General features: G+C 43.7%; 1 protein-coding gene across 2 annotated transcripts; it reads right to left on the bottom strand.

The window, feature by feature from the left end:
* Nucleotides 1-23,975: 23,975 nt before the first annotated feature.
* On the bottom strand, nt 23,976-112,695 carry CNKSR3 (CNKSR family member 3). 2 transcript variants are annotated; one of them, XM_044243533.1, is made up of 13 exons: nt 112,040-112,695; nt 57,912-58,075; nt 50,461-50,663; nt 49,917-50,004; nt 45,095-45,136; nt 42,298-42,417; nt 40,039-40,098; nt 35,653-35,721; nt 35,254-35,400; nt 30,951-31,075; nt 28,172-28,380; nt 27,584-27,673; nt 23,976-25,345 (listed from the first exon to the last, which is right to left on the bottom strand). In XM_044243533.1, the coding sequence occupies exons 1-13, from the start codon at nt 112,089-112,091 to the stop codon at nt 25,047-25,049; spliced, it is 1,668 nt and encodes a 555-aa protein (XP_044099468.1). In that variant the 5' UTR covers nt 112,092-112,695; the 3' UTR covers nt 23,976-25,046. The 2 variants fall into 2 exon arrangements, with proteins under 2 accessions (XP_044099468.1, XP_044099475.1); XM_044243540.1 differs by lacking the exon at nt 57,912-58,075 and having other exon boundaries at nt 112,040-112,062.
* Nucleotides 112,696-144,179: the final 31,484 nt, after the last annotated feature.

The raw sequence follows: 144,179 nt of genomic DNA, 5'->3' as shown, positions 1-144,179 counted from the left end.
CTCAGCTGAGCTGGCTGGCCAGGCAAGGCTTCCCGTCCTCCCTCATCAGGCCATGTGTGTCCCTCCCAAAGCTTGGCCCTCTGTCGAAGAGGACAACCTTTCCTGACACAGGAAGATCTTCTTTGGTCAAGGGCATACGAGTAGTTGCGCTCTCCTGCTAGAACCTTGAAGCAGGTTTACTCTCAAAGTCCATCTGTAGGAGAAGGCAGGGGTGTCTAGCTTCTGATACCCAGACACATCCAAATAAAGTGCTGCGTGTGGCAGTCCGCCTTTCTTTTCTTTAAAGATTTCTTTATTTATTTGAGAGAGAGCAAGTGAGCATGTGAGCTAGAGGAGGAGCAGAGGAAGAAAAGAAAGGGAGAAAATCTCCAACAGACTGCCCGCAGAGCACAGAGCCTGATGCAGGGCTCAGTTCCAGGACCCTGAGATCACGACCTGAGCCAAAATCTGGAGTCTGGCCCTTAACTGACTGAGCCACCCAGATGCCCCGAATTCTGCCTTTCTTAAAAACAACACAAAACTAATGTACCAATTGTTTCTTAAGATATACCGAAGACAGGGCCCTGTTAAGAAAAGTTTAAATAATTTGGACTCCGTATTTTAACTCCTAGCTTACACTGAATACTTATTCCGACATTTAAAATTGTAAGATGTGAGGGGGGGCAGGAGGGAACCATCAAGAAAGAATTCTTGAGACGTTTTCAGGGCAAAAATCTGTTTTTATTAAAGCCCAGGACGAGACCCTTGGGCAGAAAAGAGCTGCACTGGGTTTGCAAGGAAATTGATTATATACTTTGAAGCTGGAGAGAGGGGAGAGATAAAGGAAGCTTCTAAAGGGATTTTCATATGTTTCAAAAGATTTACCGGATCCCGGAGGTCTGGCTGTTGTCAAGGTAAGTCTGCCTTTAGCCTCTAGCAGAACAGTGACTTCAAGTTATGAGTTCCTGGAGGAAGGTCATCCTCAGCCTGAATTGTAAGGCCTGTAATTGTATCTCCATGTCTTTGGCCTTTGTTCTCTTCATCAAGATGGAAAATGTGCTTCTTGAAAAAAAGTAGTCATGGAAGAGCTTCTCAGAGCTTCTCGCCAGTATCTGCTGTAAAGGATGCACTGTTGGCCTTGCGTCCTACTCACTGCCGTGGGGATCCCGTCAGGAGAGCAGCCTGGTTCATTCTCCCTTTTTCGCACAAGCGCTAGTCCATTATCCTTCGTCTTTCTCTTGCTGGAGTCTATTTAGAGATTTTTAAAATATTTATCATAATACTGTGGTCTATTTGGATTATAATTCTTGCTAAAATGCCAGCTCTCAGTTTTGTTCACACACACAGCTAGTAACTCAGGAAATTTCTGGAAACTTCAGGAAATTTCTGAAGCCCCACATATTCACCTATGACCTTGCACAGAGCATGCTGTTACTGCCTCAAATATGTCCCACAGGGGTTGCCAAGAAGCCAGGAAATGCAATGGCAGCCAAAATTGAAATGAGTTCAAATGTAGTTGAGGGGGGTGTTTTTTGTTTGTTTGTTTGGCTATGACATTTCTGACTTAAATTTTTGCATACCCAAGTGAAAGGAGAAGATTTTTACATGTTGATAATAATCAGGAAAAAATTTTGAGAATCAGAGCCAAACTGCCCAGTTTTAGGCCCCAGGATGCACCAGTCAGAAGGCAGAGAAGCAGGAGAAACATGTGCCCTCAAGACTGGACGTTGGAAGGACTGCTCTGCTCTGCAAGGGGGGCAAAAACACCCAGGACGAAATCATGCAGCTTGCAAGTTAATGGCAGCAAGTTCCAGAATGAAATTCCCCTTAAAAAAAAAAATCTTTTTTTTCCTTTTATCATCAACATTCTTGCAACAAGACAATCTAACACTGGGTGTTTTGTTTTGCTTCTTCCCATTCTTTTCTTCTTTTCTTTTAAAATGTGACTGCTGCTCGAAGTTCTGCATGTCAAGGGAAAAACAACACCAGAGCATCTGCCTGAAGGCTCTCTGCTCTCAGCCTTGCATGACCCCTGGGCTGCAGCACATTACCATCCTTCCACACAGCAAGGAAGGAGCCAGACACATGCTGAATTCACAACACACACCCTAAGCATCACCAAGAGTGGGAGGCAGAACTTCTGTTCCCACCAAAGGGAGTGGAGCAGCCCGGGCCGGGGGCCGGCATCAGACCGCCCTCCTGCAGGGTGGTCCCAGCATCTGTCTCTGGAGTCTGCACATTCTGCTCCTGACGGGGGTTTACAAAGAGACTCTCCCAGGCCCTGGGAGAAGGAACACAAAGACTGAGAACCCTAGCTCTGTTTGAAAGACTGAGTCCAAACTAAGATTTTAACTATAAGGCCATGACTGGCAGCACATACATTGGGGGATAAATTAACATAAAGCTGAATGCAGAATTCAAGATCCCATCTGTAAGTTTCACCTGTGTTTTGAAATTAAGAATACAGGAAGGCAAGCACTATTGGGATCCTTTTGGACCCAAAGAAGGATAAAGTCTGGAGAGAAATTGTGTGCGGGATTAACTCAATCGGTAAGAAGAGCTTTGTTGAAAATAAACTTAAAAGTTTATATTAGGATGCTAATATGTTGGTGGCTTTATTGTATGGTTGTTTCATTATTAGAAATTAAGAAATAAAGGCCATCCAGACATTGTCCCTGTATACAGGTAGCCCCACACTTCGCAAGGTTCCATTAGGCATGACTTTGTTACAACGGTTTAGTCAAATGACATGAGTCGTGCCACAACCTGGTGCAAACGGCAGTTACTGAAGTATGCTAACTGCGAGAAGCTGATTGAGTACCAAGCGGCGCTGGCCTCTCAGCCCCTTAATCACTCCGTAATAGCAGATGCTTCCCGTGGTCAGGGGACAGTCACGCCGCTTCTTCCCCATCTGTCAGTGATCGGTTAGTCCGTTCACACGCAGCCAGCAAAGTGGGCACAAAAGGGGATAATCAAAAGCATCAGAGTGAAAGGGCAGCAAAGAAACGAAAATTAACAAGGCTGGAAGTAAATTTCTTTTTTTTTTTTTTAAGATTTTATTTATTTATTTGACAGAGATCACAAGTAGGCAGAGAGGCAGGCAGAGGGAGAGGAGAAAGTAGGCTCTCCAACGAGCAGAGAGCCCAATGTGGGGCTCGATCCCAGGACCCTGGGATCATGACCTGAGCTGAAGGCAGAGGCTTAACCCACTGAGCCACCCAGGCGCCCCTAGAAGTAAATTTCTAATCAAATAAATGTAAGTGAGGGGCGCCTGGGTGGCTCAGTGGGTTAAGCGTCCGACTTTCGATTTCAGTTTCAGGTCATGATCTCAGGGTCCTGGAATCAAGCCCTATGTTGGGATCCGGGCTCAGTAGGGAGTCTGCTTAAGGAGTCTCTCTCCTCCCTCTCTCCCTCAGCTCTAACCTCTCTTTCTCTGTCTTTCAAATAAATACATAAATCTTAAACAAACAAAAAAAACAGGGGCACCTTGGTGGCTCAGTTGGTTAAGCATCTACCTTTGGCTCAGGTCATGATCACAGGGTCCTGGGATCCAATCCCAAACTGGACTAACGGCTCAGTGGAGAGTCTGCTTCTCCCTCTCACTCTGCCTCTCCCCTCATTCATGCTCTCTCTCACTCACTGTCTCTCTCTCTGAAAAAGAAATAAAATCTTTAAGAAATAATTAATTGATTGATTGAATAATTAAAATTAAGGTGAGTGGCATCAGAAAGAAACAGCCAACCTCGGGACTGTGGACATTGCCTGGTCCTACAGACTGTGAAGAGGCAGCCAGAGGGTCCGTAAAGGTAAAGTCAGCCACTAAACGCAGACAGTGGCTGTGACACAAAACATGAAGATGTCCTAGAAGAAGGGATGTGGGTTAAATTAATAATAAGTAAATTGATAAATAAAATCACATTAAAGGGGGCGCCTGGGTGGCTCAGTGGGTTAAAGCCTCTGCCTTCGGCTCAGGTCATGATCTCAGGGTCCTGGGATCGAGCCCCGCATCGGGCTCTCTGCTCAGCAGGGAGCCTGCTTCTCTTCCTCTTTCTGCCTGCCTCTCTGCCTACTTGTGATCTCTGTCTGTCAAATAAATAAATAAAATCTTTAAAAAATTAAAAATTAAAAATATTTTTAAATATATCATATTAAAGGACTCTGAGGGATATTTCCCATTGAAGTACAAAGAATAAAATGTCAGAGACTGTTTCAAACTTAGGAAAGGAGGTTGACCAGTGTCAAAGTCTAGGAAAGCATCGCAGAAGGCAAGCCCTGGACAAAGTGTTCTTGATAGGTTTTTTACAAAGAAATAAAAACATTTTAATTATCAACATTTTAAATTTTCTAAAGTGGATGATACTAAATATATATCAGTCTTACTATTATTTTTCATTTCCTTATACATTTATAATAGACAGAGTGTTTGATGTTTTGACAAAAATTTTTGAAGTTCACCAAAGAATCGTAATTTCGCCCATTGGTTATAGGAAGTGTCTGCTTGCACAGTTGTACTAATGGTCTTGCACTACCACATAAACCGAAGACTGCCTACTCTATTTTATTTTTTAAAGATTTTATTTATTTATTTGAGACAGAGAGCAAAAGAGAGAGAGAGAGAGAGCGTGGAGTAAGGGAAGAGGCAGAGGGAGAAGCAGACTCCCTGCTAAGCAGGGAGCCAGCCCTAGAGGGAGACTTGAACCCCTGTCTACTGTATTTTAAATGGGAACATGAATTTGAGGGTTTTGACCTCTTTCCCCTCAAATCACTGATACATATGCTCTTGATGTGAATTTCCAAGGCTATCTCACCCTCTGTCTGCCTTCCATTGCCTCGTGTCCCCCAGAAAGAAAAAGATGAATGGTCTTGGTATCATCATGCCTTTAGCCAAATTAACACACATTCTATTAAAGTCAACATGCCCTCTCTTCCAGGGATCATCATTATTTCACATAAAAAGAAGACTATTTCAGAAACTGCCCCTGGTGATTATCCGCGACTCAAAGACAGAGTTCTGAAGCTCTGGGAGTTCCCCATAGCAGGAAATTTTCCATGGCAAGCTAAGTATACCTGGAGTGTAGCTGCCATTTTCATGCCAGTTTTGGCCTCAAAACGGGGAGATGCAGTCATTTGTTCCCGCAGGTGGGGCTCACATAGGACATGTTGCACATAGTATCCTTCTAGGCTGGTAACTAGCTACTCACTCGAAGGCCTTACTCTCTTGCCTCCCAGGGCATGCGCAGTCATTTCCTCTCTTAGAATACCTTCCCCACCCCCACTATCCGACACCTAAGAAACCTGACTATCGTGATACCCTTGATCTCTACCACAGCGCCTATCAAATAGCATGTGCTGGGTAAACTCTGTTTTGAATGAACGAATGAATGAATGAATGAATCCTCAAGTCTCACTTCCAGCAACACCTCATCTGAGAAACCTCCCTCCCCCTCCTCTACCAAATGGACCACAGACCAGACAACTCTCTCCTCTGCACTTACACCTTCGTATCTTCGTCCTGATCAGTGCTTCATTATATTTCAAAAGTAAGTTGAAATCAATTTCCTTTAAAAAAAAAAAATCCTTTCCTGGGTCCTCACTTACCCCACTTCAGGTTCAAACTCCTTGGTTGACGTTCTCCATGTAATCATTCCCTCACTCAACTAGGATTTATCAGTCGCTGGGGGTGGTATGAACAAGTTGAGAGCCCTATTCTCGAAGGGTTACCTGCATGAACCGGCCGACAGACACACAGACAATGGAGGGACAATTCAGGGCATGCACTGACAAGGATGCAGTGTATTTTTATAGCGGGGGGAGGGGCCCCTAATCCATCTTCAGAATGAACAGAAAGGATAGCTTTTCCCTGAGAAGGCAGTTGCTTAGGCTGTTTTAAGGATGCGTGATCCACCTACCACAGTAAGGTGAAGGGGAAAGGGGGTGGGCGTACTTTGTTTGCATAAACGTGATGTATCCGGAGACCTAGGGTATCCGGAGGTGATGCCCTAGCAGTACAGAGAGAACCCCCCATCACTCCTTATCGCTTGGTGACACCCCACGATGTGGATGCACCTGTCTCCTGTTGATGGACATTAATAGTCCTCGGTCCATTATCTCCCATCACAAGTCACATTGCAGTGAATGACATTGTGCATCTTTGTTGCATCTGGTGTTCTTACCAGTTGTCCCTTTGGGATAAACTCCTAGAAGTAATATGTTAACTGTAACAGAATGAAAATTTTTAAACCATGGAGAAAAAAAATCCTAGAAGTGTGATTGTTGGGTCAAAGGATAAATGAAGATGTAATTGTGCTAAATATCGCTAATTTGTAGGGGTTGTGCCATTTGCGTTTTCATTAGCAACGCAAGAGACCGAAAGGCAATTTATAGAAAGATGACAAAAAAGATGATGTAAAAATCTTGGTCTCAGAAGTGTGCTCCAGCGGCATCCATGAGAAAGGACAAGTTCAAAAGTGTCAAGCACTGGGAACTCAGAGATGAAGAAGCCAAATCATACAATTAGAACATTTACTTAAATGGATAATGAGGTGCGGAAGAATAAACAAGCTTCTTACTACCTTTTGTATGGAACAGAATAAACCAAATGCGCCACCTCTCCTGAAAACTGGGGTGGGGTTGGGAGGTGTGTCCTATCCAGCAGGTGGAGGCAGGGGAAGGAATTACAGCACATTACCCCTTATCACTAATTCAGGGTTCTTCTGTCCCCAGGCTTGATTTTTTTTTTTCCAATTAAGTGGATCTCACAACTACAAACTTATTCTGCCTCCAAAGTTGTCAAGATCTTTTCCCTCAACCGGGAACACCTGTCAGAGCCGTCCTGCTCCTCCCCAGACCCTCGGGTCCTATTTGTCTCTGAAGCGAAGGTAGTCAGGACAGCTGGAAAGCTAAACAATTCGAACCAGGTAACTCAACTCCCCCACCTGATCTCATCTGTCTGAACCCCTGAATCTGTTTTTAGTTTGTAGGGGACTGGTAAAGGAGGCAGATGGTGTTGCTTTATTTATCGGCATATCTATATTTGGTTTAAATAAAAGTGCTACATATGCATGTAAATATAAGCACCACCCACCCCTGCAACTAAGAACCAGAATATGACAATGGCCTTGAAGCTCCCCGGGTGTTGCTCCTTGATCTTGTCTCCTCGTCTCCTTCCTTTCCCCCAAGCCTCTTCCAAAGAAGATGTGTGCTTGCATCTGCAGAGAGTTAGGTGATTCCTGGGGCCGCTTTTGCCTCCTTTCATCCTAACGGGTGAGCTCGTGTTGTACCCACAAGGCTTAGGCTCCACATCGCAGGGCAGGGTAAGAATCTGCCCTTGGGACCACGTTCCTGTCCTTTCACTCTCCCCTCACTGGTGGAGGTCCCACCCATTCTCACAAACCCAGCAGCGTTTTATACAAAATCACCTTCACTGGGATTAGCAAGATTTCGTTATGGTGCGGCAGGAGGGCTCTCCTTGGTACCTAGCTGCCCAGAATGCTGTGAGTGGAAGTCTGCGGGGCGTAGACCTTGCCTCTGGTCTTGAGATAGTTATCTCCCTTCTTTCCTATATTCTAAGGAAGGATTACAGCAAATCCTATTTTAGGTGCCAAGACCCCTTAAGACTTCAATTACCTATGACAGTTACAAATAGCAGTGGTTACCTGAAATTCTGTCGTGAAGAAGTTGTGATTCTTTTCCAAGCACTTCAGGAATGCAAGGTTGATCTCTACCTCGAGGACACATGTGATGAGTGACAGTCTCACAAGAATTCAACCTTCACAGTCCAAGGTCCAACGTCTGCATTTTTCAGATGAATGTATATTTTTACTCTTCAAGGATCAGTCCTTGACTACCCCAATCTGATCTACCTTCGGAGCCCTTGTCATTAGTAAGGTTGTAGGAATTTTAAAAACAAACATTTCCCTCCCTCCCGCATGGCTTATCTCAACCTTCATTCATTCATGCGCCATCCTAGCCCATGCCTGACTTACAAACCAGCCTCCCCAACACTCAAGCTCCTTACCTCCCCTTAATTTCCTAAATCCTAGCAAAAGCTGTGCACTGCAGGAACACTTCACAGTCTGAACACCTGCCTCATCTCGGGCCCTACCTGACCATTCTTAATGATTAATTCTAATTTCCTGGTTAATATTCATCACTTGGCATATTAGTTATCTACAGCTTTGTAACAAAGCCTCTAAGACTTAACAGTTTGGAAAAGCAATAACATTGATTTTCCCCACACAGTTTCTATTGGTCAGAAATTTGGGCATCGGGCTGCCTGGCTGCCCTCGTCGGTGGAGCACACGACTCTTGATCTCAGGATTGATAGTTCAAGCCCCACACTGAGTGTAGAGATTATTTTATCTTATTTATTTATTTTCTAAAGATTGTATTTGTTTATTTGACAGAGAGAGATCACAAGTAGGCAGAGAGACAGGCAGAGAGAGAGAGAGAGAGGCAAGCAGACCCCCAGCCAAGCAGAGAGCCCAATGCGGGGCTCGATCCCAGGACCTTGAGATCATGACCTGAGCCGAAGGCAGAGGCTTAACCCACTGAGCCACCCAGGCGCCCCGAGATTATTTTAAAAAAATAAAATCTTGGGGTGCCTGGGTAGCTCAGTCGGTGAAGCCTCCAACTCTTGATTTCCGCTCAGGCTAGCACCTCAGGGTCGCAATACTGAGGCACAGTGTCAGTCAGATTCTGTGCTGCGTGTGGAGTCAGCTTGGCCCTCTCCCTCTGCCCCTCCCACTGTTTTCACTCTCTCTAACTGTAAAATAAACAAATAAAATTCTTTTAAAAAATAATAATAAAATAATATCTTAAAAAAAAAAAGACATTTGGGGATTGTCCATTGGGTGGCTAGGGATCTCAGGTGAGGTTACTGTTGGGATGGCAGCTGGGACTATGGTCATCTGAAGATGACAGGGGACAGAGCTGGCTCACTACATGGCTGACCAGTCAGTGCTGAGTGTCCTTACAACACACCAACCGATTCCCCCACACCGAGTTGTTCAAGAGAGAGTAAGATGGGGCATCAAGGCCGTCTATGTCCTCCGTCAGCAGTGCCCCACTGTCGTTTCCACAGAATTGCCATTGGTGGCCCAGGTCCTCTCTGTCCAACGTGCAAGGCGATCACCCAGTGGGATGACGGAGAAACCACACACTCGGTGATGGAGATCCCTGGAGGGCTTCCTGCAGGCCCAGTACTCGACCCCGCAAACATTTTTCCTTTGAAAGAGGTATCAAGCCAAAAGGTCCCCAAAGCCTGACACTTGCTGTTTTGTGAACCACTCCAGTGTGCTGAGTAAAGGGCAGAGACTAAGCTTTTATGTTTCCTGTGCGGAACAAGATGGTTTCACATTTTTGCAAGAAATCTCATAGCTTTGGGGCTTATCAGCTTACATCTTTTTTGAGATTCCAAAAGTGAAATTACATTTCACGATTAAAGAGTGCGGAGAAGCACGGCGGAGAGAAACCATGGGATCCTGGCAGAAAGCTGCTTTTCAAACGTTCCCAATATTCCTCCTCAGAGCCTTTTGGTTTAGTCATTTCCCACGGAATAATAAGCTTCATTCAGTGAAAAATATTCTTGCCCTTCTCCTTCTGACAGTAACTGTCATCATAGAATAATGGTAGACTACACTTTGTTTTGTTCCGTTTTGCTCTCTGGAATGCTTGATAGGATAGCACCCACAGAGCTTCTGGAATTTCCTCAAAATCTTCTAAGGCAGTAGAAAGCCCTAAGCCTAATTATAAAACAAGGTTAGCCTTGTCACTGCTTGGTTAGCAAGCCAGAAAGCTGAGACGTTCAACAAAGCAGTGGCTTGAAGAGATTTATATAAAACTTTGTTTGGCTGCCCACCCCTGGAGAAGGAAGTTCTTCAAGGTGCATCAGCATCACCAAGGAATGTTACCTAAGCTCTCTCCTCCTCCTAAGCAATCAAATTCAAGAGACGCTTAGGAAAGAATCTACCACCAGAATATGCCAGTTGTTTTTCTGGACGTCCAGGAGCTATCGAGAAAGCGAAGACCCTGCCCTCCCAGAGCTCACAAATCTCTGGGCGGTGTGGAACCTCTTAGGCCCGTTGTGAAACCTCCTACACCCAGTGTGGATTTTCATGACCATTCTCCTCTTCATCAACTTGTAATAAGACACAAAATCCAGTGATACAGGGATTCGGTTTGGAGACGTCTTCCTTACACTTTCCCTTGTACCTCACCTGCAGCCCCCACTTTCCGGGGAACAGCACACCTGGGGAGGGGGCAAACCCCTGGCTCTAGGAGTATTTCTCCCTCCAAATCTGATACGTTGGACATCTCATTCAGTCTCTCTCAGCTCCCGGTGATTTCCATGGAAGGAGCGTGTCCAGGGCTCCTCTGAAGCCTTGAAATCCAAAAATGCCTGTCCTGGTGACAGAGGATGACAGCCTTCCCAGGAAAGATGCATGGCAGTGGGAGAAGCAACGGCTTTTTCCAACGGACTCTCTGAGATTATATCCAGCCTAGCAACTTTCTCCTTTTTCCCAGAGGAAGAAAAAAGTAATTCTGCTCCATCCAAACTAAAGACTCACTCAATTTTTTTTTTCTATTTATGTGCATCAACTTCCTTTCTCCCTCTCTTATCTATCCCTCCAATTACTGAGAATTCTTTGGAAAGGCACGATACAAAAGCAGCTAGGTTTATGAAGTGGAGCCCTTAATCTGTTCTGCCTTGAAATATCTAAATTTCTTAAAGATAGCTTTCTTTTTTTTAATTGGGGATAATTAATGTATAACATTATATTCATTTCAGGTTTATAACATAATGATTCATGTGTATATATTATGAAATCGTCACCATAGTAAGTCTAGTTAACATTCATTACCATCCCCAGTTACACATTTTTTCCTGTAATGAAAACTTTTAAGATCTACTCACTTAGCAATTTGCAAATATGCAAATACAGTATTATTAACTATGGGTGCCCTGTTGTAGACTCCATCCCCAGGACTGATTTATTTTATAACTGGAAGCTTGCATTGTCTGACCCTCTTCATCCATCCCGCTCACCCCCATCTCCTGCCTCTGGCAAGCACTCCTCTGTTCTCTGTATCTGTGAGCCCGTATTTTGCTTTGATTTTTTTTCTTTTTCTAAGATGCCACGCATAAGTGAGGTCATGTGGTACTAGCTAAAGATAGCTTTCTACATTACAGATTAACAACCTTAAAGCCTTTCTTTAAAAAGCAATTTCAAAGCACTATGGATTCCATAATACCCAGATTCATACACGATTATCAGCATTCTGCCCTCCTAACAAGGAGGGCACAATTCCTACCCCACCCTTCCACCTGTCAGTCTCTAGAATCAAAAATGACAGTGGTCCCCTGAAATCCAAAGACAAGCGTCCCCTGTGTACCTTCTTATTTGCGAAATGGGACTGAGTTATCAAAACCTACAATGTTAAAGGGAAAAAGAAAAAAAAAACTTAGAATATGGCAATTATCAAAACATGAAGGGGAAAGTACTTTGTTCCATTTGAAAAGAATTAATAAAAATACATCCACCACTGTGGCAACTGTCTCGTAAGTGTGCCCGATGTTTTCTGATTTTCATTTCAGATCTACTCTTCACTCCCCCAAAACTTCCTGGCACCATAACCCCTGCTTTGGGCCACAGGAAGTTGCCCTCTGTGGACCCCTTCATCCACCAGGCTTTCCTGCCCTCTGTCTTCTGGTTGTGTCCTGACAATGGTGGTAGGTAGTGACAGAAGGAGAGAAAGGTCAGGACACACTCTCTTCTCTCTCTCTCTCTTCTGCATTGGCAGTGAACTTCTACCGAAGATCAAGGCTTCCAGTGGGCATCCCTTCCCCTCTCCTCCTGCCTCATTCTCCCTGGGTTCCAGGGACCTCTTCCTCCCCTAATTAGTGGTCCTTCCTGCTGAATCTGAGGTGCTTCGCTGTCCCTCAGGAGATCTCTGCATCTGACAACATTTCTGTAAATAACCCATTCAGGAGACTCTCATCACTGACCCCCTTGGAGGGTGCCATCTGTTTCCTGCAGTGACCATGACCAGCACTGTGCATGACTGATCTTCTAGCCTTCATATCAATACATCAAGCATTTCACTCTTTTCCAAATGAAAAGTAAATTACAAAAGAAAAGAATAAGCCAACCACAGGGTGCCCAACTTTGCATAACTAATAAAATAATTTAGGCATTGCTGAAAAGAAAATTAAAGAAAGATGTTTTATGGTGTACATTATTTAATTGAGGCAATAGGAAAGGAATGTTAAGGAAAGCAGGAATGTTTGTCAAGCTCAGGGTCCGTGAGAACTGCTGATCTCTCCATGTTGCAGCCACATGAGTCATTCACGATGGGTATGAACATGCATATGTAACGGTTCTCCTACTTTAGTGAAACGTAAGAAACTGGCCAGCCTTGGAAATTAGAAACATACATGTTCAATTATTTTATTAGGCCTTATTTAAAAAGAAAAATTTTCTATAATCAAATGTATTGTGCATTGTTTGCTGACATCTGAAACAATAGCTTATTAATAAAACTAATCGGACTTAAGAGTTGTATTTTTACAGGAGATTTGATTCTTTTTCTTCCCAAAGTAGGTTTACATTAGCTTTGCAAAAAGAGTCAGCTGATTTCCTGGATGTAAGGAAGAGTAAGGTTCTCAGAATTGAAAAGCAACCTGCTTTTCTCTTTTGTGTAGAAAAACAAACACGGGAACACAGAATTGAATTGTTCATAATTTGATCTGGGATTCTTTACGCTACATCATCATCAACATCGCCCCCTCTTTGTACTTCTCTTACTTTTTAAATTTCATTCTTAAAATGATAAAATGAATTGCTACGTACCCACTACGCTAACCAGAAACGGGAATATTGCTGACCAGCCAGAAACCCATGCGCCCCGCCCCCATCCTCTCCGGACCACCCGAGCTCAGGCCCCGCCCACATCTGACCAGCTCGAGGGGCACAGGGTTCCCTGCCTAGGGGTGATCAGGACGGGGCATCCCCTTGACCCTCACCAGGACCCTCCCCACAAAGCACACCCAGGTTTCTAGTTCTTCCTTTATGATGAAAGGCCACACAGCGCGGCATGGGCTCTGGCTTCCTGAGCAGCCACTAAACAGGCTGGAGGACACCAGGCGAAAGTAGAGGGACTTTAACTTCCTCGGGCAGACCCTGACCGATGGGAGACGGGAGCGGGCAGGGAGGCACCAGAAGATAAATCCCTTCTTCATCCTGCCTCTTCACAGCGTTCCAGAGAAGCCCCACTGAGCAGGACACAATCCCGAGCGACCCACGGTGCCTCTTCGTGACTCATCCCGACAGGGAAGGCGATACCTCTGTGCATCACTTTGGTCTAGTCTACTCAGGTGTCCGCGACAAAGGACCACAGACGGGGTGTGAACAGCAGAAATGTATTGTCTCACATCCCTGGACGCCAAAAGGCTGCTATCAAGGTGTTAGCAGGGTTGGTTTTTCCCAAGGCCTCTCTCTTTGGCTTGTGGAGGTCAAATTCTCCCTGTGCCTTCCCATGGCCCTTCCTCTGGGCACACATGCGTGTCCAAATTGTGTCCAAATTTCCTCTTAGAAAGACACGGGGCATACTGAATTAGAGTCCATCTTAAAGACCTCATTAATTCTTTCACTTAATTCTTATCTCCAAATATGGTTGCATTCTGAGGGCCAGGGATTTAGGACTTCAACATATGAATGGGAGCAGGGGTGGGGGAAGAGAGGGCATTGGGGGCTGTGAGGTGTCGTGGGGGGCACTGTTCAACCCATTACACTTTGCACTGTTTCGCCTCCCTTTTTTCTTTTTTCTCACTCTAGTTGCCCTGGGTCTTTACTTCGCATGTCAAGCATCAATCCGTGAATCCCCGACCCCAGCGAGGACTGGGCTTCTACAGCAATCACGCACACCCCCACCTGTGGGTGCTTTCTCTTCCTGAGCTCTTACCACCCCAGCACAGCTAACATCCTGAGCTCGGTGTTTCTCATTCGCTTTCTTTTCAACTTTCCACTTAGAGGCTACACCTCCATAGTATCCTCTCCAGTTTTACCTCTTCCGGAAGGTAATGGAGTGTTACCCTGTGGGTTGAATGCTGGCGCTTCCTCGTTCCACTCAGCATCGTGTTCCTAGATTTCGTCTTGGATATGAAGAGCTGGGATTCATTCGTGTTCCCTCGCTGCAGAGCTTTCCATTGGAAGAATAAAGCACCGCGCAAACGTTGTTGTGCTGAGGGACGTCAGGTTGTGCTGCGCAAACAAAAGCAAAGGCCTAAGAGCGCCAATAGGGCGCTCGAGACCATGTGCCGGGGACACTCAGAAAAGCACGGAAGGAGTGTGTGTCCCCTATTGCCGATGTCATCTAGGGCAATAAACATGAGTCTAACAGAGCCCACCCTCAGAGCCCAGGACAGAGTGCCTAAACCTTATGGGGAATTTTAACCCACATGACAGAAGATGCCCTAGGCCCTCCCTGGCATGACTGGGGGCTGTGATGGCCGCTGACATACTACCAGCTAGCCCCAGGATCCGCTTTATGAACGCTCATGGTGAGAACAACCAGCTCTTCCTTGCCCTTGGAGCACCAGGAAAATAGGATCTAAGCCTTGCATCGGATCAGATTTTATTGCCCTCAATAACAGGTTGCAGGCAATTTCCATGGAACTCTGTAGAAGTCTAACTCCTTTTTTTCATAGGGAGGGGATCAGTCTTTGACATGTTAGCATTTACTGCACAGGTAATTACCATGTCGTTCTCCAGAATACATGTCCAGGCTTGAAATTGCTGGGGCACAGGACATATGAATATTAAATGGTAATTTAACTTCTCACCAGCAACGCACTGGTGCTCCTACTATTTTCTCCTGGTATTTTCTAGTTAGTTCATTTTTGCCAACCAATGAGGTTAAGAGGGTAGCTCCCTGTAGTTTTGACTTAGATTTCCCTGATGACTCCTGAGTATCTTTTCATGTGCATATGGGCCATTTGCATTCCCTTTTGTGAAACACTTTTTGCTCATTTTTATACTGATTTGTCTTTTTCTAACCAACTTGTGAAAAGTATTTACATATTCTTAATTGTTAATTCGTAGAATGTATCTTCTCCCAATTTGTGGCTTCTATCTTTCTTTTCTTTTTCTTTTAAGATTTTATTTATTTATTTGACAGAGAGAGACACAGCGAGAGAGGGAACACACGCAGAGGGAGTGGGAGAGGGAGAAGCAGGCTTCCCACCCCACAGAGCAGGAAGCCCAATGTGGGGCTCAATTCCAGGACCCCGGGATCATGACCTTGAGCCAAAGGCAGACCCTTAACTGACTGAGCCACCCAGGTGCCCCTTGTGGCTTCTTTGTATTTCATTATAGTGTCTTTTGATAAACAAAAGTTCTGGGTGTGCCTGGGTGGTTCAATCAGTTAAGTCTCTGACTCTTGACTTTGGCTCAGGTCATGATCTTAGGATGGTGAGACTGAGCCCTGCATCAGGCTCCCTGCTGGGCATGGAGCCTGCTTAAGAGTCTCTCTCCTTATCCCTGAGCCCCTCTTCACCCTCATTCTTCACCCTCACTGCTTAGGCATACTTGTGTGCTCTCTCTCTCTAAAAAACAAACAATAACAACAACAAAAACAAACAAACAAACAAAAACACACAGAAGTTCTTAACTTCAGTGTAGTTGGATCTATCAACATTTTCTTTTATAGTTTCCCCTTTTGTTGTCTTGTATAAAAGATTCCTCGCCATCCCAAAGCCATGAAAATATATAAACTTCAAAGTGATGCATGGACCAAAAATTAAATCATAATGGAAATTAAAAACTGGTTGGAACTGAATGATAATGAAAATATCGCATACCAAACCTTGTAAAATACAACAAAAGTCATGCTTGAAAGGAAACCTACGGTCTTAAGCGTTCGTATTTTAGAAGTTGTATATGAACGAGCTAAGTATCCAACTCAAGAAACATGGCAGAAACCACGAGTCCTCCCCAAGATCCCTTTCCCATCTGCCCTTGCAGTGAGGGGGGCGTGGTCATCATTTCTAGGCTAAGTTGGTTTATGCACCTTTGCTTCTGTATGTCTCACACCCCCATCTACTGGACAGACAATGCCAGGGTGAGCCCCAAGTTGCAGAAACCCTCAAACAGGAGTCACCTGAGTCCCTGAGCCGCTGGCTGGAGGAGAGCTGGTATGGAGAGTTGCCCACCAGCACTCCCACAGAGGATTGCGCGTGAACAACATGTAAACTCTTGTGTGTTGAGTCACTGAGATATGTCAGTTGTTTCAGCGTGAACCTAAAATAAGAAGTTAAAACACAACACAAAACAGAATAAACCCAAAGGATATAGAATGAAGGAGAAGGTAAAAGAGAAGAAATCGCCGAAATGGAAAACAAAGACACAGCAGAAAGTCTCAACAGCGGGACAGCTGTTCTTCCCAGAAGTCTGGAAAAGCCATCAGGTAACTGCTTTACTCCGCATTGACTCTTCTCGTGGAAAGTGTTTTCCTCTCCCCACACTGCACAGAAGAAGCACGCACTGGCCCCCTGACACACACACATATTCCAAGCCACATGGGTAGGACTGTTTGTCACCTGCTTCTCCAAGTGCCAAATCAATGGTCTGTATTTCCCCCATTGCAGCTGCATCAGGAGAACCATGAGAGAGCAGAGCAAGAGACCGAGACTGAGAGTAAAGGTAAAAAGGGCACGAGGGAGAAAGAAGGGCCTGCAGAGCACAGGGTTGGGTTTCCTGGGCCGCTCAGGGCAAGTCCCCCCACTCCAAGGGAAAAAAGACAAAAGCAGAGTATTGCCATCTGAGCGCCCCAAGTATTTTCCATTGCCCACAATAGAAGTCAATCCTTTTCCCATGCCTAACTGTAGTCTACAAGTTCAGTGAATTCTATACGAATTCTTTGGATAAAAGTGCCCAGGTGGATCCATCCAGGAAAAGCAGCCAAAGGGAGGTCCAGTAATCCTCATCATTAACTGTGATTTGCAAAGAAGGGTTTTTTTTTTAAATTTAATCATCTGATATTTCTTCCTTTTAATCTTTTTTTTTTTTTTTTTCTTTGTTGAACGGCGTCATCGCTGAACGTCTCTTGCTACATGTCATCTTTCCAGTGCGGGTTCCTGGGGAGCAGGATCCCTGCTTGTTTCCATCCATCAGAAAGGAGAACCCCGCGGATTCGGGTGAGCCCAGTGTCGCCACAGGCAAAGGACGATGTTATTGTAAAACCAGGCGTCCATGACCTCCGATGGTAGCAACAGAAATAGTCTCTGTAGTGCGGGTCACTCACCCCCTCGGGATAAGGGCTCTTAGGAATGTAGACTCGACAGCCTTCATATTGACACCCTTGGCTTTCTCAGGCCTGAATTACTCGCCTTCAGTGAAACGTCAGAAAACTGGAAAGGTCCTCCGTCTTGCCTAAATTTATGGGAATGTTCCTTTGCCCCTACACTCCAACTGTTAATTTTTCTCCGCTTCATTTGAAACTGCCTGTGTGAAAGAGTCTTAAAGGAGTCCCCTGTAGACTCCTGAAAGAGCTTAGGTTCGCAGCAGTTCCTGTAATTCTGTAACCAAAGAAGCTGTTGTTGACGGACTGGGTGTATTCTTCCTATAAATACGAGTGAGTTCTGACACCTGATATCATGTTTTTCTTTAGAACCAGAGCCAATGTAATGAAATTCTCTATGCAGTAGTCTGCAAAAAAACCTTAATAGAAGATTTTTTTTTTACTGAAAACTTGAATAATTTTCTCTAGTTTTTTTCTGACTGTACAGTTGTTAATTTTTCCATTTAGTTGCTTCAATAATATTTGCTCTACTGCCTACCATGGGAGTTACCCAAACTCTGCTTTAGAAAGGCTCCTAATCCAAGCTGGAGAGCCAAACATCGACCAGGATGAGTCAATGTTATAGAAAAACAGGAGAGACCAGTTAATGATGTCCAGAATAGGATCGAAGAGAGCCCCATAGGATGACCATGGGACTCACCCCAGCGACTGCATCTGGAAGGATGACTCCTTCCTCAGGATTTAAGAATTCAGAACCAAGTGCTAAGTAAGGGTTGTGAGAAGAGCATTAGCTAAAATTAAATAGTTAATTAGTTAAAACTAACATGCGAACCAAATCTTACACCCCGGCATTTGTATTTTATTTTCTCCAAAGGGCATCATCGAATACCCTCACAGGGGGCACTATAGTGGCACCCCTTCACTGAAGGAAAATCTGAAAAAGGTACTTCCAAGTAAAACACACTGCCCTAAACAAGGTTAGCCTAAATGTTCTTCCATTTATGTAAATGCCCTAAGAGTAAAAGGAGAAGCAAATCCTGAAAGCTCTTAGTTTGCTTCTTTTCTTCTCCAAAGATCAGGTTCTAGTTGGTTTTCTTTTTTCTTTCTTTTTTTTGGTTTGGTTTTCTTGTTTTGTTTTGTTTTGCTGTTGTTTGCTTTGTTTTTGTTGTTGTTTTTGTTTGTTTGTTTGCCATTGTTTGTTTCGTTGTTGCTAACTGTTCATCTGATCTGAATGCTCACGGCCAGCCCTCGTCTATCCTTAACACTGCCCTGAGCACAAGTAATACAAAATGCCAATTTTGTCAATCCACCACAGTTGTCTTCCATTTTTTCTAGGAATTAGACAGATTATTTACTGGGAAATAAACAGATGAGTAAAATCGCATTTGGGCATCATTGTTAGGCGTTTGGGGGAAGCGAGAGATACATGGAGGCAGACTATTCGTACAAAATGCATCTGTGACACAGGGTACAGAACAGAATTGAGTTTTGCTAGAAAGAGAAGGAAGGAAATATGATTACTTTGAATTGTGTGGACTGCTGATTATGTAGGTTTTTAGTGCATAGGGCCAAATTCACACATCCACATGGTTCCCCTCACAGAGGAGGGACACAAACACAAGAGCCCAAGCCCTTTCCCAAGCGGCCGGGAAAGTCACTGAAAAAGTGTAGCTACTGCCCCACCCCAGTCCCACATCACACACAGATAAACTGAGACTCATGGGCTGGGCTATCAGATTTCCATTCATGAAAGTTCTTCCAGAAACAACATTCAGGACCAGTATTCACTCTGTATTTGCTAAGCATCTGTCAGTCTGTGTGCTCGGTCTGGCGGGTACGTTGCACATCCCCAGATGGATGAAAGTCAGGCACAGCCCCGCAAAGCAAACGAAAGCCAAGCCCCAAGATCACCATCCAGCCCCCTTTTCCTTCTCAGAGTTCTTTCTCTAATTACCCCCAGTCGACCACAGCATTAGTTGGAAAAGGCATCCAAGGATGGGTCTTTTCAGCTTCTGCAAAGGCAATACACAATCTATTTTCATGAACATTTTCAAAATGGGTACCATTCTACAAGATTCCTACCCTACCAATCCCATGAAACACAGAAATAAGTTTGGGGGGAGGGCATTCCCAAGCGGATATGGGAGGCAAAAGTCATTCAGCCAAACAGGAGATGGGCAAACGCTCAGATTTTGTTTTCCTCTATCATTTTGCTAAAGCAAGCTGGTGGGGAGGGCGGGGGCAGTAAAGACAGAAGACACGTTGGCAGGAAGTCGGAGCTGTGATACTGTGACTCTGGCTGGATGTGTCCGCTCAGGCTTTTATCGCTGGAGCTCTGACTCAGCTAACACTTCAGAGCAACTGAGATTGTCCCAGCAAAAACCACACTTCCGGGTCACACACACTCAGCAGCCCTCTGCCAGTGCGACAGAGGCATTATTTTGCTGCTTATGGAAAAAGAATGAGCAATTGTCTGTAGACCAGCTCTGAATGTCTTATTTACTAGAGGTTAAGATTGTGTAAACACCACTACTAGAGCATTCCAACAAAAGTCAGTATCTATTAAGTGCTGTGTGGTAGACGGTCCTAAGGGCCTTACAAACATTATCTCCTTTAATCCCCATAAGCCTATGAAGTCAATTCTATTATTACCCTCATTTTGTAGATAACTGGGGGGCAGAGAGATAAGTGACTTGCTTCAAGTCACAGAGCCTGTAAGTGGTCAAGTGGGACACCCGATTACCTGGCTTCAAAAGCTGAGCCCCCCCACCCCCAGCTGCTTCTAACCACTGCCAATTTCCAAAAGTCAAAGACTTCTAAATTAGTACTAATTCCTGAAATCTCTCCACTCTTATCCTGGCACAGCCTCAGCTGGAATGACAGAGAGGTGTTCATACGTGGGAAAACAGAACTCGACACCCACAAAATTAAAAGACAATTTCTTAACTTCAGAAACAGTATCGCTTTGTATCAAACTTCATTTTTAAAGTTCCTTCATGTTTCTCTAAAATAATCGAAAGGTTCAGACTGAGATACATCAAAATGTTGAAGGAAGGTATTAAAATCTGGTCTCTGTCACCCTAACATTAAAATTACGGTGTAAATTCCTTAAAATGGGTCTAGTCTGTGGAAGAACAGGAAAAAAAATAGTAATTTGTTTCCTGATTTTGTCTCCTTTTAATCATTCCTTCAAGAACAGCTGAGGGGGAGAGAAAATGATGAGACCATCCCTGGATCCCGGATTTCAGGAGTGATGTAGCGCCTCTTTTTTTAAATGCCTTTGAGGTTTATTTTTTTAATTTTCTCCTGCAGCTTCAGTTTCACAACTTCTCAGGGAGACAAGAAACTCTGTAAGGAAGAGCGAGTGTAAGAGCCGGTTGCAAGCATGGCAGGAGCGCTCAGACTGGGGCCCACCGTCCCAGGAGCAGGGACTGCAGCGAGGTAGGTAGGAGCTGGGAGAGAACGCAGGAGGAAACCTCGTGATCGTGGCTTTAGCCTCATCACGTGTTTTAATTCCTGAGGTCTGTCGTAGGTTGGCAGCACGTGAACACTTGACCAATCAGAAGATGAACGTCACAAATGCTGCCATAGAATTTTTGAGTATCTCCAAGGATGGTCGGCATACGCCCAGACTCTTGTCCTTAATAACCCCACACCATGTGTGTGTTTTCTATGTTGAGGGGAGTGGCGGAGGTGCCCAGGGGGTCTCAAAGACTGTGCGACAGGCTCCTGGCTGAGTGATGTTATTTTGTTCATTGTGGACAAAATCTCACCTCTCCTCTTTCCCATCAGTAAGCCACAGGCCGTTACTATAGAAGGACTTTTTTAAGAGGACAAAATTCTCTTCCACATACATACACAGGGTTTGGGACAGACCTCACATGCCTAAAACTGGAGAAAAACACGGCCATCTAGAAAACCTGAATCTGATATAATCTCTTTGTCCTTTACTTACATTAAACCTTGTATTTGTCAAAACTTTTGTCAGACCAGCACATGGCTAACAGTAAGTTTAGTGGCCAAAAATAAAACCTCTAGGGGCAAAACTTAGCAGTTAAGAAATCTCCAGAAAATTATAAGGTAAATTTTATTAAAAGATTACTGTTTTTTTTTTCTAATCCCATAGGTCATAAAATCTTTTTTTTTCAATCCCTCGAGGTACCCCCAACCACATTCTATGATCCCACTAGGTTTGATTCATCATGAAGATCTTCGACCCATTTGAAGAAACATCAGAAAAGGTCAGGTTTTGTATACTATTTAAGTCAGCTTTTAATCGACAGATTTTTAAATACTTTCAGCTGATTAGCATGAACATGTAAAAAAAAAAAAAAACCCACCTTCCACATAATCTCCAAGGTAGGGAGTTTGTGGTAGTCTCCTCCCAAAGGAAACAATGCAGGGATTCTATCATGAGGGCGGGAGGGAAATGTGAACCCCTTGTCCATAAAAACTAGTCCCAGACACATGGAGACCTTCAAATGAGGCTGTCCCATTTATGCCTTCAGTGGCAAAAAACAAAACAAAACAAAAAAAACCTGTCTGCCTTTTATTCTTTGCTAGTAATATTCAGATGTCAAACAAGTTTACGTAAGCTCTTTAAGAGGTAAAATTACGTGTAAATACCTTAGTGTTTTCTGAAGGCCAACACTCTGAAACTCAGTTAACATTCATGGTCTTTGGGCCAAAAGCAGCAACAACTGCTTGGCTTTGGGGAGAGGAAAAGAAAAACAAAACAAAACAAAAACACAGTAAAACTGATTCTAGAACCTCCGGTTTGGTGGGTAGAGACGCAAGGAGAAAGAACCAGAGATAGACGATGGACAAGAACATAGCATGAAGACTGACTCACACTCGATGATGATGGTGGTGATGGGGTTTCTTTTAAATCACTTGTTCTCCAAGGATGGCATCTCCTCCTAGAGCCAGTTTTGGAAATGTGAGGTGCCAGTGATGGGGAGGGCCACTCCTGGTGAACAGATGGGGTCCGGGCGCTACGTGAGTTCCACTGGTTAGATCCCTTACAACCAAAAACCGCCCGCCATCGGTACAGTATCCGACTGCGCCACCAAGTACTCATGTGGATGGAAACCCAGCTCAGCACTGATTCTGTAATCTCTTTCTATCCCTAAACACACAGGGCATTTTTAGCCCAGTTTTAAGACGTGTTGGAATTTTCAGGAATGCAATCACTCCCCAAACTGTGAGAAGCCTATACCGTAAAGCAATAATGAACAAGGAGGGCAGAGCCAAATCACTTCGATCTTAACCCGGGCTCTGTTATCAGCTGTCTACCCTAAATTTGTTTCTATTTCATTTAGGACATTAAGTTAATGCATGTGGTTATATGTACTATTAATTTCATTTTGGAATCGTAGAAGTATATGCGGGTGATGCTTTTACGTGTGAGGATAGGTTTAATCATCCATGGCTTTTAGTTGATGATTGTAGCTGTACTGTAAAATATTTATGATAAAAAGGGATAGGGGTTGAGTTGGTCTGGTAGGGTTAAAGAAAAAATCACTTTTAAAGTTTCAAGTGTCATTCCACACGTCCACCATTAAACCTCGACTGCTACGGAGGCAAGTCACTTCCTTTAATGCCTAAGAAATTAGTATTAAACTATTGTTTACGTATCTCAATGGTAGGAGATATACACAAACTTTTTTTTTTTTTTTCTTAAAGCAGGGATCTATTTCCCAAATGCAATTCAGGAGAAAACCCCAGGTAAAAATACAGTTGAAGCTGTGGCATCTGACAGAATAAAGGCAGAGGACCCAGAAGCTTCTCTGGTCTTCTATTAGGGCTTGAGGGAACAAAGTCACAGAAACACCCATGTGGTGCAGGAATTTAAGCTGGGCACTGTCTGTAGTTGAGACAGACTCCTGAAAATGCATTTTTGAGGATGGTCATCTGACCGCAAGTGGCATTTTCTCCACAGAAAAGGGGCCAACTTCCAGCTAAGACCTCCAAAGCTACTTAACTCATTACTCAGCTGAACAGCACTAAGAATCCTCCTGAATCCAGGGAGTGAGAGGAAGTGTTGCCGTCCCTTTTCTGGGCATAAAGCCAGCTCAAGCTAACAGTAAAATGGGCCAAGGCTGGCGCCCTTCCTTTTCCATAGCTTCCACACTAGTCTCCAGAGCCTTATTACCAGACCTCCCCACCCCAAGCTCTGCCCTTACATTGTGTTTCAAGCACCCAATGAATCATGCATTCCAAGCCTCTTCTGTCCTTCAGCGGCAGCTCCCTCAGAGGCTGACAGGAGGAGCCTAACTACCTTCAATCCCCTCAGCCTCACCAGAGGCACTTAAAAAGGAAGATGTTGACTAACTGCAGGGAAGCTCTAATTCGTTGAATTTCAGGCACTTGAGCAAAAAGTAAACAATTCCAGAGGTGCTGGCATTTGGTGGTGGTGGGGGGGGTTGTTTTTGAGCAGGGAATACCAGCTCGGCCTAGGAATATACCTCAGAAAATTCCCTGGATGTAACTGTCACTATACCATGCTTCCTCAACACCCCCACTTCTAAACCATAAAAATCCCAAAATGCTTGGGAGGGTTTATTTTGTTTTCTAACAATAGCGCCCGCAGAGGCAGCAGCCTGGGGGATCACTTGTAAATCGGAAAGCACCCTGAACCCTCGTTTTCATTAGCTTCACGCAGGATGCAAAGCAGAAATACTTCAATTACACGTGACTAAGAGTAAGAAAAATATACAACTATATTTAAAACACTTAAATTAACAAGATAGGACTTTTCTGTTCTAACAAAATATCATACATTCAGTTTAAACAAGAGTTAATATCTTGACACACTTTTCCAAAATACCTGATGCTAGTTGAAAATTAGTGACCATGAGACTTTCCAAGAGATTTCTATTTTGCAAAATATGTACAATTTTGAAGAACTGCCTGTTTGTTTGTTTTTCCTGGAAGACAGAATTTACACAGTCAAAATGCAAACTGCCGTATCTCTCATAAACCTAAATATTGTTGCTTCATTTTTCTGAAATGATCCTTTGGCTGTCAGCACATCTTGTAGCTTCTTTTCCCTTAAAGACAATAATATATAACAATAACGACACCCCTCACGAATAATCATAAACTTCTTTGTGTGTAGTAATCCCTACCTAAATGTGTTCATGTGTTTCTTTGTTAACTGACCTACATACTGAGATTGTTACGAAAAGGGAATAACCAAGTGCAACAGGCCTACACTTACTGAAACCACTTCTTTGAAACAGCAGGAAATGCATGCCACATGTTATTTCAAAGTCAAAGCCGCTACACTTACAAACAGGGTATGTAGCTTGAAAAATCAAAACAAAAATGTTTTCTCCACTGGCTTTTTCAGGTGAAGAAGATGGACCACAAACCAAGGCCTCCGTGTGACAGGGCCACCAACTTCAGACCCGCCCCCAACACCACCATGGCCCAGTTCCTCATCAGGACCAAAACATTCCGGGCACAGGCCCCAGTGTACAGTGTGTGTCTTCGTGTTCCCGCCCTAAGGAAGCAAGAAGAGCAGACTCGACTCATTTCTCTCCTTCGGCCTCCACACGGCAACACCTAAGATCCTCCGTGATCTGTCCCCATCCAATCACTTCCAAAGTCCGAGAAGGGCAGTATACAACTTCCAAAAGAAACAAACAATGAAATCGCGTAAGGTCACGACGTAATACTGTGGATGGAAACCGGAACAGGTTGTCAACGGAAAAAGCAAGGCACTTGGGAGCGGGGGCCAGGGACGAGTCCGAGGAGGGCAGAGCTCAGTGAGTCAAGAGTTTCAGGCGAGTAAACCAGCTGACCAATAGGGACGGCTCCGTGGAGGAGGCCTTGGCCGCCGAGGAGACCGGCTTCTTTCGGGTCCCTTCCTCCTGGAACGGGATCGTGGCGCTGCTGTGGAGATCCGAACCGAGGTAGCCCCTGCTCCCACGGACGTAGTCCGCGCCGCGGACCAGCTGCCTCTCCGCTGGGGGCCTGGAGAAGCGGTACGGGGGCGAGGGGCGCTCTTCGAGGATGGGGGGGATCCGCTCGTTACTGAAATACCGGCACAGGGCGTCCTCACCTGTTTGCACACAAAGCCCACGAGTCCGTTAAAATCCACAGCACCGTCCAGCTCAGCCAGGCGGGCAGCGTGCTGAGACCCGGTGCCCTCGGGGTGCGTCCCAGACCCTGCCCTCCCCCCACCCAACCAGGCGCACCCCGCGGGATGTTTAGAAAGTAGAAGTGGAAGGAGTCCATCAAAGTTGGCTTTTACAACCCGAGAGGCAGCACAAGGGCAGGGCAGAAACGGAGGAGGGCCCACACTTCTGTACCAGTGTAAGAATTTTCGTAACATTTCACTCGAAATTGAAGGGGGAAAAAAAAGAGAAAAGGTTGTCTCAGCCTGCACTCCTTAAGGCCCGATCTATTCTTGTTCAATGCCTGTGGGCACCCGGGACAGTGGTTCTTATCCCCAAGTCTCCCCTAACGAGCAATCTGGAAGGTGGGGGTGCCTTGGGCTGACACCCTCAGTAAAGGGCAGGCGCTGTCATTCACCTTTAACAGTCAGGGTTCAGCCATGCTTAAGACAGTTCCAAACAAGGAAGAATGGTCCCAGCCTAAATGCCAGTACACCGCTCTTGGGGGTGGGGGTGGGAATTGGGGGGGGGGGATGCGGGTGGGGGTAGGAGTGGGGTGGGGGATGCGGGATAGTTAGGAAACTGAAGAGAAACCTAAAATGCAGGGCAGTCTGGCCACGTGTAACATTCTTTTGACCCAGAAATTATGACGATTTACAGACAAGATGCTTAGTGCAGCATGGGTGCTCACAATGGGGGGAGGGAAGGGGGTGCACACACCCGGCAGAGGTGTCCAGCAGCAGCAGCCTGGGTGAGTACATGCTAGAGCCCTAACATGGATGTTAGGATGTCATGCAGTTGCTACAGAAAACATACATGTGTTCAGTAAGTCACCTTTCACGGTACTGTCAAAAATCTATTTCTTCCATTTTGCACATTTTTTCTAAGTGTATAACATCAGAAAACATTCAGAGTGATTATTTCTAGTTTGGGGAAGCAGAAGACAGTTGAGTTTTATTTTCTCCTGTCTTCTAGATGTTTCTCAGTGTGCCTGTTTCGCTTTTGTTAACCAAAGGGGTAGTTGCTTTGAAGAAGTGCCCATTGTCAAAGAGCCACATAATGCAGGAGTCCACGTCAAGAGTCCAAAAATCCAGAGAGACAGAAAGTAGATTAGTGGCTGCCAGGAGCTGAGGGAGGAGGGAATGAGGAGTGACTGCCTCAAGGGTTTCTTTCTGAAGTGATAAAATATGCTGGAACTAGACAGTGCTGATGGACACACGGCTCCATGAATGCATTAAAAACCTCTGAATTGTACACTTTAACAGGGTGAGCAGACTTATGGTATGTGAGTCCTCTCTCAAGAAAGCTGCTTTTTTTTTAAGTGCCCATCACGCGGACAGACACCTTTTCATTCTAAAACGATCCTACGACAGAACTATGGAAGGTGAGACAGGAGGTCAAGCATGTCTCGACTTTCAGACTTAACACTCCCCGTGCCCCACCCCCCGCCCCATCTCTCAATTCTAAAAGGAAGTAAAAGGCTAAATCAGGGATTAAAAGCCCAAGAGAACAGCAGTGAAGATGTTGACATTTCTAAATCTAAACAAAGGACAGCCCTGCCACCTGCTGACTGCTCCACAGACTTTCATATGCCAGTTAAGGGTATCCTGGACCTTACACCACAGACATCTTCTCCCTTTCCTGCTTTATTATGCTCCAGGTGATTCAGGTTCGTGAGGAAGAAACTTTACCAAGGCCCGGGGAGCTGTGAGGAGGTTGCTCACTGTGGAAGTTGAGCCTCCAGAACTTTTTTCTTCTTCCTTTTATTTATTTATTTTTTAAAGATTTTATTTATTTGTTGGAGGGAGAAAGAGCACAGGAGAGTCAGAGAGAGAAGCAGACTCCCCACTAAGCAGGAAGCCTGAGGTGGGGCTCGATCCCTGAAATCATGGCCTGAGCTGAAATCAGGAGTCAGAGGCTTAACCAACTGAGCCACCCAGGCGTCCCCACAACCTTTTTAGAGCACACGATGCTAATGAGAAGATTCACAGTCACTAACTAGGATAATATAATTTTGCCATTCCAGGAACAGGTAGGGCCTCAGAGACGTTTTATATGAAGGGACAGGACTCAGGCTGAGATCCTCTATCTGGTTATTATAGCACAACTAGGAACAGGGCGGAAGTGAGGGCCATGGCCCTTTTGATTCTGGTTTGGTGTATTTTGGGTTTGTTTCAACTTACCCTTCCTCCCATGACCTCGAGGTCTGGCGAAAGGGTCCACGATCCCCATCCAGCTCCCATCCGCGGGCATGGACAAAGGTCGGGGCTTGCCTTCAAAGGGAAGGGAAGGACACGACAAGATGACAGAGTTTGTGGACCGTAGAGCATCTTTCCTTTTATTTATAACTTAAGACTCCCCCATATCACACTCACTTAAACCTAAGTGATAACATTATTGTAAACTAAGAAAAGTACCGCAAAGCCTCCCATTTCTGTGGCAAGCAATGAGAACACGGGCCGGCTGAACCCAAGCCTGTGTTGTCTACAGAGCAAAGCCGTTCCACGCTAAAAACCAGGCCCTGCGAGTTAAAACCGTAACATGATCTCACTCCACTGGGCTTTGATGCCAGGCAGCGAGTAATGATTCAACAAGACTTCGCTTTGGAGAGATGAATAAAGGTCTCATACTTAGAATTTCATTGAGGTTTATGTTTTCCTCAGATTACCCTGCAAGTCTGCCAAATCCATCCAACAGTTCCAAATAAGGAAGGGGGGTAGGGGAGGGAGGAAAAACAAACGGCAGAACAAAACAAACAGGCAGAAATGTACCATGAGATGGAGTTTTCTCTCTCATTTTTGTGGGCAGAATATTGGTTTCCACCGAATACCCAGGCAACTGATCAGAATCTGCAATGGTAAATCTCCGTCTTCGGCTCTCCTGGTCCAGGAAGGAATTCGGCGACTCGGAACCCTTAGGACCAGGCAATGGCTGTTTACACTTACTGAAGCCTCCATAAAGAAAACTCCCGTCTTCATCCCTGGAAGATAGTGGGCAATAATTAAGTCGCTTACAAAGATCCTCTCCTACAGAAGAATTGCAGGACACACTTCCTCCAGCACACACACAGTAAGAAAATGTTAATCTTCCTTTCCACGGCAGGAAGCTGCATTCCTTTTTCGTTCTGTTACCCTCCAATACACAGAAATCCCATTACGTAAGAGTAAATAGCATAATCCTACTAAATAAAGGAAAATCACTTTTTTTTCCCCAGATATGTGTAAAGAGTATAAATACAGCTTTGAAAAGATAGCTCTGGTTTCCTATACTTCTAATCTGAATCTCCTATTTATTATAGAAATCACAAGTGAAGGTATGATTGAGCCATTTTTCTGATGCCCGAAGTAGTATCTTTGCCAAGATCTAGCAGAGAAGACATTGGATGTGTAATGGAGTTGTTGGGTTTGAAAACTGCGTCAAAAAATACAAAGGCGCCTTTATCATACCCAGTGGAGAGTGTCTGTTTTCTGAACTCCCTACAGAAACTGGAAAGTGTGGCTTACGGACTCCAACTTAATTCTTCGTGCGTGTCAGCTTTCCTAAAACTTAATTCTAGATGAATCCAAGATACCAGCTAGTTACATTTTTTTGAACCTAGAAAATTCTCTTAGGTGATCATTGCAAAAACTACGAGACAAATTACAACATCAACTAAGTCCAAAAATAATCTAAAGATCAGCTTTGCCTGCTTGGTATTCCCAGTGAACCTCCTGCCTGTGCACCCCCCTTTTCCTTCTACAAATCCATCTCCTTCTATACTTTTGACCCTGGCATATAACTGCCCCAGTCACAAAGCTCTCAAGACTCACGTCTCGTTCTCCGTAACCATGTGCATGTTTCATTCCTCTGAAGGTATCCTTCATTAATGGTGTGTAAGTGTACGTGTGTATGCACGTGTGCCTATGTATCATGTGTGCATGTGTGTCTCCCCTGAAGCTTAAAAGCTCCAGTTTGCTTTCCCCTTTACTATGCACGTACCCTTTTTCCTGCCACTGCTCTGTGACCCTTCACTGACACCCAGACAAGAACATTCAGAGTTCAGGGTTAGGGAGTGGCCTCCTGGTTTCTTATAAACCACCCACACACAGGTCATCAGTGAAACTGCTCTCCGTGTGCAAAGGCAACTACCTGTCACTTGAAACGCATTGAAGATCCTATGACCACAGGACTCTGGTCTGTGAAGACAGGGAAGGGTCCCATCTACCAACTCGGATGCCTCTCATCAGCTAAGGTTCTCTATGCGCTGTACTAAGTTCTGGGTGGCCCAAAGCCAGGGAAAGGAAAACGATGTTCATTTTTCCTTGTACCCAGGGAAGAAACAGGACAGATTCACACACTCAGCTTAAAACAAAAACAAAACAACAAAAAACTTCCAATATCAAGTAACATATCACTGTAAGATTCAGCCTAAACTTTTTCTTATGAAATATGATACCATAATTATGTATTTCTCCATTTATTCTTGAACAGCTGACTAAGACATTGGCAGTTCTCCGGGGGTGAGAACCGCATCTGTTTTGTGTAAGATGCTGATGCAGGCCTCGCACTCACTACACTTCTGTTGAATAAATGAGTTAAATTCTCCGTAAATAGGTAAACTGATACAAATAAACCTGTATTTCACACCTAAATAATCCCCCACGGAACAGCTAATATGGCTACTAGCCTCGTTATACCACGAGCCAATTAAGAATGTCTTCTAGTAGAACTTCTAAGAGACACACAAACACACGCAACCACAAGTACCACACCTCCATCCACATTTCTTAAGTCCTAAGAAGAACACAAGTTTACCCCAACCTACAGCTTAACTTTAACTTGCCGTACAAAAACATGTATTATCTTCCTCCCCAGAGATGATCTGACCTTATACATAATGAAACTTCAGCTTCAGGGACCCCCCCCCCAACAGCCCTTCCCGGTGTTCCAGGAGGAGCTAAAACAATGCATTCCCAAGAATGCTGCTTTCTCTACGTAGAGAGCCTCCTTCTCCCTCAAACTATATAGTTTCAAGACCCATGAAACCTGGATCCATCCCTACATTTCTCCCTAAACGATCACACATCCCCCTCCCCGTTTTACTGAGAAATAACCAGCACAGAATGTTGGGTTCATGTTAGGTGTACGACATAATGACTTGATTCATGCACCTATTGTGAAATGATCACTACAAAAAGTTAACACCCATCACCTCACACAGTCACAACTGCTTTGATTCTTGTGATGCGAACTTTTAAAATCTCTCTCAGCAACTTGGGAGATATAAAGTACAATACTGTTAACTATAATCACCGTGCTGTCCGTGACATGCCCCAACTTCCTTATCTTGTAACTGGAAGTCTGGACCTTGTGACCCGCCCCCTTCACCCATTCCTCCCACCCTGACTCCCAGGACCACACACTATAGAACAACTGCCATTTCAAGACTTAGCCTGGTCACCCTGGAGCGCATCAGCTTCTGCCCTTGAAATCCTCACGGCCTTCACACGGCCACTCCAATCTCCACGCACAGGAGACGGGCATGCACACCGCCAACGGACGCTGACGTACCGGGGAGAGTAGGGCACGGCCGGCGGAGGAGGGATATAAAGATCCAGGATGGCTGGCTTCTCCTTCTTCAGCGAGGTATCCATAGTGCTCTCAGGGGACTGGGTTGTCGTGGGTGGAGGTGAGGCCTGAAATGGAGGCCAGTGCAAAGGGTGGAGGTGAGATTATTCTTGGGTAACTCTCCTTCCCCAAAGCCAACACGGAGGGCCAACATCATTCGTGGGTTTACAACTATTAGCAACACTCAATGCGTAGTCTTTGAGACGCTCAGAATCAACTGGGCATTTTGAAAGACTAGATGTGTAGGAAGTAGAGGCTTGGGGGTAGAGGGAAGAGGGTGCCTGGGTGGCTCAGTTAGTTGGGCAACTGACTCTTGGTTTTGGCTCAGGTCACAAAGGCACGGGTCGTGGGATCGAGCCCCTCATCCGGCTCTGTGCTCAGCATGGAGTCTGCTTGAAGGATTCTCTCCCTCTGCCCCTCCTCCCCACTCACCCATCTGCATGCCTGTGCTCTCTCTCTCTCGCAAATAAGTAAATAAATCTTAAAAAAAAAAAAAAAGTAGAGGCTTGGAAGCCAGATTAGAGCTCTATCTCTGAGCAAATCGCTTAAATACCCTTGTCTGTTTCCTCCTCAAAAAACAGCCATCCTGACAGCAGCTCCTGCACTGGGCTGTGGCCCACCCTGGTCGAGTGAGTTCATACAAATCAGTAGCGATGCTACCATGCACAGGAGCCTCGGTCCGGGAGCTATCTTGGCTACAGCTCTCACGAGCTGTGTATCTCTGGGCAAACCGCTCAGCTTCTCTGTGCCTCATCTATAAGACGGGAATAAACGAGACAAGAATAGCACCCACAGAAGGTGAATTAAGTGACACGATACACGTCATAGGCTTAGCACACTGCGTGTCACACGGTAAGTGCACAACCTTATGCGCTTTTTGTCACACATCCATACGAGTTAATTTTAGAATTTTAAAATCCTTACAGCTTAATTTTAATTATGCTATTAGGCTCAAAAGGACCTATTTTTTAAAATCTTATGTGAGACCTTCAAGCCTTATTTCTTCTCTAGACTAACAATGATGACCCACTTTTTGGCGGGTAAAGGAAGGCTCACAGAATCCCAGAGTCGAGGCATAAAGACCTCTGGTGATGGCCAGTGGGTGGCGACGGCCACAAGAGAAGCGTGCCTGGCCCCTGGTACCTCAAAACCTATCCAGCCGGGATGGTGACCCAAGACCCCACAGTACCCCCCCCAAGTGAGACCATGAGCTATATTTAAGGACTGAAAGGACTGGAATGTACTCACAGTGACAGGCCTGTTTTAGGGGGAGGACCCCCAGACTCAAGAGAAATGGGGGCTTAGTCTTTAGTCTCCTGTGACATGATCCCTACAATCTGGATGATGGCCACCAACACAGTCGACTCTACTCAATATAGAACTGATTAACAGCACCTGAAAAAATGCTGAAAACAGCATCGAGGGCCCCCACGAGTGTTAGCAGAAGTACAGTACAGCACTGGCACAGAGTGGGCGCTCTCCAAGGACTCCAGCATTGATGGTGCCGGCTATAAGAAGAACTCTCATTTACCAGGATGATGGCCTAAAACCAACGACGACACCTTCTCAGGGACAGGCAACATTAATGATGGTGACAAGAATGAAAGAAACGCGCTCCCATGAGAGGTGGGTGCCCAGGCGTGAAGCCTGGAGAATGACACACAGCAATGTCAGGGAGTGTCAGCGTTCCAGAATTTATATTCTGCGACTATCCTGGACCCGTCATGAGGACACTTGGTAGCTAAGCTGTGAAAACGGCCTCTCAGTTGTGATGCTGGTTCTACCCCCTGGGTCAGAAGCAAAACTAGGTATCTCTTCCCTCACCAACAACTGGTCCCCAAAACTGCACAGTCAGTGGGACTTGGCAGGAAGGTGGACAAAGCCTGAAAGGAGGGAATCATGCCCTTCTGAAGTCAATTTCCAGACATCAAGGGACTAACTCTAGCCTGTACCTAAAAACAGCTTCCACTTACACTTGAACACAGGCACTTGAACTGGCCCCCTCCACTTCCGACTCAGTGATTCTCAGAAGACCCACCATCTCTGCCTTCCCGACTCTAATTTCTGTCACTAGTATCACGAGCCAGGTACAATGTCACACTGCACGCCTGCCTTGCTTGCCTTCCTCATCCCTTAGTCCAAAGCCTTTTAAGATTTTTATTTATTTATTTATTTTTTGAGAGAGAGGGAGAGAAAGAGAATGCACAGACATGTGAGAGAGAGAACACAAGCAGGGGGAGAAGCAGAAGGAGAGAGAGAGACGCCAGCTCCCAACCGAGCAGGGAGCCCAATGTGGGGGCTCGATCCCGAGACCCTCGGATCATGACCTGGGCCGAAGGCAGATGCTTAACCAACTGAGCCACTCAGTTGGCCCAGCTTTCTCTCACAGTAAATACCAATAATTAGGGGTAAGGTTTAGAAAGATTAAATACCTTATCAGAGATCCCGTAGTTAGTAAGTGGCAGAGCTGAGATTAGAACTGGAGAAGGTGAACTCTAAGCCCCCTGTCTAACCACTAGGCTGTGCTGCTTTGTGAGTCTTTTTCATGCTTCTTCCAAATGACCTCTTGGCATGAGTCTTTCACTGGCATTGCCCCATCACAGTTGGGGTGTGATTGATATTGTTCTTATTTAAGAGATGATTACTTATAAGAATTGACTTATAAATCATTTATTTATCAGTTATTATTTAAGAAGTGATTTTAATTATGTGTCCCTCCTTACTCCATATCCTACTTATTTTATTTTTTTTTAAGATTTTATTTATTTATTTGACAGAGAGAGATCACAAGTAGGCAGAGAGGCAGGCAGAGAGAGACAGAGAGAGAGAGAGAGAGAGGAGGAAGCAGGCTCCCCACCAAGCAGAGAGCCCAATGCGGGACTTGATACCAGGACCCTGACACCATGACCCGAGCCAAAGGCAGAGGCCCAACCCACTGGGCCACTCAGGTGCCCCTGTTATTTATTCTAAACCCTGCATCGAGGTACACATGTAGGTGTATTTCCAATGTTGTATGTATCACAGAGGGTGCCAACTGAGAGCCTGAGACAACTACCGTTCCTCCCATTGAAGATGAACCGTAAAATGGCAGATGGTTCCACATAAATTACCATCTCAGTCTTTAAAGAGGGCATTAAGGGCGCCTGGGTAGCTCAGTGGGTTAAGCCGCTGCCTTTGGCTCAGGTCATGATCTCAGGGTTCTGGGATCAAGTGCCACATCAGGCTCTCTGCTCAGCAGGGAGCCTGCTTCCCTCTCTCTCTCTCTCTCTCGCTGCCTCTCTGCCTACTTGTGATCTCTGTCAAATAAATAAATAAAATATTTTTTAAAAATAAAATAAAATAAAAAGGGCATTAAGATGTCATTGCTTTTTATTTATGATTTAAGAAATAAACACTAAGGACCAATGATATCCGAAGGGGGTCTGGTCCTTGAGCATACTCCACCCAGCTGTGGGGAAAGGGAGTGCACTGTTCGTACGGAATTACACAACAGTATCCCAACGATGCTGTAAGTCGGTCTGCTGCTGCTGCTCACTCGAGTCTGCCAGCTCTGAACTCAACAATGCAGTGGCCCCACTCCCCGCTGGATGGCTGAGTCCCATCGTGCCTAGCCCTGCCTTGGCAGGACTCCAGCCCAGGTGGTCTCTCCAGGGTCCGTGCTCAAACCGTGTACCGTCAAATATGTTTGAAAGGAGAGGGGGAAAAGGACCAGAACAAACTTTCTGCAGTGATGATGACAGCCACCAGCCACCCGAGGCTACCAGACCTCTGAAGTGTGGCTAATGAGGCCAAGGAAATGGACTTTTCATTTTATTTAATCATTTAAACAGTCACATGTGGCGAGTGCAAAATCTAGAACCTGTGTTCTCACTGAAGTAGGACTAGGGAATGATTCCGCATACACAAACTCCTGAAACCAATCACCATCAAATGGTAACTGTTCTTTCTGGAGACAAATCTGATCCTCAACACGGTTCATGCGCAGAGAGCAGAAAACGGTTTACAGGGGCGCCTGCGTGGCTCAGTGGGTTAAGCCTCTGCCTTCGGCTCAGGTCATGATCCCAGGATCGGGGGATCGAGCCCCGCATCAGGCTCTCTGCTCAGCGGGGAGCCTGCTTCCCTTCCTCTCTCTCTGCCTGCCTCTCTGCCTACTTGTGATCTCTGTCTGTCCAATAAATAAATAAAATCTTTAAAAAAAAAAAAAAGAAAGAAAGAAAGAAAAAGGTTTACAACCAATAACGGATACCTGCACGAGGGGCGGTCTCCACCGGAGGTTTTTCAGGGGAGCGGGGGTAAAGTTGAAAGAACCCGTGGGGCGCTTCTTAAGCAGTAATACGACTCCTGTAGGATTCTCTCTCAATTTTCTCACCAGATTTTTTAGCTGCCATCCCACCTTCAAAGAAAGAAAATGAGGAGAAGGGACTCACTTGTGAGTTATGAAAAATGGAATCTATGAATTTATTTCAAGGAAATCGGTTGTGAGCAAGTAAGCAGACACGAGTGTGTCCATCTGAGCACTACTCAGAACTATGGAAAATTGGACAAAAGTCACACATTTCAAAAGTTCAAGCAAAATGGTTTTGGATTTAGTTAAAAGCGCTAGAGGGGAATATGATAAGTCTTAAGTCTCCATGAACAAACTCACCACGGTCTGCTGATTAACCTGAATGACTTCATCACCAGCGTGAATCTTCTGAGATCTGTCTGCAGGAGACTATTAGGAACAAACACAGAGACCTGTCTTATTTTTTTAAATCTTCTATTTGTTTCTGCTTCTATTTCTTCCTCCTCCTTTCTTCTGCAGACAATGAGGAGTGGAAATACAATTTTCTCCAGAACTATGACATGGAGCATTTATGAGACAATCCCAAGACAGTATGGTCTGTAGAGCCTGCCATGGGGGTGGGCACTCATGTTCCCCACCTGATGAATGGCTGGCTGGTCCAGACCATCTGTCCGTTCCAACAGCCGGGTCCACCCACCCCACCAGGAAGAGTGGGACATTCTCCCAAGTCCACCTGACCCACCAGGAAGAGTGGGACATGCTGCCAGGTCCACCTAACCTATCAGGAAAAGTGGGACATCCTGCGACACAGTGAACTAATAAAAAAGGCTTTCTTTGGTTCATCTACCGTATATCCCTATCAAAGTTAGTCCTGTAAAAGCTGACCAACTGCTTAACGCGTAAAAATCATTGTTATGGTGATGTTCACATCTCCTTTTAAGCAATTATCAAAATGAACTCTTGTCTACTCAACCTTGTTTTATGCATCATCACAATGCTATCATAGCACAGAAAGACGGTGACATTGGAAAATGTACTTCTTTAAAGAAGATGAATTTAATTTAATGTACTTCTTTAGCGAAAACAAACTTAAATTTTTGTCATTTTCTGGCTGAATCCAAAAATGAATGTGTTTTCAGTATCAGAAGTCCAGATTTTGATTCTGCCCAATACTTTGCTATAAATCTGCACATATATATATAAATATATACATAGGTTTCTCTCCACTTATGTGTACATATAAGTATCTACATATAATCTATTTCTCAAATATTTGTCCACAATATTCTGTTCAATTAATGAAACTAGCACTCTCTGTGTTTAAGGGGTCTCCTATGAGCAAAAGTGAAGAAAATGATAAAACCTTGATTTCAAATTACAATCTAATGTTCTCAAGGCCAGAGTATTTTATTTGGTAACTTATGTAATCGACTGAATCTTCAGACATATTTATAATTATTTTTCTAAAAAATAAGCAGCACCTCTGAACACAGTCAAGAGGATGGGAACCAAACACAAGACATCCTTGGCTGAATCTTCTTGCTCAACTATTGGGACGGACTCAACGAGAAATGAGCAAATAGCATTAAACTGTACAAACTATCCCTTCAATGTATCTAGAGCCAACGCAAGGCACAGGGAACTGAGAGTTATTTTTCCTGCCACCATAACAACCAGCAGTGTCTTCCCTGAGAGACCTGTACCGTGGGTACCTCAGGGAGATAGTCTACCTCAATCTCTTTCTCTTGAGGCACTGAAAGAAAAAAACAGAATGTGTCTAGGCTCCCTTTTGCCCCTGCATGGCAGATGCTTAACCCATAGTTAGAGACCAATTTCCATAAGTCCATTCAGAATCAGTCCAGCCTAGATAATCTTCCCGGCTTGGGGTTCACTTAAGGTAAAGCTTCACTTTAAAAGATGGTCCTGAGGCTAGGATGTTCTTGTTTATGGATGTGCAATCTTAAAAACCAATCCTAAATGTCCTGAATTGACTTTCCTTCCTAGTGATCCTCATGCATTCATTTCTCAAATGTCCTACCAGGTGATGAAGAGAGGTGTTTGGCAGAACACTACTAAAGAGAGAGCTTGATACCAAAATTCTCCCTGGGGCAGTGACTCTTGCCTGTTCTCACCATGAGCCAGACTACTGAAAAATGATGCTTGTTCTGGTTTTCTGCAAAAGGGTGATGACCTGGAGAAGAATGCATCCATTCTTCAGAGGCTAATCGAATTCCCACATCATCTCAGAGGGAACAGAAGTATGGATGAGATCCTGTCAAGGTGTTGGACAACTTCAAAAAAGAAGTCATTGAGAATCACTAGCTACTGTTAGGCTGACCTTGGAGTGATCCTGACTTCTCGGGTAACCTCCCCCCAAAATGGACTGGAGGCCCAAGATAACCTACTGGCATTGCTGCAGCCTGGAGTCCAAGATAAACACGGGGAATGCAATGGGTGATTTCCATCCACTACCAACCACCACACTAAGCTTCCTTTAAAACACTGTAATACCGGGAGCGCCTGGGTGGCTTGGTAAGTTGAGCATCGGACTCTTGATTTGGGCTTAGGTCATGATCTGGGGCCCTGCATGCGCTTCTGAGCTCAGTGGGGAGTCTGCTTGAGATGCGATGTCTCTCTTTCCCTCTCCCACTGCCCCTCCCCCTGCTTGCACTCTCTCATTCATACATACGTATATACATACATACATAACTTAACCAGCATTCTGATTTGAAAGTCACAACAACCGTTAAGTGCTAGCTGGAAGGCTGTCCCAGAGCTGGCAGCTGGCATTTTCTACTGCCATTTAAGTGTAAAACATGCAGCATTTAGGGTCAAATACCCAGATTAAGCCCTGGAGAAGTAGGCTCTTACCTACGGTCCCCACCCCCATCTGTAAGATTTAGCAAGTGTCTCACACATTCCAGGTACTCCGTGAACACAAGCTCAATGACTGAAAAGAATGAGTGACATTCTCAAATGGATTGCCAGAAGGAATAAGACAAGTTTTCCCTTTTTGATCTTTCACAAGATGGAAACCACCTGTGTCTCTAGGATGACTTCTGTATAATCCTGCATGGGATCAACTACATCCACGTCAACCCTGAACCTCTCATCCAGTCTTACTGAGTCTTGTAGGAATTCCAGGAGACGTACCCTTGCATTTGACATTTCACTGCATTCAAAAGCAGCTTGTTTCGTCTCTCATTCAACTCTCATCCTTAAAGCCAAAGGATGGGGGGCTGGTTTGAAGAGGAGAAATCTGTATGCCTTCTGGCAGTAACAGGATAGTGAACTACACATCTATCCAAGATGAAAACTGCTTTAAGGAGACCAGCGAGAGTCTGCAGCCACACAGGTCTGGTGGTTAATTAAATAAGGGAATCACTAAATCGCTGAATGCAAACTTCCACTCTTTAAAAACCGAAATGACCTTCACCGTCCCCCTGAATCCTTCCAACTCCCAAACAATGTACCGAGTGGCACACAAGTATGTTCTCATTTTGGTTGACCTGAAATATACCAAGTCTCTGACAAGAATGAGGGATGAACCAAGTAATGAATTACGCATCTCGTCTTCTGCACCATCCCTGACCTAAAAGCAGAACTTCCCGGGCTGTTACTGCCTATCAGGTGATATGCCAAAAAAAATTCCTATCGCTTCTCAGTGTGTTCTCACAGCAGCGCGACAAAGAAGGCTTAGACGCCACCATCTTCCCCTCACTCCTCTGCCAGAACCACACACCATATTTAAAATTCACCGACTGCCTTCAGCAACGTCACTTCTTTCTTGCTACGAATTATCAAGCTTGGGTCACAAACCCTCCTCAAAGATCATGCCGTTTTATTTTATCAAAAGACGCTGCAGCTCGAGTTCAAAATTCAACACGTTATTTCTAACAGATCAGAGGAGTTACCAAATTTCTTCTATTTTTAGAAATTATTTCCTCTTGTCTTAGTTGATTAAATAGCAGATTAGTTCCACAGACACATGCTTCTTTCATACAGATCCAGGAAGCTATTCTAACGTTTCTACCCTCATATCAATGTCATCAAAAACTAGCCATATTGTAGGTTACAAAAAGAAAGCATTCAATTAGCTCTACTTTTTACAAATTCAAAATGTTAGAGGGGCTCAAGAAAACCTTTCATGGCGCAGCATTTCCAAAAGGAAGTGAACAGTGTACAAAGACTCTCACAGGAAAAGCAGCCCAGCTTTTTCTATTCAAAAGATTGGGGGTGGGGGGGTGGGGGGTACTAAATTTCAGTATCATGCCAAATATTACAAAACACAACTCTGTAAAAAGTATCTATACTGTGTAAAAGTCCCAAAATAGCTTCTCTGGTGATCCATCTAAATTCCATTAAACAACAACAAAAAACTGTATTTTACACATACGGCTACTAATTTCAGTTCTTGTAAGAGTGGTTTTCAACCACAAAGAGATCATTGTTTTTAGACTTATGGGTTAACACTTCCAGGGTGCAAAGGAATAATTAACAAGGGTGGGGGGTAAAAACTGGGCAAGGTATGGGAACAAGAGCAATAAAAGACAATTTAAATAATAAATTCCCCAACAGCTGGGGATAAGCAGTATGCTAGCAACAGAAATAAACAAAAGAGCACCCACGCTCTCACCGCAGATAATAAAATAGGATGAACACGTTGGAACGAAAAGTATAGGGACCACGCGTCCCATTTGTTTAAACACACGATAGCTTTTACATTTAACGGATGTGCGCACTTACGTTCTCGGTGGTTCCAGTAATCACGTGCAATCCATCATAGGTTGATTTGATGTACATGCCCTAGAGGGAGTCACAAACATATTAACTCATTACTCCAACATTCAGAAACATAGCCGCCAGGGAGACTTCATCTTATAAAACATTAAAGGCAATCGCCTCGGGACAACACTCATTTCTAAGCTGCCTGAAACACTGGGAAACCAGAGCCAAGGAGCAGTGAAGGGAGCTCACAAAGGGAAACACTCATGAAAGAAATCAGGAGCCGGATCTCTCTGGTATTATAATTTGTGTACTGGGCACAGAGAATTTTCCCATAACTCTGGGGACTCGGAAGGCACCTTCTCAGACCCGCGGAATGAATGAGGCATTTCAAACAAGGACTGTTCTCTCCTGACCATCTCTTGGGTGACACGATATATTCAGATAAATGGGGGATCAGCAGTCATCATGGGTGACTTGCTTAAGCCACCAGCAACCCAGACTAGGATACATGAGCCAAGATTATTAACCAACACGACATAGGGAGTAAATCAGAAACAGGCACCGCTCCGTTTTAAGGGAAGGGCAAAGCCGAATGCACTCCCACTGACGGGCCTGGTGAGCAAACTCACAGGCAAATGCCGTACCATGGAGGAAACATTTCCACTGTTTGATGTACCACACATTAAAAAATTTTTATTAAATGTTTATAAGATTGGGGGAAAGAACAAAAAAGTCGACTGGGCAAAGAGTAGTATCGAATTTGCAATAACATATCAAATCTGCAATAACGTAGATCTTCCTCAGGAATCATTTTGACCCTGAATGTGTCCTGCTCAGCAACCTACACCACTCTGTAGTAAGAATCTCATCAAATGCTAAAACCTTCAAGGTCTCCCCATTCCTCTCCTTTCCTGCTTCTTTCACTCACAGAGGAATCCCCTTCTCCTGACCTATGCAACTCCTCCTTCCAAAGCATTTGCTTATAGAACTTTCCATCTGAAAACAGCAAGTCTACTTCTGCCCATTTGGGGTATTTCTCTGCTTCAAGCCAGAACTATAAACTCACCTCGTCTTCCCTGATTAATCTACTATCATCCATCAGGTGAACCCAAAAAGTCTCAACATGCATACTGCTTCGTACTAAGACTGAACTTGTCGATACTCAGTTGATTTTTGTTTTCCTGAGAGCGGAGTCTGCCTTGGCGTCTCCCCACAGCTACCTACACACTAGGCCTTCCTCCCCGCCGCCTTCCTCCTCCCCGCTGCCTTCCCCCTCATCAGTGCCAGCATCACAACCTGCACAGCCAACAATGACTACACGGGAACCATGTGTCCGGCAGCTGGCACCCAGCACTCCTCACCTAATTTAATACTTTCAACAACTCTGTGAGGCAGTAATTATTAGTGTTCACTTCTGTCAGATGAGGAAACCGAGCTCTCTCAAACTCACAGCCCTGAAAAGCTTATCAGGGAGCCCTGTAGCCTCCCCACTGGAAGATGTAGGTACCGAGGCACAGATCCAGGGACGGAATCTGCCCGTGTGTACGCTCAGGGCCTGTTCATATAGGGCTTGTACAGGGCTTATGAAACATTTCTGAACTTGTTTTTAAGAAATCATTTTGTTCCACCGGCTCTTCTCACATTCATCCTAAGTGCTAATACAGATTTTCAGAGCAGATGTTGTTTTGTACCCAGAAACCATCTTTCCTTTGTGTAAATGTTTTATATCTCCCTGCATGGCCAAATCCTAAAAATAAAATTGTTAAGACAATTCCTTCAAGATATGAGAATATAGTTTAAAAACTGTATTTATTTTTATACACCGAAGACATAAAACATACCAACAGTTCGAGGTGGCAAATTCCTAACTGCGTAATGGAAGACAATCGAATTTAATTCTATTCAGAATCATAGTAAAAGCAATAAGGAGTCAGGGGGAAAAAAAAAAAAAACTTTAATAAATGATAGCATGTTATTATGTGAAAAGGAAGCAAGTATTTCCGGCACCTGGGTGGCTTGGTGGGTTAAGTCCCTGCCTTCAGTTCACGTCATGATTCCGGGGTCTTGGGATCGAGTCCCCAGTCAGGCTCCTGCTCTGCAGGGGGTCCGCTTCTCCCTCTGCCCCTCCCCTCACTCGTTCTCTCAATCTCTCTCTCTCTCTCCCAAATAAATCAATCTTCAAAATAATTAAAAGAAGAAAAGAAAAGAAAAAGAGGAAAGAGAAAAGAAGAGACAAGAAGAAAGGAAAAAGAAAGCAAGTATTGCTAGAATTCTTACCAGGCCTTCCCCAGGTTTAACGTTGGGCAAGTGAACCTCCTCCAGACATGCACACTGGCTCATAACCGGATCCGTAGTAGATCGTATTGTTTTGTCACAGATGCCATTTAAAACCTTGACCTCAAGTTGGGAGAGGCAAATAGGAAAGGTTCAATCATTAACCAAGTTTATCTCAATCTGAATTTTAAAGAAATGCACTTCCCCTACAATCCTGAGCTCCTATCAGCAATTATTTTAATAATGCTACTCCATGAAGCCAAGGCATGTAAACTTTGCATTTGCAATCTGTAGAAATGGGGCCACTACTTGGGGTTTGTTTAAAGCGTACAGCCCTCCCAAGAATTACGGCCACTAAAAAGCAGAGACTGCACAGAAACCCCCATTTGGCGGTGGAGGAGAATCACCTCTTCCAGCCATCTGCATGATGTCTTAGTGATCACTCACGTTCTGTGCCTATCAAATACCCACAAGGCGAGAAGAATTTTTTTTTTTTTGTCTGCAGCTGTTTTTTTTTAAATAGATTTTCTTTTTAAAGCAATTTTATTAGGTTTACAGAAAAACTGAGCACAAAGTACAGCATTTCCCTGTACTGCCTTCCCCACCCCAACACAATTTCCAGTAATAGCTATAACACGGCTAATACGAACAAGACATCAAAACATTCTGCGTTAGTATGGTACATCTGTTACAAACGATGACCCAAAACTGGTAGCTTTTTATCAAAAGAGAGTCCACAGTTTCCATTAGGGTGCACTCTTTGGGGTGTATAGTTCCACGGGTTTTAACAAACACATAATGTCATGTATCTACCACTATATACCATACAGACTAATTTCACTACTAAAAACCACCCTGCTCACCTCCCTCACCCTCCCGACAATGAACCCTTGGCAATCACTGACCGGCGTACTGTCTCTGGGGTTTGGCCTCTTCCAGAACGTCAAATAATAAGAATCCTATGATACGCAGCCTTTTGAGCTTGGCTACTTTCCCTTGGTGATGTGCATTTAAGGTTCTGCCATATCTCTTCACGGCTTTATAGATCATTTCTTTTTATGAGTAACTGGAATATCCTGAGTATTCTAAATGACATTCTACTGTCTACATGTGCCAGTTTATATAGTCACCTACTGGAGGACATCTCGGCTGCTTCCAAGTTTTGGCAATTGTGAATAAACCTGCTATAATATTCTGTGTAGGTTTTCTGTAATTAGATAAATACCCAGGGGTCTAACTGCTAGATAAGGGGGTAAGAGTAGGCTTGGTTTTGCAAGAAAACTCCTGTACCATTCTGCATTCCCACCAGCAATCAACTACTTCTATAATCCTTGCCAACATTTGGTGTTGTCATGTTTGGGGTTTTAGTCATTCTAACAGGCATGTACTGGTGTCTCACTACTGTTTTAATTTGCAATTCCCTAATGAAACTGGATGCTGAACACTGTTCCCTATATTCATTTGTCAAATGCCTATCTTCTTTGGAGGCATCTGTTCAGATCCTCTGCCCACTTTTTAACTGGGTTTATTTTCTTATTATTGCGCTTCAACAGTTCTTTGCATATTTTGGATACAAGTTCTTTATCTGGTATGTGTTTTAAGAATACCTGTTCCCTGTCTTTGCATCCTCTTAACACTGCATTTCATGGAGCAAAGTGTTCCATCTCAAGGAGATCCACCTTGCCAGTTTTTCTTTCATGGATTCTATCTTTGGTGTTTTAGCTAAACATTCATCAGCAAACATAAGATTAACCTAGATTTTCTCCTGTTATAATCTAGGCAATAAATAGATTCGTGCTTGGCTCAGTAGGTTAAAGCCTCTGCCTTCAGCTCAGGTCATGATCCCAGGTCCTAGGATCAAGCCCTGCATCGGGCTCTCTGCTAAGCAGGGAGCCTGTTTCCCCCTCTCTGTTTGCCTCTCTGCCTACTTATGATCTCTGTCTGTCAAATAAATAAATTTTTTAAAAATCTAAAAAAAAAAATAGATTTGTGCTTTATATTTAGGATGTATGATCTTTTTAGTGATGGCTCACATTCTCCGACTCCAAACATTGACAAGGTAAAATTTTTGAGCCATTAAGATCCTTGGTAAGTGGTCTCCAGGTAAAAATAACCATGGTTACATGTGGTGGTTTCCTCCAGTCAGATTCATCTAACCTTTCAAAATTAAGCCACCAAAGAAATCAGGAAATTCCAAAGAGGATTTTTTTTTTTTTTTCCAAGGGGGAGAATCCAAGAAGTGACACTTCTTACATTCCCCCAATTTGTTTAGCCTCCCTATTTATGGAAAATATATTTATAGCTGTTTCATTGCTAAATTCCTCAACATCAGTGGGAGGAAGGCCTTATCAAAAGAGCACAGGCCAGCTTATGTCAAAGGGAGGAAGCAATGATGACTAAGTCACAAAATTTCTTTAAACAATCACAGCACATCCCCCCCCCCCATCATAAGGTTTTTGCCAAGGATTTTTTTTTTTAATCAAAATTGTTCCTAAAGTGCAATCTGCGGATCAGTGTACCTTGATTGCCAGCCTAGCTAGTAATTTAAGTGTAACTGTACCTACTGAAATGTTAAGAGGAGACAGAGACCTCCATCTACCCAAGCACAGGAATTTTCACAGTAGTCATTTTCTTGTTATTAAATAACTTTCATTCTTCCCTTTTGACCTTAAGTCCCCAAAACCCAGTATTTCAAAGTATATCCTGAAGGAATTAGCCACAGAATTCTTGTTCAAACTGATGTGAGTTCCACTGGTTTGGGGAAAGGAATTTTACAGTAATTTTTAAAAGGTATACTTACTACAGTTAAAACTTTATCCTCCATTTCTGCTACAAGGCAATCCTAATGAAGGAAAGAAGAATAAAACTGTAAGAGCTACAAACTTCCAAAAACTGTTGGCTTAGCTCTATAGGTACTTCCTGGAGCCCAAGATGTGGCTGGCACGCCTCTGACCCTGCAACCCAAGTAGTCCTGCACTGAATTCAGAGGGCACAGAGCGGGGCATCCAACCCCTCCCAACGCTCTGCCCTCTCCTGACCAAAGGAGCTTATCATCCAAGGAATGTGTTTGACCAATTATTTAATCAGAAAACCTATGAAAAATAACTGAACTGAAACCCACCGACCATCTAGACTGGGCAGAGAGCAGTAAGCCAGAAGTCAAGTCCAAGAAACCTGAACAATGGCTCCTGAACGTGACCCCACGCTCAGCCAGCCCTTGGCCAACAAGCCAGGAATCTTTTAGCTCTGGGCCTGCCTATAAGAATAGCTTTCAAATAAGGGCTTGAGTAAACGTAGCCACAGAAGTTTATTTTAAGCACCACCGAGATTAAATCAGATATCTCAGTCCTTAATAAATGAAAAAGGTTCAACAAAACATTCATTAACACACTGCCAAAAAAGTGGTCTTGAGGTATGCTATTGATGACATTAAATAAAGGGCTGGAATGCAAAGCATTATTTACACAGCTTGAGAACAAAAGACTCAAAACTGTACGAACCCGGTTGGCTGATTATAGGAGTCACCATTGTCCTGTCTAAAAGTGGTCAGAGTGAAGCCACTGACGTCAAACTCTCACAGTTAACCTTCTAGAACTGGTCTACAGCAGAGGTTTCCCACCCATGGGGCACAGTACACAGGAAGAAAGGGGACTAGATTCTTTATAGTTCTTTTGCACCATTAAGTCTAGTCTAATCCCAAACTAGGACATCCTAATTCTTTCATGGACATGAAAGATATTAATCAACTCTGTTGAAATTGTCAAAGATTTTTACTTCAATCGGAAGTCATTTGAGGTCATTTCTCTACTATCATGGGGGGGAGCTGGGTTAGAAATGTATGATACTCTACCCTACACAATTCTGTAATCAGATTTTTGGGGTCTTCCTAAAAAAATTCTCTACTAGGGCGCCTGGGTGGCTCAGTGGGTTGGGCCTCTGTCTTCGGCTCAGGTCATGATCTCAGGGTCCTGGGATCGAGTCCCACACTGTGCTCTCTGCTCAGCAGGGAGCCTGCTTCCCCCTCTCTCTCTCTGCCTGCCTCTCTGCCTACTTGTGATCTCTCTCTGTCAAATAAACAAAATCCTAAAAAAAAAAATTCTCTACTAGACTAAAAAATGTGGTAAACAATACTACTCCATTTCTCCCAAAATTTACAGATTCTCAGGAAAAGAGCAGCCAAGTAAGGACACACTTTAAAAAAGAAGTTTAGAAATGTATTTTTACATGCATAAATCTGATATAAACTCCAACTACAGAAGCAATTTCTGTAAGACAGAATAATCATAGCTCAAAAATGTGCTGTTCCTCCTCCCTCTTGTGCACAGAACTAAGCCATCAACTACCACCACAGTTCAACCCCTATTAAAACCACTGGAAAGAAAGAATTATTAAATAAATACCAATTTTAGCAAAAATACTTATGTTGTCTTGTGCTAGAAATAAAACTAATCATTTGTGTTTATGATTTTTTACTACAAACCCCAAAATGACATGGGCCCTGCCACCCTCCTGAGATAATCACCCACAGACAGACGGCTCCTCTTGATACACCAGAGCCCACAACTCAAGGCAGCTATGGGCTCTAGTGGTTCCTGATACTTAATTCCCTGACAGATCCAAGAAGCCACCAAGAAAATGGGCTCCCTGCAGCACTGGAACCAAGGTGTGAGAGGGACTCTCCTGCCTCCCAAAACTGTTCCAGTCAGCATGCAAAAGAGCTCCCTTTTTACCTTCCGCCACCATGAACATAGGTTCCCGCACCCGTTTCTACTGGGAGGAAGCAGCTGCAGGCATGACTTCATGTTATTTGGCATAAAGGCAATGGAATGGGAAAAAGAGGTTCTGGAACCAAGTCACCCCTCAGGAGCCAGGCAGTGGAGCTGATCTCTGTCATATCCCTTAGGTCACCCAGATCAGCAGACTTAGGCCAGCCTGCCGGGCAGACCCCCCACCAGGGCCACCATCGGGTGCCCCTTCCTTCATGGCTCTTCCTCATTCTACCTTCTTATCAATGGAGGAGACTTCAGCAACCTGTCACCCTCTCCGTGCTGTGTCTCTTCCTCTGTAAAGCAGGCATGATAAACCCTAACTCAGAGATCTGCTGAGAGTAAATGTGGTAACAGGTGTCAAAGATGTCACATGCACCTGAGACACTACCAGCACCCAATAAATGCTCTCATGGCTTCTTTCTCCTCTGCTTCCATGGCCATCTCACTTCCTGTTCAGTCCTTCTGGGCTTTCTAATGCTCATTCCCCCCATTTTTTTTCCACAGTGGAACTCTGGTGCCTGCCATTGTCATTTCATCTCTCACCCCTGTGATTGCGGCTTTCATGTTATTGCCACTTCATGGGGACAGACTGAAGATACAGCCCCTCCCACCCGAGTTTCCCTTGCAGGACGGTAGAGCCTGAAAACTGGACAGGAACTCTATCCGTGGACTTGGTGTGGGATGGCAGCTGAGGCACACTTACAAGAAGGGTGCAGTCTCCTCACAGGGGAAAAAGCAGCAACTCTTTACCCTTCAGATCAGGAGACGGACACATTATCCTTAAACGGAAAGATGCAGATAACGTGACAAGAAAGAGAAGGGCAGTTGACAACACAGGGAAGAAAAGGAGCAGAAGCAGAAGCAAACCGTTCTCCTCACAGATGGAGACAAAAGGAGTAAGACCCAAAGAGAACATGTTCCTTGTCACTGGAAGAAGGACACAACTTTCATTCCTTAAATTTCCCAGAGAAAAGAAATAAACGGAAAAGACAGGTTTCTTCCGGAAAAGTCAAGAGACCTTCTGCCAAGAAGTTCTGGAGAAAACTATTCTTCTCCTCACTGGAAGACAGTGTGAAGTCTTCTGGCTCATTCAGTCTTGTTGCTGCTGTCACACGGCATATAGAAAAAGGCATTCAGCTCATTCATCAAGTTTGTTATTTCTAATTTGTGTGCACACAAACATTCCACTTGCCAAGGCACCTGTGTTCTCTAATTGCTAAAGAAAACATATGTTCACAAGAGCTAAACATCTTTCTCAATCTAAGTTCATAAAATGATACTCCCATGTATATTCACATTTTGCCAGTTTCAGACCATCCTTAAAAATTGTTCAAATTTAAATAAATAAACAAAAAAAAAACAACAGGAAAAAAAAAAGAGCAACATACTTGTCGACTTTCTCTCCTTAAATCATCAACTTTGTTTCCAGAAAACCAGTATAAGGCATGATTTTTTTATATTTCCTGCTCTATGCTATTATTTCTCATGGATACTGTGCTTTACATATATTATCTCATTTAATCTTTATACCAATCTTTTGAGGTAGATATTATTATTTTAAAATAAAACATTTTACATTATTTCTCTATATCTAATTTTACACAAATACATACATGTGGTCAAGTAATATTCTCTGTAAATGAAGTGCTTCTTTTCCATCCCGGGGCAGAGGGGGTTTGGCTCTTTTGCTCCATCCCCAATTCTCTCCCTGCCAAAGAAAACCCAACTTTTCTTTTCTTCCAAATAGCTTACCGCACTTATTCCTTTGTATACAGGTTTTTGGATGTGTGTGTATTACAAATACATATATACCTACATTTTTATATTTTGGGGAAGGTCACCATTTGCCATTATATTACACTTTTTTTTCCTTTTTTTTCTTATTCAACAGTAACTGTTAGAAATCCTGCCAAATCATCTGGTAAGGTAAATATTAGTATTCCCATTTTACAGACAAAAAAATTGAGGTTCCTAAGTTTTAAGTGACTCATCCAAGGTCCCAGGGTTAATTAGTGGTAGAGGTAGGATTTGAACCCATGGTTATCTCTGAAGCATCCGCTCAATGTGCACCGAAGGGAAAACCAAAACCGTATCTCTTGTGTCCCCTAAGTTTGGGCTGAATTTCTCTGATAAGTGACAAAGTCTCATCAGCTGATTTGTCAAAAGTACTATCTCATTTGTTTAAACACACATTTAAAAATCACGAATTCTCATGTGCCAGGCAGTGTGAGGCCCGCAGAAGGGGCAAACGTGACGAGTCGGCAGGGAGCCTTCTCCTGAGGTGAACAGCTCAGGATCTGTAGTTCGCATGGTGACATTTTTTTTTCTACCATCAGTTCATAACCATCAATACTTCCATGACCATCAGGAAAGCACCCCAAGACGACATAGGAAGCCCTTTTCCTCCAGACAGGCACAAAGTCACGCCAGTCCATTTACTCGAGCATCACCTTCTCAAGGAAGGTCACCCCTGCCCCATACCTAAACCTGAATTCCTCCTCAATCTTTCCCGTGCTCCTTCCCTCCTTAGCATTCCTTAACTTAAGGCCATGCAGTTCCTCCAGAGCTTCTATTAAAAAAACTAAGTGCTCATATGGTTTAGAGAAAGTACAGGCCTATTAGCTCCATTATTTTAAAACAAAAGAAGGCAATCTTTGATTTAAAGGCCACTGGTTATTTTCCAGAAACCATCTGTACAATGCATCTCATTAAAAGCCTTTCATCTCTCCCCAGTTGCAAGAAATGGGGAAAAAATGGCAAGGGACAGAAAAGCAAAAAGCACGTGATCCCTGTGAGGAAGAGGACAGGGCAGAGGGAGGAAACAATGTTAGAAAGCAACAGTGATATACTGACCTTCTGGACGGTAGTGGTCAGGTCCAGGCAAAGCTGAATGATTTTGTTCTTGGTTACTGAGAAATCTGTGATCCCTGTAAATGGAGCCCTAGAAAGCAACAAATGTTCTTTTAAAAAGGGGGGGGAGCAGTCCCAGGATCCTGCACCGTACAATGAGAAGCACGGCCACAGCACAGGCTGGCTTCAAAGACTGGTCATGCAACTGCTTCCTCTCAAAAACGGGAATCCGAACAGAAAAGAGACAGAGAAGTGCTAGATAAAAACACATCAGAAATGAGCCAAGAGAATTCCTGCCCCTTCAGAGGTCAAGCACAGCTTCACATGGTTCCAGGCCTTCCCCAAGGGGAGTTTAATTTGTTCCTACTATTCACCCTTTCAGGAGCTTCCACAGGGACCCAAAAACGCCCCACTGAGCCAGATCTCCTGCACTGGTACAGTGGAAGGGACAGGCAAGGGACCCCAGCTCACTTCCCCGACAATGGACAGGCCTGTGTGCAGCTCGGGCCCTCCCCTGACTGGATGGTCAAGGTCATGCATCACTTACCGGTCCAGCCAAGCCAACAAGGCCTTAGCAGCACCTATTAGCTCCACCACAGAAGTCAGGAACTCATTGGGGGGCTTGTGGGAAGTATTTCCATCATAAGCTGGACTTTTCCGCCGGCTACTTATGTAATTTTGTAAGTTGTGAGAAGATGCTCGCAGTTTCAGAACTAAGTTCTTCATATTGTCAGTTTCTAGGCCATAATTCTGTAGAAAAGAAAATCAAAGAAAAAAATTCAAAACAATCAACAACATCCAAACTCTCATAATTACCTCAAAAGCCTGCTGAGCAACTTGAATAACTCCTACGACAGCCACAAAACCCTGTATGATTTACCCACAGGGCTGATCTTTCCCACTCCAGCCTTTTCTGTCCTTCCTCCAGTGTACTCTGGTCCCAGTGACTTTGTTCTTGCTAGTTCCTCTTTTCAAATGCTCCTGCCACAAATATTTGCATGAACAGCTCTTTTTTATACTTACCTAGTAGCCCAAAGGTTCCCTCCTCTTTGAGGGTTCCTGGACTATCAAGAACAGTTTCTTCACCTGAGGCTTACTGTCTGTGTTTTGGTTGGGTGAGGAGGAAAGGGAGGATTCCTATACACCGCAAGACGTTTAGCAGCACCCCCGGCCAATTGTACCCTCTCCCTAGTTGTAACAACCAAAGATGTCTCCAGATGTTGCCAAATGCCCCTTCAGGTAACTCTTTAGCTCATCACCAACTGTCACCTCTCTGAACTGTCCTGTTTGGCACCATCTTTCTTCACAGAGATGCAAAGTCTGAGAGAGCCAAGTTCCGTGTCTGGCAAACGACCATACTGGCAGCACAGAAGACAACAGAGTAGCCCCTGAGTGGATACATTTCCACCAGGTGAGACTCACCTGCCCAGAAACAGCATCACTGACCAAATGTCAACTCCCCTGAAATACAATTTCCACCTCTTGAGTTTCTCACCTGTGTTCTTTCTGGATAACATTCAACTGACTCAGGTGCTTTGAAACAATGAGTTTTGTGTGATAGATAGAGAACAAATCCCGGAGGACAACACCTACATTTCAGATAACTTTGGCGGGAGGTGGGATGGATTTCTGTGTTCAACCGCATGTACATATCCCAAGTTGGTGTTTCTTTGTTTTAACCAAAAAATGAAGAAATTTCTGGATTCTATTATACTGTTGAAACAGCATCCCAAAGTCAGAATGCTGTGCCATTTAAATTCTGGGGTAACAGAATGACCAATAAAATGGAACATTTACTCTCTGCCATCTCGAGGCTGGGCTAAGTCCTCAACAAGTACTATCTCAGGGAAAGAGCACATGAAAATGGGAATGATAGGATATCTATTTTCTAGGTAAGGAAACTAAAGCACAGAGCCATTAAATAAATTCTCCAAAGTCACACAGCTCATCTGTGGAGAGGTGGGCTTACAAGGAAGGCCATCGGCACCAAGGGCACAACGCTTCAATCACCATGCTGCACAACCCCCATCCGTGCTCCCTGCCCAAGAGAGGACAGAAGGAGAAGACAGAAAACAGGACAGATAGTAAATGAGTAAAGAAGAGTGGCCAGTGGCCTTGGATCTACACAAACTAACAAGCTGCTTACCTCCCCGCCCAAGTTCTGTCTTGACTTGCTCCATGCCCTGACGTTCAAGAAGTCAATGTTTGCATAGTAATAAAAGTTCCAAGTAATTTCTGGGGACGTCGGCTACAGACACTATAGCTGTTTTCACTGCAGTGAAATGTTCGTGAAGCTTAAATGTATGTTGCTGCCTATAATAAAATTAAAAGTGCTTTTTTAAAGAAGATTTTATTTATTTATTTGATAGACAGAGATCACAAGTAGGCAGAGAGGCAGACAGAGGGCAGGGGGAAGCAGGCTCCATGCCGAGCAGAGAGCCGGATGCGGGGCTCAATCCCAGGACCCTGAGATCATGACCTGAGTGGAAGGCAGAGGCTTTAATCCACTGAGCCACCTAGGCACCCCTAAAAAGTGCTTTTTAAAAATTTTAGGGACACACACAAAACAGACAATCATATAAAAAAATGGGCAGAAGATTATGAACAGATACTTCTCCAATGAAGACATACAAATGGCTATCAGACACATGAAAAAATGTTCATCATCACTAGCCATCAGGGAGATTCAAATTAAAACCACACTGAGATATCACCTTACACCATTTAGAATGGCCAAAGTTAGCAAGACAGGAAACATGTGTTGGAGGGGATGTGGAGAAAGGGGAACCCTCTTACACTGTTGGTGGGAATGCAAGTTGGTGCAGCCATGCTCCAAATGCTCCTGCCACAAATATTTGGAGAACAGTGTGGAGATTCCTCAAGAAATTAAAAATAGAGCTTCCCTATGACCCTGCAATTGCACTCCTGGGTATTTACCCCAAAGATACAGATGGAGTGAAAAGAAGGGCCATCTGTACCCCAATGTTTATAGCAGCAATGGCCACGGTCGCCAAACTGTGGAAAGAACCAAGATGCCCTTCAACGGACGAATGGATGAGGAAGATGTGGTCCATACACACTATGGAGTATTATGCCTCCGTCAGAAAGGATGAATACCCAACTTTTGTAGCAACATGGACGGGACTGGAAGAGAGTATGCTAAGTGAAATAAGTCAAGCAGAGAGAGTCAATTATCATATGGTTTCACTTATTTGTGGAGCATAACAAATAGCATGGAGGACATGGGGAGATGGAGAGGAGAAGGGAGTTGAGGGAAATTGGAGGGGGAGATGAACCATGAGAGACTATGGACTCTGAAAAACAATCTGAGGGGTGTGAAGGGGCAGGGGGTGGGAGGTTGCAGGTACCAGGTGGTGGGTATTAGAGAGGCCACGGATTGCATGGAGCACTGGATGTGGTGCAAAAACAATGAATACTGTTACGCTGAAAATAAATTTAAAAAATTAAAAAGATATTTAGGTAGACATTTTGAAAAGAATAGAGTACAACTAAAAAAAAAATGAAAAAAATAAAAATAACTCCTCAGAACCATTAACCGGAAGCTGTCTTTTGCAAGCTTTAAAATTTTCACATAGATTCATAATTTCATAATTTTACAAAGTAAAATTTCATAATACATATGAGTGTTTTGTATTGAAAGTAATGTTCTATCCAAATCTTATATTCCTTCATTTTTTCCTGTCATTTTCTGCAGACAAAAATATGACTTTGTCCTTCAACAAAGAAGACAAAAATATGAAGATGGAGTTTCAGTGTGCTTTTTAAATCCAGAGAATCAAAGACTCACAAGTGAATGGATAAAGAGCCACATGACAAGCTTGTTTTGAAGGACTTGTGACTGATTCAAGAACTGTCCCCTCATTCAGTCAATTACTCCGCCTGCCAACTTCTACCAAGAGTTCTGAACTAAAAGCAGAAAAGTCAGCTTTCTAGACTAAATGTCACCAGAAATGACTTGGAACTCTAATGACTACACACAACATTTACTTCTTGAACTCAAAGAGGATTAAATGCATTTTAGTACAGCAAGAAGTGATAAACCTCCATCTCCTACAAACCTGCCACTTTTAATATAAAATAAAGGGGGAGCATAGCTTCTCGTTAACCGGTTCTTTTCATTTCCACTCAATGTGCTCTGTTTCTGGTTTCCCACCCAAAACAAATCACAGGAGTGGAAGGAGGGATAGATGCAGCTTTAATGGAGTTCAATTTTAACAGGATAGAAAAGAGGAGCAAAGGAAGGATAATTCCTTCCCTTTCCACCCCATTCCACACAAGAAGAGAACAAGACACTGATTATATTCATGCAAGAGAACCTCTAACGCAGAAACATAGCCAGGAAAGGATGACTGACTTAAGTGCCCCACAATGAAAGACAGAAAATGAATAATTTCCCAGACCAGATCTGATTATCTTCATTAATCTTCTCCCTCAAAGTTGTCCCCTTCAGAAATTATGCTAAGATAAAAGGATAAAGAAGATACAAACCAAGTAAGAAATGAAACGAGTCTCTGAAAATCTATACACACACAGACCCCCTTGGGCTGGGGATCTCGCTTCATTAGAGCTCAGCCATCCGGGGGGTTATCTTCTGGTCTGGCTGGGGAAATCACACAGGAGGCAGAAGAGAAGGAAAAAAGGCAGATTCTCACTTTTCTGGTGCCTTAAGTCACAGCACAACTGAGTCACAGCCTAAGAGAAATATTCCACATTCTTTTCTTAAAGGCATTTAATACAATCATCAGCAAGATCCAGTTAAATTCAGACTTTTAGCAAAGATTACTTTCCCGGCATGATTTCTCCCCATAAAGAAGGTAACATTTTTTCATGATTTGCCATAGATGGGTAAAAGATGAAATGAGTAATCTCAGGGATATACGAGTACACAGAAGTGCCCTGGGCAGGTGAATACATTACAGGGATTTCATTTAATCATACATTTAGGGGCATCACTTGACATGTGCTACCGATCCCCACTTTATTCCCCTTCTCAACCTACTTCAACCTTAAACAATACGGGGCGTCTGGGTGGCTCAGTCGGTTAAGCGTCTGACTCAGGCCCTGATCTCATCAGGATCGCGAGATGGAGCCCTTGCAACCGGTTCTGAGCTGGGCATGGAGTCCTGCTTGAGATTCTTTCTCCCTCCCTCTCTGCCCCTCCCCCCTTGCACATGTTCTCTCTCTCTCCAAACTAAAATCTTGAAGACATATATAATGTTTTATAGTGAACTAATTATACAATATTTAATGTGTGTGTGTGTGTGTGTGCCTTCCTTAGTAACTAGGGTCTGGTTGATTTGGCAACAAAAATGGGTTACAATTTTACTTTCTTACCCTCAATCACACCCTCCAGACCAGTGCTAGTAAACAGAACTTGTTGCAATTAGGGAAATGTTCCCTATCTGCACTGTCCAAATATGGTAGACACCGGCCCCCAGTAGCTATGACCTAAAATACAGCTTAGTGCGACCGAGGAAGTGAATTTTAGTTCATTTTAACTTATTTTAATTTAGATAGTTGCATGTGGCACATAGCTGTCCTGCTGAAAGAGCAGCTCGAGCGTCCGCCCCGGACACGGGGAGAAAACCTGGGCTCCGACTCATTCAGTCCTGGGAAGTGGTCTTAGTTCTGCCTCACAATCAAGTCCCCAGTCAGTATTTGCAAAAGGCAGTGGTGTTGTCTCCTGGCTCTCTTCTCTACCCATGATTGGCTGTCTCTGGGGCCATCTGCTCACCGGTTTTGGAATCTTTACCCATAGCTATTCCCTAGTTTAGGCTTTTATCCATTCTATCCACCCTGTTCTCTCCAGAACTTTCCAGTGGTTTTGTTGTCTCCTTTTTCTTCTACATTCTATTCATTTCCTGTCCATCACAAAACCAACATCCACCAAACTAAGTTTACATTACAACCTCTTTTATAACCCTAGGGCCAACTGCAAATATACACTAACTGCCCAAGGGATGGGTTGTTCAAGGTGGAAAATTATCACCAATTTATATATACAAAGGTCTACATAGTGGAAATGCATTAAATAGATAGCATAATAACAAACATATGCATTTCAACAGGAACATTCTATAAGGATATTATATCAAGATGAAAAAACATTTCACTCCAATGCTCTAAAACCCTCCCCAACCCAGAAAAGGCACAGACACGTGGAGGAGAACCCCTCTGTGCCCCTCCTGTCCAATGCATTCGCTGGCATTCTACTGCACAAAGCATGTCCAGAATGAGTCTGAGGTCAAACTTTGTCTACAAAGGAAATTAGAAGGAAATTGTAGGAGATAAAATGCAGCTTTGGGTTCTGGCATTTGTCCAGTTTTGTTCTTTTCGGTCCAATATTTTAAGAGGCGAAGAAGGGGTGAGAGCAGAGAGGCAGTTCTATGTTGACCACCTGGCTTGCTACACACTACGTGCCTCCAACGGACCCTTCCTCCTCTCCTCTCACACTGTGGACTGCAAAGTCATTTAGCGCAAAGCCCTTCCTTGATGCTGAAAGAGACAAATCAAATGAGCAGAAAACATGGAAAAGTGATCTTCCCAGAAGATCACATAATAGAAGTAAACTCACACATGTTTCACTGTATTTAAAAAAAAAAAAAAAAACCACCATACAGCTTTCATAATAAACAGGACTCTAAGACATCTTCTGGGCAACGCAACACACACATTCGAGCACTGCCACGTCCAGAGAGTGTTACTGTACAGATGGGGAAAACAGACACCCCCATTTCCCTGGAGGTCACAGACTGAGGAGTGTGGAGCCGAGCCAGGACGAGAACGCAGAGAGCCTGCCTCCCAGGCCAACACTCACACCGCTTGGCCGCAGCGTCTCCCCTGTGGCAGCTCATTTATCAACCACAAATAATTTCCCCATTAGTTCTGTAAACAAGAGCAGCGCATCTCAGAGCCGGAGACAAAGCTCTGTCCATTTTAAGAAGAAGAACTTGCACAATGCGGACAGTGTTATACAATCGACGGAACGCAGAGCGGCCGCGGCCCCTACTGGGGAGCACATTCTTTCCCACCGTTCTCGGTGATGTAATTGCATATACCCCTGGCTCAGGTTCGCGGCATTACTTAACCCAGCCTGAATGCCACGGAGTGGGTCCAAATCCTGACAGTTGGGGAAAGTGCATCCTGGCCGTGGCACGGAGACAGACAGATGCAGATCCCACCGTGTGGCAGTCAGTGAGCAGACACGAGGCCCTCACGGGTGTTTTTAGCCCACGCAGCCACGGATGTCGGGCCAGAGTCAGAACCTGGCAGGACTGAGCTCACTGATGTTCCACCCGAAGCTCAATCATCTGCAGAGCGGAACTACGCTCACACTGTTTCCCATCTAGCTTCCATTGCATAGGCTGACTGCAGCCCGCCCAAGCGTCGGCTATTTAAATATCACAAAGACCTGTGAAATATAAAAAAGCTTTTCATGGTAACAAAAACAGGCAGGAAAATCAGAACCTATTTCTCATTTCAGTTTAGAAGACAGCACTGTCGTTCAGGACGGTCTCCTTCTTTGCACTCTCTACAGAAGATAAGAAAATGAGACTAACACAGACTTTTTTCTGTAAAAGGCAAGCTGCTTCTTCAAGGGCAAGAGAGTCAAAACACTGGACTCTGGGAGACGCCCGGGTCCCTGGTACAACTACACCACTCGGCCACTGTGGCAATGAGAGCAGCCACAGACAACACAGAAATGAACGGGCGGCGCTGCATGCCAATAAAACTTTATTGACAACGATAAAAGGGCCAGGCTTAACCCGCAGGCCACAGTTTGCCACCTCTTCGTCTGGATAATCATTTCTTTTTCTGTTGTTGTTCCTTTTTTATGCTGTGTTCAGCTCATGCCTCAGTTCAATGGATCATTACTAGAAAACAACGCTAGGCTCAACCACGAATGTTGAGGGTTTTGAGAGAGGTAAGGTTCTAAAGAACATCATCATGGCACAAATCATCTTTTCCTGAACTAACCAGTGCACAGAGAAGGTCGACAGCCTCCAACACAAGTTCTTGGTGTCCAATGCGCGTGACCCCCAGCTCCTCAAGATCCTGATGGGAAATCTGCAGCAGCTGCTCTCCATTTATCTTCTCCCGCTCAAACTTGTGGACATACTGCTGCAGGCAGTCATCTAACCCTACCAAAAAAAGCAGAAGTCCATTATTGTCATTTTGTTACCTTGACTCAAAACACTGCCCCCATTTAAATCAACCTGGGGTATCTCCACTCATGGTCCAACTCTTTCACTGTTGATATACAATGTATATCCCACCTGATGGGCCCTTTTCAGATGTGTCTTCAGATGTGCACAGCTTGAGATTTTCAAATGGATTTAGCACAGTTTCATGACAGTTAACCTTTCCATCCCCTTTCAACTAAAAGAATAAACACTAAACCCTTGCCAACTTGGAAATGCTGGTTATATATACTAGACATGTCTGTCTGCCAGGCAGGGATGGGACACCAGCCCTGTCCCAGCACCTGTGATCCCAGTGGACTTGCCAATCAAGAGCCCTGCCACAGTCGCTGGCCACAATATTCTACCCGCCGGCCAGTTAGAGGGTCAAGGATGACCAAGCAGAACCAATCAAAATCTTCCCTGATATTTGATACATGGACACAGGAAGACAGAGGTTCTTGCTTTCCAGCTGGAAGTCATAAGGATACAACTTTCAGAATACTGACAGTCACTTTCCTGATCAGTTTTCTGAAAACAAATCCACGTGAGAGAAAGAAAATGCTCCAATAATTTCCTACATGCTCCTGGACCTACTCCTCTTAAGGATCATTCTAGATCTATAATTTTTCACTTAAATTAAAATAAATTCCCTTTACAGCTTTAGCTTGTTTGTGTTGGGTTTCTATCCCTTGTGACTGAAAAAGTTCTGATGAATACAGACCCCAAAGGAGAAGATACCAGCAGTGGTACCAGAGAATGGCAACGGTCAGTGGGTTCACTCATGGGACTTCTTCCAGGTCAATAATACTGCTGGCAGTGTTATATTTTAATGCTCTCCTATAATGACTTAAATAGTTATACAGGTAAGCTTCTCAGAACTTGGGGTTCTTTATGCCTATACAGAGAACTCTCTGGTCCACTTGTTTCAATGGTTTTACTGGAATAAAATTTTACACTGAATCAACTGGTCAGTTCAAGCCTAATAATAAATGCCACCTTAGTGTTTCCAACACTGAGGCTTATAAAAATTTAATCCCAACACAGAGGATGAAAATTCAACTTAACCAGCCTAAAGTAGGTGGAAAGCATGCGGCTGTCCCCTCTCTCTCTCTCTCTCTCTCTCTCTCTCTCACACACACACACACACACACACACATACTCACTCACTGAGCCCTCACCAAAGCTCTGCCAGGTGGGTACTCTGGACTAGGAAAAGTAGACACAAGGTCTGGTACTGGGTTTTGGCTATACTAATGTCTGTGGATCTTAAAAGCCGATGTGCTAGGCTAAATGACACCTCTGCCCTGCACACTGTCATCATTTGCCTCCTGAGAAGATTAAAAAAAAAACAATGTCCTTATCACTATTTGGGGACTCCATCAAATACAGGAAGAGGAGGTTAAAAATATATATATATAAGATGATCCGTCAGAAACTACCCATCTTCCCTCATGTGATACCTTTCTCGCTAAGAGGTTCCATCACACTGCAGGCCAGATTAGAGACACTGACATATGCCCAGCTCCACCCTGACAGCCGAGAGCCACAAGTGGCCATCAGGGCACGCGAGTCAGACAGGCCCCAGAGACTACCCGAGGCGGCAGGTATGAAGACGGAACCCCAGCCCCAGTGCTGCAGGGGCTGCGCTCCAGGACCCACCACCCAGGGTCGTCTACAGAGCAACGGCATCGAAGTACACGAGCAGTAGTAACAAGTGCCCAGAGCCAAGGAAAGCCTCCTGACAGCTCTCTTCCCAATCTCTAGATCCCTAAATTAGGGCGCATGGGGAACACATAACCTGTCCACAGCCACACAGCCGGTAAGATGCCAAGAGAAGGATTTTTCTAGCCATCTTCTTCAGCTTGCTCCCAGAAGAAAAGGACTCGAATTCAGATCAAAGCCTAATGGACACAAGCTCTGTTCCTTCACATTCTACCCATGAAACATGGGATTATAAAAATTCCCTCCAAGCATCTTCCCAGATAAGCAGTAAGGTCTAATTACAAACACTTATTAAGAGAGAATCATGAAACCTTAGAGGTACTTAGAAAGTACTGTCACTGAATCTGAACAAAAAGTCTTCATTACTATGAATTTCAGCCTAAATCACTTAGCCAGTTCTAAGGCAGATCACGAGCAATTCCCTGCAGTCCTCTCGCAATCTGTCCTCCTCCCTTGCCCATTTTTCAGCTTTAAAAGGAATTTTTCTTTTAATTATCATAAAAGTTTAGGACAACCGTGTTATACATTTAAACTTTGTTATGGCCAACTTGTGTCTCCCCAAAATTATATGTTGAACCTAACCCCTAGCGCTTAGAAAGTAACTGTATTTGGAGATAAAGCTTTAAAGATGTGATTAGGTTAAAACGAGATCATCAGGATGGGTCCTAATCCAAGATAACTGGTGTGTCCTTGTGACAGGAGGAGACATACACGGAGGCAAGACTGTGTGAAGATCCAGGCAGAAGAAAGCGATTTACAAGCCAAGGAGAGAGGCCACAGAAGCAGCCAGGGCCGCCAACACCAGGATCTCAAACTTCCAGGCTCTGGAGTTGGGAGGAAACTAATGTCTGTTGTCTCGTGACCCGGTCCGTGGTGCATTTTCACAGCAGCCCCGTTAAGCCAACATAAATGTAACGGGGTTTCAGTTCCTCTTCATCCACATGTCATAAACTCTTTCTTAGACAAAATACACAGGGACCAGGGACCGGCAGCATTGAAATCCATGTTTACTGGGCCAAGCAAGTTCACTGTGCAAAGTAAAGCATAAAACAGAGATTCCTATCGGTTTTCATGGGCACAATAAAGAAGTCCATTAAAATTAAAGGGAAGAAACCATGCACCACGAAAGTTCATTAAACTTCTTCCCTGAGTAATAAGTAGAAATGAAGATGAGGCCGGATTCCTCTTTTAATTAACTGAAGAATTTCACTGAGGGAAAAGGATTTCAGGAGTAGCTTGAGAGCATGAGGAGGTATTCTGGACACAGAGAAAGCCGTGGGGGAGGTGCAATGCGGGTTCTTGATAAGATGAAAGTTGTCCACGTGATCAGAGATTGAGAACTTGAAGAATACAGAAGAACATTTCCCTGAAAGGAAGGACAGAATGTCCTCGAAGATTCTGAGGAAATACCAATGATCTAACCTCAAATAATCAAAAATCTCTAACATGTAGGAGAATTATCAAGTAAGAATGCCATAAAGAGCTACAGTGGCATAAAGACCTCTTCCCAAGAAATACACATGCTGAAGACACTAGGTTTTCAATAATATTGCTCCAGTCTTGGCACCTGGGTGGCTCAGTGGGTTAAGCCTCTGCCTTCAGCTCGGGTCATGATCTCAGGGTCCTGGGATCGAGCTCCACATTGGGCTCTCTGCTCAGCGGGGAGCCTGCTTCCCCTCACCCCCTGTCTGTCTGTCTGTCTGTCTCTCTGCCTACTTGTGATCTCTTTCTCTCTCTGTCAAATAAATAAATAAAATCTTTAAAAAAAAATATTGCCCCAGTCTCATTATTCTAACATGTTATGGCCTATTATTCACATCCCACTGATCAGAATAAAGTTAAACATTTGTCAACAGCTAAATTAAACTATTATGCGGTCCCACAAAGGACAGGAAAATCCCCAATTTCAAGTAAACTGGTCTAATCATTTTAGAATTTGCAATACACGCTTTGACCCATTTGTCACATGTACCTATTTGCCAGATCCTTGCTTCAAGGAATTTACAGAACATCTAGCGGAACGGAGACAAACACACATCATTAAATAAAATTAAACACATACCATTCCGACAAATTAAACACATAATTCAATGTGAAAGAATCAGGAAGGAAGGAAAAGGAAAGGGAGCTCCCAAAGAATGCAAACCACAGGGAGAGAGGCCCAGACTCCCTCCACTGCCCCCAAATCTGGCACTGAATACTCTCAAACTTTCAAAGAAATCCCAAATGGGAGAAGGAAAACAAGCAATCTCTCATCCAGAGGTAGAAGCAGACAGGTCCATGGTGAAGAGCCTGAGTACCAATTCGAGTCCTGCTTCTTGCTTAGGGGAACAAGTGACTTAGTTCCCTGGTTTGTAAGACAGGGTACCAGCACTGCCTACTGCACAGACCCGTAACAAAACTGAAATGTCAGTTACTGGTAATGGGCTGAGAACACCATGAAGCACATGGTAATTACTCTAATGTGATTTGTTCAACTCCTCAATTTGCTCAGTGTTCAGAATAAAAGTTGCTACGGAGACACAGAAACCCCCACATGCTTAGATGGCCCCTCCTGGGGAACACAGTTAACTACAGATTCTTGTGTCCTCCCCAGGAGGTGTTCCCAAATACGGAACCTGCCACCATCGGCGATTCCACCCAAATATGTTTTCTGACTGAGACAAGAATAGAAGCACCAGGAAAGCAGAGACTTCCCTTTGTTCCCTGTTTATCCCCTAGCATCTCCAACAATGTCGGTGCGTAACAGTATCTGTGAAGTAAATAAATGAATGCATGAAGACAGACAAGGAACTTTACAAAAATATGAAAGTCACTCCAGTGTACAAGCCACCTGATTTCATTTTCCCATGCCAGCGAGTAACTAGAGAGAAGGAAACTACAGTCGCTGATACTATCTACAGGTCTAGGCTGCCAGTCTCAATGTCGCAAGATTAAAGAAGGTCCTTTCTATATTAAGGAAAGAACCATACACAGAACAAAACTCCAAAGTAAAACTCCAGTCTTTGACAAGATACTTGTCCCACACAAAAAATTCTTTATTAATTAATTAGTCTCTAATGTAACACAATAAAAATTTTTTAAAAATAAAAACAATAAAAACCAAACAAATGAAAACAAAACAAAACAAACAAAAATTAACTAATCGCTCTAAAATGTGGGAAGGCTGTGTCCATGAAGATGAAAAAGTTAGAGTAAATGTTCCACTAGAGAAAGTATAGGAATAGTCTCTTCTTCTTTTCTGTAGGAGACTAAAATCAGGTCACTGCCTAGATCACCCTCCGTTCTGCAGGTGAGGCCCCCTGGAAAAACCCCTTAGTGGCTATGCCTTTGGCCTATATACTCAAGGCAACAAAAACTCTAATTCTGCAAATACAGTGAGTGAGCCCAGAGTGGTCTTATAGCATTTTACACCTGGTACTTTTGATCACTGAAGCATGTTTTAACCATAGGGTTTTGTTCTGTTTGATTCAGAAATTGGTTCAGTTAAGACTTATGAACTCGTGTCTTACTCAGGACTCTTAAGAGCAAACGGGATCAAGGATACGGTGTTCTTCAACCACGGGGATCAATTATAGATCACACATACTCAACTTAATTCAACATAATTTATGGAGCAATTAACTACCAAGTGTAAGGCCTTCCACCACGAAGCAGATAAGGACTCGGGAACGCGTCAGTTCTGGAAGATCTGAACTGGAGGAAAGGAAACAACACTTGGGTCATATGTTTATACCTAACCAAAATATTCTTGGAATTCCCAATACTTTTATTTTTTTTAATTTTTTTTTAATTTTATGTGTGTGTGTGTATGTGTGTTCCAAAATTCATTGTTTATGCACCACACCCAGTGCTCCATGCAATACATGCCCTCCTTAATACCCACCACCAGGCTCACTCAATCCCTTACTCCCTCCCCTCCAAAACCCTCAGTTTGTTTCTCAGAGTCCACAGACTTTCATGGTTTGTCTCCCCCTCTGATTTCCCCCAACTCCCTTCTCCTCTCCATCTCTCCATGTCCTCCATGTTATTCCTTATGCTCCACAAGTAAGAGAAACCATATGATAACTGACTTTTCTCTGCTTGACTGATTTCACTCAGCATAATCTTCTCTAGTCCCATCCATGTTAATACAAAAACTGGGTATTCATCCTTTCTGATGGAGGCATAATACTCCATTGTATATATGGACCACATCTTCATTATCCATTTGTCTACTGAAGAACATCTTGGTTCTTTCCACAGTTTGGTGATTGTGGCCATTGAAGCTATGAACACTGGAGTACAGATGACCCTTCTTTTCACTACATCTGTATCTTCTGGGTAAATACCCAGTAGTGCAATTGCAGGGTCATAGGGTAGCTCGATTTTTAATTTCTTAAGGTATCTCCACCTGTTTTCCAAAGTGGCTGCACGAACTTGCGTTCCCACCAACAGTGTAAGACTGTTCCCCTTTCACCACATCCCTCCAACACTTGTTGTTTGCTGTCTTGTTGACTTTGGCCATTCTAACTGGTGTAAGGGGGTATCTCAATGTGGTTTTGAATTGAATCTCCCTGATGGCTAATGATGAACATTTTCTCATGTGTCTGTTAATGATTTGTATGTCTTCTTTGGAGAAGTATCTGTTCATGTCTTCTGCCCATTTTTTGGTGTGATTATCTGTTTTGTGTGTGTTGAGTTTGAGGAGTTCTTTATAGATTTTGAATATCAGCCCTTTCTCTGAGGTGTCATTTGTGAATATCTTCTCCCATTCCATGGATTGCCTCTTTGTTTTGTTGACTGTTTCCAATACTTTTAAAACCTCACATCAAAGTTCTTTGGCCTTCCCAACTGGCTGACACTCCTGATCCACAATGTTACAATATCTCCCAAACATGGTTTCAAACCAAAGCTCGGTGTGGTTTAATTAACCAAGCAAAACCAATTTCAGCATCATGGTATACTGGTAGGACCTCCAAGTGCCCTTTTTATGAAGTGAGCCATCCAACTATATCCGTTTGGAATGACTTTGTTTTGTCGCCCTTGTTTCGTTGAAGTCTCTAGGACTTAATTTTAAAACCAGCTGATAAAACTGGTTTAAATATAGCAATCTGAGTTTCAGCAATAGCATTATGTTTGAGGCACAGGGTGTGTAATTTTGAAGGACTGAGGAATTCTTTTTACCTGGTTGGACAGGCCCTTGACTAACCTTTCCTGAAGAAGTCAAAACTGCACCCAGTGTCTCTAGGTAACAGGTGAAAGAGAGAGGGTCCAAGGGCCACCTCTCGGGGGCAGCCTGAGACAGCAGGCACACACCCTGAGGCCTCTGACAGAAGCAGTTCTACCGTTTAGTTTAGAGGGACCCAATCTGGGGTGCCTGGGTGGCTCAGTCAGTTAAACATCTGCCTTCGGCTCAGGTCATGATCCCAGAGTCCCAAGACTGAGTTGGGCTTGGGAGTCTGCTTCTCTTTCTACCCTCCCCCTGCTCATGCACACTCTCTCAAATAAACAAGTAAAATATTTTTAAAAAGAAGAATAAGGAGAATCCAGTTTCCTCACAACCCCACCCTCTTTGTTCCTTGTTAGCCTACCCTATATCCACTTGGAGGGAAGAAACTGCAGCCACACATCCCCTCCTTTGGCTCAGGATGCGCGGTCCTCCCTCACAGATCTCAAGAGGACAAGGGGAGGCATGGAAAGCAATGAAGATAATACAAGTACAGCAAATTATCAAAATGGTAGAACTGATGTTTCTAAGCAATGATGATCAGATCTAACAAGAATCACCTGAAATGTGGCATCATCGCCGTCCCGTTAATGAGAAATCACACCCTAAATATATATTTGCTCTGTGATTTTTTTTGAAAAAAATGTTTCAATATTTAGCTTTTCCTTTGGAAATGTCTATTTCTTATGTTAGGTTTTAGAGTAGCCCTTCCCTAGGTACCCTCCATCCCATGTTACCGTCCTAGCTAAATCCTCTTGCCTAGGTTTCTACAATAATCTAGAAACAGGTTGCCACGCTCAGTCCCCTCTTCCTCTTAATTCATCGTCCATAATTCCGTGTCAGCAAAACCACCCTATCCTTTACAGATCCAAGTCTGTGAGCTCAGCCCTGGAGGGCCTGTCCTCTTCCCAAGTTCCCGGACTCCCCCTTTTCTAAGACATTCATCCTCCCAGTGAGAATGGAGAAAATGCCCGCTTTGCTGAGTTTTTCCAAAAGGAACATAACTCCCAGGTTCGCAAATACAGCTCAAAGGCCAAATTCGGCCCACTGCCGTGTTTTATAAGTCAGGTTTTACAGGAACACAGCCGCATTCTTTGGCATACCTACTGCCTCTGACTGCTGTCACGCTACAGTGACAGAACTGAGTGCTGTGACAGAGACTGAACGGCCCACAAGGCCTAAAATATTTACTATCTGGCCCTCTACCAACCCCTGGTATAACTCACAGCAGTGATGAGTACAAAGTGATGATCAATCTGCCAAGTGGAAAAACAGATGAGACTGGGATTTAAGTGAATCTGGGTTTTTTTCTTTTCTTTTTATATTTTCGAAAGAATCGTTTTCTATAACTACACTGAATTAAAAAGCTGAGAAAATGTTATCTCCCCTCCCCCACAAAAATCTTAAACACGCTTTAGGATGCCCCTGACAACTTCTTATCCAGTGTATTATTTCCTTTGGGTTGGTTTTTTGTTGTTTTTTGTGGGGATTTGAGGCATGATAAAATTCACCAATTTTCAACTCAACAATGAGTTTTTTTTGACAAATACATACAGTCGTGTAACCACACCTCGATCGTGAGATAATCATTTCTATCATCCCCTAAACAGTTCCTGCAGCCAGTCAGTTCCCTCCCCACAGTCCCTGGTAGTCACTGATCTGCCTTCTATTAAAAGGAAATGGTATCGGGCGCCTGGGTGGCTCAGTGGGTTAAAGCCTCTGCCTTCGGCTCAGGTCATGATCCCAGGGTCCTAGGATCAAGCCCCGCATCAGGCTCTCTGCTCAGCAGGGAGCCTGCTTCCTCCTCTCTTTCTGCCTGCTTCTCTGCCTACTTGTGATCTCCGTCTGTCAAATAAGTAAATAAAATCTTTAAAAAAAAAAAAAAAGAAAGAAAAGAAAAGGAAAAAGGAAATGGTATCTTATTCTGGCCTTTACCGTGCGGCGTACCTGCCTTACTCTGGTTAAACTGCTTTGACTCCCAGACAGATGAGCGGACTTGGATGAGAACTGGACCCCACGCCTACCACTACTCACACTGATTTTCTCCTTCGTCCTGTCACACGTCCAGTAGAACGTAACTTGAAGAAAGGGGTCCACAACACAATGTCTTCAAAGCTGGGTTGGAGGACCTCTCGGTTCCTTCCAGGTCTGCAAGTGTATGTTCCTGTAACATGTCTGAGCGAGCACGAGTTACCTTCATTAGGACAGCCAAGTGCGAAGAAGGGAAATAACCGGCCCAGAAACTTAAATCTCAAACAGCCTCAGAGCTAAAAATAATTAGCAAGTGAATGAACTTGGTCTTGGTTGGAAAACGCTGTTGGGTTTTCTGCCCTGATTCGAGTCGGACCACAGGAAGCCATCCCTAAGGACTCCTCTGCCTTAAAGCACAAGCAGTATGAAACCCAAACACATGGAAAGATCCAGCAATGGGAGCCTTGGAAGCCCAGTTAGGAACCAAGTTCCTTCACCGTATCGATGGAATGGAGTAACTGCTTTGGAGGAGGAAGGACAAGCTACTGGACATTTTTTCAGGGCACCGAGCTGAGAGCACAGTAATGCTGAAGACAAAGTAAAAGCTCATATTCTTAACCATCTGGGAAAAGCTGGTCCACACGTCCCTGACCCACTATGTAGCAACAAACCCAGGCTTCCATTTCTCTCAAGAAGTAACAACAAGGAGAGCAGAGGGCAGTCGGGATTTTGTTTCTAAAGCAAACTCTGCTTTCTTGCTAGGAACTCAGGTCTTCTAAGACTTCGGTCGCTCCCAAGACGTCAGAAAATGGAACCAAGAAAAAGCCGCTCCCTGGGTTTCACTACCAAAGCAGACGATCCGTTACTGAAACAAAACTTGGAAATAGCCAATCTATCCATGCCGGGATAATTTAAGGAAGTAAAAATAGAAAAACTACCTTAGTTCAAGGATTCAAGTTACCCAGAGAACAGTCAGTCAAACGGCCTACCCTCGTTTGAGGTTTCTGCCCTGGTAAGTAATGCCTTCCAGCTGGCAATTTTCACCAGGAAACTCTGTGTCAGAGTCGTAGGCCCTGCAATCTGACCCTGTCCCCTCCCATCCCTCCAACAGATCCAGCACAACACTGTGAAAGGGACCCGTCCTGCCGACCCTTCAGAGTCCTGAGCCCACCAGCCCTGTAGGGAGAAGTGCCCAGAGAGAAGCGTCCACTCTGGGGACAAGGGAGACGAAAGCAGTATTGTCTGAAGTCATCTTTTTCAGGAGATGCTTATCCTGATCTAAATCACTAGAAAAGAACTGACAAATGCAAACTCCGATGCAAATCAGAATCAACCAAAGAACCAATAGTCTAAAAAGGATGATCAGAATTCAGAATATAATGGCAGCCCTCAATGTTTAGCTCTGAGTCCTCCCGCCTTGCCTGCGGCCCTCAAAAAAAGATATCCTGAACATGAAAGGTAACACTGAAGGCGAGAAAGAAACGTGACATTGACACGCATCTGCGCATATGCACGCTTACGCAAATGTATCCTACTAGATGTTCAACACAAAATGCGAAACAATTTTTTGGACTCTAAAAACAAAAACAAAGTCGTGGAGAGGAACATAAAGGATTCCACAAGGCTCTGGGGAAAATAAATATGTACTTTCCAAGGCTGGCTGCTGTAATTCAGTAACCAAACCATTGTATCCAATTCTGCAATACTTGGACCCAAGGTCGGGGGCTAGGAGCAAGATGTAGAAGAAGAGAAAGAGAGTTAAGCTGTGCTCTCCCCCTCCTAACACAACTTATTTTGCCAGAACTCTCGATTAGATTTGCCAGAACTCTCGATTAGATTTGCTCTAAAACCAAACACTGGCTCCAACTCTTGTCATTGGCATGCTTATGCTGAGTGGAGGGAAGAACGAACTAGTTCCCCGCTCGCAGCAAGCCTAAGTTTATAGCAAGGCGGAGAGCAACTCCACAGGTGGGCCAGGTGGTGGTCATGTCAGCAAGCCTGGAGACTGGTCTTCAGCTCTGCCCACCACCTGGGTGTCCACACCACCCGGGAAAAAGCACCCTGGTGCAGAGGGCAACACATAACCCATCCGTCACTTCTGTTCTGCCGATTTCCTGGGAAAAACTGCCACCGGTCTGTCTAGCCCTCTACCAACACTGCCATCATTGCTTCCAAGGGAAGCGTCCCAACAGCTGGGCTGCACATTAAATGAAGCCACTGGGTTAAGAGGAGGCTGAAAGGTTTACAGAGCACCTGCATGCACAGTATCTCACTGCTCTGTGCGATGACCCTCGGGAGGATGCTGGCCAGTTAGAAGGACCTCCACTCCACTGACGAGGAAGCCACAATGAGAGAGGGCTTCCCCAAGACACTGGGCCAGTCGAAGGATGGGACTAAGACAGAACCCAGACCTTAACCCGGCACCCAAATCCTTGTAGGATCTGAAGTGGTCAAAGAAGAAATGAAAGGATGCGAAAGTGACTTAATTAAGTACATTAATTCACAGACTATGTTTTAGTTACCATGCTGAGAGCCACAGAAATGCTGCAACATTACAACTGATGTTCAAGTAATTGAAGATTACAGGACTGTAAGCAAAGCAAGGACAGGGCTATTATTAAACTATTTTACAGGCCAGGATCAGCGGCAAGGCAGAGTAATTAAGAAATAGGGCCTCTGCGGCCAGACTGCCTGGATTCAGCTCTGCTCCTTCCCAGCTGTGTGATCTTGGGCAAGTTAGTTAACCACTCTGTGCCTCAGTTTTTTTAATCTACAAAATGAAAAAGATAGCAGTACCTATCTTTTGGAGTTATCTGGATGATTAAATGTGTTAAATATTCTTAAAGCATAAGTGCTAGTAAATGTGAAAATAAAAATTTTAAGTTTTTTGTTTGTTTGTTTGTTTGTTTTTTTAAAGACAAGAAACTGGGCCTCAGAGAGTTTTTGAGCTGGAGCTGACCTGCAGTCACACAACCAATAAGCAGGAGGGTCAGGATTTAAACCACTGACTAGCACTGTGAACGGGAGCCCAGGAACCCATGTGCGACCAGGACGCTGGAGGTCTGAGGGCAAGAAGCTGACATCAAAATCAGCTGATGTGTTTTGCGGGGGTGGGGGGGGTGGACAGCGATGCCGACACAAGGAGGGTAGAGAAAAGCCAAAAACAGCTGCTAATCTGAGGACAGCTGCCTAGGGCAACGGCGCTGGGTAAGGCACCATCAGTCTTTTCTGAATTTTTTTTTAAGATTTTATTTATTTGTTGAAGGAAGGAGTATGTGAGCAAGAGAGACAAAGAGAAAGAAAGAGCAGGGGGAGGGGAAGGGGGAGAGGAAGAAGCAGACTCCCGGCCAAGCAGGGAGCCCGCCCTGCCCCATGGGGCTCGATCTAGGGACCCCAGGATCACGACCTGAGCTGAAGGCAGACGCTGAACCCACCAAGACCCCAGGCGGCTCTTCTCTGATTTTTTAAATGACAGCTTGACGGAGACATAAGGCACACACCATCCAATCCACCTACTGCATCCACCAATGAGTCTGGTATATTCAGAGTCCTGCAACACAATCGCAACTGACGTTGGCACACGTTCAACCCCCCCCAACACACGCACACATACACACACACAACCCGCTTCACACCCCCACCCCTAGGCACACCCCCACCCACTGATCTATTTTCTAAATCTGTGGATCTGCCTGGTTATTTCACATAACAGATTCTAGACATTTCCCCAAAATAGAATCCTACAATATATGGTTTTTTGTGACTGGCCTCTTTCACATAATAGAATGTTGTCAAGGTCCATGAAAGCCTTCCTAACACAATTTCAACACCACGCCCTTGCTCCAAGTCCTACTGGCTTCCCACTGCACTACGGAAAAATCCAAGCCTGGGAAGCCCAATCTGGTGTGTGAGCCTCCTACCCTGCCTCTCCAACTTCTCTCGTGCCCCACACTCCCCCAACCACTATGCCGGACACTGGTTTAATCCGCTTCATCTACATCTCAAGCTCCTTTCTACCTCAAGACATGTTCCTTCTCCCTAGAATGATCTTGCCTCCTCATCCCTCAGGCTTCCCTTCAGATAGTGCACGGCTGGAGGCCCCAGCTCATCCGGATACAGGAACCAGCCCGACAAGCCTTGTTCTTCCTTTAGACTTAGGAAACTTGTGAGGTTTTTGTTTTTGTTTTTGTTTTTTGTTTTTAAGATTTTATTTACTTATTTGACAGACAGAGATCACAAGTAGGCAGAGAGGCAGGCAGAGAGAGAGGGGAAAGCAGTCTCCCCGCCGAGCAGAGAGCCCGATGCGGGCCTCGATCCCAGGACCCTGACATCATGACCTGAGCTGAAGGCAGAGGCTTAACCCACTGAGCCACCCAAGTGCCAAGACTGGGGCAATATTATTGAAAACCTAGGGTCTTCAGCATGTGTATTCCTAGGGAAGAAGTCTTTATGCACTGTAGGTGCACCACGCACACTCTCTGGTATAAAGAAGGCACCCAAATCCTGGTTGGATGGAAGAGATGAAAACAAGGAAAATCCTGGTTGAGGATGAAGACCAGCGCTTAGGGGTGTAAACCGATGGGGTTGTGCTCTTCTTAGCCAGCCTGTCCAACCCTCCCCTCCTCTGGGTCTTTCGTTAACCCCTGTCACAAGAGCTGTGGATAGTGGCAACCAGAAAAGAGAAACAGAAGGTCTCAACCCTTTCAGCCTAGAATGGGGCAAGGGGAGAATCTTTTAGCAGCTTCCACACAAAATTCCCACAAGTCTGCCACAATTATGGCTTGACAGATGTCAGCTCTGGTTTCCCCAAGTGATGAAAGGAAAGCCTTCTCCTGGTTCTCCAGAAAACCCAGTGTTCACTACACTCTGGGCCAACACAAAATGTCCATGTCCTGTGCTACCTGCGCGATGCTCGTTCCAAAGACCCTTTTATTTTCTGTATCGTGTGGGGGACGGAGCGTGTAGCCCTGTGGCTCCAATCTTACTCGCTATGTGACCTCGAGCCCCTCACTCCACCCATTCACCAAGGTGTAAAAGGCAGAGGCCAAAAGGTTGATCCCATGGTCCTAGCAGCACCGTATTTCTAGGATTCTATGATCTCAGAGCACTACCTCCCTCTTCCCATCTTCAAATCAGTAAGACACCAGCACCCTCCAAACTCCTACTGACAGAGAGGTCAAGGGCTCAAATATCACAGCCAGCTCCCATCAACAGGACATGTAATTAGCACTATCTGTATACAGTTACCGATGTGAAAAAGTAGTACTTTCGAGGCTAACAGAAGATCACACAAGCCCAGAAAACGGAGCAGAATGAAACAAAAAAGCAGGTCCTGTGCTGGCTCAGCGAGGACTAACTGGAGATGTGGCACCCCTGACTCCCCCCCCCCCGCCCACCCGGGATCCCTCCTCATCGTGAAGCAGGGACAGCAGTGCCCACTCCCTTCCTCCGCTCACAGAAGAGCGCTTGGAGCCATTCAGAAGAAAAAAAAAAAAAAAATCCCCCACGTGGGAACATTCATACAGACCTACCGTACAAATCAGATTTTTAAAGTACGCTAAAGAACGTCAAAGGCCTGAATGAGCCATGACGCCTAAGCTACCAGCCTCCCCTCGAGAGAAGCATCCTCGAACGGGAGCAAATGCGGGTCAGAACCTCAGAGGACTGTGTCCGCTCTGGAGACCCGCAGAACCGATGGCTTCAAACAAATTCTCAAGTCTTTACTGAGAAATACAACTGGACTGACGTCTTACCAAATACTATGGATAACAAGAAACCGGGTTTCCTATGATACAAAATTAAGAAAAATAGAATTGGGAAAAATAAATATACAAAATTACACATATAAATTGGCAAAATGATTCAATGTCACCTACTACAGGGCAGGCCCCTTCTCGAGACGTCTATATCTAAAAACTTCCATCCTGCCCCTGTCCCCAGGAGTGTGCACTCCAGCCTCCCACTTCAGAGATGAAGAGCCAGGGCCCAGAGAAGCAAAGTGACCTACCCAAGGCGACCCAGAGGCAGGGCTCACACCCTAGGGGCTGGAGCCAGGGTCTCTCCCCTTCACCTCTGTATACTGCCTCTCTGTGCGCCAATGCAGAATGCTCCCCCCCCCAGTCCTTTAACTGATCTAAGGAAAATACGGTTTTGTGCAACAGTACAAGTCCTTGCAGCTTAGTTTCCGATCTGTGATGACCATGGGACATTGCAATGGCAATGTAAGGACAAATGGCCCTCCCATCACAGGTCAGATGAGAAAACCAACAACTCCTGCAGCCGTGTGCTTGCTAATACCTGACAGTATCAACTCGTCCCCGCCGTCCTGGTACCCCTCTAAAAGACAGGTGAGACGGACTCTGTTTTCTAAGAAATCGAGACCATTCTTTTCTAGCCCTTTCACTGTTGAATGCAGCTGCAGAAACAGGCCCGTTAGTTAGGTCAGTGGTGACTGTAAGACATTATGATACACCAATAAAACTACCTTTAAAGGATTAAAAACCAAGGCACTGGGGTGGCCCAGTCAGTTAAGCATCCGGCTCCTGGTTTTGGTTAAGGTTAGCATCTCAGTGTCCATGAGACAGCCCCGTGCTGGGCTCCGCACTCCGCATGGGGCCCGTCTGAGAGTCTCTCTCCCTCTCTCTCTCCGTCTGCCCTTCTCCCACCTCCTCCGTTCCTGCACATTCTCTCTCTCTCTCTCTCTCTCTCGCTCGCTTATAAATAAATAAGTCAAGGACTGAATATCTGTGGAAGTCACAAGACTTTCTCCTTCAATTTCCCAAACTTACTTTATAAAAACTTTAATACAGAAAAAGGCAAGTTTTCTTTTTCTGGGACCAAATACAAACATGGGCCATTAGGCCACTTGAGGTCTTCTGTAGACATGAGCATTCCAAGAACAAAGGCAGAAAGAGACACCACCACAAAGAAGACAAAATGCAGCCATCAGTACAAGTCAAACCTACCTGCGAATCCCGAAGGCTACAGAAAAAGAAAAGAAAAGAAAAATGAAAAAAAAAAAATCTAACTCTGTCTGCAGTGTGCTCCTCTGTGGGGAACAGGCCAGTTCAGTGGGCTCAGGGACGGACCTGCATCTCACCACACACCCAGACACAAAAGAAGCCCCTGCCCACAGAAGCACACGCGAGCATGAGCAGCCACGAGCCGCGCTGCCAAAACTGGGAAATGCCATAAAACTGGAGGGTTCACTGCACCACAGTCCATGGAACCTCCTACCCCTTCCTCCCCAAACACCACCACCATGCCCTGAAACGTGCAGGTGTTCGCCTGGTTCTTGTTTGGGACAGACACGACACTACCGACAAAAGTTTCCTGCTTCAGAGTTCCAGAAGAATGACACGTTCCCTAGAATAGAGTTCATTGCATCTGAGCCAGCTCACCTAGAAGCTGCTCTTGAGCGCTCCGGGGAGGGGGCACAGAAATGCGGTCAGAGGTTCTAGTCACCCAAGCAAAACCCATGGGTCATACTCCATTTTCAGACCATATATGATACAGTACACACATACACACATGCGCGCTCTGTCAAAAAGTACAAAATGACAGATGTGAACACAAAAGAGAACCACAACAATGGTTTAAACTCAAGTCTCAGAATGTGATCCCGTAAGGAACATAGGAAATGTTGAGGGTATGGAACACACGAGACGTTCCTCTTCCTAACAAGCCTTCTGCCAGATCTCTGCCTCAACTCAAATGTCACCTCACGGGGAGACAAGCCCTGATGATCCAATCTAAAAAGCCCCTCTGTGTGTCACAGTCCTGTCTCTCATGCTGGCCTCTGATTTTCTTCTTAAGACATCACTCTGAAATTACCCTGCTTGTTAGACTAATGGCTTCCTGTCTGTCTCCTCCCTCTGGGCTGTCTGCACCACTGAGTCAGGGTCCTCATTTTCTTATTACCTGCCTATCTCCAGCACTGAGAACAGGTTCTTGCACACAGGCGGCTCTCAGTAAGTAACTGTTGACTGAATACAGGATGAACGGACCCACACATTCCAGAACAACAGGAAAGCATGCGGGGCAAGCATGAAAATACAGCGGCCATGGGGTCAGACAACCTGGGCTTGAGATTTGGTTTGACATCTTGTTTTCCTATGGGTCTAGGAACAGTTACTTAACCTTCAGAAGCCTGTTTTCTTAGCAGTAAACTAAGATAACAGGAAGTACGGTGCTCGTAAGTAGTTTGCAAGTCATGAAGTACCTTATGATTATTATTATTATTATTAAAAGACATCTCGGGTCAGAATTTATAGCGGCATCAATGAAAAGGTTCATTAGAATAAATCCTTAAATAGGTGTGCCCATCTGGCAAGAGTGAACTTTCTCAGCCTCAACCCCATTTGGCAACTCTGGTCTTTGGCCGGGTCCCTCCCAAATGTATGATGACTTGTGTACGCACTGTAGTACAAAGCACAGTATGAAGCCCAGGGCTCCTGTCCCTACTCTATCTACCATTCGGCATCTTTAACTCCCATCCTCCCTCCCTTCCACATGCAGAATATATATGAATAACCCACAAATCTTAGAGTAGTACTGTTGATATAAAAATGCAACCTTATGCTTTGCACAGCAGGTTCCCACTGACCCATGGTAGTCTATGTTCGCATTCTGGCTCCAGAGGCCACATGGACGTGTGGGGAAAAGCACAGTCCCAGTAACAGAGGGGCAATGACAGGAAGCCCATCCCATAAGCAGTGGCAGTCACTCACACCTTTATAGAGTAAACCTTCTATGACCACGCATACATTTTCATGCTGCCAGATTTTTTTTAAGCTGTAATTCACAGACCATAAAGTTCACCCTTTTTAGGCATACAATTTGGTGATGTTTAGTATTTTCACAAGGTTTTATGACCACTACCTAAATTGAGAACATTTCTATCACCCCAGAAAGAAAGCCCATACCCATCAGCAGTGAGTCTGTGTCCCCAACACCCAGTCCTTACTGCCTGTCTCTGTGGATTTGCCTATTCTGGACATTTTCTATAAATGGAATCATACAATATATGGCCTTTTGTGTCTGGCTCATTTCACTCACTATCATATTTTTAAGGCTTACCCATATCATAGCATGTGACAATACTTCATTCCTTTTTCTGGTTGACTAATATCCCATATTAGCACTGATACCATATTCCTTAATCCATTCGTTGGCTAATAGACATATGGACTGTTTCTACTTCTGTGGCTATGATGAATAATGTTGCTATGAGTACCTCTGTGTAAGTTTTTATGTAAACATACTTTTTTTTGTAGTTCTCTTGGGTATATACCTCCTATTCTAAAAGAATTTGCTGAGTCTTCTGGTAACTCTATGTTTAACTTTCTGAGGAAGTGCCAAACTGTTTCCCAAAGGGACTGCACCATATTTCCTTCTTTTTTTTTTATCCAAAGGTTTTATATTTGTCAGAGAAAGAGAGAGCATACAGAAGCAGAGAGAGTGGGAGGCAGAGGGAGAAGCAGGCTCCCCACTGATCAAGGAGCCAGAAGTGGAGCACGATCCCGGGACCCTAAAATCATGACCTGAGCCAAAGGCAGAAGCCCAGCAGACTGAGCCACCCATCACTCCCCTTCTTCATTCCTACCAGCAATTTATGAGGGTTCCAATGTCTCTGTTATCTTCACCAACAGCCATACTACCCACTTTTTTAATCCGAGCCATACTGATGGGTGTAAAGCAGTATTTTATTGTGTTATCACAGTATTTATTGTATTTTAACATCCAAATCTTCAGTAAGTCCCTGAAACCAAATGGCAGATGGCAGGGGGAAAATTCGAGTTACACCAAGACAGTATTCCCAAACTTCACTTGTTTAAGAACCACCTTTATGATTTTGCCACACTAGGTGCCATTTCTAAATTTTTAAAAACCAATTCATTTTTAAAAGAGCCTTTAAATCACTGTTATAAATTAGTATCACTTACCATAAACAAAGTATCAGAAACATAAATATAACTAAAACTAAGTTAGCTGGATAGAACTGTCTCCCAGACCCTGCCTCCTGTAAGAGGGAAATTGCAAGTGACAGGTACTGAAGACGTGAACACGGCCTTCCCTTGGCTTAGTGAGACCGTCTAAAATCACTTCTGCTGCGTCACAAGTTCGGCACTGTGGAAGACCCTGCTAAAATGCCTTTCCTGAAAGAGATGCTCAGAAAATGAGTTCCACGGTGAGGATTATACTTGGGCGGGGGGTTAAAAAAATCATGCCGTAAACCGCATCGTATTCTGGTAGCCGGTTACACCGGGCTGATGGGTGTCCCTTCTCTGCGTTAACCAACTTTATTCAGCAAATTTCCAATAAGTCGGTCCATACTCTAGCTGCAAGCCTCTGGCTCTTCAAGTTTCAACAAAAACAGCTTTCAGAACAAATACAGGTAATATGAATTAAAAGTAAGAGCACCTGCCTTTGGGTAGGCAAGCCCAGGCAAAGCGACGGTAACATGACAAAGTGCCTGACGGACTTGACTGACAGCCCTGGCCTCAAGTGTAGTAAAAAACACAATGCCTTGTTTGTGCTCCAATACATTCAGCCTCCCTCACCCAGCCTAACACACGTACTATACGCAAGTCAGATAAAAAAACAGTCAGTGACAGCATATTTGGGCACCCAGATTTGAAGACTAATTATCATCTGTCATCGTCTGAGCTTAATAAAATACTAAACAGCATATTACATTTACAGAAAAAGAGTGAGCACAGAATCTGAAGATATCCCATGGCCTCTTTACTTGGGCACTCCTACTCGGCCCTCAGATCTCAGCTCAAACACCCCTTCTGGAGGGAAGAGTTCTCTTGTCCTCAACACAAAACCCCTTGATCCTGTAGCTCATGGCACTTTTCTTTAGAATTCATTATTTGCATGGTTGGTTTCTGTCTCTGAAACACAAGCTCCATGAAAACAGGAACAGGCTGCTTTTGTCCATCATCATACCCTCAACAGCCAAGCCAGTTCTTGACACAGGGGAGGTAATCAAGAATTATATGTTGAATGAATGAGCTCAAAAGAGGTCAAAATTTTATTATACATTCTAAGTCTTGGCCATGTTTAGAATGACCACTAAGAACACATTTCAGAAAGGCAAAAGAGCACAAAGCAGGGGCTTTCAAACTTCCTAAGGTTTCCCACTCATGGACCTCAATCCAGTCCATCCCTACAATGGAAGCCTCTCTTCTCTTCCATGTTACTTCCAAGAAACTTCCAAGCTTTCCAACATGTAAGCTAGGTACTCGAGTCCATCAATGAGCCTTTATGGAAGGTTGGAGTAGTAGAAGAGGGTTAATGACAAGGCAAGAAAACTAAAGTTTACTGAGTGGATACAGTATGTGGCATAGTCCTTCTTAATCCACAAAAAACCCTTTTGTTATCACCCTGATACAGCTGAGACTTGTAAATTTCGGGAACTTGCTCAAAGTCATACAAGCTAACAAATGGCCAAAGGGAACAATGATCCGGTTCTTTGTGAGGGGAAGGAGTTACACAAGTGCCATGGAGAATATACAAGTTCAAATAGTCCTAAAAACACAGACAAAGGTTTGGTGCAAGAGGGAGGGAGAACATTATAATACAACTCCTTATAAGACCTAATGTGTACTGACCCTTTTCCATGGGCTAGGCACAGGACTGAAGCATCTACCCCACATTATTTAATTTACTCCGCATCTAAACCATATGAGATGAGCATACGGATCGTCCCCCTTTTGTAGAGTAAAACTGTGGCTTGAGAGAAGGGATCCGACTAAGGTGAGGCAGCTAGTAAGTGTCTATGGCCTGAACTCCATACTCTGGGAGCTCCTATGAGAAAACTTATCCCTTCCTCCACCTCCTGCCATGACCCAGGGCTCACAGGAGGGATGGGAAACCTGGCAGGGCATGGATTTAGGAAGTATCTATCGTATGTCAAGACTAGGCATGGAGTGTGGTGGGCTGAGAGGAATAACACAGCCCTTGTTCTCTAGCGCCTTATCTATGGACGGAAGCCATGAAGACGGAGCTGGTCTGAGAAGGCAGGGTCCGGAGCCAGGCTGCCTAGGTTCAAGCACTGATGACTTGGGCAATTTCAGGCAATTGCTTAATTTCCCTGCGTCTCAGCTTACTCCACTCCAAACTGGCAGCAGTAGTAGTACCTACTTCGCGGTGCTCCTATTTCTTACAGTGGGCTGATATAAATCAAGCCATCAGCACAAAATCAGCACAAATACATGTAAGCTATTACTACATTTGGACCTAATGAAAATCAATGTTAGAGGGGAAATGCAGGGCCAGATCCAAGGACTATGGAAGGAGAAAGGAGTTCAGCAGCATCTGATGAATGTGCAAGGTCAACAGGGGCCAATGAAAGTAAGAGAATCCCCCCAAAACTGTGGGCAATCCACTTGTGCAGGGATGCAAGCACTGCACAGATGGGGACCGTGGCCTCACAAGAGAAAGAAATGGACAAGATCAGATGGTGGGGTAGAAACGTCCCACGGAAGGCAAGAATTCATCAAGGACCACACCAAGGGCTGAGTCAGGCTGACTGGAAAAACTCAAAACTCTAACCGAACATTAACGGCAACATGAAAGGGCCAACAGATCTGAAGAGGGAGAGGAGAAGTGTAGGAAGAAGATGAGGTAATGCATTTCCTCCTGCACCTGCTGCGCCCATCAGTGAGTCAGTGAGTGGGCCCGGCCTGTGGGCATCAGGAGGCTCCAGACTGGGTGCTGCGGAAGGGCTGAGCCAAGGAAATTACCACTCGCTGAGCACATGCTAGGTTTACGTAATACATGGCCAAATGGAGTCGCCATTATCCTGAAGAATCTACAAGATCAGTCTTACCATCTCTTCCCCTTTCATGAGGAAGCCGATGCTGGAGGAGCTAAGCAAGCTGCTGAAGGCAACGCGACTAGAAAGCGGCAGAACTAGTCTTGAGACTCCAGCTCATCCAACTCCATACGCCACGGTCTCCCCACGGGGGGGTTCAGACGCTGTGACTGGGAGGATGAGCCGGCTCTCCAAACAGAAGAGATCAGACCTACAACACACACCTGGCCCTCATCTCCTTCCCGGCTCCCCGCCATCCTGGGCATCACTTGGCCAGCCCTCCCTTGCCTTCTCTAACTCAGTCACTGTACTCATGCGTCAGGATCCGACAATGACCCTACCAACTCCGAGGAGTCGTCACAAGCCACCCTCCTCCCCAAGTGGAAGCGATCACCTCCCCCAAACTCCCGCAGGCCTTGCTGTGCACCCTACCTGTCTGGCGTGTACAGACAAGCTTCAACCCAGGTATGCGGATCTGGCCACCGCACTGATGGCCAAAGCTGTTTCCACTGCTGTGCTTTCCCTGGGGCCCCTTCCGACCCCTCAGTGCCATCTGAGTTATCCTGGCAGCTGTGCCCTCAGTCAGAGGTCAACCTTCCAGAGAGAAGAGGAGGACTCCTATTCAGCCACAGGCCCTCCAGGGGCTGACCCACCCTGCTGTACCTTCTGACAAATTCTAAGTGCTGCAGTTTTCTCCTCCACTACTTCCTCTGCCAAGTCAGAATTTAACTTCCTATGAAGTCATTCCCAGTGTTGTTCACAGTGTCTTCCATGTAGAAGCTCCACAAATCGTCATGGCCAAAGACAATGAAAAACCACCTTTACACAGGGATCTCCAGCAACCTCAGAACCCAAAGGGAAGCCAAGAGCCTTCTAGACAAACAGGGTAAGAGGCCAGGGGACTGCTTTCCTTCATTCTGCAAACGTGGCAGCACTGCCCACAGAAGTCATGATGCTCTGGTTTTTCAGATGTGAATGGCTGGGAAGTCTTGTAAAACAGAAAATGAGTCCTTTCTTTGAAATGTTAACAAGATAAAGCCTCCACAAGATAGTCCTTGCCCTTGGTGTCACAGGACTCCTCCAAGAGACCCTCACCCAAAGCCTATCCCTTCTCATTTCAAGAAGGAAGTTTATGGTTTCCCAGCCTCCAAAGACACAACTTGAGTAAATTTAAGGAAGGCAAGGTGGGACACGTATGTGGCTAGAAGCATCGGTTACCTAAAAAAGCCAAGGGCAGAATCTCTGGAAACATGGCATTCTGGGGCCATTTAGCAAGACGGTCACAGCATCAACCCATTATCATCACGGTAATCACTGGCTTCGACGATTTTGCAAAATTCACTCTTTCATTACAAAGGAATACTGAATACACTCTGGTTTATCAGCACAAGAAGGTCAGTGATTTGTTCCAGAAAGATTCCCATCCAAAATGGCAGGGAAAAATAATAAATATCCAGGTGTTAAAATGAGGGAGTTCAGTTATCAGGGAAACTTAGATAGTGGAACAGTTCATTCCCTCATCAAGCCCAGAAACCAGGAAGATACATCAGAACAATTCTCTCAGGAATTACAGAATGAACACTTCTTATCTTCTCTCACTTTGCAAACAATCTAACTGCAAGACACAAATGGCTATGAGGTCAGCTGTTTGAAGCTTACGAAAACCTGCTTTACATAAAGAACTCATTTATATCAAAGCATTCAATGCATTTCAAAGCAAGCTAATTCATTAAGATTTCTTGAATCCATCCCTGAACTACCAGTAAATGAAGAAAATGATTATAATATTATGACATCACAACTTTTATTAGAATCCCCAGGGCAGCTATGGGCTTTGCAGAGTGGGGGGAAAAAAAAGTTCTCCAAGCTTCTCTGTAATTTTTAGTACAGTTTCAAAACATCTCTAACAGAAAGAGATTGATACTAGCTATTGATAATTAACAGGTCAGCAAAGCCTGGGTCGATCCAAGGCAGCCGGAAGACAGGATCACCTTACATGCTCCTTCCCTTGCTCTCCGTGTACACCAATGAGCTCCCTTCCTAAACACTTCCCATCATTCACACTGCTCTCTTCACACCCAAATGCACTCTTGTGAACCCCACTCCCTGATTTAGCTCTTCCAATGGTTCCCCAACACTCACAGGATAAAATCAAACTCCCTAACATCACTCAACGCCAGATACTGTCCGAGGCACTGGGAATACAGCCAAAGCGGAGGACGAGTCCCTGCTCTCATGGGCCTTCCATCCTAACAGGACATGGGCAATGAATACACTAGGCTGTGAACAGGGCAGGTGGTTAAGTGCTAGGAAGCAGGCTAAAGCAGGAAAAGGAAATAAAGAATGATACTAGTCAAAGAAGGCCTCTAAAATGAAGGGAGCAAAATCCTAAAGGAAATGGTACGACCATAGACACGCAAAGGCCTCCCACAGTTGGCCCTGGCTTCCAGGCCAAGCTCCTCCCCTACACTGGGGAGGCCCCTGGAGCCTCCCAGAGTTAGGATTCCCTCTCCTAACACACCTTGCTGCTTTGCACTTTCATGCCTTTGCATTTCCTCTTCTGCCTGTGATGCCTCTCAAATTCCTCCTGAGCTGCCAAGATTCATCTGAAGCTTCTCCTCCTTTATGAGGCCGTCCCTTGCACACCAGCCACACACCACAGCCCAGCTCAGCAAGGTCATCACCCCTCCTTTCTGCCACACGGACCATGTCTTTTTATTCATGTCTCTGATTCCTCCCTAAAATGGAGCTCCTTAAAGCCCAGAGCACAACACCGATCCCGGTGTCCCCAGTACCTCGTCCTTCAAGACAGCTGCACCTTTAGGAACTCAATGAACGAATTAATGAAATGTCTGCCCTCTTTTTATAACGCCATCTTTGAAAAGATCTGCCCATGAGGAAAGCATAAACCTAAGAATGTCCTTTAATTTAAAACCCTTTTTGTAAAACTGACTTTTTGTTTTGTTCCTGAAAGCTGCATGATTTAAAAGTCTTTTTGGGCTTTTCCCCCAGAAAATGATCTTGACACCCAGCCATGTATCACGGTACATGATGCAGCTATAATTCTACAGTTGGAAAAACATTTTGCTGTGAAAAAAGAAACCGTATCTGCCAAGACACCAAAAGGACTGCTCAAGATACAATGAAAATGTAACTCTGGACACAATGAAAGCAGCTTATACTCTTTTATAGCCTGGGATCATTTTCACAAAACCTTCTTTTTTAGGAGGATAAACTGTTTCAAAGCAGGGGGGAGGAACACATACTCTCTTTTGGCCCTTCTTGTTCTAAAGCTACACTCTGGACCTTTAACACTCAGCCTCTACCTTCCCCATCATCATGGTACCCAAACAGAAGGGCCTATGAAGGAGAAGAAGAAGAAAAAAAAAAAAAAAACGGGAGGCGGGGGAAGAAGAACACAACACATATGGCCCCAGATAAAGGAGATAGATTCAGGGGAAGAAATGCCTCCTTCGGTGCAGATTTCTCCACCATTATTTTAGGTTCTACTTTGTTTTCAATGCTGGGCAAATCGAAGGTTTAGAAGGGAGGGCCTCCCATGTCAGTGTGTGGATGCTGGATTCAGAGCGGGGTTTTCACTGCAGAACATCAGCTGCACCTCGGGACGACCGGCCGGGGGCCACGCTGCCAGCTGTCCCTCCTCAAGCCCAAACTATAGTTCTGAAACTGAAGACCCTTGAAAAATAACAAAAGGAAAACCTCAGCTGCTCCATCCCAACTTAAGCACCAAAGAAAAAGGGGGAGGGGGTGAATCGTTTCCATATTTCACATAAACACAGATCTTACTGCGGCAGCCAGGAATGCATGAGGGGCACGGGGGCTGAGGACGAGCACTGCGCAAATGGAGCCCCGGATAAAGATTAATACAAGAACGTGCAGCCTTATTCGATTGCAGACACCCCGACTGGGAAATGTTGGGTGTTTACGGATTTCCAAACAGCCTTTTTTTTTTTTTTTAAAGATTTTATTTATTTATTTGACAGACAGAGACCACAAGCAGGCAGAGAGGCAGGCAGAGAGAGGAGGAAGCAGGCTCCCTGCTGAGCAGAGAGCCCAATGCGGGGCTCGATCCCAGAACCCTGAGATCATGACCTGAGCCAAAGGCAAAGGTTTAACCCACTGAGCCACCCAGGTGCCCCCCAAACAGCCTTTTTAAAAATAAAGTGTCCTTTTCCATGGGATTCTAAGTCGTTCAAGAGAAAGCACCTGGAAGATACATTCAAATGTAAATGCCGTGCAGAGTAATTTTGACATTTTGTACTGAGAACTTACTGTAAGTGTGTATCGTTCCTCCAGCCCCCAGACTCCTTCCCGGGCTGGCTGAAGTCAGCTCTGTCCTTAAAGGATCTTTGGGTTACTGCCCCAGCACTGGTCACGGTCGGGGAGGCAGGGAAGCAAATAAATCACAGAACGGTGGCAACTCCAGAAGGGTAGTTTCGGGAGAGGAGAACTTTCTCCATGTTGACTAGTGAACAGTGTGGGGAAAACCAAGAACCAGACGCCTGGTGCTGGGGCCAGCTCATTTCACAATAAAAGAACACAGGGAAAAAAAAGAAATAAATCCATCACAAGGACCATTTCCTGAGCTCTTCCGTATTCCGTAACACGAGCTGGGCATTCACTCCCAGTGTCCCATTAATCCTCATAATAACCAGAAGATGTACTGCGGTCCCCATTTTCCAGGTGGGGAAGCAGGCTGTGAATGGCTTTGTGCTCACGGTCATACCACCCCTAAGCACTGGAGTGAGAATCCCACACAGGACTGCCCCAGGCTGGCTCTGCCTTCCCCGCACAGCAGGTGACGTCCTAGAGAGTGACTTCCCCAGACAAGTCTCATGAACAGGAGAGAAGTGGGCAAACAGCGTTTCCCCTGATTTGTTCTCTTTGGGCTCAAACTAACAGATGCTTCATAAATGAACGAAGGCAGGAGGCAAATCCAGGGCCTAAAGAACCCTTACGAGCTGTTGTGTGAGCAGGTCCCTGCTCACTGTCAAAGACGGGACACTGCTGAGCTCTAACTACCAATTCCATATCCAACAGAAGATAAACCATGTTCTTAACCTCACTATGGCCCACAAAACCCCAGGTTCCTTGAAAGCCCGATGAAAATAGCCGACTGAGTGTGTGCCATCGCATCTAGAGATTAGGATTTCTTTATAAAGCCATGACTCGGACTCACATCTTCCTTCCAGGGCATATTTGATAATAAGTTCCCATAAAAGTGACCAAGAAAGTCTCTCTCTCCTCTAGGAGTTCCTTCTTTAAGGCAGCAACTGACAGCGTAAAATACAGAAGACCGGGTGCCTTCAAGAATAGAGAAGATTAGGGGGCGCCTGGGTGGCTCAGTGGGTTAAGCCTCTGCCTTCAGCTCAGGTCATGATCCCAGGGGCTTGGGATCGAGTCCCAAATCAGGTTCTCTGCTCAGCAAGGAGCCTGCTTCCCCCTCTCTGTCTGTCTGTCTCTCTGCCTACTCGTGATCTCTCTCTCTCTGTCAAATAAATAAATAAAACCTTTAAAAAAAAAAAAGAATAGAGAAGATTAGTAAAATAGGCGCACACAGCCATGTAGCCTTCATAATGACACCATCTCCTCAGATTTTACAATTTTATGCATGCCTATGGGTTGTTGGTTTTTTTTCTTTTAGATTTATTTTATTTATTTTAGAGAGAAAGGATGCGGGGGGGAGAGCAAAAAAGGGAGAGAGAAACTCAAGCAGACTCCGTGCTATGCGCTGAGCCCGACACACAGCTCGATCTCACGACCGAGATCACATCCTGAGCTGAAGCCAAGAGTCATTCACTCCACCGACCGCGTCATCCATTGTGTTATTTTTTAAGAAGAGACCTGACTACCATGTTCTGGTCACTTTTACGGCACTGAAGAAAAAGCACGCCAGCAGGTGGCCGGCAAACTGGCAAGTCAATAAGGCATCTTCTCCCCTTCGTCTGGACAACATGCACTGAGGTCATCCACCCTGACCGCATTCCCGCAGCAACTGTGGCTCCTGCGACAGGTGCTGTTGTGCTTTGGGGAACAGCCACAAAGGCCCCTGGTCTGTCGGGGTTTGGCAAGCTCAAATGCCCAACACAATTTTGGTGAGTTTATTATCGAATGCTTCCCGTGATGTCAGCAACCCACAAATGTATCGAAACAATGACCCCCCCCCAGGCCCCCTTCCAAAGGGTTCCCCTTATCGATTCTAGGTCCTACTTCCCAGTGCTGAAATTCAAAGCAGTCACCTTGCCCTGTGGGTCAAAAACTGACCAATCTCTCTTCAACAGGCTTTGCAAAATGATGAAGCAAGCTTGGGAGGAAGATACAAGTCCTACCTGCTTTGTAGGTCTTGGAGATCTCAGAGACTGAGTATTGGGCCACCTCTCACTTTAATACCCTGATATTAAAAAAAGACCAAATGTCTGTTTGAAGCAGAGCCGGTGACACAGTAAGAAAAGCAAGAGATCAGCTCTCTCTTGTCAAGCTGACCCAAGATGTTTCCCCAGGTGCCCGTCAGCCTACCACAAAACATCCTGAATCCACCGTTCAACACCAGTGTGGGTGGCCATGATACCCTTTTCCTAAGAGGCACCCAATTTTTGCCCAGCCATTCCTAAATTACAAATGATATGAATTTAGTTTGATTGTATAAAAATTACCACTAAAATGTTTGAGGCTTATTTCAATAAAGTGATATGGAAAGATCTTTAAGAAGAGAATTAAATGTAAAAAATATATATATGAATCAGATTTCAAACTACCCATGACTCCAGAGAAAAGAAAATCATTATCTGTGGATATGTATAAAAATATATGTGACTGTCTCAGAAGGATTCTGGAGGTGCTCATACACAACTCTGGAAAAGGGAGGGTTTAGCAAAGAGAGCGTGTCTACTAAACTAGAGTTATATTGTTTAATTTTTTTTTTTTTACAAGAAAGTACTTCTGTACTATCGCACAAACAAAAATAAAATCTGCAGGGACCAGAAGGACAATGGGGGGAGGGGGGAATGTACGAAAACAAATCACAATCCCTAACGTCCAAAGGTCTTACCGGAGAGGACTCTGCATTAATATTCCTGCACTGACCGCGTTGCTCCACGGGGCTGCATTTTTGCCTGCGTCGTTAGCAGCAGCTGTTTCCTATCATCCCTTATCTGCTTCCTCCAAGGCCGTGAAAACTGCAAGGCAGTTCTGTCTGGTTCCAGAAGCCGAAACCTGCAAGCACGCCTTCCTCCAATGGCATCTTGGAGGAAGGGCAGGAAGGCTCCACACTGAACCAGCTGCCTTTATATTTCTGAGACTAAGGCAAAGCACTGTTCCGGAACCTTCTTCCCTGAGTCACCGAAGCCACCATCACGGGCCTCTAGGCACTCGTCAGCCCACAGACAGTCACAGCGGCCATCATATTCACAGACACTTAACGTTCTTTGGCTTCAAAGAAAACGGAGGGTTACCGATGAAACTTCAACCACTTGTTTGCATTCTGAAACAGCCTGGAGAAGGTGAACAACGTGAACAACCTGATTTCCACAACCTGCCAGGAGCCTGCTACCAACCCCACCCTCCAGCACTGTCCACGGATGGTTTTTAGTTTTCTAAATCCCTTCCCCTAGAAGGACCCACCCCCACTCCCCTGCTGGCTGGCCAACTCCCCTTTATCCCTTCAAACCATCTTCAAACAACTGGCCCCTGACTTCACACACACACACTGCGTTCTGCGCTCCTCTGAACGCCTCCCAGACCTGTACCCGCATCCATCACTGAAAGCATCAGACCATTTGTGTACTAATTAGGGCTGACACTAATTAGCAAAGCTAGAATGGAAACTCTGCATCACTAGATCCCCAAAGCTGACCCGGAGTCTAGCATATCACAGGTGATGAACACAGGCTTATTGATCTGGTTTCCAGCCCAGACAGGAAAAGAACCGTAGTGCCCCACACTGCTGCCAGGGCGCGGGGAACCTACAGGCTATAAACTTCCAGGACTGTGAGCTGGGGTGTGATGAAGGCGAAGTCAGCAGAAGAGTATGATCGGAAACATTCTGGGCTGGAAGTACGGAGAACTCGGTTCTGGCCTAGGTCCTGCCACTACATCTCAGCTCTCTGGGCCACCCGTTCTTTCACTGGGAAATGAAACAATGTATTCACTCAAAAGACCATCTATCTGGACCACGTGATCTAAGGTCATCACCATCCCCCAATATTCCAGGGAGTGATGGGGAAAACGCCTAGAAATCGGAGCACTGGAGCCACGGTCCGAGGAAAGACTCACTCACTGCCTTGTTAGATGCCCAGCAGAAGTCAAGAACAAGCCCACGCTTCCCAATAAGCAGGCCGACCTCCGGTTCCCAAACCAAGACGGTTACCATCTCCGTACCGCTTAACCCCTCTTATCTCTTCACTACGAGGGAGCCTTCTGGTCTCCCTGATCTCAAACCTAACAGGATTTTCCCTTATCCCTTCCCCCAAATAAAATGAGTAAAATTTGAAAATAAAAATAAATTGCTATGAATATGGGGCGAAGACATCTGTTGTAAATTGAAGCGGCAAAGGACTATGACAGCAAACCCTGCGTCTTTAAGGCTTATAAATAGATGGGAAATGAGCCACACAGGCCTCCTGGCTCGCCTGGCCTGATGGCTCCAGGCCTCTGGATGGGATTTTCAGCGTGGCTCGCCACCCCTGCTTTCTTAGAGAGCAAAACTGCCAGTTGCACTGAAGACAGTGTTGCAAATCAGCACGTATTTTAAATATCTCTTCATGGGGCTTTCTGTGGTTTTTTTTAATCTTTTAAGTTTGGTATACACGTTCAAAAGTGGAAAGCCTCTAAAATAGGTTCTGCATTAATCCAGGAACACTGAGTGGACGGCATCTCCCTACACAGAATCTAAAGCTGTGTGATGGGAGGGCAGGGAGTGGTACAGAGAGCTTACACATGTATTTTTTGAAGTGATACATAAACATAGTCAATCAAATACAATAAGAAGAAAACTGACCCAGAAGAAATTATGTGTCAGTTTCTCAAGCAAGAAAGGGGCATCTATGGCTAATACAGGTTTTTCTAGGTTTCTCTTTTTTAAAGATTTTATTTATTTTTTTGAGAGGCAGAGAAAGAGTGTACAAGCAGGGCGGGGAGGAGCAGAGGTAGAGGGACTCCCCACTGAGCGGCAAACCTAACTTGGGACTCCATCCCAGGACACTGACATCATGACCTGAGCCCAAGGCAGGTGCTTCACGACTGAGCCACCCAGGAGCTCCCAGTTTTAAGACAACTTTCCTACATTAATCCCTGCTGAAATCCTGTTTCAGAAGCAGGTACACAAGGATTACATACAAAAAAAATCACCGCTTCCCTCGCTTCAAAGATGCCTTCCAAAAGCCGACTTGCTCTACTGATAAGCAAATAGGTCAACTTTTCAGCTTTGCACGTAACACCCCAAGCCTCCCAAAACTAACATCAGGTCTGAGTCTGCTCAGAAGCCCACTGACAGGCTGCTCCAAGTCACTCCCGCTGCCTCTTTGAGACCTGTGGGGACCCTTCTCTCTCCCTCTGCACATGTAACCCAAGAGTGCTTTGAGAAGTATATGACTTTCTACGATTTTGAAGTTGAGAAGTTGAGTGGAGCAACTACGGTAAGTAAAGGACAGAAGTAAAAAATTTCACATCCCCATAGCTATTCCCACAGTGCTTACAGGAGCAGATCTTACGAAATAACTTCTTGGCTCCCAAGAAGAAACCCGGCTGGTTTTCTTAATTGGTCTGGTGAGACCGAGTGCCTCCTACCGGGGCTGCTGGGCCAGATGATGACAGGCGGCTATTACTCAGTGGAATACATATTATACCAAGGACACACCCTAGGGTTGCCATCACCCCACCTGTTATCAAAAGCCCTACTAAAGCAGGAAATGTAGTAAGTTGTGGATATTACCTTTGATACCAGAAGAAACAGAAACTCAAGGGCCCGGCCTCTGGTGACAGCCTTCCCTCTGACTCCTCATGGCTCTACTCTACAGATCACTGTTCACAGCTGTCAAGTCTCGGAAAACACCGGTTGGGGGAGAGATTTAAGAAATCACCCACATCTTGGGACGCCTGGGTGGCGCAGTTGGTTGGACGACTGCCTCCGGCTCAGGGCGTGATCCTGGAGTCCCGGGATCGAGTCCCACATCAGGCTCCCAGCTCCATGGGGAGTCTGCTTCGCTCTCTGACCTTCTCCTCGCTCATGCTCTCTCTCACTGTCTCTCTCTCAAATAAATAAAATAAAAAAAAAAATCTTTAAAAAAAAAAAAAAAGAAATCACCCACATCTTAAAGGTCAAGGGCATCTCCTCTTTTGGGTATTATTTTTTATCAATACTGTCCCTTAAGAATATGTGACTCAATCTTGTCTTTGCCTTCCTTCTGAGTTGTCATTCGCCACTTGCATGAGGCAGGTTTAATCTCTGGGTTTAAGCTCAAGCTGTTCTGTTGGAAATGTGAAATTCTGACCCAAGATGCCCTTTTATGTAGTGCACACAAGAGAACAATAGCTAGCGCTTTATTAAGCACTTACTATGTGCCACATAGTTTATCTGACCCCTTATCGTGATAAATGCTTCACCTGCATGATCTCACTTTAACCCTGAACATAAATCCTGAAAGTTCAGTAACAGCATGATCCCAAATGTGAAAATAAGCTAGCTGACTCCAATAACTTAGCCAACATCACACATCTAGGGATAATGGGTCCAAAGTTAGTAGTCATCCCTGTTCTTAACCACTCATCATTCAACACTCAAAACAGTCACAAATGTTTCAGAATGAGGAATGGCTCACACACAAACATGCGAAGGTATTCAATCTTAAGAGAAAGAGAGGGAAAGAGAGAGAGGAAGGAGGAGACTATGAATGGATGCACCAATACGTTTTCTCTCCAGGCAGAATCTTTGAGAGAGGAACAACTGCTCCTCTACCAGACGTCAATTAACCGCACGCATGAGCTCCTACCTCCACCCAAAGCCGACACATTCCATCCAGCTCCAGGATTTTTTTTAAGTTAATTCCAGCTTTGCTAGGGACACTTTCAAGTTCTACCTTACTCTCTGTCAAGTGTTTACCAAAGACCACTATTGTCTGGCCCTAACTTGAGAAGATAAACAGACACCATCCCTGACCATCTCAAGTGCACATGTTAATCCTATCATTTGGCTTTAAGATGAAACCATCCTCTTGAAAGAGAAAAAGAATGTTAACTGCATGGAACCAAATCAAACCAAAGCAAACAAAAACCAAAAAAAAAGCAACTGTATTCTTTACAGCGCATCACAATGTCACTTTCATTATAACTTTTTACAGAAAAAGTAAACAAAACCAACAATTACAATAATAAGATCTATAATATTCTGCTTTTGTAAGAACAGTCTTAAAATGTTTTTATAATAATATACAGTTATCACCAAGGATGATAATTACCTACCTTATCCCACAAAATTGTTTTCAGATCTCCTGATAACAAGTCATTATAAAAGACTGATTTCACCTCACTGATCACTTCCAGGAAATCTACCACAACTGCATTTAATAAAATAGATTATCTTAGATCCTTAGATTCTACCCTGAATTCCTAAAGTTGCTTATAAGCATTTATACTTTCTCTTCTTTTGTTGTTAGTCTTAGGAAATGTTCCTTTTCTCTTTCATTCATTAGAGCATGATTTTAGGAGATGGAATGTCTGTGCCAGGGTTGAAACATGGTATTAGTTCAAGTTAAGGTTAATTTTAAAATTGGAAATAGGAAAAAGGTACCAATACGCACGCTACCTTAATAAAATATTTCTGTAATATGCATTCTAGGGCTTTAAAAAAAATAGGTGAAGGAGAAACAAAAAACAAACCTCGAGATGGGAAACAAGGCCAATGATGTAAAAAAGAAGTTACAAAACAGAATTCCAGGTTGCTAAAACATACAGAGAAGGTCAAGTAATAGAGACAGATGTGTTCCCAGGCATCACATACTCAAAAATCATTGTGGGGAAGAAAAGGGAACAGAAGAAAAAAAAAAACAAAAAAACTGACTGGTTTTTTAAATGGTAACTATTAAGAACTAAAATTTTACCTTGTTAAATTATTTTTAAAGCCACATTCCACTGAATTGTAATTGCAGACCGTTGAAGATGGAAGCTTTCCCAGAACTGAGTATATGTTTAACCCTGGGAATGATGTGGCAATGTCAGCCACCCACAACAATCTGGGAAACAATGCAAAGCAAGAGCAAGGGCAGCCACACCCTTCAGAGGTGGGTTCTCTCTTTGGTTTTTTCATTCAACCATAATCAAGCCCCATTAGTTTTAAGTACAGTCTCTATGTTCTTCCAGAGTTCAGGACCTCAGACACGAACACCCATGTGGCAGCTTCCGGATCTGGCACAGCAAGTGTGATTCACCTGGGCCTGGGTCTGAAATGTTCAGAGCGAATGTTTTCAAGATACAGGTAATCAAACGCACCAAGCTCAGAGTGAAAGGGCAGAAGGACAGCATGCCCCGCCTTAAAGAACATCCTTCTGGGGTGGGGAACGGGAGCTTTCCTAACCTTTGGCTGATAGTTCTGACTCCTTCTGGGTAATAAATTCCTCCAAATGCTATGCTATGCTTTGGCTCACCATAGAAAGACAACATTATATGCTGAGCTAGAAACAATCATTAATCATTAATCAGCCATGGGCAGCAGATTGGAGGTGATAACACACTGCACACCCACAGCTCCAGGTGTGACCTCCAGCACTCCTCCAAGCCCTTCGCTTCCTCTCTGCGCCCAACTGCTCCTCCCAAACCGCAGGCGCTGCTCTTCTCCTTCCTTGCCAGTCTTCTGTTTTCTGTCCCACCACTACACTTCAGCTTCTCTAACTCCGATCACTGTTTTAGCAGTGCCTTCTCATTCTAATGAAGAGTTTTTCTGTTTCCTTGTGCTGGGTCAGTTTCCCATTTCACAGATCGTGGGAAATAAACACCCAGGAAGTCAGGTAAATTTTCACACAGAGCCTTTAATGGATACTTCTTGAGATTCAGGTTCAGTCTGGGTCGTAACCCCAGTACCCTGCTATGCTCCATAACAATCAATCAAATTAGTGCCTCCCTAACAGAATCCCAAATCAAGTAACATACAGGAGCCTTAAAAAATCTAAACACATACATGTATAGTGTATATGTATATGTGCGTGAGTATACATATGTGTGTGTATTCTGTATGTCTATAGGCACACACACACTTCCTTCTCCAGAAAAGAGCTCAAATACATAAAACTCCTTCATTGCAGGGCGCCTGGGTGGCTCAGTTGTTGGGTGTCTGCCTGGATCATGATCCCAGAGTCCTGGGATTGGCCTGGCGTCAGGCTCCCTGCTCAATGGGGGGCCTGCTTCTCCCTCTCCCACTCCCCTTGCTTGCGTTCCCTCTCTCGCTGCGTCTCTGTCAAATAAATAAATAAAATATTAAAAACAAAAAACTCCTTCATTGGGTTCCACGTGATCATAGGCCTAAGTAGGGCCCCGGTGATCTGCCCTGCTCCCCCAACACCACCTCTCCAGCCTCGTTTCTCTCCACTCAACCTCCTCATAAAGCTAGCACAATCTAGTTCTTTCAGTAGCTAGTACTTAAATGCCTGGCTCTCCCTGTCTTTCAGTTCTCTGCCAAATATTTTCTTTCCCCTCCCTAATCTAGGCCAGCTCATACTACAGGTCTCGATGTGAAAATGGCTTCCTCCAAGAAGCCATTCATGCACAACCCATTCAACTCTGATGAAATATTCCTCCTCTGCACTCTTAGGATGTCCTGTAGCTGAAATGCCTATGGACCTGTCGCTCTCTTCTACTCAACAGACGGTGCCAAAGACACCGGGGACTCCGTGCTGTTCACGGCCCCTGAAGGAGACATTACATACGACATAAATAGTTATAAATACATATATGTTATAAATACATATATAGTTATAAATACATATATAGTTATAAATACATATATGTAAAGCTGACGGGCTTATCTGTTTGCACTAATACTCTTGCTAACGAATGGCCTCCATGTACAGACTGTAACCAACACTACTTATATATTGTTTTATGGCATTCTGAGTATTTCAGATAAATCTTACAATATATGAAGGTAAATCATCACCAATAAGGAATTCTCCCAAGGTTTTAGATCCACCTATAATGAACATTTCCAACCTAAATGGGTTAACAACAGAATAGCACAGAAGTCAGGCAGAGAGCTACTGACTTGAACCCAAATTTTCATTTCCAAAAAATGTGGGAACAAATGGGGTAGAGAGGTTGGCTCCTGAGTAACTCTTCTCTATGGAAGCCACAGTCCACAGTCATTCACTAAATGAATGGCTTTGTTAGTATGAAAATAGGAGATTGCATCATCTACCGTGTACTGTTACCCCATTGGCGTAACAGGAATTGATCCAAGAGCCGCTTACCAAACAGTTACCTATTTCAAAGCTTGGATACAGATTTTAAAGAATTAAAACAACATGCATCCAGTATTCTCAGTCATACTGGGAATAAACCGATGCTTTAACACCAGGTGGTCTCACAAAACATCAAGTCCTCTTCTCCCGTTTGCCCTTGGATTTCCTTAGACTTACGCAGCCATCAACCCACTGAAACGAATTTGTCTCCAGTCCTCCACACAGCTCAATATGCTGGCCAGCTCTGCGTCCTCCCCTTATCTGCCCAACTGTGATACATGGTCCTGCAGACCGTGTATCCTCCCTCCTTCTGGGGGATGCCCCCTTCTGGGCATACTCTCTGGCACCAGCCTCCAGAACCCCCCTCTCTTCTAGCCTCCGTTCTGCTACAGGCAGCAGATTCACAACCATCTTTCTGGTTGCTCATCTTCCAGACTTCCGAAGATTGGGTTCCCCAGGTTTCCTTTCCTGTTCACTCATGTGTCTTCTTTTGCTCACTTCTTTGGTGACGGGTCTCTGACCCAACTGGTCTTGAACCGGTCCCCACCTGCCCCATTAATCCAGACACATCCATCCGACTACCTGCCTCACCTGGGAAACAACACACTGCAATTTTAAAATCTGATGACTCCCTAAACCATCTCATCTCAACTCCTCTAGACCAAACACTTACTTGATAGGTATGCCTTCCACCAATATCCAATCTCCCAACAAATGCTACTGGCCTTTCAGAACGCTCAGGACATGGTCACCTCTCACGGCGGCCACAGCTACCACTGGCCGCGAGTGTCATCTTCCACAAGATTGCTGTCCTAGCATCCGGACTATTCCCTGATTCTACCCCTGCCCACTTCAGTCTTCTCGATGCAGCAAACACTGTAACCTTAAAATGTAAATCGGGTAGCACTCCTCGGCTCCCAATCTTCCAACAGCACCCCAAACACCAAATTAAAGCCAAATATGTATCATGATCTCTGGCTGGTCCGAAGGTACTGAGTTATCTCAACTGGTTATATAATGACCTCTAAGGCTCTGCACCACCTGGTCTCCAATCACCTGTGGCAGCCCTTGCTTCTCCAACATGGCAGGCACTCTGCTGTCTCAGGACTTTTGCACTTGCTGTTCCCTTTGCTAAAACATTCCTTCACCTGTTAGCCTCATTGCTCACTGAAATCTTTCCCTGGTCACCACAGTTAAAACGGCTTACTCCCTACGCCCTTCCTACATCCACCTATGCATCCCTTCCCCACAGTATATAACCAAATTTTACTCATATTCTGTCTACCCCCACTAGAAGAGCAGCTCCAGGAAGATAGGAACTATCATCTGTTTTATTGACTCTTGTATCTTCAGCTCTTAGAACACTGCCTGGCACAATGTAGGCATTCAGTAATGAACACATTTGCTAAATGAACACATGGAACTATGAACCCTTACCAGATGGGAGTACCAGTTAACAGGGCACTAAAGTTAACAGACTAAGAGTTAGCTAAAGGCAAAGAGTTTAAGTTCTATTTCTCCTGAAATGGCCTAGTGGCACAGTACTTCATCAAAAACTTTGCTTCTGGGGCACCTGGGTGGCTCAGTGGGTTAAGCCCCTGCCTTCAGCTCAGGTCATGATCCCAGGGTCCCGGGATTGAGCCCCACATCGGGCTCTCTACTCAGCAGGGAGCCTGCTTCCTCCTCTATTTATTTGTCTGGCAAATAAATAAATAATCTAAAACAAAACAAAACAAAAAAAAACAACTTTGCTTCTAGAACTAAAATGGATGTGAAAGACAAGTGGCTTCACTTCAGAGTATCAGGTAAACAGAGTCAGTATAAATATAAAAATCATACATGGGAAATTAGCAAGTTTTAATAGAAATGTTAGCCATTCAGAACACTGGGAAAGATGTTCTAAAATAAATAATCTATGATTTTATACCTGATCCTATTAAGTAAAGAACCTATTAACTTTACCTGAGGGATATTGCAGAAAAAATCACTCCTATGTCTAAGGGTTGGCTGGGATGAATAAGAAAATGGGCCATATTGAACTACTGCAGGAGGACCGGTCATCCCTTCATTTTTGGAGATTCCTATAAACCCCTGGCTCTCTCCAGGTTGGTTCTTCCACTCACTCACTTGCTTTGGCAGCCCAAAGAAGACACTAAGCTCAGGAAATGAGCTCCCCCACCCACACAGCAATTATGACCAAGCATGTTAACCAAAACTGCTTACCTCACTAAGCACTGGACAAAACTTCAGGGACGACTCCAGGATGAATTCTGCATTTATCAGCACTGTTTTTGTATCTACATTTATATGCTGTCCTACAGGACTTGAATCCTCTGTTTTATTTTGCATCCCATACCCTCTAATGTGCCGTACAGAAATAATTCTAGGTGTCATATTCATGTATATTGCATCATTTCACACTCAAGTATGAGGACCTAAATTTCAGCTAACACTATCCTATTTTAACATGTTTCGTGTGCCAAGCGGCATATTTATACCTCATTAAACCATGAGACAATCAGAGTGCTGTAGTAAGAGAGGGCACTGTGTCTTCTTAAGAGCTTGAATCATGTAAGACACTGGCACATCATGCAAGATCCATCTTCTACAAATAGGAAGAGCTTTTGAGGTTGATATCTATAGGTTTGTTCACCCTTGAACCTACAAAACAGCTCTGCCCAGAATTCAACACACATTACTGGTGCTGCCATGTAAAGTCACTGAGCCACCAATCCTGGAGATGAAAGTCCCTTCTGCCACCACTCACTGTTCAGACACTGCTGGGGCTCCCAGTCCACTCCTGGGCAGTACCTCTCTCACTGTTCTCTCCCCCTGCTTTTGTTCCCAAGGCTTCTCAGGCCTCTTCAGCACTGAGGACCCCAAAATGCCCCGTATAGGTCTCTTAACCTCTAATCACTCCTCCTCAAAGTCCTTCCCATTTCCCACAATTCTAGGGGCAACATGCCTCCATTCAAACTTTTCTATCATTTCCCCAGTGAATTACGAACAAAGTTCCTAAAGGTCAGTGGTTTTCAAACTGTGGTTCACAGACCACCAGCTAAAGACATACGGACTTGCCTTCTAAACACGTGGCTCCCCCACCTATAACATTAGCAGACCCTGGCAGTTAGGGCCACGAACCATTTGGTCTGTACTAGTGACTCTTTTGCCCACTAAAATCTAAGTGCTCCTGAAGTTTTGCCTTCATACAGCACAACTGGACACACCTGGCTGTGTTGGACAAACCAGCCTACGCAAGACAAAAACAAAACAAGGACATGCTAGCTGTTTGAAGGTAACAGAGAGCTGCTAAGGCAGCCAAAACTTGGGGCATCAAGGTCCTGAAAAGACAAGAAAATGCATCCAACATTCTTTCCCATGTTGTTCTTTGCATCTTTTCTGATTCTCAAGCATCCTGAAGATAAAAGGCCAAGTAGAAAGTAGCCATGGCTCTCAGTATAAGACAAAAAACATTTCTCTTCATTGATACAAGAGAATAAAAGCCACCTTTAATTCTATCATCCAGAGATAACCCATGCTGGCACTATAATGTATTTCCTCCCAGTCCCTCTCCCTTTTTTTAATGTATATTCACACAATCTCAGAATTGTAACTTACAAGAAAACTAGAACCTAATATCATTAAGTGACATCTAAAGGTTACATCATCGCTATTAAATACATCTGAAAAATCCATCTTTTCCCTTTTACAACAGCCCAATCAAAAAAAAATTTTTAATTAAATTTATTTATTTACCGCATAACAGTATTCATTATTTTTTCACCACACCCAGTGCTCCATGCAATCCGTGCCCTCTCCAATACCCACCACCTGGTACCCCAACCTCCCACCCCCCAACCCCTTCAAACCCCTCAGATTGTTTCAAAGTCCATAGTCTCTTATGGCTCACCTCCCCTTCCAATATCCCCCAACTCCCTTCTCCTCTCTAACTCCCCATGTCCTCCATGCTATTTGTTATGCTCCACAAATAAGTGAAACCATATGATAATTGACTCTCTCTGCTTGACTGATTTCACTCAGCATAATCTCTTCCAGTCCCGTCCATGTTGCTACAAACGTTGGGTATTCATCCTTTCTGATGGAAGCATAATACTCCATAGTGTATATGGACCACATCTTCCTTATCCATTCGTCCATTGAAGGGCATCTTGGTTCTTTCCATAGTTTGGTGACTGTGGCCATTGCTGCTATAAACACTGGGGTACAGATGGCCCTTCTTTTCACTGCATCTGTATCTTTGGGGTAAATACCCAGGAGTGCAATTGCAGGGTCATAGGGAAGTTCTATTTTTAATTTCTTGAGGAATCTCCACACTGTTCTCCAAAGAGGCTGCACCAACTTGCATTCCCACCAACAGTATAAGAAGGTTCCCCTTTCTCCACATCCCCTCCAACACGTGTTGTTTCCTGTCTTGTTAATTTTGGCCATTCTAACTGGTGTAAGGTGATATCTCAATGTGAATTTTTTAAAAAGAAATGAAATAGTGGGCGCCTGGGTGGCTCAGTTGGTTAAGCAACCAATTCTTGATTTCAGCTCAGGTCATGATCTCAGAATCATAAGGTCAAACCCTACACTGGGCTCTGTGCTTGGCATGGAGCTTAAGATTCTCTCTCTCTGTGCCTTTCCCTCCACCCCCAAGCACCTGCACGCACATACACACACATACTCTCTCTCTCTCTAAAAAAAAACCACAAAAATAATAAAGAAAAAGAGTTTTCTCTATACATTTTTTTATTGGGTGGTAAAGTTACAGATTAAATTTACACAGTTCAATTCAAATCATACCATTAATAACTATGAATGTTTTCCCCTTGCCCTCAAAACTTATTACCGGCCAACTTATGTCAGTCCCGCCAAAGGGCAGCTAGGCGACAGGTCAGGTTCAGGAATCAAATGTGTCTTGATTCAAACCCCATTTACTTATCACGCAACCTAGCGAGGTCAGGGCCTGGTTTCTTTAACTCTAAAATGAAGACAATTATAGTGGCCCTATCAAAAAAGCATTTTGAGGACTAACGAGATTAATTCACAAAATGTCGTAGCAAAGGCCTAGCACATACAGAAACTCAACGTCACCTGCTAACTGCTGCCTCCTTACTAAGCCATGAGCTTCTTGACAACAGGCTTCCTCTGTAACTGACTCATCTTTTTGTCCCTAGCGTAAAGCAGTTTAACTGGTATCAAAAAGGAGAGAGGGCACCTGGGTGGCTCAGTGGGTTGAGCCTCTGCCTGCGGCTCAGGTCATGATCTCAGAGGCCTGGGATTGAGTCCCACATTGGGCTCTCTGCTCAGCGGGAGTCTGCTTCCCCTGTCTCTGCCTGCCTTTCTGCCTTCTTGTGACCTCTCTCTCTGTCAAATAAATAAAATCTTCAAAAAAAAAAAAAAAAAGAGAGAAAGAAGTAAAAAGGAGAGAAATTTACTCTATGCCTTTTAAAGGAAATTAATGGTTGAATAAAAACTTAATAAAGATTTAACTGAAGACTATCTACAATGAATATATATGTGTGTGTGTGTGTGTGTGTGTGTGGTCTATATACTTGTATTATGTGTATGTCATACGGACTATACAGACAATGTACTTACAAAGCAAATGAAAAGATTAAAATACTCCGTAATTACAGCTGAGAAGTTTACTTTTCTGGGGTGAGTACTACCCCGCTGTAAGTACTCACACTACCACTTCTCTTGTTTTTGTTTTGTTTTTCAAGAAAAAGACCTCAAGCCAACTGTTAAGTTACTACATCAAACAGCACCGCACAACTAGCACAAACTCTGGAACATATACCCTACTTTAAAATGAACGAATTTATGTATGAATGAAATCTTTCCGTACAAACAGAAACAGCTTCTGTCAGGGGCCAATCCCACAGAGCCAATGGCAAAACAAATGCAATCAAGAGAAGCCAAATTCCTGTTTTCTTACTGAAGAGTCACTACCTAATAGTCTGCTCTGTACATCCATTAAAGCATTGGTATTTTTGGCCTAACAATACCTGCATGGAATTACATATTGCAATGTTAGGAATAATGGAACTAGTTAAGGAGCAAAATGAAGTTATAAGTAAGAAACAGATTTGCTAAGTAATTGATGGGTTACGTAGAGCTCATTCTATTTACTTCTTACAGGTATGTTTCTCACTGAGGCAAGTAACACCCAACCATGGCTGTCCACAGAGGGAATTACAAACAGGCCCACAGACATATTTTGTTTGTCCAATGTAAAAAAAAACAAAAACAAAACTGTAAATGGTTTTCTAAAAACTGGGAGATGTCACGTACAATGCCAGATTTCCAGCATCATTGTGAGGATGACAACAACAACAAAAAAAAAACAAAAATTGGAAGATCTGGAAACTGCAGGTCTAGTCAGTAGAAACTGAGCCAACGACTGTGTCTTTTGGTTTGCCACACTCTTGGCCACTTCCTCCTGACTCACATACTCCTGTGTTTCCATTTCAGACACTGTCTGCCTGGTCCCCAAAGGCCTCTGAGTTTGCAACTCTTGTTGCAAGTCCCAGTGTCAGTCCTGGTCTTCATGTTCATTTCTGTAGTACCTTTTGTATTTTGGACTCTCCTGGCCTTGGACAACTGTGGGAGGCGGGCTCCCCAAATTCCAGTGTCCATGCACTCAGACAAAAGAGCTTTTCGCCCTGAGCTGCTCTGAGGAATTCTCTGCCCTGATTCTTCTTTCCCTCACTTCTCTCTGCATCTGCTTGCCCAGTTCAAAGCCAAAACTTGAGTGCTAAATGAGACAACCACCATCCACCCTCTCTCAAAATGGAATGGGGGAGGGGGGTGTTACATTCTGCTCCTCACTTAGAGCAAGGTCTGGAAATTCCATCCAAAACCTAAATGGGTCCCTTCTGACCATGAAACATTCCTCTTCTTCTGTGTTTTTCTGGGGCTGAGGGCTCAGAGGTACACAACAAAAGGATCCCCTGGGTCCGGCGTGGAGCCGCTGGCTAGGAGCCCACAGGTTAACAGCTTTGACCCTTCCCTGCCCGCTCTGTGGAAAGGACACTCAAAGTCAGCGGTACGTTAACTCATCCACTGAAATATGTAACAACCATTCCTACTGGAAAAGCTCTGCTTCCTAAGTGATCATTATGTATTACTTAAAAATGAACTGTGGAAGGAATTATGGGGGACAGTCTGCCTTAAATCACTGATTTTTGAATGTTCTACATGAGTGGTATAAACCAATGGTCCTCAAATTTTAGCCAGCACCGTACTCTCCAGAGGGACTTGATACAACACAGATAGATTCCTGGGTCTCACCCCCAGAGCCTCTGATTCTGTGGGTCTGGGGTGGGGCCTGGGAATTCACATGTTTAAGCTCCCAGCCCATGCTGATGCTGAAAAAGTAAGTTCAAGGACAACAACGATGAGATATTGGGGGTTGGGGGTGCCACATGTATGAGACTGGGAAAGGGTCTCAAGAAAATCTCAGCTTAAAAACGTCAGGAGTCAGGCCCAATATTCATATATTGATAGGTGGTCACTGCATGTGCAGATTAGATGGTACCAGATAAGAACCAAGAATCCATCCACATCCAAAATGGTCTTTCTTCACCGATCTTCTCTGAGATTCGCCAACTTCGCTCAGGAGTACTAATAACCAGACCACTTCACACTACATGTCTCCAGACATACTCTAACAAGAAATGTTTGTGGGTTTTTTCCATACCATTACTAACACTTTTTGCTTTAGCATAGACAGTCACTTCTCACAGCCATGTTATCTGCACGTGGTTCTTGTAGGACTCCGGCTGGAATCCATGTTAACAATGTGCTCACAATTTCAACAGGCATTATAAGAAGTCTGGTCCACTCTGCATAAAAAGCTAGTTTTCCTATCTCAACGATCATATTCCAGGTAGTTTGACTTGACTCTCTTTAAAACACCGTAATATAAAATTACTCTGGGAACATGAAAGACCATTCAATTAACATAGGTTCAACTTGGACACACGCACACACACACACACACACACACAACTACTACTACTACTAAACCCAAAAGCACTGAATTTCCCCTCTGCCGCAAATCTCTGAAAATAGGAAATAGAATGTTTCCTTTCACTAAAAGGTTTTCCTCAGGAAAGCATGATTCAGATTATCAGAATCACCGCCTTTTCTGATAGGTAACACGTGGGGGTTTCTCCTCTCAAAGGGCTGACAGATTTTCTTCTTGGGGGGAAGGGAGTAGTAAGCTTCCAGGTTATTCTCCCATAAGCCTACCTACCTTTGTTTCCCTCCCACTCTATCCTGTTGATAAGTAATACATTAAGTGTTTAAAAATGTGTTCAACTCTAACCTGCTGAAAATTTCTCAGTACACCATCTATTCAACCAAAAGTATGGTGGCTCTCTTTTCTAAAGCACAAGTAGGATAGTCTTGCAAAGGAGCAAAAATATTTTAAATGAGATCTGTCTGTGGGTTCCTTGGACCCAAACACTTTTTTAAGTGTTCCTACAGAAAGCTTTCTAGCTTTTACACCCTACTGGTCTGCATTCTAAGGAACTGTTTTGCTCTAATAAACACAACTGCATTTGCCCTTCTGATCCCAGGTTAAAAACTGTTCAATCAGCCATTTGATGTCAAAGAAAACAAAGTAGGCTATGTCCACTTTCACAAAACCCCTATTCATAGATGAATAAACAGCTTCAGAAACTGTAGCTCCCAGCAAAATGTGCCAGGAAAGAACAATACCGGGAACAAAGCATGTGAACGCAGAAAGACAGATTACACCCTCTATTTAAATGACAAGAGAGTAATCAGGATGAGGGGAGGGTGGGAGCTCTCCTAACCCTAGTAAGGAAAACAGACACACACAAAAATATATACATCACAATTTCAAATACAATTTCAAATTGATCTATCAATGAACCAACTCTATCCAGAACTTGGCTTCTCAAATGCCGGAGCCACCAAAACCTTAGTCCAAAATGCCATCATCTCCAGAAAAGTGTACTGCATGCCAACTGGATGCCCTAAATTCACTTCTGCCCCAGAATCCGAATCAAATTTGTCACTCCCCTGCTTTCTACAACAACCAGAAAAAACTGCAAACACCTGATCAAGATTTGTAAGACCCTACAGGTTCTGGCCTCTGTGTATCTTCTCATCCCATCTCTACCCACCACCCCCCTGCCTCCCCCACCATCATCCCTGCTCTTCAGGACCCCACATTTCCAATTTTCTCAAACACACCAATTTAATTTGTACTTCAGGGCCTTAGCACTGGCTGTTGGTCTATTTTGTTGTGGTTGTTGTTACTGTTGTCTGCCAACCCTGTAGTAAAGCATGGACCCAGCTAGATGCTTGCGCCTAGACCAGTATGTGGAACTTAGTAGGTCCTAAGTAATTAAGAAGCTCTTTTTACTGCCCGGTGGAATTGTCACAACATGAGTCTTCCTCCTAAACTCTTGCTCCTAAGCTCTTTCCAGGAAAGCTACTACACAACTGTTCTATGATAACACCTCCCTCCCTCTAAGGTCCTCAAAGGAAATAAAGAAAAGTGCCCAAGGGAACATGAGATAAAAACAGAAAATAAAGATGATTTAACACACGACCCATATACCAATAAGAGGGAGGATGGAATTGTTCTACGTTATTAGTAAACACGTGAAAGGTGACTATCAGTCAGAACAGTGTTTAACACAACACTGTTAAATATTCAAACAAAAATAAAATCCAATTATAGTACATATTAACTTGGAGTTATGACAAATTAATCACCAATAAGTGTATGAACATTTATATGCTATATATTCCCTATACGGCCTATTTTAATTGTAACTAAAACCCTGTGTATTGGTTATTATCAGTCCCATTTTACAGATGAGAAATCTCAGGGAGGCTTGAAGACCATAAGTTACTTACCCAACCTTTCAAACCAGTTAGTATTAAACACAGACCCTGAATCCAGTTTTATTTTATTCCAACGCCTATGTATTGTTCACTGTAACTCCCTGACCTTCTCTCTGAAAGCACTTGAAATGAGGGGCGCCTGGGTGGCTCGGTCAGTTAAGCATCTGCCTTCAGCTCAGATCTTTATCCCAGGTCCTGGGATTAAGTCCTGCATCCAGATCCTTGATCAGTGGGGAGCCTGTTTATCCCTCTGCCTGCCACTCCCCCTGCTTCTGCGCACTCTCTCTCTCTCTCTGACAAATAAATAAATCTTTTTTTAAAAAAGCACTTAAAATGAAGTCACTGTGAATAATCAAAGGTAAGCAGGAAATGTGTTTATGTGTATGTGTGTATGATTCTACCAAATAGAACTACTGATTGCATCATAGACAAAAGATTATAACATTGCACTCAAAAATTAGGAGTGTCAAAAAAAGGAATGATGTATTCCATTACTGAGCTGCAATACAACACAACACAATCAACAAACCACAATGAGATAAATAACTAGCAGTAAGCGTCTAGAATGCTAAAGGGTCAGGTTCAAAACGGGCAGGGGCCTGCTTAGGCTATATAACTGAAAAATGAAAGAAAAAAAGAAAGAAAAGGCCTGTGTCCCATGAGTATAAATCCTAAGGAGATAATCAGGAAATAAAAAAGTCAGAAGTTCTTTGCAGCTGCCCCTTTCCACATCTGCTGATTAGGAAACAAAAAACACCCACCTTGGCCAGAGGAGGAACCAGGTCTGGAGTGGACAGAACAAGAGAACAGAAGCCTGGGGAGTCTGGTCCCCATTCCTGGCCTTTGACCTTGGCCAATTCATTTAACACCAAAAACCAAAATTTCTTTATCTGCAACAGAGAGATGCCTTTACCGCACATCTCTCGGGCTTGTAAGGGCTCAGAAAGGAATGAACATGGAAGAGCTCTGCAGAGCTCGTGTCAATAAAACTTGGCTTTATTTATTAGAAGCTGAAAGATGAAAACACTACGAATACCACAGAAGGAGAGTAAAATGGGACATCAAGGTGAGAACACGAATGTCCCAGAGCTAGAACCCAACAGGCTACAAATGATCAGAACTGGAAGTGATGACCCAGAGTGCAAGACGGAGAATAGAGGTCCCCACAGCTCCATGCAATGGCGTGAACACAGGAAGGACTTACAGGGGAGCCTGGAGCATGACGAGGTCACTCCCAACCCTTATGGACACAGAACCCAGACACCTGGCCTTGGCACAGCACACACTTTTCAATTTTGAGAGCTGCTCTGCTTACTTTCAAAATAACATTCTGTGTCATTTTTACCAACAGTAAAATCGTCCCACAAATCTGCTAACCATGGTAAACCTTGTGCAGTCAATCACCAAAGCCCTCCTCACCCTCCCACGTTCACCGGACAATCCGGACAACACACTAAACCACGGTGCCCACGGACCACCCCACAACTCCCTTCTGACCACCTGTTTTAAAAACAAAACAAAACAAAACAACACACACACACACACACACACAAAGATTGTTAAGAGAACTCTTCAAGTCCCCAACCATATTTAAGAAACCTCATGGGAAAGGTCTCCTTCAGGCGTGCAGAGAATTACCTGATGCCGTTGCTAGGCGGTGCTTATAAATACAAGCACACACCCTAAGATGGTCTTTTTGCTTTAATTAGTGGCCAAGTCAAGCGTCCTCAAATTAAGTGCCATCATGTAAGGGCTTAAATAAAACACACTGAGCCCGTGCCAGATCAGACTGCAGAACCTACCAGCAGAGTAGAAAAATGGGTTTGCAGCTCCATGCTCCAGCAGTGCTTCTCAAACTGTGAAGATCACACGAATCACCAGGGGCTCTTGTGAAAATGCAGACTCGACTCAGCAGGCATGAGCTTCTGCATCTCCAACAAGCTCCCAGGTGACGTGGACCGCTGGTCAGGACCGGGGACCAGACAGCAGCTACCCTATGACAGCATAAGCCAGCCCTAATGCTGTGCCCACTGGAAGTCCAGTTACTAGTAAAATTTAAAAAGGTTGAGGGGCACCTGGGTGGCTCAGTGGGTTAAGCTGCTGCCTTCGGCTCAAGTCATGATCTCAGGGTCCTGGGATCGAGTCCCGCATCGGGCTCTCTGGTCAGCAGGGAGCCTGCTTCCTCCTCTCTCTCTCTGCCTGCCTCTCTGCCTACTTGTGATCTCTCTCTGTCAAATAAATAAATAAAATATTTAAAAAATAAAATAAAATAAAATAAAAAGGTTGAGATAATATAAATTGGATTTCTTTACCCAAAGAAAGTTCACGATATTGGCAAGAGACATCTGTCACTCAGCTAACCAAGAACCTTCCTGATCAGCTGTAAATCCTGCCCTGGGTCCTCTGAGTGGTTGTCAGATGGCAGGGAAATTTCCTGGCAACAAACTGGGGTCCCTGCATGGAGGAGTCAGCCTTATGACAGACCTGATGGCTCAGAGAAGAAAACATGTGACCTGGAGCTACAGAATAAAAGAGAGGAAGCAATAAAAACAAGGAGTAGCAATTTACTCGTATAAACGAGACCACACAATTCAGGGTAGAATGGGGGTACAGCTCCCGAGTTTGACTGCAGAGCCCACCCTCACCGTGGAGGTCCCCTGACCTAGTGCAGACTGTGGAATTAATGACGTCATGGTGGGGGGGGGGTGTTTACGAGCACCACAGCTCATAAATACAGGACCCTGAGTAAGTTCTCTCTCTCTCTCCCCCTCTCCCTCTGCTTCGGTTTCTCCATCTTTAACATGCGTTAGTAATGGTCTGTACACGTCACTGGGTTTTCTAAGAACCGCATGAGTCCAAATAAAGCACTTTGCACAGTGGCTGACACACAATAAATACTTCAATAACTGTTTTTCTATCCTTATGATTAAGATAACTTTATGGCAAGACCCAAGAAATAGACTAACACCAGGAAGAGTGGGATAAAAAGAAAAGCTTCTGACCCACGAGGGAGATGTACCAATATCAAAAGAAAAGGACCTTCCTTTTTCACGGGCCACAGAGGCTAATGGAAAAAGTCTAACCTAACTGCAATCAGGTCTGTGGGAAGCACTGGCCTCTGCATGGACAGCAGCAGGAGGGGCCTAAGAGTCTGACTCTGGAGTTGACCTACAGTGTACCAGATCTCTACAGATAACATGGAAATTCCAGCCCCTCCAGGACCAAACAGGGAGGCGCTTTAAGACTGCTGATGTCCCACATACTAACAGACATTACAGGCAAGAGCAGTGCTGATGGCCAGAGAACAGAGAATTAGCAAATGCCCTGAACCCCACAGGCTCACACCTGAAGCAAGAAACCCTTCACTGGAGGTTCATGATGCGAAAATGGTACCCATGCTAGGCGCAAGAAGCTGGCCAGAGGGTCGTCTTCTCTGCCACTAAAGCAGGGTATTAGAGATGTGCCCACTCCACAACACACTTACTGAGAACCTGCCCATGCCAAACCAATCAAGACCAACAGAGCTTCTGGGGACAAATCAGCGGTCCACCTTGTCAAAGACAATCCCCAGTGGTCTGGAAACAGAAACAACTTGGGTAGCTGTGTTTTACAATGCAGCTTCTAATATTTAAATCAAACTCAGAGAAAAAGACTTCATATAACGTATGGTTTTTGACCTGAGAAAGCTGAACAGGAATAAAAACAGAACACCAGTTCTAAAACAGGGTGGACCCATGGGCTTGAGGTACGTGGGACATTATGACAGGTCTCCTCCTCCGAGAACTAATCCATAAAGATCCGTACATATAAATTACTGTGTGTCAGACACTACCCGCTATCTATTGTCCAACCACCCCCCTTCTTCCTCATTGAACAAAGTCCAAATTTTCTCAGGTCAACAATGGACCCAAGTAAACTCCTCCCCCACTCCCCCTCCCTCCACCACCACCACCCCCCACCACCACCCCCACCACCCGACAGGGACTAGCCTCCCTTGCAGCATGGGACTCTGTAGGAGCACTGGCAAGTGAGATGTAAGCCACCTCCCTTGATAAAACTTCTAGGAGAAGACCTGGCTATCACCCGTCTTTCGTCTTCGCTGGGTCTCCCTTCACCCACCTGGAATAAAGACAAGATCCTGGCGAACAGCCACCCTGCGCTGTGGCATTACGTATGAAGATAAACAGGACTTGCTTACCACATGCTAAGAATGGCTGAACGGGATGGCAGAAGGAGCCTGGGCCCCTGGCGGCACCATGGAAGCCCCCATCTACTTCTGAATTCCCAATTTCCAGACTTCTTTTACAAGAGAAAATCAGCAGTCCCATTGGGTTTACTCCTATAAACTGGATTTTCAGTTATGGGCACCACACCCTATTCTCACCTGATAGACATTATAAAAGATCATTTGCTTCGCAAAAGCCTTTAGAATTATTTAAAGACAGGGTGCCATGAACTATGAATTAATTTGATTTACAAATAATCCTACCAAACAGGCAGGATAAGACACATATATACCAGACAACTCTCTTCCACTAACAGGATATTAGTAACTCCCATCATGGGAACCCTGACGGTCTGCTCATCAATGTGGTCAAGATTCTAGAGTCCTCTAAGAATGAGAACCTCCTGAGAAGACAGAGTTAAAACCAAGGCACCTGGGCTCAAATGCCGCTGTCCCTTCCCCATTGTGTGACACAGATCAGGGTACTGGACCTTTCCATGCTCAGAACAGAACTACAAAATGGAAATAATGGAAATATCTGTTCCTACCTCAAAACGTGTTTACCCACATTAAAAGAGTGAATACTTGTACCATGCGGAGATCTGAGCCTAACACCCTGCTAAGATTTACTGAGGATCTCCTAACATTACGATGAAAATGGTGACAGTATAGCTAAAGATTCATACAAACAAAAATTTTAACAATAATAAAATAAGAATAAAACCCACACGAATTCAGTCATTCTGTAGACACAGACCCTTTTTCCTAATGCACGCTCCTGCCTCCTAACATCAACACGAGAGAGAGCATGCTGTAAACCATGGTCAGGTTTAGACAGTTTTAAATCCAAGGCTTTCTACGGGGCTCACAGTCCCCCCCCACCATATTCCTGCAGCACCACCAAGGCAAAGTCTACATGAAGAACTTCTTATCAGTAGGATGTATTTATAAAGTGGGGGTTGTGCAGAGAGGTTAGCAAAGACAACTAAAAATAGTCATATAAGCAAACAAGTTTGCATAAGTCAACAGTTGACTTTTGACTTTTGAGTCAATACTCTCACATCATTACTATGAGAAATATTCAAGTAATGTGTCATGCAATTTGGGAGAGTGTTGCCTCTTGCCTAAGAGTTTGCCACACTTACTCCTGTTATCTTTTCTAGGTTCTAAGACAGAAAGTATCCAGGTCATTCTATGAGGCTGTATTTAAGGGTCCAAAAGGGCACAACCATTCCGTATTGAGTTGCCACACACTAACCACAGGCATGTAACCTAATCAGTGTCCAGTGCTCCTGATTACCGAGATATTGAACCACTTATATCTGCTCTTTGACATCAGTAGGAAACTTTTCCTAAATGAAAGCAATCCCAAGTCCTAACGTTAAGGGAACTGGATGCCAAAAACCTTTGAATCTGCTCTTCCTTTTAGATGCTAAACAAACATAACAGGATGTGAATTTACACTTCTCTTGTCCCAATCCCAAGAGGGACCCAAAAAAAAAAAAAAAAGACACGAAACTTGAGGGTGTGAAGATCTCACTCCATAATCTTCCTGTGTGCCTGTTACCATTTTTCTAGTTGTATGTTATCAAGTAGGCTGGCAGGGACTCAGGAAAACCAGAGTGATAAACTGTAACCCTTTCCTGACTCCGGAGCAGTACAGCTCCAAGAAAAATATACTGCATGCCACAAATGTGACTCATGTGTGTAATTTCTCACTTTTTAGGGGCCACAATTAAGATAAAAATAAGCAGGTGAAGTTCATTTTAATCATAAATTTTATTTAACCCAATATATCCAAAAATAGTCACCTCAACATGTAGTGAAAAATGAAAAATTGAGATAATATACATTCATTTCTTTGTACTAAGACTTCACTTATGTTTATCTTATACTTACAACACCTTACAATTCTGACCAGCCCACCGCCAGGACTTAAGAGCCACATGTGGCTATGCTATCGGACAGAACAGCTCTGGAGGTCAAACACTGCTGAAAATCATCTTTTACTTGAGCTGCTTCTATGATAGACACATAGGTAAAGCAGATCAACCAACTCAGTCTCGGCAAGTCACTGGTTGGGGAATCCAGCAGTATCTTGAACAGGGAAAACGTACCCAGTTGCAAAACAGGGCCTAGGAACTTACAAGCTTTTAAGTTAATGTCTTGTGGCAAGCACTGGCAATGCTATTTACTCTTCACCTGGGCAAACCAATCACCAATGTACACATCTGCGTTGTTTTCATCCTCATTTTAAATAAGAACCCAGGAAATTTTGGTCCCTGGACAAAGCTCTTCTCAGAACTACATCCCTTTCCTGCTCCCAATGTAAATGATCAAGCATTCCCCACTGACACATCCCATAATGTCCCATATATCTAGAACATCCCATTCCACATGGTCTCTGTGTACTATGCAGGCATGAGAAATGAGATGCAGAGGTGACCAGTTTCCATGATGCCCCAGCCATGGGTGAGACAGTTGGAAAGATGACCTGATCTTACCAGTATTACCTACCTCGCAGGCTTACTGGGATGACCAAAGGCAATAACAGAGAGTTCTTAGCAAACTGTAAAGCGCTATACAATTCTAGTTATTATTACTGAGAAAGGACACCATTCCTCACCTGGAAGAGCAGATAGAAGAAAGAAAATAGTAAAAAGAAAAAATAGTAACTTGAAACAAAAGAGATGATAAGCTTGTGTGGGTGGGGGGGGGGGAAACTGGTTGTTTCTGTGCGCTTCGTTTCTTTGGAAGAGTACAAAGAGGCTTGAGGAAACTCATCACTCCTCCTTGGAAATACTGGGAGGCATAAAAAAGCAAGCCAGACCACTGGACCTAGGAGCTTCTATCCCTGCTCAATCACCCATTACCACCCCACCCCACTGTTTTTCCTCATCCCCAATACTGTACAACCCGGGACAGTTATTCTAACAGATCTCTTCTTCCCGAGGTCTAAATGTGGCCTAAAAATAATAAATAAATAAATAAAATAAAAATAATAATGCAGTGCTCAGGCGGTGCTGGCACCTTCTCGAGCAAGTCACCGAGTCCGGGGAGTCTGGCTCAAGGCTTCTCCCCGGCACCAGTGCTGGCTCCTGGGCTGCCCTCTCGCCGCCTCCAACAAAAACAGAGGCTCGGCGAGCCGCTGGAGTCTCTACCTGTCCAACCGCCCCGTCACGCCTGCGAACTCCTCTGGGCAGGCGGCATTTACGAGGTCGGAGGGGAGCCGCCCACACAAAGGCGCCTTGTGCCTCCCAGCCCCGGGACCCGCAGCCTAGGAGCGCGGCTCCGCACGCAGCAGGGAAGGCGCCCGGGTCCCGCACAGCGCTCCCCGCAAGTCCCGAGATCCGCACCCCCAGCTCTCACTGCGCACAGAGCGGCCATCTCCCCTCCACGGCTTCCCGACGGGGGCTCCCCTCGGCTTGCCACATCCGCACCCCCAAAGCAGGCACAAGAGTTAGGGATGCACAAACCACTCGGAAGAAGTTTGTATTGTCACCGCGCTGCGCTCTCAACGCGTCTCGCCCGAAGAGCGGCTGAGCACCCCCTCAACCCAGCTCCCCGCCCGCCCCATCCCTGGACTGGACGCGCCGCCCCCCCCCGACCCGCTCACCTCTAGTCCAGTCCACCACTTGCTTGGGGCTCCACTTGGTCACGGGTTCCATGGTGCACGGCTTTGCTCCCAGCTGGGCGAGAGTCGGCGGTTCAAGTCTTACTACCCGGGCCCGCTGTCCTCCCCGAGAGGGCGCGCCCCGCGGCTGGTCCCCGTGCGCCGGAGCGCCCCGTCAAGGCTGCATGGCCGCGGTCAGCGGGTCATCCCAGAGCGGCTAAGTCAGGACAGCGCGGCCCCCTCCCGGGCACACGGGACAGTCGCGCGGCTCCTCCTCCAGCTGCCACCGTCCAGCTGCAGCTCCTCCTCCTCCCCGTCGCCGCCGGGAGCCCGGGCACAGCTGCAGCTCCTGGGCGATGGCAGCTGCGGGGACGCGGGACCGTGACCCCAGGGCCCCTGGCCTCGGCTCGGCACGGGACCCTTTGGGCCCAGCTGCTCCCCGCCTCTCGACCGCGCGGATGGTCCGGGCCACTTCCTCCGGTTCGTCGGCCGCGGGCTCCGCTCCCCTCCAGCTCCCTCTCTTCGCGGCGTGCTCTCCCGGGGTCTCCGCTCCGCGTGCGCCGGCGTCCCCGAGCCTTCGCGGCCGCAGGTCCCACCTCCAGCGCCTCCCTTCGGGGCTGGACTCGGGCTGGGAGGAGCGCGGGCGAGCGCGCTCGGATTACAAAGTTTCAGCTCTCGGCGCTGCTCTCGGAATAAAAGAGGGGCGGGGCCGAGGACCCAGCGAAACTCGTAGGAGGGGGTGGTTCCGCCCGAAAAGGCCGACTCGGGTTACTTTCTCTAAGCCCTGCGCACACACGGTCTGAGTGTCCCGGGCCCTACCTTCCTTTTCAAGAGGCGGGTTGTAGATCGTGCGTGCATCCTGGACAGCCCTTTGGCTCGGGTGAAGCCCGGGTCCTATTGGTAGCAGAACAGTCTGTCTCAGTGTGAGCAACAATACGCTTAAAAAAAAAAAAAAAAAGTAGGATCTGCACGTTCTGTTCATTTTCAGTGCTTTGCATCAGCATTGCTCGGCGATGCAGCCTTCCTCCTTTTAAATAACTCAGGGCAAAATTATTTTGCTTCACATTTTAGGTAACATTGTGACAATGTAACTCACTTTTTTTGTAAATGCCCTAAACACCAGCCCGGTGCTATTTTGTTCTCCAAAGACAGCAAGCTTACCCGGAAACTGCTAGTAGTTTCGCTCTCGGCTTCACGCATTCTAATCTGCAGTGAAAAACTGGCCCTCCGCGTATGTATTTTCATCCTTTTACTCATTTTCAAACTAAGCCTTCCCTGTTGAATCTTCAAGGCCAGTGTGTAAGAGCAATTCTCTCTCATTTTAACTTTGGATATGGGCCAAGTTCTCTTGACTCTGGGATGGTTTGGGCCACAGAGTCCCACGAATCTTGCCTTTGAGATGGACCTTGGCAACAAAAGGCCCAAAGCATGTGAAGGTGCCCAACGCAGAATGTTGGCAGGTAGGCAAAGCCAGAGGAGTTGGGGAGGAAAGAACCTGACTTCTGGGGCAAGGGGAAATGGAGCCAGTAACTTCATTCTCCGCTTCATCCCACTCTCCTCTTACATGAACTTTGGCCCCCTGTGTATCTACTCCCATCCCCTTCTGTTTTCCTCCTTAGGTCTTGGGTGGCAGTCAGGGGCAAGAAGCCTGTCACAGAAGCACCCAGGGGTTGAAGACAGGCTCACACTCCATCCCTGCACTGATGGAAAGCAATCACTATCTGACATGCCCTGGGAAAGGCTGTCCTCCGCTTACTGAGTAGGAGGTGCGTGGCAGGCTGGAGTTCGTATGGTAATGGTCACCCGCAGGACTCAGCTCTCTTCTTTTAGTCATGCTACTCCAATGATATTTCAACTTGGTAGCTAAAGTGAATCACAATAAATTGGAAGCTTATAGCAATATTTATTGCTGTATTATAATAGTCATATTTGCGAAGTGAGCTGATGCTCATTTGCATTAGTCATCAATCTTGAAGGGAAAGTTGCTCGCCAGCCAACACAAAAAACAGCAAAACAACAAAACTCAAGTACGTAATTGCAGAAACCGAGGGCAGGAGGGCCCTTCCACATTTCATGGGACTCAATCTGGGGCCAAAATGAACCCTGAACAGAGGAAAAAACCCTAAATTTGAATACCACTCCACCTTCAAAGCCTCCGCTGAACACCCGCCCCAGCCAGAGTGAGCTCTAACACCCACTCACAGATTCTTCTGGCACTGAGCGATTCTTACCTTCAATTATGATTACTTAAAACACCTTCCCCTTGGAGACTTGAAGGCAGAGCCTTCCTGATTTTATGCGGAGCTTTCTCTCCCTTCCCTCTTCCTACCTCCTTGCTGGTGGCGCCTCACACCAAGCCAAAGGTGTGGTAGTATTTATTCATTCAATTAATACCTGTGAATGCCTCCTATGTGCCAGCCATTGCAGTCACTAAATATTTGTTGAATTCGTGTGATAGGTACTATTTATACAAGTCTGGTGGGATGTTTATGCTGAGAAGATGGCTAGCAGCAGGCCTAAGCATCTGTTGTACACTCCGATGAGCTGAAGAAAGAAGAAAAAACACTTTAAAAAGTGAAACAACATCAGACCCACCTTCCATGCAACTTATCTCTTGGACTGAGCAAACACATCACAGATATGCAGTTATCGAATACTTTTTTTTTTCTTTTGGAGCAAGAGTTATTGGTAGACTAGCAAACTTGGCAAAGGCAATGACAAACTTCCTGGTAGAGTAAATGACCTTCAAAAAAGATGACCTTTTAACCTTAATAATATCACTTACTAGCCATCTTTATGGCAGAGAGTAGGGAAAGGGACTCTGACATGTGTCATTGGGTTCACTAGAAAATATAACCACACCTTTTGTTACAGCAATCACTGTATGTTGTCGCTTTTAATTATGATGAGGATGACCATACAATTTTTCTCCAAACCAAGATATTCCTGAATATCTAATGCTAAGGCATGGGAATCACATGAATAAATGGGGCCATATGGTCCCTGTGATTATGAAGAAAAGTGAAGTGTTAACAATTTTGCCACAGAATTTTGCTTGAAGATTTTCATAACACCTTAAAATTCACTGGCATTAGTCATTCCTGGGGAGTTAAAAGCTAAAATCCTGAGAGTCAAGCAAGATTTTGCAAAATTTCATCCCACTGAGTCAACACACTGTCTACTCAGTACATAAATACATCATAGCTAAAGAGGAAGGCCATGCTAAGATCTCTAACCCAGAAGACCAATTAACTATCTAAATGAATTAGCGTTCTGTTTACACTTCAAGTCCTGAAGGCTAATTACTATTTAAATAAGGCCTTCTACTTTAATTACAGTTGTTAGCATGTGAAAGTTTTAGGGAGGCCTCCCTTCCTGTCTGTAAGGCAAACCTGAAGACATCCGAGTCACATAATAAAGGCACATAATAAAGGCAGAATCTTAGGTAAATAGCTTTGGAAATGAAAGTGTATATACAAAAAGATCGTTTGTAAATTTGCTAAGTTTTCTTCTCTCCTAGCTGTAATCTGTAGCTCTATTACACGGTACTGGTGTGCATGTACAGCACCCAACCGCAGTGGTGCCGTCTTCTTCAGAAGCAGAATTACTCATTTGGACCTTGATGTCTACCACAATTCATGATCCACAGCAAGAAGTGGAAGAAATCCTCTTCTAAATGGAACTAAATTTGTAGAACTAATACTGGAAGTCACATCTAGATTTCTCCTCCAGCCCCTTCATTTTCCTGACTTTGGTTCTCCTTGAATATAGAGGTCATTTATTCAACCAGTGAGATAATTCATTCAGTACTTGTAAGGCATTTAATGAGGCCCAAGGAAGATTCAGAAACAAATGCCAGTATATGTGAATGTGTGTGTGTGTCTATATACACACACACACAGAGTTATATAGAAATATATATACATATATATAAAATATATATACAGTCACATATATATATATTTATATATTTATATATATATATAATGTAGTAGCTTGAACTTGAACTCATGGGCTTGAACTCATGACCCTGAGATCAAGACCTGAGCTGAGATCAGGAGTAGGACACTTAACCAACTGAGTCACCCAGGTGCCCCTAATGCCAGTAATATTTATAGGTCAAAGGCATTATGTGATTTTCTGAGGGGTGGATTTTATCTGTAGTCCTTATCAGAGAACAGTACCCTGGTAGGCCCAGTAAGTTTTAAGGGTCAATGTGATATTAACATTTTGAACCAGTCTATACTTTATTAATTTTTTAATTGGAGAACTAAGGATGGAACATTTTGGATTAGTGGTTATTAGCATAATTGATTTGACAAACACGGGAGTAGCAAAATAAGGAAACTTTTAAGCAGATTATTAATCTGTAAAGACCCAGTCTCCTTCCCCACTCCAAAGCACTGTTTCATGGCTTTTTTCTGGAATGAAAGAAAAAAATAAATAAGGCAAGCTACTCCAAAAATTCAGCTTTATCTTACAATCTGAGTACCTCTTAATTATCCTATTCTTCCCATCACGTTGCCTTTCCTATTTTCAGAACATTCCAGACTATTTAATGTTTTCTTCACATATAATTGTCTCGTGTATGTCTCTTGAGTTATCTTTTATCTTGAGCAATCCCACACAATTCTGCAAAATGCTGCCTGTGAGGCTTCCTGCAGTTAGAGCGACGCATTCTTATCTACGACATTACCTCACTGCAAAACCAACGGTTAACTAAATTATCCAGGCTGCTGCTGATTTTGTCTTTCACTCAATTCCATTTGGTCTGAATTCTTCACACCATGGTAATAGTTATCTTCCTAAATACCAGGTTCCCCATCAGAAAATTCAGGTAGTCAAGTCCTGAAACTTTTTTTACTGTGTTGTTTTTTGTTGTTGTTGTTGTTGTTTTTAAGTCTCACGAGTGCTGCCCTACTTATTGGAATTCTTTTGATCATTCAGTTACATTAATTAAGTCATCCTGCAGTAGGAAAGCCGATAGTTGGCTTTCTTTTCCTGAGCCCCATCTGTAACTCTGAGATCAACATAAATTGGATAAATGTTCAAAAACCTCACCTATTTTAAACCAGACTTGGAGATGCTGATTAGACTTTTCTTTTTTTTTTTTTTAAAGATTTTATGTATTTATTTGACAGAGAGAAATCACAAGTAGATGGAGAGGCAGGCAGAGAGAGAGAGAGGGAAGCAGGCTCCCTGCTGAGCAGAGAGCCGATGCGGGACTCGATCCCAGGACCCTGAGATCATGACCTGAGCCGAAGGCAGCGGCCTAACCCACTGAGCCACCCAGGCGCCCCTGATTAGACTTTTCTAACAAAAAAGAGAAACAGTGACACTGTTAAAATTCTATTTTCCAGGATTTATAGCTGTAGTTTTGAAGAGTTGTTATATGAAGAAATACCAACAGAAGAGCTGAGCTTCCAGACCCACAAGGGCTAACGCGGCTAACAAGGCAGTATGCTATACACAAAGAAGGAACCATCAATCCTGCATTTCCCCCGTGGATTTATGCTCCTTTTCATTCCAGCTATCAAGTTGCAGAGTGTCCAGAAAGAACAGAATGCCATTTGTCCCAGTTGTTCTTATAGTTTTGTTTTAACTTGTAGGACTCATAATCTCCAAGACAGTACATACTCTACCAAGAGTTTCAGACTCAATGATTTTTGTTTTAGAGTCCAGAGTACTAACCATTACACGATGAAACCTGATTTTTGTTTCAAATATAAACTCCATGTTGAGTGTAAAAAAAAAAAAAGACTAATTTTTTAAAGTCTCCTAAACCTAAAGATAAAACTATAACTTAAATGGGCCAACTGAGTATTTAACATTAGAAATAAAACACAGGTCTGAGTTTCATAAACGCAACTCAACATTCTAACCCAACATTTTACCAAATTCCTTAAGAGGTCAATAAGAATGTAAAAATAATTGTTTATTTAGTATTTTTTTATTTTTCTAATGTGAGTTTTGTCTAACAAAAATACTCATAATGACATTTCAAATCAAATTGAAATACATATCCAAATGCTCCAGACTCTAATTAGGCAACTTTAATGAACTTGGAGTTCAGTCTACAGGATGATTGCTTTTATTACGGAGTCACAGTTGTGTTGGGAGGAGGGCCATTTCTTCATGGTTTTGACCCACCAAAGGTATGTAAATTCTGCAGCCACCACTAAAGAACAGAACCAGATTTTCACTAACAGCACCTTTATTCCTCCTACTTGGATCCTTAGTCATTAGAGCCTGGAACAGGACCCTATTCCTTAATTTTCTACCACTAGCCCCTTGTATTTGGAAATACTCTAATCATTTGGGATGGGGGAAAGGTGGGAAGAGAAAGAACACAGCAGAAAAGCAGGAAGTGCTTCAGTCTACTTCAAAATCAAAAAGAAAAGGATGAAAATTAATACCAATCAGTGTTTTCCTGTAGAGAGTCAAATGATACCATAGGATTTTAAGAACACTCCCAAAGGTCTAATTGAACATGAAAACTCACACCTGCTGCCAAAAAGTCAGCAAAATGGTTCCTGAAACCCACAACCAGCTCACAAGTGATAGCAACAGTAACTGTTTTAAAATATGCACTGCCCCCAGAAAAAAACAAACAAAAAAACTCCCAGATCAAATCTCTTTTTTTCCTTCTGAGCTCCCCTGAAGTTTTGCTTTTAGTTACAGAGGAATGGAGTTAAATTCATTCTTTTTCCGCTTTTTCCTCCTTCTGAGCTTTCTCCCAGAGAAAGAGCTGTGGGGTGGAGGTAGAAGAGATTCCAAGAACTGGAGGAACCCCTGTTTAGAGGTGGACAGAAAGCCCTTTGGTGGTTAAACTCCAGGTACTCGAGTCCCAGGAAATCCCCTGTTGCTGGGTAGAACCAAACAGAGGGGGGTACCTGCAATCCCACAGATGTAACCAGCAGGCCTCACTTCTGTCCTGCTCATCAGAATGACCCCAGCGGATGCTACACAGTGGCCAGCCAGGGCAAGCAGGGTATCTGAATAATTCTGATGCTGGCCTCACTGGCTGGGCCCCAGACAACACCAAGAGGCTGGGCTGCAACCCTGGCCTAAAAAGAATGTCCTTTCTCAGATAATTCACCTTTTGAAAGGAAACTCTTCGAGGTCCCAACTAACTTTATTATCTCAATCTCTTAATGAGTCTACAGCCAGCTGTATAATCTTAAGCAAGCCTGCCTCTTTGGGACTATAGATGGAGGATTTAGGTCTACAGGGACTTGAAGAATCCTCCTAACTTCACATTTCTCTTTTTCAAATAACAAAGTGTCAGTTGTTGGGGGCGAATGAGAGGAAGGCAGTTTTGCCTCGAGACCTGACCGATTCCTTCCTGTCCGCTGTGAGTCCACAGGGCTGGGTAAAATCACTGCCTTGGTGACACTGCCTTTGAAAATAGGAAATAGAATAGTGATAAGGGGAGAAAAAGGAGGCGGCTCAGGCTTCTGTATATTATAGATTTTAACCATAGAATGAACATAAGCAATTTGTCAAAATGAAGTTATGCAGTTTGCCAAAAGCTGTCAATACTGTAATCATAGCAGATCATACTTGGGTTGTCAAGCTAAGGGTTTCGTTTCTGCCAGTATTAAAATAAAATAAGTAAAAATACTAAATGTACAGAAAAACACTTATTACTACGAAAAGGCATCGGTGCCAACTCTGGCTCCTCCTTGACAGTCTGGCTGCCCAGGAAAGAAGTGTTACCTGGTGTGAAGTGAGGTGCCCCAATTTCATTTAGGACCCAAACGGCTTTTGCATTTCCAGCCCCCTTCACTTTGGGTTCCCCCCATTCAGGAGATCTTAAGGGCACACACTGTTTAATTTCACTAGTTTATTTGTTTGTTTTAACAATTAAAATTTCATTTAGTTCTGTGGCTTTTTCCTTTCTCCCCCTTCAGATGAAAACATATCCATAAAAAGATCTCTAATTAAATTACTATTTTATAAAGAGTGAAAACCTAAATTCAGCCATTTTGTTTTTCTAGAAAACAAAACAAAACCATGTACCAGAATGTTCTAATACGAGCGGTGCCCATATCCTTTCACCAAGTCATGATTCACTAAATCATTTCATCTCTCTGATCTCTCTGGAGTCAGAAGCCAGAGAGAATCAACCCATCTATAAAGTCTCCCTCAGCTCTATAGATTTATAGATTTATAGATAGAGCTATAGATACATCATCATATTTTTAACCACCGCTGCACTCCCTACCATTGTTTAAAAATCCACATAAATACATCTGAGTTTTGCCCCCTCCTACCCAAAGGAATTCCCAGATACAAGTATGGCTTTAATCAGCACTTGATTTTTTTTTCATTCCACATTCATTGTGTAAAATATTATGTCTTTCTGACACAATGAGTTTCCATCTTCCTCAGTCCGTGTCTCTGTACAACAAGAAATGTCTGAGATATTCAAGACACTAAACTCCTCCACCAATGCAAAAAGAAAAAATGTCTCTCCTACTTCCCCTTTTCTCTTTAACATCTGACTCCGTCACCAGCTTCTTCTATTTAGGGCAGCATCTAGGAATAGAAATGAAATCTTCACATAACTGACAAGGTCTGAAGTCTGACTGATAATCTTTTATACAATTTTTTTTTCCTATTTCTTCTGATAGCACTTGTCTCTGTGGTTACTTATTGTAAAAAATGGGAACAATTCAAAGAATGGTGTTATCTTCAGTTACTAATTAATCCACTAAGAAACTTAAAAGCATTCCCTTCTGGGAAAAGGGGGTCTTATAAAGTTGACAAGAGTCCTTTATGCCCAGAAGTGCAGAGGCTAAATCACTGTCGATCTCCAGGAGAGCTGCCATACTTTTAAAGACTCCCTAAAGGCTTCCCATGGAAGACTGCCCAAAGGGGAAGTCTGGTCACGGAGAAAAGTTGAGCCTGATGAATTCCAAATTTGACATTTCAGTCCTTAAGAGGAACCATCATCAGACACGGGCCACAAAGGGGAGCCTCTCATCTGTTCCAACCAAACATGCAGATATTATAGACAAATGGCCCAAGATTTATTCTTTTGCCTTCATTTCTCTATATGCTGTTTATAGCCTCTGAGTAAGGATACACAATCTCTCACCAGGCTTCCGAACTAAAGGGTAGCTGACCACAATTTTAAATGTTCATCCCCTGGTACAGCATTTATGTACAGACAAGCCTAAGGCTTCCACACAGGAGCTTTGTTTCTATAGACAAAAGAAGTTCCATCAGAAGTAACTTACTTGAGAACCAGAGGGGCTTTTATTTGAACCCTGCACCACGAAAGTCCAGTCTCCAGTCATTTAGATAATCCTGTTCCATACAAACGGGAAGTGATGATAAGTGACCTTAAATCCATCAGCTAATCCCATAGTTGAAAAAAGAAATATCAAATGTTTGCAATAATGAGCCCCTAAACACCACTGACACATAGTGGCAAAACGACCCAAAATAGTAAGAAAAGAATGACGCTCAAGCCAAATGATGCTTTGTCCAAAATTAATAATAAACAATTTTTAAAAAGCTGTAAAATAAGGTATAATATACTAACATACTTTATACCATATATAAAATAAAGCAAAATTAATTTTGAAATAGTGTCAAACTAATTCTGCAGGTTTTAAAATACATTTGCAAATTCTTTGACATCTCCCATTCAAGAGGAAGAGATTAATTCCCTTCCTTTTGAGTGAGTGACTTGCTTCCCATAGAACATGGCAGAAGTGAAGACAGTGACTCGGAGACTATGTCTTAAAGAACATGTGGCTTCTGCCTATCAGTGTGTTGGATCAGTCCCTGTGGGAGAAGCCAGCTTCCATGCTGTGAGGAACCCTAAGAGGCCCTGCAGAGAGGTCCGTGTGGCCCAGAACTGGGGCTTCCTGCCACGACCAGGACTAACCTGCCGGCCGTGGAAGTCAGCTACCTCGGAAGTAATCCTTCAATCCTAGTTGAGCCTTCAAATACCTGCAGCCTTGGTCAGCATCTTGATTGAGAGGCCCTAAGCGGAACCCCTAGCAAAGCCAACTCCGGATGACTGACTCATGGAAAGTAAGTGAGACAGTGAACATTTATTGCTTTACAATGCTAAGTTTTTTTATTATTAACATATATTGTTGCTTCAGGAGTACAGGTCCACGAATCATCTGTCTTACGCATTTCACAGCACTCACCATAGCACATACCCTCCCCAATGTCCATCACCCAGCCACCCCATCCCTGTCACCCCCCTCCACCTAGCAACCCTCAGTTTGTTTCCTGAGATTAAGAGTTTCTTATGGTTTGCCTCCCTATCTGGTTTCATCTTGTTTCATTTTTTCTTCCCTTCTCCTATGATCCTCTGTCTTGTTTCTCAAATTCCTCATATCAGTGAGATCATATGATACTTGTTTTTCTCTGATTGACTTATTTCATTTAGCACAACAGCTAGTTCCACCCACGTCATTGCAAATGGCAAGATTTCTTTTTCTTTTGAAGGCTGCATAGTATTCCATTGCCTATATGTACCTCATCTTCTTTATCCATTCATCTGTTGATGGACATCTAGGTTCTTCCCATAGTTTGGCTATTGCGGACACTGCTGCTATAAACATTCGGGTACACATGCCCCTTCGGATCACTACGTTTGTATCTTTAGGGTAAATATCCAGTAGTGCAACGGGGTAGCAACTGGGTAGGGTAGCTCTATTTTCAACTTTTTGAGGAACCCCCATGCTGTTTTCCAGAGTGGCTGCACCAGCTTGCATTCCCACCAACCGTATAGGAGGGCTCCCCTATCTCTGCATCCTCGCCAGCATCTGTCGTTTCCTAACTTACTAATTTTAACCATTCTGACTGGTGTGAGGTGGTATTTCATTGTGGTTTTTATTTGTATTTATCTGATGCCAACTGATGTTGACCACTTTTTCATGTGTCATTGGCCATTTGGATATCTTCTTTACATAAATGTCTCTTCATGTCTTCTGTCCAGTTCTTGTTTGGATTATTTGTTCTTTGGGTGTTGAGTTTGAGTATTTAAGTTCTCTATAGATTTTGGACACTAGCCCTTTACCAGATATGTCATTTGCGAATATCTTCTCCCATTCTGTCCATTGTCTTTTGGTTTTGTTGACTGTTTCCTTTTCTGTGCAAAAGGTTTTGATCTTGATGAAGCCCCAGCAGTTCATTTTTGCTCCTGCTTCCCTTGACTTTGGCGATATTTCTAGAAAGAAATTGTTGCAACTGAGGTCGAAGAGGTTGCTGCCCGTGTTGTCCTCAAGGATTTTGATGGATTCCTGCCTCATATTTATGCTGTTAAGTTTTGTGGTAAGTCATGCAACAATAGATAACTAATATAGAATATATCTGAGCCATTTCTACCATAAGATTTCAATCACATAGATAAATGATATGTTACTATCTCAAATTATTGATGTCTCCACTGTTGGTCCCATCCCTTTAGAATGTATACTGCATGAAAGCAAAACACATCCCTTTTTTTGTTTAGTGTTGTGCACTTACAGTGAAAAACAATGCATGGCACTGAGTAGGTGCACAATAAATATTTCTTGAGTGTATAAATCATGTGAGGAATTCATCATAATCTCTATCAGATAAAGACTGGAGGATTAAAAAAAACTGAAGTATTTCATCAGTAGTAAGCTAAACTGCAGCAAAGTGGTTAAATGATAATAATATTTATAGTAAAGGTGGGATGAATTTTCTAATGTTAAGATAATTTTATTACATAAAGTATCTGTGAAACTATTTGTTGACAAAAGGAAAAGAATGAACTGGAGATAAAATTCTATAATCTCTCCACATAGTGCTAACCAATGAACAATATGAGAAAAAGAGTTCTATAGAAAAACAAGCGAAAGGAAGAAAGAGAGAAAAACAAAAATCAAAACAATAACCAAACACACGTACACACACACACACACACCACCCCTGAATCCAATGTGGGAGAATGGATATGATGAACTCGATTGATAACTTGAAAATACTAAGAGACAGTAACATGAGTACAATGTGGTCAGTCTTCTAAGAGCCAAAATAAATAATACGTGTTCATTTTCAACACTTGCTAAGCTGTTGCTTTCCTGTGTATACTTCAGAGCCAGATAGGACTGTTGGTTTTGTTTTCAGCAGCTTTCCTATTTGCATCTAAAGACCCATCTACTCAAGTAATTATTTTTCCCCTGTGTCCCACTAAATCCTTCTCTACTAAGTGACTATTCATTCAAGTTATACAATTCCTCTGTGCTCTTCCCTGGTAGTCATTGTGTCATTTTCCTTTCTTTGTACTCACTGGACATAAGAGAAATGGTAACTATCCTGCATTTTAACCATTCAGATCTAAGACAACTTTAAAGAGTCTATAAGTATCTTGTTATCAGTTCAACAAGGAGCTGAGTATCTACCATCAGCTCCTACTGTTCTAGGCTTATAAATAAAATAATATTTTAAAACATTAGATAATGTTTTCTAAAAGATAATATAATCCACACCCAAAAAAACGTTACAGCAGTAGACAATATCACCACACCACTCTTGTGTTAGGCAACTGGAGGAATAACAGAATAATTCAGCCTCCTGGCTGAGTTGTGTCATGGAGATGGAAGCTATACATGGTCAGTGAAATCAGAAATAGGTAAACATTTCAGAAGGAGAAAAGTTCTTGTATGGGTTGTGTGAGCTACAAGAAAAGTTCTTGTATGGTTATGTGGCTTACATCTGTCCTGAAGCAAACAACCCTAGAAAATAAACAGAGAGAAAGAATGAACAGAAAAAAAGTGATAATGCGTAAATAAACCAGACACAAAACCTGACTTAATAATGGAGTTCTGCCTTCCATAGAAAAATAACAATTGATTCTTTATGAGTCATTGCTGCTTTGGGAAAGAATCAGAATTGCTGAAAGATCATCAAAGCAATCAGAAGAGAAAAGAACCAAGCTAGAGGCATCAGGCTTCCAGATTTCAAACTACACTACAAAGCTATAGCGATCAAAACAGTATGTATGGTATTGGCATTAAAACAAATGCATCAATCAATGGAACAGAATAAAGAGCCAGAAATAAACAAGTGCATATAGGTCACTTATGACAAAGGAGCCAACAATACAGGGTGAGGAAAGGACAGCCTCTTCAATAAAGGATGTAGGGAAAACTGGGCAGCCCATGTGCAAAAAAACGAAGCTGGGCCACTACCTTACACCATACACAAAAATTAATTCAAAATGGATTAAAAACTTGGATATAAGACCTGAAACGGTAGAACTCCTAGAAGAAAACATAGGCAGTAAACTCCTTGGTAGTGGTCTTAACAATGATACTAAGGATCTGACTTAAAAAGCAAAGGCCACGGGCGCCTGGGTGGCTCAGTGGGTTAAGCCACTGCCTTCGGCTCAGGTCATGATCTCAGGATCCTGGGATCGAGTCCCACATCGGGCTCTCTGCTCAGCAGGGAGCCTGCTTCCTCCTCTCTCTCTCTGCCCTCTCTGCCTGCCTCTTAAAAAAAAAAAAAAAAAAAGCAAAGGCCACAAAAACATAATGAGTAAGTGGAACTACATCAAACTATAACACTTCTGCAAAGCAAAGGAAACTGTCAGTAAATTGAGAACAGCCTACTAAATGGGAAAAAAAGAAACATTGCAAATCACGTATCTGATAAGGGGTAAATACCCAAAAGACATAAAGAACTCATACAACTCAATAGCAAAAAAAAATCTGATTTTAAAATGGGCAGAAGAACTAAATAGACATTTCTGCAAAGAAAACAGACAGATGGCCAATAGGTACATGAAAAGATGCTCAACATCCCTAGTCATCAGAGAAATGCAAATCAAAACCACAATGAAATATCTTCTCACACCTGTTAAAATGGCTATTATCAAAAAGACAACAAATAATAAGATTTGAAAAGGATATAGAGAAAAAGAAACCCTTGTGCACTGTTGTTAGGAATGTAAACTGATGCAGCCACAATGGGAAACAGGATGGAGGGTCCTCAAAAAATTAAAAATAGAACTACCATGTGATCCAGCAATTCCACTTCTCAGCATTTATCCAAAAAAATTTAAACACTAACTCAAAAAGATATATGCATTGTCATGGTCATTGCAGCATTATTTGTAATAGCCAAGATATTGAAACACAACCTAAGTGTCCATCAGTGGGTGAATAGATAAAGAAAATCACACACACACACACACACACACACACACACACACACAGGAATATTATTCAGCCATTAAAAAGAATGAAATCTTAGGGCACCTGGGTGGCTCAGTCAGTTAAACATCTGCCTTCAGCTCAGGCTGTGTGTGATCTCAGGGTCCTGGGATCAGCCTGCATCTGTCTCCCTACTCAGGAGAGAGTCTGCTTCTCTCTCTCCCACTCTACCTGTCCAACCTCCTCCCCACACATGTGCTTGCTCTCTCTCTCTCTCTCAAATAAATAAAATCTTAAAAAAAAAAAAAAAAAAAAGAATGACATCTTAGGGTGCCTGAGTGGCTCAGTCAGACAAGCAACTATCTCTTGGTTTCAGCTCAGGTCACAATCTCAGGGTTGTGGGATTGAGCCTGGGGTTAGGCTCTGTGTGCAGCGGTTCATCTGACTGGGATCCTCCCTCTCCTCTGCCTCTGCCCCTCCCCCTCTTTCTCACAAATAAATAAATCTTTTTTTAAAAAGAATGAAATCTTGCCATTTGCAGGAACATGAATGGACCCTGAGGGCATTATGCTAAGCTAAGTAAGTTAAACAGAGAAAGACAAATACTATATGATCTCACTTATATGTGGAATTTTAAAAAACAACAATAACAAGCTCACTGATTGCCAGTAGGGGGGAGGGGTGGGCAAAATGGAAGAAGAGGGTAAGAAGATACACAAAAAGTATGAATTTCCAGTTATAAAAGAAATAAGGATTAGGGATAGAACCTTCAGCAGGGTGGCCAGAGCTAGGAATACTGTGTTACATACTTGAAAGTTGCTGAGAGTAAATTTTAAAAGTGCTCATCACAAGAAAAAAGAAGTTTTCTAATTATGTACAGTGACAGGTGTTCACTAGACATTGTGGTGATCACTTTGCAATATATATAAATATTGAATCATTATTTTGTAGACCTGAAGCTAACTCTATCTCCATTAAAATAAAAAAGAAAGAAAGAAATGTTTGGAAGAGGAAACATCAGGGAGGAGACTGAGGGGTGTATTTCTAGCCAGACTGGGTTACTGTGATGCCCCAGTCAGGCACCAACCGCATTTCTCCTTTGATCGATTATTTTGGAAATTTAATTACAGATAAACATCATGAGCCCAGTACAAACAGCTCTCAAATAATCATAATATTGGGGAAGAGGGAAGAAAATCATGGTAAAAATAAAACAAGATGACAAAATGCAGTATCCTAAGGGCTCTGAACATTGCCTCCTGATCTCCCTTCCCCGCTCCATGAGTGCCACCATTCTCCACTCTCCCAGGATCCACATCCCCAAGGGCACTGCCCACATGCGCATGCACCAGACCCTGTGCTGGCTTGGGCATACAGTAGCCAACCAAACAGATAAAGACCCCCATCTTCTTGGAGTTTGCCCTTTAATGTGGAGGATTCAAACAATAAATAAAATACACAAGGGAAAATATACATATATATGACAATTAGATGTTAATATCTTTTCACAAAATTTTTTAATGATGGGGAAAGTCTTTGACATTGATATTTACCCTTTCCTCAGATTTATCCTTCCCAAGGAGCCAGGGAGGTGAACCATGTCCCAGCTCTTTTCAGTCATGGGTTAAGGTCTGCTTCCAGGGCAGTGCTAATTTCTTGGCACAGAGAAGGCTCCCTGGGCCAGAGAAAACCTTCAGGCAAAGGGATGCAGATGCCGGTAGTAGGTCATAGGTCCAGCTTGCTCTGAAATGGTAAGGCTGAAAGAAAAGGGTGGAGCAGAGTTTGCTACAGTTTATAATTATATATGCTACATTATAGGACACAATCCTAACAGGTACACTACCAACTGGATCCCTATGGCTCTCCTCTGCCTACGGACCTCCCTACAGAGGAAGGTGTCCATGGAGCTAAGAGGACATGGCCATTTGGAACCCATGGAACCCCTTCTAGACCATGCTCCATGGTATCCCAGAATTCCTCATTAGAGTAGAACTGTGTCCCCTAACTAAAAAAACATTGTAGTTCTAACCTTCAGTACCTCAGAATGGGACCTTATTTAGAAACTAGGTCTTTACATAGATACCCAGGTGAAATGATGTCATTAGAGTTGGCTCTATTCTGCTACGACTAGTATCCTTATAAAAAGGAAAATCTGGACACAAGGCAGGGGGAAGGAAGATGATGTAAAGAGATACAAGGAGGAGATAGACAGCTATAAGCCAAAAGGAGAGGCCTCAGTTTCCTCAGAAGGAACGACCCCGTTGACATCCTGAGTTGGACTTCTAGCTGCCAGAACTATGAGACAATAAATTTGTTTAAGCCGCACGGTTGTGGTACTTTGTTACGGAAACCCTTAGTTTGAGAAATGAGTACTCTGCCCACATAGCCCCAAACCTTGGTCAGCGTCTGTGCAGGGCTCTCTCTCAAGTCCATCTACCCATGTCTTTATGGGCCACCAGAGTGCCCTCCCTGGTTTTAAGGTGTAGCCATTTGTAGGGAGGTGTAGATGAAGCTTGCATGCACACATGTTTGCATGAAATCTCTCCAAGTATGGGATAGGGCTAGGAGTGGGAGAGGAGTGAGCTCAGTCGGAAGCTAGGGCAAACCCTCCAAGACCCCTTTGTACCAGGGTGGAACTCTGGGGAGTCAAGGACTTCTACATCCAAACCTGGTCTCCCAGGTTGTTAGAATGATATTTCAGTGCTGGAGGGGTATTTAACTTTTTACAATGAAACAGCAACCGGAAATCACTCTAAACAAGTGTGAAGGACAGTCAATTTTTATAAGACAAAAACTTTGAAACTATCCAAGAAAAAGAACTTCGCCAGTGGTCCCAGAAGCCCCTTCTTTGTGCCCTACCCTAATCAAGCCCACCCCCCAAAGCAAGCACTATCTTGACTTATAGAATAATGATTTCCTTTGTTGGTTTTTCTTTTTTTTTTTTTTTAAGATTTTATTTATTTATTTGACAGAGATCAGAAGCAGGCAGAGAGGCAGGCAGAGACAGAGAGAAAAGGAAGCAGGCTCCCCGCCGAGCAGAGAGGCCGATGCAGGCCCAATCCCAGGACCCTGGGATCATGACCCGAGCTGAAGGCAGAGGCCTTAACCCACTGAGCCACACAGGCGCCCCCCTTTGTTGGTTTTATCACCCAAGCATTCATCGCTAGATACTCTATGTTTTGAACCTGATAAATCTTTTAATCTTCAATCTAGTTTTCTCTTCTTTCTATTCCTTTTCTTTACAATGTATCTGTTCAACTTTCCAGCTTATTAGACATGGAGTTTCCCACAGTCTCAATGTTGGTGGTTGCGTTTTCATGGTACACTTTAATACATTTCTCTGTCCTCCGCATTTCCTACAAATGGGCAGCTGGATGCAGAAACTTCATTAAACTCAGATTCGGGTGTGACATTTTTGGAAAGTCTAGTAAGTGTTCTTGTGCTTTTTTTCATCAGGGAGACTATCCAGTTTTCATTCTTTTTTATGTTAGCAGCTACTGAAGCTCAATGCCTGGATCTGTTCAATAATTGGAATTACAAAATAGTGGCAGTTTACTTTTTATTCTTTTATTATTTTTTACTTATTAAATGAAATAATCTATAAGATGATTCTTCTACTCGTTGATTATACAGTTACCTAGTGGTATAGTTCGTATGGGTAAGGCAGGATAAATCCATGATTTTTTTCTCCTTAAACAGTTTTCAAGATAAAGTTGCTGTTTTGTTTAGTTTTGGTCAACTTTAGAAGATGACTGATTTATTTCTTTTAATCATATCCAATTTCAAAACCATAGACTTTAATCTATTTGATAGGTTTCAATCCATTTCAGTTCTTATCTTCATTGAAACCCAAATTTTTCTACCTTTGATCAGAGAAATTTTCAAATGGGCTCAGTGAGTCTTTTTGACATCATGTCCATGTCATTTAATCCTCAAAGCAATTCTATGATGTAGATAGTATTTATTATCCCTATTTTACAAGTGTATTTAGTGCTGTTAAATAATTTGCCCAAGGCCACTAGGTAAATGATGGAGTTGGAATTCATATCCAGGCAATCTGTTTACAAAGTCTGACCTCTTAATCACCATGATAGCGCTCCATTAACAAAAATATGTCTATCTTTACGTTTATAGTTCTTAACCGTGTTCAAAAATATTCTATTATACACTTCTCTGGGGTTTTTAAAATATATACTCTTCTATAATTAATTTTTAGGTGAACTTCTTGCAGACTATAGTGCAGTCAGGCAATGAGAATAGAATTACCACTGGCCATTGTCACTGTTAGATGAGCTTTTATTGATGGTCATGGCTTGGTGCTGCCTAAACTCAGAGGCAAAGCACTGTGGTGGGCTCAGCATTACAGTGTGGTTTACAGTTCAACAAAACCAATCCCCAGAGATTCCTCTAGCACTATTACATTTCAGCCATTTCTTTTGAAAGAGTCTATATTCTAAATTGGATTCAAAGTATAATTCTGTTCTCAACCTGGATTGTGATCTATAACTTAAGAGCAACAGGCAAAGTCAGATATTATAACAACATACAGATTAAAGGGAGTCTGTTATGGGCTCCCTTGTATCCTCCCAGAAGATACAATGACATCCTAACCGCTCTCCCCTCCTGCTACCTGTGAATGTGATGGTATTTGGGAATAGGGTCTCTACAGCTGAAATCAAGTTACCATGAGATCATGGTTAGGTCCTAATCCAATATGACTAGTGTCCTTATAAGACAAGAAGAGACACAGAGGCAGAGACGCACATGGGGAAGAAGACCACGTGACAATAAAGGCAGAGACTGGAGTGATGGGTGTGTCTGGAAGCGAAGAACGACAAGGACTGCCGGCAAACATCAGAATTTAGAAGAGGCGAGAAGGATTCTCCCCTACAGGTTTCAGAGACCGCACAGCCCTGCAGACACATTGATTTCAGACTTCCAGGCTAGGTCAATACATTTCTGTGTGTTAAGCCATCCAGTGCTTGGAACTTTGTGATGGCAGCCCTAGGAAACTAGCACAAGATCTTTCATGGGTCATTTACCCTATGAGGAAATCAAAAGCCAGTGAAATAAAAAGATCAGCCAAAGATACCACAGATCAACCAAGACCAGAAGGCAGATCTTTTGAGTCTTTTTCCTAGTCCTCCAAGAATACACTGCTTCTCGATTCAAGCATGAGAATTCATTCATTCACTCACTCCACAAATATTTATTAAACATGTACCAAGTGGCAGTCATTAATATAGACAAGAATATACACTGGTCCAGAAAAAGTCTTTTCCTCATGGGTACTTAAACCCTACTAGGGAAAATGGATAATGACTACTAATCATAGCAGTACTAATGATAATAAAACAATTTCACAAGAATACGTGGAAAACGTAATAATTTAATATTCTGGTCAAGGGGAACAAAACTATAAAGAATGGAAACAGAAAGTTTTTGGTGAAAAGTATTTTCACCAAAATGAAACAAAGTCCAATAGTCTTCCACTTGTTTTACTAATAAATCAAAAGTTAGATGCACTGTTATAAACTTTAAATACTAGACGACGCCCCCACCACCGGAGGCCATTTGGCAAAGTCTAGAGACATCTGTGATTGTCATGACTAAAGGGATGCTACAGGCACCTAGGAGGCTGGGCCAGACATGTGACTCAACACCCTACAATTCACAGGACAGCCCTGAGCATTGAGTTAGCCACTCAAAATGCCAACAGCGCCCAGGTTGAGAAACTGAACTAGACTAGAATAGAGGTTATTTTCTTGGCTATGCCCCTTAAATTTATCACTGATTCTTTATTAGAAAGGACCTGAGGGCTGATGTCCGAACCCACTATAAATCCATTACAATTTATTTACAATAGGTCTACAGAAAAAAAATGCGTATACTTCCCATTTCATACTCAATAGATCTTTCTGTCTTCCTAACAGATAATTTTGTAGCCATTATTTTGTACCAATATCTGGTCTAGATGAATTTGTGACAATTGCTCTAAGATTCTGGCAAACTCAAAAAACAGCACCCCTTACAGAATGCTGTCTCACCCAGCCCCACCTCTGCAAGAGTACACTATGTATCTAATAGGCATTAGAGAATGACATTTCTGTCTTCCATCGTTCAGCAAGCTAAGTCATTTACTTCTCATATCAACCTATATATTATTGATAAAGGAGTCTTTAGATTTATCAGGCACCAAGAATTAGCAGTTGAAGCTCAGACAAACACTTGTGAAGCGACCATCAAGGATCAGACCCCAATGCGATGGGATGAAAAACATGCAGGAAATAATCATATGGGTATTAAGTCAAGTAGGAAGTGAGTAATGCATTTTGTACAGGAACACACAGAAGCAAAACCAGAGGAGACGGAACTTATAAATTCATCCTAGCTGAACAGAATAACCAAGAAATTAAAAGGTTTCTAAAAATAGATGATTCCAAATCCAATTTAGCAATGACAGGGCAGGATGAAGCACATTCAAGAATAAAAAGAGCAAGACACCGACTCAGACTGGCTGGTCTGGAGCCAGGGATTCCGGCCTGGGGTAAAAGAACCATGGACTTAGGCCCCGGGCCCCAGGTAAGGTTGCCAAGCAGAGGGGCGCCTCTTAACCCAAAGGCAGTGGGTTAATCCTCTGCCTTTGGCTCAGGTCATGATCTCGGGGTCCTGGGATCGAGCCCCACATTGGGCTCTCTGCTCGGTGGGGAGCCTGCTTCCCCCCACTCTCTCCCTGTCTGCCTCTCTGCCTACTTGTGATCTCTGTGTGTCAAATAAATAAATGAAATCTTAAAAAAAGAAAAAGAAAAAAAGGTTGCCAAGCACAGGTGTGAGGCACAGAAATGTGATCATGGAAGAAGTCCAGCACAAATGATTTTGAGCAAAAAGGTAAGAAGATGCAGTCAAAAATGATCAAATAACCTAGACTTTTTAAGGACCCCTAATGAGCAGATCATGATCGTAATTGCATTACCATATTCATCAAATGAAGCTTCAGAATCAGGAAAATTAAAGAAAGATGACTTTCAAAATAAGCTTTTGATTTATAAAGCGATGATAATTACAAGTAGTAAGAACAATAAGTAAAACATATCCTTCTTCGGGAACAAGACATTATTTTATTTTCTCATTTAGCCCTCATACTAATCTTATAAGGTAGGAACTATCAATAACTCCAGTTTACAGGTTAAAAAAAAATGGGTATTAAACAGGTTCAGAAATCAGGCCAAGGTTCTGGAGGTTATAAGCAGCAGACAAAGGTTCTAATCTACATCTTTCTGACTCTACAGGTTTGTTGTTTTCTCCTTTTGTCATTAACTACATATATATATTTTTTTTTTTAGATTTTATTTATTTGACAGAGAGAGATCACAAACAGGCAGAGACACAGGCGGCGGGGGGGGGGGGCAGCAGTAGGTTCCCCGCTGAGCAGAGAGCCCGATGCGGGACCTGGGACCAATCCCAGGACCCTGAGATCATAACCTGAGCAGAAGGCAGAGGCTTAACCCACGGAGCCACCCAGGCTCCCCATTAACTACATATTTGGAGAAACTAATACATACACCTATAAAAAAAGAACTCATGAGCTATAAATGGGTGAGAGAGTTTTTTCCCCAGTTCTCACTTCAAAGAGAACCACTAGTACAGTTTTTTTATATATATTCTTCTAGAAAGTCCATACGGCAACCCTTGCTCACTCTTTTTATTTCTAATAGAAATGCAGCACCAAGCACACAGTGTTCTGTACCTCATAAAGCTATTTTTCTTTACCACTACACTATATTGCTTATTACCAAATGTTAAGCTCTTCTGATGATAAGTAGCTGAATGAATTTACCTTCCTCTCCCTGAAAAAAAAAAAAAAATTACATGTAAAGAACATTGTCAAGAAAAGGTAGTCTACAAGATAACCAACATTTTGGAATGGGTTAAGTATGGCCATAATTGTTAACAATGATCTCTTTGGTTCCTTTAAGCCTTATCATGATGATTCAGTGTAGTAGTTATCAAAGTGCAGTTGGAGGACCCATTATGGTCCCTAAGACTTTCTCAGCATGCTACAAGATCAAAATTATGTTCATAATAAAACTGAGATGTTATCTGTCTTTTTCACATTGGAGTTTTCCAGAGACTGTGTGATGTCTGATACTGCAACACTCTGAATGCAGAAGTAGGTACGAGGACTCTGCTGTCTTCTATTAATTCAGATATCGAAGACATTTGCAAAAACGTAAAACAATACCATTGTTCTCATCCATTCTTTTTGTTTGGTGTAGTTGTTTTTATTCAAAAACATTATTTCAGTTAACATTATTGCTACTTTTAATGAATTATAAGTAAATATTTCAAAAGCTTCTTTTTTTAAGATTTTATTTTCATTTATTCATTTGAAAGAGCACGAGAGATAGTGACAGAGACAGCGAGAGACAGCACAAGCAGGGGAGAGGGAGCAGCAGGCTCCCATGGAGCAGAGCACCCAAGGTGGGGCTTGATCTCAGGGACCCAGGATCACGACCTGAGCCAAAGGCAGACACTTAACCAGCTGAGCCAACCAGGCGCCCCATTTCACAAGTTTCTTAGTTTTAATTTCTATTTGGGGTAAATGCTGGTAGATATATCAAACATAAACCCACATAAGAATTTTGGGGGGCTTTCAATACTTTTTAAGAGTATAAAGAGACCCTAACTTTAAGAGCCATTGGTTTGGTAATTTAGAGACCTGCTTCGGATCTTATAAATAACATACAAACCTGACTCTACTTATAGAAAAATGATCTGAAGACGGGAGTTACAAGGCAAGAGTAAAAAGCAAGAGGGAAGTCAGTCCCCTAACTGCTAAGAGTGGACCAAGAATATATTTTCATCTAAAATAGATTTTTAAAATTTTTAGATTTTTTGAAGCCACTTAAAAACTAAATGAACTTTGTTTTCTTATTTTAAAATTAGAAAGGAATAGTATTAGCAAGGAAGCAGTTCTGTATTTAACAATCTCTGGTAAAATATTTTATAGGTGACACAGAGGTAAAACCACAGAACTCAGCTATCCCGAGGAGAGAAAGCCTCCAAAGGTTTCTCAGAGAAGCAGCATTTGATGCCAGATGTCAGCACAGCGGAAGGATTTTTACAGTCTCTTCAAATTCATTATAAACAGAATTTGATAATATGATAAGAATGAAAACTGTAGGAAATGATTTCCAAAAATAAGATGGATTTTTTTTTTTTTGCAGGTTTTCAAAACTGCAGCTATGAGTTCCTGCTGAGATGAAGGACACCCTCAAAGGGTCGGGTTGGTGAACGAATTTGTGCACTGGTGTTCAACTGACTGCACGGAGACAAGAGATGAACTGAAGGCAGCACCACAAACAGGGAGGACGCGAGTTTGTCTTCTTGGGCTCCCATCTTCCCCTCTTTTCCTCCACTTTCACCCCCTCCCTCCCCTTTCCTTCCTACCCAGAGTTCACCTCCCCCCGCTTTCAGTGCTCTTGGCTTTCTTGACACGAGTCGGGGCTCTGGCTTGACCACCAGGGGCTTGTCGGTCATCTCCTCTCTGAGCCCCAATCTACCCTGTTAAAAACGAGTATAACTAAAATGTGGTAAGAGGAGAAAGACAACTATCATATGATCTCCCTGTTATGAGGAAGTAAAGACGCAACGTTGGGGGGGTGGGTGGTTTTGGGGGGGTAAGGAAAGAATAAATGAAACAAGATGGGATCGGGAGGGAGACAAACCATAAGAGACTTTGAATCTCACAAAACAAACTGAGGGTTGCGGGGGTTGGGGGGAGAGTGCGGGGGGGAGGGTGGTTATGGACATTGGGGGAAGGTATATGCTATGGTGAGTGCTGTGAAGTGTATAAACCTGGCGATTCACCAACAAAAATATATTATATGCTTATTAAAAAATAAAAAATTAAAAAAGATTTTTTTAAAAAATTTTTAATTATTTTTAAAAATGGGTAGGAGTGTAAAACTTAAGTGTTCTCACCAAGGGGAAAAAGGATCCATATATGAAGGTTGTGTGAATCCACTAGATCCTTTCACAAAGTATACATACATCAAATTACCATGATGTGCACTTTAGCTATCTTACAGTCTTAGATGTCAATTATACCCCAGTAAAGCTGAGATCTTTAAAAAATTATTTATTTAAAAATGGGGATGATGATAATGCCTACCACACAGGGTTATCAGGTATAACCCCCTTCATAAATCATACAGCTCCGAACAAAATGGGCATATTATTATTATTAACCCCCTAAAAGTCCCATCAATGTAGAATATCCATAGTAGGCATTCCCCAGACTAGATGAGGGTGTTAGAAATGGCCCTGATACCCTGCGTGTCCTGAAAGTGAGCCACATAAGAAGTTCACAGCTTTGGGTCAGCAGGTGGATTAATATGGTGCTTGTGACAGACCTCCTCTCCCTTCTTCCTCTTGCCTCTCCTTCAACACACCTGATCACAACTCAGGACTAAGGGAAACTGACCCTTAACATCAGTGGATCCTCTTATTCTTACATGACTGTCTCTGAAGTTTGGCCTCCCTTCCCTTTTACAACATTGGATTGTTTCTTGCCCATCCTCCACTGGGATGTACAGTCTTCCAACCTCATGCTTGTCACCTTGGTCCTGAGGGCCAGAGCACGTGGGGGAGAATGGAGGAGACAGGGTGTGGGTCCAAACACATAAGCAAGGTTTTGGCTTGAGGATATAAGCGAATGCCATAGAAGGCAAAGGAATCCCAAATACTTGGTGAGTAAATGCAGTTAGATTTGGTAATGATGATGACAGAAAGAAATGACGGGCTTTACAGGGAACATTCTGGACTGATTACAAGTACACTGAAGCGAGAAATCAAAAGCCTGTTTTTCTATAAAAATGCAATAATAATTAAAGCAGTTTATGTAAAATGCTAAATATTTAGGCTTAATTACAATGCACCTCTGTGACAATTATTTATATGCTGGCTGTGTGGGCTCACCTTTATTGTTTTCTTTGACAATACCGCACACAGCTGCTCCGGTGTTCAGGAGTTACCATGAGACATGGTCATCAATTCCCTGTCCAGAACGAGATCCACAAAGGTCATAAAACACCAGCTGAGCCTGCAGAGCGGCCCCAGACGCAGCCCCTTTTAACTTGTGTGTGTGTGTGTGTGTGTGTGTGTGTATGCGTGTGTGTGTGTGTGTTCACCCTCTCTGTGAATTCCATCTCTCCCTTAATTGACCTGCTTTGTTTTAAAGAAGAGCAAAGGTTGGTGAGTCTTGAAAACTTACTCACAGCAACTGGGTCAAAAGTCACGATTTAAGAGTTATTTTAATGGCAGCAGCAAACTAAAACATTCAAACAAAAAGTTCCTTGTGTGATTTTAAGCTAAAAAGGAATCCAGAGAGGCTGTCCTGATACTACATCTCTTATTTTTTCCCAGTTTTTCATGTTATTGAAATAAATGACAAATTGGCACAAGTTAAACTTTATTTCTTTTTGGAGGGTACATGCTGACAATGACCCTATTACTTTTTGTAAATCTTCTTCAGGGTGGGGGGTAGGAAGCAGTGAAGAGAAAGATTTTCCCCCTAATAATTTATGTGACAAGTTAAGAGCCGGGGGAAATACAAAAATAAATAAAATCCAGTCCTGATTTCAAAGGCATTACAACATAGGACAAGGATTAGGCAGCCATGGGCACTGTAATGTGACATAAGGAGATGTGTGGTCTTTGCCTACATAACAAGGCACTAGGAGAAGCTTAAGAACAAAAAGTTTTGTGTTTTATATTTTCATTAAGGTTTTAGGTTAAAAAGCAGAAGAGGAAGGCAAGGCATGCTTATAATACACTCAAAATTTACGGAAAAGAGTTAATAATAATCAATGATCTTCTTTTTAAGATTTTATTTATTTATTTGACAGAGACACAAGCAGAGGGAGGGGCAGAGGGAGAAGCAGTCTCCCCCCCACCTCCCAGAGCGGGAAGGCCCACGTGGGGCTCAGTTCCAGGACCCTGGGATTATGACCTGAACAGAAGGCAGAAGCTTAATGACTGAGCCACCCAGGCGTCCCCAGTGATGATTTTTTAACGAGCAAATCCTACATTAAGAAGTTTATCTGCAAAACAAGACTTTTTGTTTCACTGTGTGCATCTATTTGCTAATGTGTTTTTAGTTTTGAAATACTAAATTCTTTTCTCAGCCATAAGTTTCCTGGTGCCATTTTCTGGTACAGTGGATTTACTTTTATATGACATTTAGATGACAGCAATAAATCAGCACAGTACACATGAATTAAAGAACATTCTTTTGGAGATAATTAAAAAGGTAGATACTGTGAGTTAGGAATAGGAAAAACGAGGTGAAGCAGCGGCTGGGGTTTTTGTAATAAAGCTTTGTACAGATCATGAAAGTAACGTGACAGCATTTGGGAACACAGACCAGTACAGCAGTTGCGCGCCACGGAGATGCAGACACACTCACAAGTGGTTATTACGGACAGAGCTGAGACTCTGCAATGTTGTGTGCTGGTAGCAGTGAGGTGGGGGTTTGGGAAACTGAGATGTGCTTGATTCTATCAAACATGTTTTTTAACTTGTTTTCTTTTTAAAGATCTTATCTATTTATTTTTCAGAGAGAGAGAGAGCGCGTGTGCACAAGCAGGGCAGGCAGAGGGAGAAGCTGGCTCTCTGCTGAGCAGGGAGCCTAGACTCAATCCCAGGACTCTGGGATCATGACCTGAACCAAAGGCAGATGCTTAACGACTTAGCCACCCAGGCGTTCCTCCATCAAACATCTGAAGTGAAGGTTTCTCTGAACTTTCCCATGGTGAGCATCGAGGCCTGCACCTGGTAGGGCCATCCTGGAACCTAAGGGACCAGTGTCAACAGGTCTGGGTGACGAGCCAGAAAGGCACTGAGCACGTGGATGAAGGAACAGAGGAGGGGGAAACAAACCACTCTTGGGATCTCTTTTCTTACAAAGTAAAATGAATTTATTTAAGCTAGAAGAGGAGGAAAGATAGTTTGGCTAATCTGTGATTCCTACCGCATTTGCCTAATGTGGTACAATCACCTCGGTGCATTCTTCCAGACAGATCTCTTCCCTAATAGTGGAAAAGTTCCTTATGATCTGGAAGCCAGGGGCCACATCTTATGCATCTACAGAGATGATGGCCATATTACATGGTGCAAAGTGTTTCACGATTCAAAAAAAAAAAAGCTTTGCTAAATGAATTTTGTTTATTTTTAATAACTTGTTTTGAGTGCTTGTCTTCAAAAATCTTCAGTGCTATCACTATCCCATTTCACAGATAGGGAAACTGAGGCCCAAAGAAGCTGAGTAACTAATGCAAGATCCCACAGTAAGAGTTGAGCCAGAATTCACACAGAGGCAGGGTAACTCCAGAGCCTGTACTCTTACTAACTTTACTATATGCCTATGTCTTACTGGTTTGTTTAATTAAGAGTATGTTGAGCACCGGCTGGGGGCCAAGCTCCATTCCCAGTATTGGAGATACAGCAGCAACCAGACAGATCAGGCCTGGGCTCTCACAGGGCTTACATTCCACTGCGGCAAGTCTGAAGGTATACGTGGAGAAGGGGGAAGGAGAGAAGGAGAAAGAAAAAGAGGAGAGGAATGCCTGCTCACTCCTTAACTCTAGGTGTAAGAGTTTCAGGAAATGCCACTGTTTTCCAAAGCAACTGGACCATTCTGCAATCTACCAACACAGTAAGTGGGTTCTGATTTCCCTGCCTCCTCCACAATGGCTACCGTCTGACTTTTGTTTTTATTATAGCTATGAAGAGCCTCAATTTCTGTTTCTGACATAACGAGCTTCTAAAAACCAACTTTGGATGATGTCACAAATCAACCAGATGAAGTGGAAAAGAGGGGCGCCTGGGTGGCTCAGGGGGTTAAGCGTCTACCTTTGGCCCAGGTCATGACCCCAGAGTCCTGAGATGGAGCTCTGCATCTGGCTCCCTGATCAGTGGGGAGGTCTGCACACCACCCCCACACCCAACGCGTATGTGCTCGCTCTCTCTCTCTCAAATAAATAAATAAATAAAATCTTGAAAGAAGGAAAGAAAGAGAGGAAGGAAGGGAGGAAGGAAGGAAAGAGAGAACAAGGAGGGAGGGAAGGAGGGGAAAGGAAGGAAGAAAAAAAGAGAAGGAAAGAAAGAGAAAGGTAGGAAAGAAAGAAAGAAGGGCGGGAGGAAGGGAGGGTGGGCCCCAATTAAATTCAACACCGGCAGCAGAGCTCCTCCGTGGCTCCATGGGGAAAATGGCCGCCCAGGCCCTCAGCATCCAGGACAACCTCCAGCTATCTGGAGGAAGTTTCCCAGATGGTCTTTCAGTGATCAGTCAGGCTTCTTTTCATTGCAAGACACGTATCTTCCTCCCTGCTGTGTCCGTGAAAACACAGGTAAAACACTAACTGTTATGCAGTCAACAGAAAACCCACTGAGAGGTCTGTGTTTATTTTCTTTCTTTTCTCCAAATTTACACTTTACAAGGGTCATATCTCATTAAGACAAAAGTAGATCACCAGCATATCAGATCTTTACCAGAAAAAAAAAAGTTACTTCTCCTTAAATGACTTAAATCAATTTGGGGGTCACTTTTTTTTTTTTTAAGATTTTATTTATTTATCAGACAGAGATCACAAATAGGCAGAGAGGCAGGCGGCGGGTGGGGGGCGGGGAGAAGGCTCCCACCAAGCATGGAGCCTGATGCGGGGCTCAATCCCAAGACTCTGGGATCATGACCTGAGCCAAAGGCAGAGGCTTTAACCAACTGATCCACCCAGGCGCCCCTTGGGGGTCACTTTTAAATTAAATGTAAAGTAATTTTTTTTCTATTGGGGGGTATATTTTTACATCTTAAATGCAATTTTTACTTTTTAAAAGACATATTCCAAATCTTACGAATATGTCTTTTTAAAACATGGCCTAAAACAAATAAACTGTAAAAAGTAAGTGGTACGTCCCTGTAGCAATCAGGTTACCTACAGAACAAAATGTGAACTGTAGCGAAACCTCAGCAGAGGCACCTCAGCCAATAGCCATTCCTAAACACTGCCACAGGCAAAACCAGGGATCTGCCTAGGAACAAGGAATCCTCTATGCTTGTGGACTTCCCCATTTTTCTTTGTTGCGATTAGAGAACTGCCTTTACCTTGGGAAAAAAACAACCAAGCATATTTGTATTAAAAGTTAAGAAAGGAGTAAAGTTGGATTAAAATCCTGGCGCCACGCCATTTTAACTATGAAAGAACGGGAAGAAGATGTAACTGAAAAGTTCTTACCTGAAGAATTCTTTAGATAGTAGTTTTGTAAAACTCTCGTTGCATGGTTTTTCACTTACTGCTTTGATCTTCTAACTATTTTCTCTCATTGGGAACTCCCACTGACTCCAATTTAAATAAATAAGGTTTGTTTTGAGATGGCTTCCATGGGAAGGCACTGCTGAGATGCTTATAATCCACTCGGTACAGCAGAGTGGATTTTTGTCCAAGAATCTCACCTTCTTGTTCCAACATTTGAGACTTTCAACATAATACTCTTTTAAAATCATTCTAGAAAGAACTTGTATCTTTCATTTGAGGATCTCACAAAACTTGGTTTCATTAACACAACATCTCCCTGCCCCACCCCTTCCAAGAGCCAGCTGAAGAACAAAGTAGTAACTTTAGTTTGCCAAGGAGGTTAAGGTAAGACAGTTAAGAATTTTTTGCACAGTAAAAGACCTTTAAGGTGACCTCTAGGCCATGAGTTCTCAAAATGTGGTCCTCCAACAACCTGCAAATTTATTAGAAATGCAAATCCCCACCTGGATCTATTGAACCAGAAACCTGAGGATTGAGCCCAGACAATTAGTTGTAACAAGCCCTCCAGGTAATTCTCATCCAGGCTAAAGTTTGATAACCACAGATTCCCTCCAAGCGATTGATTTTATAATTGAGGCATCTAAGTCTAAAACTGTAAGTGTCAAAATTAGAATTAGATTCCAAATCTCTTGCAGACTTCAAAGGCATGAAACCCATCAAGGCAAATCTCAACTCCTTTGCCCTTAACACTACTACATGGTTAGCTGTATCTAGTTAACAGGTTCCAAACAAAGCTGGTTTAGGAAATGGAACCCTGTGATAATTGTTTTCAAAATCCCACCCCAATTCCCTGTATTCATACCTCAACTTTCTCCATACCTCAGCTTTCATAATTTGCTGTATAGTAAACAGAGTATTGAACTGGGACAGTAGAGAATTCAGGTCTAGTTGTTTCTACCAGTAACAGCTAAGTGCCCTTAGACGAATCACTTCCCTTCTCTTCCGCTTGCATCTCTATAAAAACAAGACAGTTGTCCATATAAAATTGTATAAGAATTTAAGATTCTCTATCGCTCAGAAATTTCAAGATTCTCTGACCATGAGCTTTGTTTTGTTCTCTCTCTTTTTTTTTTAAATTTACCTCTACACCCAATATGGGGCTTGAACTCACAACGCTGAGATCAAGACTCCCACGCCAGCCAGGCACTCCTCTGACCATGACTTCTAAATAAATGTTCGCATTGTCACCATGCCAGATGGAAAAAATCCATTCTCCAGTGACTGATCAGAAAATCCAAATTCCCAACACTTGTTTTCACTGTTCCTCCATCCTAAGTCAGACTTAGGTTCTCTAAAATAGCTCATGTGCTACCATTGCTCAAATGCCAAACTATGATTTTATTGTGGTCATCAAAGCAGAATTTAAAGAAAGAATCACAAAACCAAACAAAAGAAAAAGACTGACCAACAACACTGGATATTTTAACTGTCCCAAGAATAGGAAACTTAACATGCATAGAAGTTCTGTCTGTATTAATATTTGCATAGTTTGCTTTGTGAGTTGACCATAGTTCAAAAATAGCAAGAACATTTTTTTAAATACTTAAAGTAAAAAGTATTATAACATAGGTTAAAACATTGGCAAGGCAGTTACTTTTCAGTTTGCCCATGAGACGTCATGTGTTTATAAGACATGGCTTTTAATACATGAGTGCCATTATACACCTATGCAAAACAGTTTGCAACTTCACTGAAATTGAAGTGGAACAGTCCAGAAGGTGAACCCACCGAGACTGCTAAAAAGTCACAGCACCAGTGAAAGAGAGTACATGGCCCCAGACTTTCAAGCTCTGATCAGACTTTCAAATCAAGACTCTGTGTAGGACATTGACATCTGGAGGGCTGGTGTATTTCTCAGACTTCATATCAAGGAGACAGCATCATTAATAAATCCCATACAATGTCTTTCCATCTCTCCTTAGGATTCTCCTAATTATTGCTATTTAATAGGAAAAGGGCACTTTCCATGAAAAGACCGAAGAGAGCTGCCTAATGAAGATCTACTTTCTATCCATCAGCAAATCATTGTCTCCTAACTTCGACATGAGTCTAAAGTCATACATTCATTCTGGATTTTTAATTTCTGTGGAAGAATGCTTTTTATAAGGATAAGAACCTTAACAGTTAGACACAGAAATAGAGATGTTTTGAGCTCCTAAATTAAATTTGAAAGTATGTGAGAAAAAGGAAGAGAAGAAAAAATAACATTACTTCAGGAAATTTCACAAGTTGTTTCATTAAAACAAGCTACAGCAATTTATAGAGAAGAAAAACTGTGAAATCAGTATCACTAAGGATTAAATTAACTTTTGTTAATAAACACATGAAACTACTTCTACATTTTATTTTCTATAAAGAAAACAAGAAGTACAAAAGGGGCTTAATTCACTTAGTAACTTCATCCAAAGAGAGTGGACATTAAGGAAATAAAAGCACAATATTTTAATGGTGACATTACATATATTAGTTAAGCAAAGGAGGGAGGAGTCAAGATGGCGGAGAAGTAGCAGGCTGAGACTACCTCAGCTAGCAGGAGATCAGCTAGATAGCTTATCTAAAGATTGCAAACACCTGCAAATCCATCGGCAGATCGAAGAGAAGAAGAACAGCAATTCT

The sequence above is a fragment of the Neovison vison genome, chromosome 1, assembly GCF_020171115.1.
Source record: "Neovison vison isolate M4711 chromosome 1, ASM_NN_V1, whole genome shotgun sequence".
In the NCBI taxonomy this organism is placed as follows: domain Eukaryota; kingdom Metazoa; phylum Chordata; class Mammalia; order Carnivora; family Mustelidae; genus Neogale; species Neogale vison.
This window is presented reverse-complemented; position numbering and strand designations above follow the sequence as displayed.

Excerpts from the sequence above, each read along its gene's own strand:
- CNKSR3 (XM_044243533.1), bottom strand. The coding sequence starts at position 112,091 with ATGGAACCCGTGACCAAGTGGAGCCCCAAGCAAGTGGTGGACTGGACT. Across the intron at positions 50,664-57,911 it reads TCGACCTTCTCTGTGCACTG|AATTATGGCCTAGAAACTGA; the intron begins GTTAGTTCAGGA and ends TCTTTTCTACAG. Across the intron at positions 25,346-27,583 it reads TCGAGGTCATGGGAGGAAGG|GTGAGGACGCCCTGTGCCGG; the intron begins GTAAGTTGAAAC and ends GTGTGCAAACAG.